General features: G+C 30.3%; 37 protein-coding genes across 37 annotated transcripts; 21 read left to right on the top strand and 16 right to left on the bottom strand.

The window, feature by feature from the left end:
- Positions 1-11,558: 11,558 nt before the first annotated feature.
- Positions 11,559-12,251, top strand: GO595_010992 (haloacid dehalogenase-like hydrolase family protein; the record flags this gene model as incomplete). Its single annotated transcript, XM_067913733.1, has 1 exon — positions 11,559-12,251. The coding sequence occupies one exon, from the start codon at positions 11,559-11,561 to the stop codon at positions 12,249-12,251; it is 693 nt and encodes a 230-aa protein (XP_067769730.1).
- Positions 12,252-14,244: 1,993 nt separating this feature from the next.
- On the top strand, positions 14,245-16,860 carry GO595_010991 (Insulin-like growth factor binding protein,N-terminal; the record flags this gene model as incomplete). The annotated part of the gene is made up of 1 exon (XM_067913732.1): positions 14,245-16,860. The coding sequence occupies one exon, from the start codon at positions 14,245-14,247 to the stop codon at positions 16,858-16,860; it is 2,616 nt and encodes an 871-aa protein (XP_067769729.1).
- An 889-nt stretch (positions 16,861-17,749) lies between these two features.
- GO595_010990 (uncharacterized protein) lies at positions 17,750-18,163 on the top strand (the record flags this gene model as incomplete). The annotated part of the gene is made up of 1 exon (XM_067913731.1): positions 17,750-18,163. One exon carries the CDS (start codon positions 17,750-17,752, stop codon positions 18,161-18,163), a length of 414 nt encoding a protein of 137 aa, XP_067769728.1.
- Positions 18,164-20,048: 1,885 nt separating this feature from the next.
- On the top strand, positions 20,049-21,623 carry GO595_010989 (Sodium:sulfate symporter transmembrane region family protein; the record flags this gene model as incomplete). Its single annotated transcript, XM_067913730.1, has 1 exon — positions 20,049-21,623. The coding sequence occupies one exon, from the start codon at positions 20,049-20,051 to the stop codon at positions 21,621-21,623; it is 1,575 nt and encodes a 524-aa protein (XP_067769727.1).
- Positions 21,624-25,420: 3,797 nt separating this feature from the next.
- GO595_010988 (Ribonuclease H2 subunit A) lies at positions 25,421-26,218 on the top strand (the record flags this gene model as incomplete). Its single annotated transcript, XM_067913729.1, has 1 exon — positions 25,421-26,218. The coding sequence occupies one exon, from the start codon at positions 25,421-25,423 to the stop codon at positions 26,216-26,218; it is 798 nt and encodes a 265-aa protein (XP_067769726.1).
- Positions 26,219-28,589: 2,371 nt separating this feature from the next.
- Positions 28,590-29,525, top strand: GO595_010987 (DHHC zinc finger domain containing protein; the record flags this gene model as incomplete). Its single annotated transcript, XM_067913728.1, has 1 exon — positions 28,590-29,525. One exon carries the CDS (start codon positions 28,590-28,592, stop codon positions 29,523-29,525), a length of 936 nt encoding a protein of 311 aa, XP_067769725.1.
- Positions 29,526-29,830: 305 nt separating this feature from the next.
- On the top strand, positions 29,831-32,146 carry GO595_010986 (Protein asteroid 1; the record flags this gene model as incomplete). Its single annotated transcript, XM_067913727.1, has 1 exon — positions 29,831-32,146. One exon carries the CDS (start codon positions 29,831-29,833, stop codon positions 32,144-32,146), a length of 2,316 nt encoding a protein of 771 aa, XP_067769724.1.
- A 178-nt stretch (positions 32,147-32,324) lies between these two features.
- Positions 32,325-33,506, top strand: GO595_010985 (alcohol dehydrogenase, iron-containing family protein; the record flags this gene model as incomplete). Its single annotated transcript, XM_067913726.1, has 1 exon — positions 32,325-33,506. The coding sequence occupies one exon, from the start codon at positions 32,325-32,327 to the stop codon at positions 33,504-33,506; it is 1,182 nt and encodes a 393-aa protein (XP_067769723.1).
- A 1,121-nt stretch (positions 33,507-34,627) lies between these two features.
- GO595_010984 (Dynamin central region family protein) lies at positions 34,628-36,541 on the bottom strand (the record flags this gene model as incomplete). The annotated part of the gene is made up of 1 exon (XM_067913722.1): positions 34,628-36,541. One exon carries the CDS (start codon positions 36,539-36,541, stop codon positions 34,628-34,630), a length of 1,914 nt encoding a protein of 637 aa, XP_067769722.1.
- Positions 36,542-36,924: 383 nt separating this feature from the next.
- On the top strand, positions 36,925-37,731 carry GO595_010983 (40S ribosomal protein S2-4; the record flags this gene model as incomplete). Its single annotated transcript, XM_067913721.1, has 1 exon — positions 36,925-37,731. The coding sequence occupies one exon, from the start codon at positions 36,925-36,927 to the stop codon at positions 37,729-37,731; it is 807 nt and encodes a 268-aa protein (XP_067769721.1).
- A 172-nt stretch (positions 37,732-37,903) lies between these two features.
- On the top strand, positions 37,904-38,296 carry GO595_010982 (40S ribosomal protein S15a; the record flags this gene model as incomplete). Its single annotated transcript, XM_067913720.1, has 1 exon — positions 37,904-38,296. One exon carries the CDS (start codon positions 37,904-37,906, stop codon positions 38,294-38,296), a length of 393 nt encoding a protein of 130 aa, XP_067769720.1.
- A 420-nt stretch (positions 38,297-38,716) lies between these two features.
- On the bottom strand, positions 38,717-39,739 carry GO595_010981 (CAMK family protein kinase; the record flags this gene model as incomplete). The annotated part of the gene is made up of 1 exon (XM_067913719.1): positions 38,717-39,739. The coding sequence occupies one exon, from the start codon at positions 39,737-39,739 to the stop codon at positions 38,717-38,719; it is 1,023 nt and encodes a 340-aa protein (XP_067769719.1).
- Positions 39,740-40,390: 651 nt separating this feature from the next.
- GO595_010980 (glycosyl hydrolase) lies at positions 40,391-43,003 on the bottom strand (the record flags this gene model as incomplete). The annotated part of the gene is made up of 1 exon (XM_067913718.1): positions 40,391-43,003. The coding sequence occupies one exon, from the start codon at positions 43,001-43,003 to the stop codon at positions 40,391-40,393; it is 2,613 nt and encodes an 870-aa protein (XP_067769718.1).
- A 2,720-nt stretch (positions 43,004-45,723) lies between these two features.
- On the bottom strand, positions 45,724-46,776 carry GO595_010979 (CAMK family protein kinase; the record flags this gene model as incomplete). The annotated part of the gene is made up of 1 exon (XM_067913717.1): positions 45,724-46,776. The coding sequence occupies one exon, from the start codon at positions 46,774-46,776 to the stop codon at positions 45,724-45,726; it is 1,053 nt and encodes a 350-aa protein (XP_067769717.1).
- Positions 46,777-47,992: 1,216 nt separating this feature from the next.
- Positions 47,993-49,351, top strand: GO595_010978 (WASH complex subunit 1; the record flags this gene model as incomplete). The annotated part of the gene is made up of 1 exon (XM_067913716.1): positions 47,993-49,351. One exon carries the CDS (start codon positions 47,993-47,995, stop codon positions 49,349-49,351), a length of 1,359 nt encoding a protein of 452 aa, XP_067769716.1.
- A 397-nt stretch (positions 49,352-49,748) lies between these two features.
- Positions 49,749-50,021, top strand: GO595_010977 (Dynein light chain 1, cytoplasmic; the record flags this gene model as incomplete). The annotated part of the gene is made up of 1 exon (XM_067913715.1): positions 49,749-50,021. One exon carries the CDS (start codon positions 49,749-49,751, stop codon positions 50,019-50,021), a length of 273 nt encoding a protein of 90 aa, XP_067769715.1.
- A 651-nt stretch (positions 50,022-50,672) lies between these two features.
- On the bottom strand, positions 50,673-51,776 carry GO595_010976 (histidine acid phosphatase; the record flags this gene model as incomplete). Its single annotated transcript, XM_067913714.1, has 1 exon — positions 50,673-51,776. One exon carries the CDS (start codon positions 51,774-51,776, stop codon positions 50,673-50,675), a length of 1,104 nt encoding a protein of 367 aa, XP_067769714.1.
- Positions 51,777-54,553: 2,777 nt separating this feature from the next.
- Positions 54,554-55,804, bottom strand: GO595_010975 (F5/8 type C domain containing protein; the record flags this gene model as incomplete). Its single annotated transcript, XM_067913713.1, has 1 exon — positions 54,554-55,804. One exon carries the CDS (start codon positions 55,802-55,804, stop codon positions 54,554-54,556), a length of 1,251 nt encoding a protein of 416 aa, XP_067769713.1.
- A 279-nt stretch (positions 55,805-56,083) lies between these two features.
- On the bottom strand, positions 56,084-56,671 carry GO595_010974 (Splicing factor; the record flags this gene model as incomplete). The annotated part of the gene is made up of 1 exon (XM_067913711.1): positions 56,084-56,671. One exon carries the CDS (start codon positions 56,669-56,671, stop codon positions 56,084-56,086), a length of 588 nt encoding a protein of 195 aa, XP_067769712.1.
- A 1,570-nt stretch (positions 56,672-58,241) lies between these two features.
- On the bottom strand, positions 58,242-58,874 carry GO595_010973 (uncharacterized protein; the record flags this gene model as incomplete). The annotated part of the gene is made up of 1 exon (XM_067913710.1): positions 58,242-58,874. One exon carries the CDS (start codon positions 58,872-58,874, stop codon positions 58,242-58,244), a length of 633 nt encoding a protein of 210 aa, XP_067769711.1.
- A 2,752-nt stretch (positions 58,875-61,626) lies between these two features.
- On the bottom strand, positions 61,627-62,787 carry GO595_010972 (uncharacterized protein; the record flags this gene model as incomplete). Its single annotated transcript, XM_067913709.1, has 1 exon — positions 61,627-62,787. The coding sequence occupies one exon, from the start codon at positions 62,785-62,787 to the stop codon at positions 61,627-61,629; it is 1,161 nt and encodes a 386-aa protein (XP_067769710.1).
- A 2,548-nt stretch (positions 62,788-65,335) lies between these two features.
- On the bottom strand, positions 65,336-66,589 carry GO595_010971 (Ser/Thr protein phosphatase; the record flags this gene model as incomplete). The annotated part of the gene is made up of 1 exon (XM_067913708.1): positions 65,336-66,589. One exon carries the CDS (start codon positions 66,587-66,589, stop codon positions 65,336-65,338), a length of 1,254 nt encoding a protein of 417 aa, XP_067769709.1.
- A 1,836-nt stretch (positions 66,590-68,425) lies between these two features.
- On the bottom strand, positions 68,426-69,775 carry GO595_010970 (TBC domain containing protein; the record flags this gene model as incomplete). The annotated part of the gene is made up of 1 exon (XM_067913707.1): positions 68,426-69,775. One exon carries the CDS (start codon positions 69,773-69,775, stop codon positions 68,426-68,428), a length of 1,350 nt encoding a protein of 449 aa, XP_067769708.1.
- A 213-nt stretch (positions 69,776-69,988) lies between these two features.
- Positions 69,989-71,476, bottom strand: GO595_010969 (pyridoxal-5-phosphate-dependent protein subunit beta; the record flags this gene model as incomplete). The annotated part of the gene is made up of 1 exon (XM_067913706.1): positions 69,989-71,476. The coding sequence occupies one exon, from the start codon at positions 71,474-71,476 to the stop codon at positions 69,989-69,991; it is 1,488 nt and encodes a 495-aa protein (XP_067769707.1).
- A 714-nt stretch (positions 71,477-72,190) lies between these two features.
- Positions 72,191-73,321, top strand: GO595_010968 (TBC domain containing protein; the record flags this gene model as incomplete). The annotated part of the gene is made up of 1 exon (XM_067913705.1): positions 72,191-73,321. One exon carries the CDS (start codon positions 72,191-72,193, stop codon positions 73,319-73,321), a length of 1,131 nt encoding a protein of 376 aa, XP_067769706.1.
- Positions 73,322-73,385: 64 nt separating this feature from the next.
- On the bottom strand, positions 73,386-73,715 carry GO595_010967 (ribosomal protein L35Ae; the record flags this gene model as incomplete). Its single annotated transcript, XM_067913704.1, has 1 exon — positions 73,386-73,715. The coding sequence occupies one exon, from the start codon at positions 73,713-73,715 to the stop codon at positions 73,386-73,388; it is 330 nt and encodes a 109-aa protein (XP_067769705.1).
- A 1,670-nt stretch (positions 73,716-75,385) lies between these two features.
- On the bottom strand, positions 75,386-76,054 carry GO595_010966 (serine/threonine protein phosphatase; the record flags this gene model as incomplete). The annotated part of the gene is made up of 1 exon (XM_067913703.1): positions 75,386-76,054. One exon carries the CDS (start codon positions 76,052-76,054, stop codon positions 75,386-75,388), a length of 669 nt encoding a protein of 222 aa, XP_067769704.1.
- Positions 76,055-76,844: 790 nt separating this feature from the next.
- GO595_010965 (FprA family A-type flavoprotein) lies at positions 76,845-78,104 on the top strand (the record flags this gene model as incomplete). Its single annotated transcript, XM_067913702.1, has 1 exon — positions 76,845-78,104. One exon carries the CDS (start codon positions 76,845-76,847, stop codon positions 78,102-78,104), a length of 1,260 nt encoding a protein of 419 aa, XP_067769703.1.
- Positions 78,105-85,907: 7,803 nt separating this feature from the next.
- On the top strand, positions 85,908-87,677 carry GO595_010964 (ABC transporter family protein; the record flags this gene model as incomplete). Its single annotated transcript, XM_067913700.1, has 1 exon — positions 85,908-87,677. One exon carries the CDS (start codon positions 85,908-85,910, stop codon positions 87,675-87,677), a length of 1,770 nt encoding a protein of 589 aa, XP_067769702.1.
- A 2,050-nt stretch (positions 87,678-89,727) lies between these two features.
- Positions 89,728-92,913, top strand: GO595_010963 (uncharacterized protein; the record flags this gene model as incomplete). The annotated part of the gene is made up of 1 exon (XM_067913699.1): positions 89,728-92,913. One exon carries the CDS (start codon positions 89,728-89,730, stop codon positions 92,911-92,913), a length of 3,186 nt encoding a protein of 1,061 aa, XP_067769701.1.
- Positions 92,914-93,654: 741 nt separating this feature from the next.
- On the top strand, positions 93,655-95,988 carry GO595_010962 (surface protein; the record flags this gene model as incomplete). Its single annotated transcript, XM_067913698.1, has 1 exon — positions 93,655-95,988. One exon carries the CDS (start codon positions 93,655-93,657, stop codon positions 95,986-95,988), a length of 2,334 nt encoding a protein of 777 aa, XP_067769700.1.
- A 1,541-nt stretch (positions 95,989-97,529) lies between these two features.
- GO595_010961 (condensin-2 complex subunit D3-like) lies at positions 97,530-98,525 on the bottom strand (the record flags this gene model as incomplete). The annotated part of the gene is made up of 1 exon (XM_067913697.1): positions 97,530-98,525. The coding sequence occupies one exon, from the start codon at positions 98,523-98,525 to the stop codon at positions 97,530-97,532; it is 996 nt and encodes a 331-aa protein (XP_067769699.1).
- Positions 98,526-101,355: 2,830 nt separating this feature from the next.
- Positions 101,356-102,456, top strand: GO595_010960 (uncharacterized protein; the record flags this gene model as incomplete). Its single annotated transcript, XM_067913696.1, has 1 exon — positions 101,356-102,456. One exon carries the CDS (start codon positions 101,356-101,358, stop codon positions 102,454-102,456), a length of 1,101 nt encoding a protein of 366 aa, XP_067769698.1.
- A 581-nt stretch (positions 102,457-103,037) lies between these two features.
- GO595_010959 (exodeoxyribonuclease III) lies at positions 103,038-103,946 on the top strand (the record flags this gene model as incomplete). The annotated part of the gene is made up of 1 exon (XM_067913695.1): positions 103,038-103,946. The coding sequence occupies one exon, from the start codon at positions 103,038-103,040 to the stop codon at positions 103,944-103,946; it is 909 nt and encodes a 302-aa protein (XP_067769697.1).
- Positions 103,947-104,151: 205 nt separating this feature from the next.
- Positions 104,152-105,117, bottom strand: GO595_010958 (sel1 repeat family protein; the record flags this gene model as incomplete). Its single annotated transcript, XM_067913694.1, has 1 exon — positions 104,152-105,117. One exon carries the CDS (start codon positions 105,115-105,117, stop codon positions 104,152-104,154), a length of 966 nt encoding a protein of 321 aa, XP_067769696.1.
- Positions 105,118-117,577: 12,460 nt separating this feature from the next.
- GO595_010957 (uncharacterized protein) lies at positions 117,578-118,258 on the top strand (the record flags this gene model as incomplete). The annotated part of the gene is made up of 1 exon (XM_067913693.1): positions 117,578-118,258. One exon carries the CDS (start codon positions 117,578-117,580, stop codon positions 118,256-118,258), a length of 681 nt encoding a protein of 226 aa, XP_067769695.1.
- Positions 118,259-124,085: 5,827 nt separating this feature from the next.
- Positions 124,086-124,763, top strand: GO595_010956 (uncharacterized protein; the record flags this gene model as incomplete). The annotated part of the gene is made up of 1 exon (XM_067913692.1): positions 124,086-124,763. The coding sequence occupies one exon, from the start codon at positions 124,086-124,088 to the stop codon at positions 124,761-124,763; it is 678 nt and encodes a 225-aa protein (XP_067769694.1).
- Positions 124,764-125,131: the final 368 nt, after the last annotated feature.

The following is a 125,131-nucleotide window of genomic DNA, read 5'->3' as shown; positions in this document are numbered from 1 at the left end:
TTTAAATGGATTTCAAAATTTTTTTGCTCAAAAAGGAAAAATTAATATTGATTTTTTTCTTCAACAAGATTTCTTTTCTGATCTTTGTTTTTGCTTTATAAATTTCCCTCAATTTGGCGAATCAATCATTTCAATGATTGACCGTATTATTGGTCAAACACCAGAAACAAATGAATTTTTTTTAAATGAATCTTTTGGGTTACTTCCATTTTTAAAATCGATCATTATTGATTTCACAGAACCAACGGTAACCAATGGAAACATCCCAAGGTCACGTTTTATTTATAATATTGTTCTTTTTTTAGATCTTTCAACATTACAATTTCATTTAATTTATACCATCTATCAACAAGCATTTTTGCCAATTTTTGCAAATTTTTTATACAGTAACATCCAAGAAAAATATGAAAATGGAGATGGTTCTGAAACAGATGATATTAAAATTGAGCAAGTTATGATTGACATATTAAATAATTTTCTTCTTTCACCAAATTTAGTACATCCACAAGAAGAAATTGATATAATTAATTTATATTTACGTATTATAGAAGTACCAAAACGTCATTTATACAATATAATCATTGATTTCTTTGATATTTATACGACGAAATTTAAAGAAAAAATAAATTTGTTTATTGAACTAAAAGTATATAATCGAGTATATGAAACAATGTTATTATTTGAAGAAGGAGATGAAGATGAAACAATAACATTGATTGAAGATGAAGATTGTAATTTAAGGCCTGCATTTGAATTATTTATAAATTCTATTTATTGTTCTGATGAACAAAATCGAGCTTTAATAGCTCAAATTATTGATATTGAATCAACACTTCTATATTTAAGAAGAAATGGTTCAAGTTTAACTGAACAAACTTATCGAGAACTTTATGGTTCTGCTTTAATTATGATAAATAATAAAATAGCTTCAGATGAAGCTTTATATGATTTTAACATTGAAGTTTTCGCAGAGATTTCGGAGTGGATAATGGATGATGGAACATTATCTTTAAAAGAAGATTTAATTAAACTTATGATAACTATAATGGAAAAAGCAAATATAGACCAATTAAATGAATTTGTTAAGCTTAGTGCTGTTCCTGATTTATTCGTTTCTCTTCAATGTGGAGATACTGAATTAATGAAAGATTGTTTAGATTTAATTGATAAAATTTTGTCAACTTTCGGAAAATTCGGTGCTGAAAATCAATCAGAAGAATATCAAATTTTAACAACTCAAATCTTTCCAGACTTTTTGGAAAAATCGTTAGGGTATTATGAAGATTTAGATCCAAAAATTGAAGGAATATTAAATGCTTATTATCCTAATACAGAAGAAGTTGTAATTTATTAAAAAAAATTTAATTGAACTTTTCTTGTTTTCATATCACATTTCATTGGTTATTAGGAGGTTTTGTATTGATGGGATTGGGTTCTTCCCAACAAAAGATTACAGAACCAAATTATTTTGAGTGGAACCTTACCCCAAATGAAAACGGACATTCATGTTCACCTGTTTTTGTGCAAGAAGATGAAAAATTTATTGCTTTTTTAAATTGTAATATTTCAACAATATTTATTTATTGTTGTACAGCCTCACAATGGCAACCAGATGAAATATTTTCATTTTCTATTGATATTATTTCAATGGAACAATTGATTTCAACTAGAGCTAACTTCACAAAATCTCAACCATTTTGTGCTATTCATCTCAATGAATTTGATAATAATTTTTTTATTGGAATTCAGTTATGTAATGATTACCCTTATACTCGAAAAGATAAATATTTAGGATTATTAAATTCTGGATCAACATGTTATATGGCCACAATAATACAAATTTTATTTTATACAGGCTCTTTTCGTCAACTCATTTATAGTTATACTGATCCTCCATCAGCACCTGCAGCATTCCAACAATTATTTTTAGATTTACAATCATCATCAAAGGCGCCAACTTTAGACACGCTCATCCATGCATTAGGTCCATTTAATGATTTAGCCAATGTTCAAAATGATGCAAATGAATTTTTAATTGGGATATTAGAACGACTTGAAAGTGATTTAGGCCAAACCTTTACCACATCCATTAATCAAATTTTTGGTGGTTTAACCAAACATATAATTTCTAATCAATCACATAATTACATTACTGAAAAAATCGAATCATTTTATTCATTTCCAATACCAATTTCTGGTCTCAGTAATCTATACGAATCATTAAATCTTCTTACTAAACCGGAAGAGATTGAGTCTTATGACACAGGCGAACTTGGCATCATCAAAGCGCACCAAACGTTCACTTTTTCAAAGCTCCCTTCAATTTTTGTGTTTCACCTTTGTCGTTTTCAATATATTTCAGAGAAAAATGCGGTTATTGAACTTCGTAATCATTTCGAGTGTCCTTTTACTATTAATTTAAAGGATTATACAGAAGAAACAAACAATGAAACTGAATATGAACTTTATGCAATATCAGCGCATAGTGGAAATCCAATTTTTGGGCATTACACATCATTTATCCGAGTAAATTTAGGAGAACAATGGATATATTTTAATGATGGAAGTACGCGTGTAGTTGATATAGCCACTATTTATCGATTGTTTGGTACTACTACTAATGAAGAGCCATCATTTTTCAAGTCATTCACTTTCACTTCTGCAGTAGCGTATATGGTCTTTTACGTACGAAAAGATTGCCATCATTTAGTTATCACTGACAATTTTATTCCTTATCATTTAATTCCATATCAATCAAATTTATATTTTTCACGTTTTATCATTGGCAAAGAAATGATTGGAAAGCCATTAAGCAATGAAAAACTTAAACCATGTCATTGGAGTAATTCGACCGAAACATTTACTAATTTAATTTTACGTTTTTTCCCAACATATCAATTAACCAAAGATATGAATGTATGGGCGCAGTTACCGGGTAAGTCACAATTCATAGGGCCATTACCTTTGACTACAATAGCATCAACATATATCATCAAAGGTCATATAACTAATTTCTATGTTTTTAATGCAAATGAATTCAACGATTTCCCATTTTTCTTGTCAACTGAGAAAGCGCCGTACATATGTTTAACTTATGGAAATAACATCGAACGATTTTTCGAAACAGGCTATGAGCAACGGTATCAACATCGCCCTTTTCGAAAGGAGATAACAGGCTCCGGAGCAATAATATATGAAACGTCATTTCGTAATATCAATTTGAAATTTAATGGGCCGATTCCAATATGTTTAAATATGTCATTGTCGAACACGTATTATGACATCCAAAAGAGGATATCGATTGAGGTTAATATTCATCCGCGTAAAATTTTATTGTTAAATAATAATGAGCCGATGTTACCATTAAATTATCCATTTGTTTCTTGTTTCCCGTTAAATAATTTGTCGTATCAATTACTGAAAGATAAAGTAACTGTTTGTTCATTATCATTATATTCGTCGCATTACTTAAAATTAGTCACCTGCCAATTCTATCAAAAGGTAAGAGAGCCGTTTTGGATACCTAAAAATTATATATGTAAAGATATCATCAAGTTAATCCCAAAACTGTTCCCCAACTTAGGCCTAAGCGACAAATTAAATTATCAGTTTTCGATCGGAAAGTTCTCAAAAATTGAAAAATTCTATGGGTACAAAGATAAAGTTCCCAAAGAGAACTTTAGGGTGGACCTAATTCGATATGAATTACCTTTGAACAGAGAACGTTTTAAGAAAATGTTATCACGGGGTGACCCAATGAACATTGAAGTGAGGTTTACAACGTCTTTTCAATGCTTAACGTTCACATCGGTCTCAAGGCTACTGCCGATCAGAAAAGTGACAACGTGTAACGACGTCTTCAGAAAAATGAAAAGAATTAACGAGTCCCCCCAAAACGATCAGAAAAGTTCGGTGATAATATTCATAAATGAAAAGCCAAAAATTAAAGAAATAGTGGAGGAAAATGAATTACTTTACCCAGTGATGTTGAAGTTGATTGCAAAAATGACAAGGCAAAATCAAAGATTTTGTATCGCAATTGTGGAAGAGGATTCAATCGCAGTGGCGAGAGAGCCAAACTTGATAACAAGGTCATTGAGTGGAATGTTGAATAGCAAAAACAGAATCACAACGAAAATCAATTTCATATTTGTAAATATTTTGTTTTGTATATTTTTTGAATCGATATTAACTGTAAAAGAATTCTTTTCTTAATTAAGTAATGAAATTATTCAAAATCTTCGATTGTTTTAGAATAGATACAAAATAATGAGTTAGAAAATAAAAATATTTAACATACAACATTACTATATAGGAATATTCTTTGATTCCCGAAAAAGTAAGGTCGAAATCAGATCGAATTTCGAAAAATTGAACAATGGAAAATTCATAAAGAGGGGAATTTCTGTAATCTCCTAAAATTACTATACTGAAAAAAATATTGCATGATGATTATATGAATTAATAAATATTTTTTTATCATCGTTTAAATTTTTGTTGATATCAAAAGATATATCTTATATTATTATAATAATATAGATTTGAAAGTATATGTTTTACAGCCAATATTTCATTAAGGTTATATTTTATAATATTTTTTATGAAACGACTTAGTAAGTGACAGTGAAAATTGAATGATAATAATTTGGCATTTTTTTTTTTAATTTTAAACGTAATGACGACATTTGCTGAGCTCCATAATGAAATTATTGCAAATCTTGAACAAAACGGGAAATTAGATCAAATAAGTTCTTCTGTGAGACAAAAAGTATTCAATTTGATCACGCACGAAGACCAAACAAAAAATGCAAGCAATCAATTGACACAAGAAAATTTTATTATTAATGAATTAATCAAAGAATATTTGAAATTTAATGGATATTCCAATACACTATCCGTGTTTAATCGAGAATCTCAAAGTGATGAAACAATGGATCGACAATTTCTTTCCCATATTCTCAACATTGATTCAAACACAGAAGTTCCAATTCTTTACACGCTAACTAATATTGAGCAAGACTCAAATGAAGCATATGATATTCCAACACGAAATCGTAATTCTGATAATCAACAAGAACAAGGATTTTTTGAGATTCATTCTATTTAAAAAGAACTTTCACAAGGTTTAAAGTGTACCAATTTCTGTGTTAATAAAAATGTATTTTTATTTTATTATAATTTTCTATAAAACGCTATCATCTAATTCAAGATGATCCAAAATAGAGTGCACAGAGTATAATACTTCACCAACATCAGAACATAATTTCTCTCTAAGATATTCCAACACAACTGAATTCCTCAAAACCATTTTGAAATACTCAGAATCAATATTAATCAAAGTACCTAAAAGCTCAGAGAGGAGATTAAAAGCAGAGATATTTTCTGATTCATAAGCTTTTGCAAGAATATTCATTGTTTGTGAATTAAATATTCTTTTAATGGATTCAATATCAGCATTCTGACAATATAAAGTAAGAAAGTCGAATATTGCTTCGAATACACTAAAAGAAGCGTTTTCAAACATACAAACAACTTTTTCCACAATTTTAGATACAGTTATCTCGTACCAATAAGTTGGCACAATGAAATAAATAAACCTTAAAGCTAAAATGAAATCACTTTCATTACACAAATCAAGCATATTAAAAAGAATATCAAAAAAAGGAAAAGAAGTATAGAAAATATCACCTAATGAACTCATTTCTACTAATGTAAGAATAGATAAAAGTGATTTAAAATATATCGGATTCATTGTTTCCATATTTTCTCGGATTTTCTCGAGAAGCCCAAGTGAAATAGCTTCAGATATTAAATCGTTTTTACGAAGAATATCTGAAACCATCTTAAATGAATAAGGATTTTGCGAATGAACAAGACCAATTTCAAGAAGAGCCATTAACGGTTCCTTTGATGTAATCACATCAAATGTAACACACTTCGAGAAAAAATGAAAACATTCATCATTGAGAAACCCATTTAATACCCTTTCTATTTCTTGGGGAATGAAATCTGTTTCTTTGAGGATTTGAATAGAATATGAATTGGATGAAAGAGAATTTATAATGCATTTTAGAGCAAGAAATGAAATTTCTTGATCTGGTGAAGTATGAAGATTCATACATATTTCAAAAAGAGATGCTGAATCTGTTTTTATTCCAGAGCTCATGATTTTTGCGCTGATTTGTAAAGCTGTTGATATATCTATAATATTTTGATTTTGAGAAAATATGCTTGTAAGGAAATTAGAAATCAGTGAGGTGTGGGAAGAAATAAAATAAGATAATGTTTGTTGATCATCTAAATAATTATTAAATTGAGTATTAAATGAATTTATTGATGCATAAAAATCCGTGCCAGTTTGTGTGAAACTGTTTTCTGCTATGATTTGTATTGTATCTTTCATAAAAGAAAGGAAAGATGTAAATAAGTCGAGATCTTTTTGATCAAAAATTCCATTTAACTCAGAACCCGATTGACTCACCACTTTGCATTTTGTTTTTTTGTCAACAACTTGATTTTTGTACTTCATTTTTAAAACAATTGTGCAAAGGGATTTTTTGTAGCAAAAATGATCGGCGCACTTTTTCTTATTTGGTGATTTCGTTTGGCCTAATTCAAATATATTGCTCTAGCAGCACACATTTTAAGGTAAATTTTCTTGTATACTCTTAGTTTATTAAAGGCCTTATGTATTTATATTCAATTATCAAGCCTCGACTACTATTCAACAAGAAATGTAATGATGTAGTTGTTGGTAATTCATTATCCATTATTACGTAAGCTAATTCCAATTCATCATTACAAGCAATCACAGTACCGCACATTCCTTTTGGTGCGTAACAATCTTTCACAACCATTATCCGACAATTTCCTCTAATTTTCCTTGATTCGATTTGTCTTATGATCGACAAAGGTAACGCTAAAGTTGAAGCGGAAGCTAAGTATGGAATTCTTTTCACGATTCTTGCCCATATTGTACACAATTCTATTTTTTGTTGTTCAGATAGAGATTCTCCATCCATTTTTGTTTGTATATAAAGCGGGTATTCTTTATACATTTGCATGATTAAATCAAGTGCTTCTTTAGTATAATATGTTTTACCATTTAATAATAAGGTATAACCAGGTGTAATTAATTTGCTTTTATTTGATAATAATTGTAAGCTAATGTTTTTTCTCTCAAAATAATTTTTGTTATCAATTAAAATATATTTTTCTATCGCATTAAACCATTTACCGATTTTTAATTTTTTATTTGCAACTGTCCAAGGAATATATAATTTAAAATATTTATTAAATTCCTTTATAAATGAATTATAAGGTGTATAAGTAATTGAAATAATTTGTCTTAAATTAGTTTTTACAGGTTCAGGAATTATCGGTTTACAAGGTCCATTTGCTTTATATTCGATATTAATTTTACCTTTATTTGTTAACACATAAGTATTACCCTGGCTTTTCCATGTTAACCAAGGCTCATCTTTCACAGTATCGACATATTCATTATAAACAGCTTTAGTAATTTTTTCATCTATTATTGGTAGAATATAAATTCCGCTTGGATGTCTCTCAGGGTTTATAGGGAAGAATTGTGTCATTCGTGGATCATTATTAGCAACTTCATATAATTTCGGTGGTAAATCTACTCTTGTTCTTATAGTTGATATAAATTTGCCATAAAGTGAAGTTGGCATTTCACCAATTTCGAAATGTGATTCATGAGTATCTATATAATTTAATAAGCTACATAATGGCGGAGAAAATAATTCGGGATATTGCCATTCCCATGATGGAATTCCAATGAAATAACTACAAAGAACAAAATCAATTCCTTCCAAAGTTTTGATTATTAATTCATTTAATGGTGTTTTAACATATTTATTTTCTAAAAATTTTTTTGTTTCTTTTTCAGTTAATTCTTCGATGGTAATATTAGCTCTATTTGCTAATCGTTTAACGAGTTCATATGCTATGTATTTTAAGACACTTCGATTATATTTACCATTTTCAACAAGATATAAATCTTTGTTTTCACGATTAATATATATATCAGTAATACTATTAATTGTAGGATTAACATCCGGAAATTGTGGTATGACTTCGCTTTTCATTAATCCTGTAAACCCAATAAAATCATCAATAACACGTTCAAGTGATGTTGGATCAGTCGCATTTAATTTTTTGCCAAGACATTCGCGAAGTTCTCCAATAGATAAGACAAAAAGTTCATGCGTAGATAATATCATTGATGTTTCTCGTGGAATGTTGATGGTTGGCTTTGATTGTAATATATATGTATCTGGTTCATGAAGACTAAGTGATAACAGAACAACATCACTGTCATTCGAATAAATGACCCTTCGTTTAGGATTTAATGGATTGGATCGTTCTCGCTGTAATTTAATAAATGAAGAAATCTTGTCTTCGGCTTCACCAGAAAGAGTTGGTGAACTAAAAATTACTTTGCAATTGGTCCACACAGGATCAGTACCAATTTTGGATTGTATATATTCGTCAATATATGAGATGCATCGATGTTGAAGTGATGTTACTAAAACTTCTGATGTTAATTTATATGATTCAATATGACTATAACCTCGGTCGCGAGTTGTTAGAAATTTGGATATTGCTTCCTCACCATCAAAAGAAATAAAAATTAAATCACTTGGATTTATGGCTTGGACAACCAATTCTATTTGCCTAATAGCATCTCTTGGGGTGTCATTTGGAATTTCATTTGAAGTATTATAATATGAAAAAAACGAATTGATAATTATAGATGTAACATCAAAATATAATTCATGAACATGCATTTGTAGAAGATAGTTTATATCATGATAAATTTGTGGGTATTGTTTTTTTAAGAGTTTTGCAAAACCAAGAATTCCCATTGCTTAAAAAATATGTGACATCAGATAAACGATTGAAAATGATTCAATATCCAAAAATTGCCACAACAACCTAATTTTAAATTATATTATAATAAAATTTTGCTGGAATTTGATTTTTAAACCTTCTTTTCACATGATTCTTTTTTAGTGTCATAAAGTAGCATTTATGTAAAATTGGGATACAACACTTACAGTATTAAACACCTTTTTGGAATGTTAACATTTGAAGGTGAATGACTAAAATCAAATTTTTGCATTACTTAAACAATCCTCGAGAATGTAATTATATTCTTGTTTGAATAATGGAAACCAAAATATGTAACATGAAAAAATTAGATAATATAGTACAATTGTAATATTACATTAATTAACGCTCAAAATATTATAACTTATTTTTTGTTTTAAATAATTATTCACTTCGAAAATATTATTTCTATTTTCATTAACTTTTATGCAACAGCGCTTATTATTGCATCTTCAAATGGCAATACTGAAATTGTTCAGTTTACTGCTTGAACAAAAAGGTATTAAATTTATTTTATACTTTTATTGTTTGTTTATGCTTTTTGAAATTTATACAAATTATTTTCAATAGCATTTACTTGGGCATGTGCAAATGGTAAAATTGAAACTGTTAAATACCTTTAGAACAAAAAGAAATTGATTTCAATTCAGTAAGTGTTTATATTTGTTTCATAATGTTAATATTGAAATTTTGGTGTTATAATAAAATATTTGGATTTCTCATAAATTATATGGATGCATGTTTTAATGGTTATATGGAAATAGTTCAATTATTATTTCAAAGAAAAAATGTTTGTGATATGCGTTCAAACTTTTTTTTTTTTTTTTGATTATAACAAGATTTGGAATTTATTTGATTGATATAGAAATTTATTGATGAGAGCTTGTGCAATTGGACATATTAAAGATGTAAAGTGTCTTCTTGATCAAAAAATAATTATATCAAATAAATATCGAACTTAGAATATGTTATACAATATGGGTGTCAAAATCAATAGCATCAAATCCACCAAACTCGAATAAAAAAGTTTTTAACTTTAGTAGAGGAAATAATTCAAATCTTCAAAGAAATAATAATGATTCAAAGAAAATATATCTCTTCTAAAAGTTAATATTCATTCAAATAAAAGGATTCATATTTCGATTTTATTCAACAGAATTAATATATTATTTTATGATTTTTATTTATTATTTATTTTGTTTTTGTCTTTTTTGCTTCAGCAATTCGAATCTGATTTTTTCGTTCGCAATTTCATTAAGAAAAGGCTTTTGTATTGCATTAATTCTGTAAAGTATTTTATATGATTCGCAAATTTGTTTTTTTATATACTCAATGATTTCTGGTCTTATTTCATTTCCGATGATGTTTCTGAAGTTATTTTCACATTCTTTTTGAATCTTTTCGAGTTGTTCTCCTTTCTTCTTAAGTTCTTGAATTCTTTTTTCGAGATGTTCTTTTTTAATATGCGCTTCAATTCTGAGTTGTGTTAAATTATCAATATTAGAAACTAAAACCATTTCTTCCTTTGAAGTTTTTGGTTGTTGTTCTTTCTGTTTATTGATTAATTCAATTTCACTCATTTCCATTGCGCTAATATCAATTATATGATTAACATTCATATCTAAATCATAAAATAAGAAATGATTATGATCAATAAAACCAACTAAAATAGAATTAATATGATATGTATTAAATAATATCTTTTCTTCGTTTTGAGTATATTTTGATAGGTTTATAAGATTTTCTTGGGACGATAGATAAACGTTCTCGTTGATGGAAATCATTGTTCGTGGAACAGGTGGAGATAAACACATAATGACTTCAGAATGAAGCTCACATGATGCAGAATCGAACATCGGAAATTCGTCTGTTATTTTAAGCAAAAAAAGTTCGTTATTTTCAAGTAACGAATAAAGGTAATTTTTGTCCCATTCAATATCAACAACTTGGGAATCAAATTGATGACTTAATGGAAATATTGATTCTTGAGTAATAAATTCGAGACCTGGAGTAATCGTATATGAATCTTCTTCTCCAATAAAACAATCCATATTTTGTGATAAAATAGCAGATTCCGGAGATGCATTTTGGAGTTCTATCATATGTTGTTTAGAAATTGTTAAGTTATCAGGAACAAAAGGTGTGATAATTGATAACGATTTTTCTGTAGCAACCAATAAGGAAAATTTTCCCCAAGGGCTCATAGGAGAAGAAACTCTAAATGAAGAAATACCTGTGATATTGATTTTTTTGATAATCTTTTCGAAATCATAAATGTTTCTTAATTCAATATCTCCATTGTCATTTCCAATCACGATAACATCATCTGAAAAACCACTCCAGTATATTCCTAAGACTGTTTTATTAATTTCAAAATTTTGTGGTAATTTTCCATCTAAAAAAAATATTTGCATTTGAGATTGTTGAGGTGAAACAATTAAAGCAGCATTAGAACCTTGGTTTAGTTGGATGCTTAAAACTTGATTTGTATTTTGAATTTCCTCAAGATAAGAAATAAGATCCATTTTTTTGGTCGGTTATCAAGGCTACCCCATTTTGCGGGCACCCCAAAATCCCTCAATTTTGTGATCACCTCAAAAAACTTTTTCAGAGACTCGGATAAAATTTCATTCAAAAAAAAAATGCTCCGACCAATGACTAAAATTTGGCCAACACCAATCAAAGCAGTCATTTTTGATAATGATGGAACACTCATTGACACAGAATGGGCATATACATGGGCACACAAAGAACTTACTGGTCATGAACTCGATTGGGAACTTAAACCACAATTAATGGGAAAAAGTGCAATTGAAACATGTCGCCTTTTAGTATCACATTACAATCTTCCTATAACACCTGAAGATCTTGTTGAAAAAAGAACAAAAATCCTTGAACATTGTTGGGAAAATCTAAAACTTATGCCAGGAGCAGAGTCACTTGTTAAAAAACTAAAAGAAATGAATGTTCACATGGCAATAGGTACTTCATCTAGAAGGCCTGTTTTTGAACAAAAAATTGCCAATCATCATGACTTTTATTCAATGATGGACCATATCACAACAGGAAATGAAGTAACTAAAGGTAAGCCAAACCCAGAAGTGTTCTTAAAGTCTTTGAGCAAATGGGATAATATCAAACCAGAAGAAGTAATTGTATTTGAAGATTCACCACTTGGCATCAAAGCAGCAAACAACGCTGGGATGGCATCTGTTTTTGTACCAGATCCTCAAGTTGATGTTGAATCTGCTCTTGCATCTCAAAATGCAAAAGCAACTGTTGTAATTCCATCACTTGAGAAATTTGATTTTAGCTTATTTGATTGGGCACAATAAATAAATAAAAAAACTTAATATAAATCAATGATAAACTTTGTCATATTTTGGCTAAATCTTCTGTCAACAGTTTGTATTTTGACACATTCCACTTTATGAATTAAATTTGATCGTTATAAAAAGTGAAGTAGCCTCATTACGAAACCCAAAAACAATTTTGAATGAAATTTGTATACGTTAAATTTTGCATTTACAAGTATTTACGGTTTTGTCAAACAATTAATTTCATGCATGCCAAAGAATTCGAATCAAAGAGTATTATCGTGAACAATATCCCATTCAAGATGAGTTCTAATGATGTCATAAGAGAATTTTCATCAGTTGGAAAAATAACTAAAATTATCTTTTCGAAAAAATCTCAATCTCCAAATTTTAATGGAGGATTTTGTAAAATCACATATAATTCAACTGCTGAAGCTGAAGCTGCAATATCTAAGTTTGATGGAAGATGTTTTCTTGGTCATTCAATTTTTGTTAAAAAATGCCATGAAAAGAATCCATCTGAAAACAAGTTTAGAAGGCGCCAAAGATATCCAATTCAAAAAGAAGATGTGTCTCCTAATGGTTTAATTTCAACAAAGCAATTTGAGAGAACACCAATGATAATCGATGGATTTCGTATCACTTTCCCTCAAAGATAAGCACAGTGTACACAAGGCTTTTTGTTTTTAATAAATTTACTCCTTAATATGTTATGTGCTTTTTTGAATTGATGAATCATTAAAATTTTCTTGACTGATTTGAAAAATGAAAATCCAATCAAAATTTTAAAATCTATCGAACAAAGAAAAACAATGAATTAATTATAATATAAATTTTTCCTCTTAAGAAACAAAAATTACAAAAGATTTTCGTTTATTCCTATTTGGCATGATTAATTCCACATGAAGAGGTTACGCAAGTGCTGTCCATCAAAAATCTATGAATAATTTCCAAATAATATATTAGACTTTATGAATATTATTTCTGTTTAATATTTAAATCAACTTAAGTTATTATACATTTTCATGAAATTATTTTGTAGGTAATATCAGGATTTAGTCGGTTCGCTATTAATTATCTGCATTTAATTCTCCATATTTAAATTTTTCTTTTGACAGCATTATGTCTTTGTTTTATATCTTTCCTCATTTTCATTAACTTTATTTTATATCATTTGTATTTATTTGTGTAATTTCATCCTTCTTCTTCTTCAAATAAATAGAACTAAACAAGCATTTATATATTTTTGTACGCTTTCTCCAAATTTAATTCAAGCTTTAGTTCATATTATAAGTATTACATTCATGTTAAGATTTTCTTTTGCTATTTTTTCATTGTTTATCTTTTCCTATAACATCATTTGATCATGTTTATGCTTAAGTTGGTGATTCACTTTGTTTGCTTGTTAATTCCTGCTCTTGCGCATTATTTATCTTTTATTTATCTTCTTCACTTATTACCAAATTATTTATTCAATTTTGTATATCTTTTTCATTGCTTTCATTTTCATGTTTATGCTCATCTCTGTTCTCATTCAGCAATACACATTATTGAAGCATTTTTCCATATTCATTATTTTGATGAAGTTATTAGAAAAATTTTTTTCTTCTGTTAACTTTTCGCTTGATTGGCTTTTTATTGTTTGTTCTATTTGTTTAGGTCAAGTTTCATTTTTCAGTTTTCATTTCGTTTTTTTAGTTAAACACAGACCAATCCTTTGCCATGAATAAGTTTAGTTTTTGGTTTAAAATTTGGGTGAAATATTTTGGTGACTTCTGTTGTGCACTGGATTATGAAATGTGGTGTTTCGAATGCATTTTTATTTTTTTATATTCTCCAAGTTTAAATTGTTTCATTTGGGCATTAACAAACGTCCTCAGAATTGAATTAGTCTGTTTGTGTGCAATCATTTGAGAAAGGTTAAAACACTTTGAATACTCACCTTTTGCTTTTGTGTGCAATATGATCGTTAATCACAAGTCAACAAATTTCAATTGTTTTCAATTTTTGAATGTCAAATGACACACTAATGATTTTAGGGCTGTTTTTGTGCGCTGTTGCGTCAAAGAAAATCAATGATCCTAACTACTGCGAAGATTGCGAACCATGCAAAAAGGGTGAGTACTGGCCATCTGGTACGAGTCATCACTGCGTAAAATGCCCAAAAGGAACATATAGTAAAATTGCAGAATCAAGGTCCTGCACTACATGTCCCGCTGGGTACTACACTGATCAAGTTGGTTCTAAACAATGCAAACCATGCCCAGAAGGTTATTATTCAAACTCAAGTGATTCTTCTTCTTTCGAAAATTGCAAGAAGTGTCCAAGTGGTACAGTAGGTGAAAAGCCTGAGGGATCAACAAAGTGTATTTCAACATTGTGCTCAGCTGGAAATTATTTTGATACCAAAAGCTCGAGTTGCAAGAAATGTCCAGCAGGCGAATATTCCAATTCCACTGATACACCAACATTTGCATCATGCAAGAAATGTCCAGCAGGAACAGAAAGTTATTCCTCATCAGGTGCAACAAAGTGTTACCCCTGTGATGCAGGTTATTATTCGGCCGAAAGTGGTACATACAGATGTAAAGCGTGCCCAGCAGGTTCATATTCTCCAAAGGGAGCAACTCAATGCACATTATGTCCAAAGGGAACATATTCAAGCTCAGCTTCAGGTTCATGCACAAAATGTCCAGCTGGTTCATATGCAGATGGAGAAGGATTAGGCGAATGCAAGAAATGTCCATCAGGCCAATATTCCAATTCCACTGATACACCAACATTTTCATCATGCAAGAAATGTCCAGCAGGAACAGAAAGTTATTCCTTATCAGGTGCAACAAAGTGTTACCCCTGTGATGCAGGTTATTATTCGGCCGAAAGTGGTACATACAGATGTAAAGCGTGCCCAGCAGGTTCATATTCTCCAAAGGGAGCAACTCAATGCACATTATGTCCAAAGGGAACATATTCAAGCTCAGCTTCAGGTTCATGCACAAAATGTCCAGCTGGTTCATATGCAGATGGAGAAGGATTAGGCGAATGCAAGAAATGTCCATCAGGCCAATATTCCAATTCCACTGATACACCAACATTTTCATCATGCAAGAAATGTCCAGCAGGAACAGAAAGTTATTCCTCATCAGGTGCAACAAAGTGTTACCCCTGTGATGCAGGTTATTATTCGGCCGAAAGTGGTACATACAGATGTAAAGCGTGTCCAGCAGGTTCATATTCTCCAAAGGGAGCAACTCAATGCACATTATGTCCAAAGGGAACATATTCAAGCTCAGCTTCAGGTTCATGCACAAAATGTCCAGCTGGTTCATATGCAGATGGAGAAGGATTAGGCGAATGCAAGAAATGTCCATCAGGCCAATATTCCAATTCCACTGATACACCAACATTTTCATCATGCAAGAAATGTCCAGCAGGAACAGAAAGTTATTCCTTATCAGGTGCAACAAAGTGTTACCCCTGTGATGCAGGTTATTATTCGGCCGAAAGTGGTACATACAGATGTAAAGCGTGCCCAGCAGGTTCATATTCTCCAAAGGGAGCAACTCAATGCACATTATGTCCAAAGGGAACATATTCAAGCTCAGCTTCAGGTTCATGCACAAAATGTCCAGCTGGTTCATATGCAGATGGAGAAGGATTAGGCGAATGCAAGAAATGTCCATCAGGCCAATATTCCAATTCCACTGATACACCAACATTTTCATCATGCAAGAAATGTCCAGCAGGAACAGAAAGTTATTCCTCATCAGGTGCAACAAAGTGTTACCCCTGTGATGCAGGTTATTATTCGGCCGAAAGTGGTACATACAGATGTAAAGCGTGCCCAGCAGGTTCATATTCTCCAAAGGGAGCAACTCAATGCACATTATGTCCAAAGGGAACATATTCAAGCTCAGCTTCAGGTTCATGCACAAAATGTCCAGCTGGTTCATATGCAGATGGAGAAGGATTAGGCGAATGCAAGAAATGTCCATCAGGCCAATATTCCAATTCCACTGATACACCAACATTTTCATCATGCAAGAAATGTCCAGCAGGAACAGAAAGTTATTCCTTATCAGGTGCAACAAAGTGTTACCCTTGTGATGCAGGTTATTATTCTGCCGAAGATGGTACATACAGATGTAAAGCGTGTCCAGCAGGTTCATATTCTCCAAAGGGAGCAACTCAATGCACATTATGTCCAAAGGGAACATATTCATCCTCAACAGGAGCAAATGGATGCACAAAGTGCGCTGCCGGCTATTACTCAGATGAAGAAGGCTCACTCAGCTGCAAGAAGTGTCCTCAATACTCCACATCCACCGAAGGTTCGTCTGAATGCCAAAGCACGCGCTGTCCAAAGGGTTCGTACACCACATCGTCAGGTTCATGCGTCAAGTGCTCCGCTGGCTACTACTCAGATGAAGAAGGCGCCAAAACGTGCAAGAAATGCCCGGGCGGCACATACGGCATTGCAGCCGGCGCGACATCGCTTAACCTTTGCTACAACTGTCCATGCGGAACTATATCAACCGAAGGCGCCGATAAATGCACTGAGTGTACGCCAGGATACTTCCCTAACAAAGAGCAAACGAAGTGCTTGCTAATTGAAGATGACGAATAAATGCACTTATTCCCAATTTATAAAACAGTCAAATTTTAACGTATTCAGTGAAGTATAACGCAGTGAGTGGAATTTTCGATCACTGAAATGTGCTGAATCTTCACAACTTGGTAACACGTTAACACTTGGAATTGACTATAGGAATAAGAAAAATTGGGAAATTAATGAAATAAATTTAGTTCGAATTAGAATTAAATTGAAAAATGATTAATTGAAAAATTGACAACAAAAGTGAATGAAATAACAGAACATATGAAGAAGAGAAAATTGAAACAAAAATAACAACAAAAGAAAGGTATCGAAAGCGCATTCGTTTTGTTTGGAACATTCCACAGTGGAATTCATTAATGAATCAATTATTGAACATCGTTAAATTTATTGGATCAACACTTAATTATTATTTAATTAAATTAACATTTATTTAATTTGATTGCATTCTTTAATTATAGGTTCAACTTTACATGGAAATTAAAAACAGTTTTCCAACAGTTAAAACACAACTTTTTTATCTCAATTTTCACTTTTTGAATGTACCGATAACAGCTAAAACTATTAAAAATGATGCTCAAAAAGTTTAACTCACGCTTTTGAGTGCTTTACACAACGGTTTATTACAATTTTTTTCACAAAAATTAAATTGAATTCCAGAATCCACAATTTTCAGAGAAGAATTTTGCAGTCCATTTAGCAATAAAATTCCTCATAGACATTTTTCTCAAACAAAGTTGGAATAAACAAAGAGAACGTCCTCTTTATGGTCTTATTGAATTGCCTAATGTAAATGATTTCAATTTGAAAGTTGGAATTGCGGTGAAGTCAGCCGCTCGGCCGATAAATCGCTTGGCCAGACCGTTACTATGAAAAAGTAGTCAAATTGTCAAACAAATAAATGTCTGATTCGAATCACACCAGGCATGGATCACTGATGAAATCACAGAAAGCAAAAGAGAAACGTAAAAACATTAAATTTTTTGACTCTGCCGAATATGCAATGAACCATGGTAAAGAATCAAAAAATGAATTACCAACAACAGTTCTTGAATGTAAAATTCCTAAAGACCCAACAGATTCTCCACTGTCTCTTGTGGAAACACACGGTAGTTTTGGAAATATCGAGATAAATAAAAATGCTAAGACAAAGAGAGAAAATATAAAATTGTTTGATTCTGCTAATTGGATGATGGAGAAGGAATCAAACAGCGATGGTGTTTCCTCCGAAGAACAAAAACTTGTCCCAACAAGTTCGTTTATAAATTCTCAACTTGTTGATCTCCCAGGAACTTCACTTCTTTGCGTTGACTAACTACAGCTTTTTGCGGAAAGTAAATTTACGATTTTTTCTGTAGTAAATATTTCATGAAATACTTTTTTCTCATTAATTTAAAATATTTTTATATAGTTGGTTAAATGGACGGCTCGCATAGAATTTAAATTGTTATCAAGTCATTATGTCGGAAAAGAAAATGAGAAGAATTTCATCTTTAATAAGATATTGTAGCAAAAAGGAAAAATTCCTTTGAGAATCTATAAGGAAATAGCTTTGTTAACAATCTTTTCTTCTATGACATAACAATTTTTTCATGAAGAAATTTATTAATAAATTTGATTTTTATGGTTGACGAAATTTTGTGTCGCGAATGATTCTTAGGTAAATGTGCATTTTGGTTTATACAAAGGATAATTGGATTCGATGCTTGATGATTTTATATTCATTAACGTACAAAAATTCGTTTAAAAATAATATCTGCAATGCAAAAGAAAACTATAGGATTTCAGTCAACAATTCCTTTTATCAAAGTTGAGAAAGACGTGTTTACAGAGATTATCCAATTTTCAAAAAAGGAAGAAAATTTTACAGGATTATTAATTGGAAAAATTGAATATACAACTGAAGAAATTTTACTAACATATTTTAAATTTATTCCTCATGGAGAAGAAGGCTACCAATTTGGAGTTGGTGAAATTCCATCTTTTTTAGTATTCAAAAAAGATTCAGAAGAACCAACACAATGGGATGTGGATGACAATTACCAATCATATCTTCAAGGAGCAGCAGAAACATCATCATTTTCATCTGATTCGTATTATTATTTATATTGTACTGCTGTATATACAGATGCTTTACACCTCAATTTTGAAATGGTATTTCCTAATTTCATTGTATCAATTGAACCATTAAAAGGAATAAAAAATTGTACTACTAGGAAAGTTACTGAAGCTTATTATAAAATCAAAGCTGTAAATAATTTTGTTGAAGCTTATTATATTGGTCTTACTTTAGATAATGATCCTCGTATTATTAATTTATCATTTTCGCTATATGTAGCATTTACTCTTCCTATTCATGCAGCAATTAATGGTGTTCTTTATAATATTGAATGTTCACTTGATGATAAATTTCATATATATCAAGTAGATATTTCATCACCACAAAAAAAGATAATGAAACCAATTGAAACTACCGAAGAAGAAGAAAAATCGGATTTCCTTGATCAAATATCATTAAATGGGTTTAATCAAGATCAAATTATTTCTTTAATCCAATCTATGCATAAAGAAATTATAGATCTCCGAAAACAACTAGAAGAAAGAGAAGCTAAGATGATTGAATTATTAAAAGAACGTGATGAAGAAATCAAAGATCTTCTAAATACAATTCTTTCTTCTATTCGAAGACAAGAAACAACTCCACGAATTCCAAAGTTTTTTACACCAAAGCAACATCCTACACCAGAGCAAAAGACGCCAACAAAGTTAAAAGTCGAACAATCGAATGTGATAGATATATCACCAACGATACCAAGACCTTATATACCAACAGAACAAAAGAAATCATTAACACCAAATGAACAACCCCGAAATTATCCTTTAAAACCAAAAATATCTCAAACAGAAACAAAAAGTTCTTCAAGATATGTGTCAGATACGATTCGTTTACCTTCGTCTATTGACAATAACAACAGTAAGAAAAATCAACAAAGAACTTCTACATCTTCATCAAATCAATTTAAAGCAGATCAATCATTTATAGTTGATGATCTCTCGATAGACTCCAAGAAATTTTTAAATGTTTTAGGCTTTCCAAAATAAAATATTATTTATATATTTTTATTTTTATTTTAAATTATTTTTGAACAATTTTGAATTCATTTTGATCCTCATTCGGGGCACCCCCATTCACTTCATCAATGAAACACAAAAACTTCCAAATACTGGAATCGAATGATCCAGATCTAGAATCATATGGACGAGTTCGTAGACTTAGTTCCACCGATGCAGATGAAGTAATTCGAGCAGTATCCGGAGATCCAGAAAAAGAGCAAAAGAAGAACAAATTATTATCATTTTTACCGCTTACAGCAGTTGCAATTTTCTGTATTATCTATGTCTGCCCGATTTTCCCCTCATATCCAACGGCTCACACATGTTTCGCCATATTAATTTTGGGCGCCTTTCTATGGGCCACTGATCTTATCCCATCTTATACCACAGCGTATTTAATACCTTTTTTATCCATTTGGTTTAGCATTGGCTATGACAATAACACAGGCCGACGAATTCCGGCCAGTCAATTAGCCACACGGATCGCCGCAAAATTTATGGACCCAATAATTTTCGTGTTTTTGGGTTCACTAACTATGAGCGAAGCGTTAACCAAATTACAAATCACAGATCGCTTATCTTCATTTGCATTATCCAAAATCTCACAAAAACCAAAAGTTGTCTTATTCGCAATTATGCTATTAAACTTTTCCACGGCCGCCTTCTTATCTAACATCGCTTCCACGACATTACTCTTAACATTCACATTGCCAATAATCCGATCGTTAAGTCCAAATGATCCATTCATCAAACAGCTTTTGTTGGGCTTAGCGTGGAGCGGTAATTCCGGTGGCTTAGTAACGACAATTGCATCAGTCCAAAACATATTAGCGATTAAATACATCAACGAAAGCGGCGCCGCGTCAATATCATTCATACAATGGATCGGATTCGCCGGTCCAACAGCGTTTGTAATATTAATACTTACGTATTTCTATTTGAGATTACGCTACAAAACTTCTTCCGATGAATTAATGATAAATTCGAATACAGACTTCGGTAAATGGACTTGGAAACATACATTCACTTGCGCAGTGACTTTGATTACGATTATACTATGGGCAATGCAAGAAGAGTTCCCCGGATTCTTCGGACACGTGGGTATTACTGCTTTGATTCCAGTGATTTCGTTCTTCTCGACGAAGATTCTGAATTCGGAAGACTTCGGTAACTTCAGATGGTCAACTTTGTCATTGATGGGCGGTGGTATTGCTTTAGGCGAAGCTATGAATGCATCGGGACTGTTGACTTTGCTATCGAATGGGATAGCAAATGCTATGAAAGGTATTCCTTTGTTTGTTATCATTTTAATATTCTTGTTAGTGATTGGTATACTCGTTTCAGTCATCAATCATACATCAGCTGCTGCCATTTTGTTCCCAGTTTTGAATCAAATTGGATTAGATATCGGAAGTCCAATTTTGTTCTTGACGTTGTCGGCAATGATGGTCGGATGTGCTCAACTGTTTCATATTTCATCGTTCCCAACAGCTTTGGTTTATGGCGTACAGAAACATGAAGTTAACAACCCGATGAAACAAACAAATGAACATTTCTTAACCGGACCTGAGTTTTTCTTCGCTGGTTGGCCTGTTGTACTTGGCTCTGCATTGATTATTGCTTCTGTTGGCTATGGCTTGGTCCTTGTGATGGACCTTTAGTTTAATGAGAATTAAAATTATTTTTATGTATGATTGAAAACATCAAATTTGATGTGCTGATGATTAACGTTCAATGAAGATGAACATGAGTGAATTGAAAAAGTACTTTCAAATTTGAATAAGTTTTCGCCGTTATTTGAACAAAATGTCGGTTCATTTCAATGCAATGTATTGAATAGTTTTTGCCAGCCATTCAAAAATTCTTTACAAAACAACCCAGAAGTGACGATAAATATTGAAAAATGCCATGAACAAGGAAAACTTGTTTTGTTAATTTACCATAATATTTTACATGTGACAAAAATTAAAAAATAGCAAATAAAATAAAGTGAAATATTGAATTTAACATGCATGAAAAAATATCAATATTATTTTTAATTAATTCAATTTTTAAGATCTGAACTGTGAATATTTGCCGAAGCGAGCAAGAACATAAAGTTCCTTAGCTTTTAAGTTTGTTTGAGATCCATTTTTATTTTTTAATCAGATAAATGAATTTTAGAAATATCGATAACATTTCAAATTTCCAGAAAAAGTAAATATTACGACTATTCAGTTCAATTTTGGCAAATCCATTCTTAGAAAAGCAAATTGAAAAATTTTACAACAACTTTTATTTCAATTTTATATTATTTTTAGAATGCCCTTTTCACATTATCATGCTAAATTGAGCAATTTTTATCAAAAGATTATTATAGCCTACTTATATTAATCATAAATTATCAATATTTTATATATGAATATGAAATATCATCCAGATCTTCAAAAAGTTAATCAAAATCGATACATCTGCATTAATAAACGTGTATTTTTCATTTAACTATGTTGTTTATTCATGAACATCTGATAATTTTATGGAAGAAAACTAAGAAGCAGCAATGATTGAAAAAGTAATTTTTCTAAGCAGTTAGTGTAAAGTAAACAAGCATTTGTGGACAAACCAAAAGCAAACGGCCAATTTTCTCTCAAATTTACCATAAGGCTAATAGCACTTCACCTAAATGGAGAATTTCCTGGTCCTCTGTGAAGGCTGGAGAAATGGCGATCATACTTCAATAGAAAAGCTTGAGCTCATCCAGGATAGTCCAGAATATTCTCAATATTTTGTTGCATTGTTGAATTCTTTAGCAAATAATCCAAACATTGTAAATGATCACGTGAAATTTATTATCCTAACAATGATAAGACATCAAGTTATTAACTTATACTTCGATTATATCAATAATAACATAATTTCTATAACTGATTCATTAAAAATTCTACTTTCAAACCAAACCAATGAAATGGTAATAAGTGAAGCTCTCGAGGTACTTTCTGATATTCAAATAATCTATAATCCAAATTTATTTGAATTTATCTTAACTGCACATGGAAATTTTTATCCTCGATTTCTTCAGCTTATTCTTCATAATTTCGACAAAGAATTTGTTAGGGCCAAATATACAATCCGAGAATATTTTACCAAAAAGAATGAATTTATTTCTCATTCTCTTCATTTTCTCTTCAAGAACCAACCCAACATTGAATGGCTTCAGCTTCTCAATGTTACACTTAAAACTATTTTTTCAATGCCTGAACAAAATTATAAATTTTTTGAAATCACATTTTTATTTCTTGACATTTTATCTAATTTAATTTCGCAGCCAATTCACGACGATGGGATCCTCTTTTTGTTTTGTGAGATAATCACTGATTTTCTTGAGAACCTCCAATTTTTTGATCTTTGTACGCAAGATGTTGACTCGATGAATCGTGTTGATAAACTTTTACATATATTTATATTTATCACCAGTTCATTGTGTCAAAATGCAAATTCGGAACTTTTAATGGATTTATGGAGTCAATTAGCTAAGTGTATGATCTTAGTTGACTTTTCACGATTCGAAACGTTAGGAAATATCTTTGGCTTTATACCAAATGTCTTTAACATTATACAAAACAATTTCCAATTTGGGGATGTAATTGATTTAGCGTTACCATTAATACAATTGTTATATCGATGGAGTACAAATGCAGAAAATATTCCTTGTAATCCATTTAAGGAAAATGTATTATCAATTGTGATTCCATACTTCATTAACTTTATGTATATGAATTATAATTGTTCATTAGTCGGACTCTTAAAGAATTTCTCAGGCGATTTATATGAAACTTCGAATGTAATCTTTAAATCATATTTTTCTCAATTAATTAATGACCCTAATAATGATAACAATGGGATTTTCTTCATCGCGGAATGTTTAAAACACGAAAGATTCGGTGATGATCCATTGTTTGAACAAGTTCTTTTAAAGTTAAAGCAATCAGAATTCACATTTTCATCATTTTGTTTTTTGGTTTGTTATTTCGATAAGTTAACGATAGTCGATAGAAAAAACATATTAAAAATCGCTGCATTTAAGTTCGATAATCTTTTGTCACAACGATTTATACCATTTTGTTATCAATTGTTGGAGAAATTCCAAAATATTAACTTAGAACAAGACGACGTAGAAAATATTGGAATTATTCTAAACAAAGTTAAAAATTTGGATTTTACTTTCTCAGATTTTATTATCGACTTTTTGAAGCTGTTTCCGAACCATGAAAACGAAGAATTACAAATTATTATTTTACAAAATTTAGCGAAATTTCAAATTATTTTAACGGAACAATTGGTAAACGGTGACGGACAGGGTGCCCTATCCACAACATTCAAATTCACAGCAACACTTGAAAAAGTGGCGAATACAACACGAAATCAAGCATTCAAAAATCAAATTTATTTGCAAACTATTCAAAACTTAACGTGCCCTCTCAATTTTTTTATGTGCGATTCTTGGGTGGTACAAGAAATATTATGTCAAATAATACATAAGTTATTAAAAGAGTATATGTTTGGTGATAATATTAACCACGTTCGTGAATGGTTAAGTAATGTATTAATTAATAATCCTCAATCATGTCATATGAATATAATCGAATTATTATATTCTCGAGATGTTATTTATCTTTTTCATATAAAACCAACTTCAAATGATGAATTGAACATAAAAGTTTTGGAACATTTTCGAAAAGCAATTCGGAAATTAAGTGATGATGATATATGGAATTATTTTTTATCAATTGGGTTAATCAAAGAATGCTTTTGTAATTGCTTTAATTCGTATATACATTATTTATTAATAGAGATATTATATATGATATTTTGCTGCAGAAACATCCAAAATACACCAAAAGAAATTGAATCGGAAATATTCGTTTTTTTGATTTGTGGTCTTTTTACATCGTTCTCAAATTCAATATTTTACGATTTCGACGATAACGGAGCACTTTTCCAAAAGTTCTTCAAAATTTGTTATCGATTAAGAAATGATTTAACAAATAAATTCTTAGCAATTGTCTTTCAAATTAAAGAATTGGAGAGGATAAGTGGTTACTTGCAAAATTTGTTCGAAATTATTAATAATTATCAACAAATGGAAAATATCCCACCAAGCGAAATGCCTGGATTGCTGAAAATTGCCTTCCAATTATTGTTTTGTAGAAAATCAATGAATTTGGAGCTCATCAGAAGGGCATTGAGCGAAATTTATGCTGTCTTTAAAAAATAAATTATACAATTTATGTGGAAATAAATTTTTTTCTTCTTTTATTTGTTTTTGAGTTTATCTCATTCATATTAAAGTTGTGATTATTTGAAAAATATATCAAAATTAAACACTTCTTTTTTTTTTATCTTTTGCTTCAAATTTAATTCGAATCAAAAACTGTTTGGTCTAAACGGTCTACATACAGTTTGAATACTTTACATCAAGATGAACTCCAAGATAAACCTCGAAATTCCGGATGAGATTAATGGGCTTCCGATTGAAATGGGAATTGGCATATCTGGTATAGATGCTGTTGTGGGTCCGGTTGTTTTTGTGGCTGCTTTTGCAAAGGTTGGGTATCAATGGAATACAGTTAGCTGTAATGACCAAATAAATCCAGATCAAAGAGTTTTGGAGTTAAACAACATAAAATCACTTCCAATAGGATTTGGTTTTATTTCATATTCCGCTGCTGAAATTAGTGCAAGTCTATACAATTCAAATGATATAAACTCTTTGACCCAATCTGCTATTAAATCATTAGCAAAAGCAATTTCAGCTAAAGGCTTATTTATTAACACATTACAAATGGTAATGTCAGATGGTGATATGGAAAAATTTCGAGAAAATCTTCAAAAGGAATTTCAATTCATGAGGGTGGTTTGTGTTAAAAAAGAGAGTTCACGATTAAACTCAATTCGTGTTGCATCATTTTATGCAGATATCATAAGAAATCAAGAACTCAGTAACTTTGAATTCGCAGAACCAGAAACAAGTATTGACCGTTGTTATGGATCAGGATATTCTGATGATAGTGAAACTATTGATTGGCTTAATAGAAATTTTGATCCTATTTTTGGGTTCCCTTCAATTGTTAGGTTTCACTCCAAACCAGCACAAGAAGCATTGAAGCAAAATCAAGTGAAAGTCACATTTCGAAATGATGAAAATGTCAAAACCCAAAATATCATCGACTCCGCCTTTTTCTCTCAAAGGAAGGCCCAATCACCGGCGTTACAGTGATTTGTAATTCCGATGCTATTTAAACGGACCATAAAAAGCCAAAATCCCGATAACATTCAAATTACAATCACACTCACAATTTTTCAACGGTATAACATCCGTTGTAAGAAATTATAACCTTTTAACTCAATTCAATTCAATACACACACCGAAAAATTGAATTAATCAAAAAGTGACGTTTTTAAGTCATTTGTAAACAGGTTGGACATGCAACTTCAGACAAGAGTTAGATTTGCTGATGCACCAATTGTTTTCCAAGCAAATCAAATCCAATGGGCTGATATTAAGCAAACAATTAATGATGAAGTCGTTCCTAAAAGCATATTGAAGGAATCTAAAAAGCTTCCTTTGATAACTATGCAAACTTTGTCTTCGGTCCTTTTCCTGTTTATAGCATTGCTCGTGTTCATCCTTATTAGATTCATTGATCACACATTATTCCAAGCAATTCCTGGCGAAGCCAAACACATATCATTTTGGCTCCAAAAGATCTCTTCTAGCGTCGTAAGCCATTCAGTATCAACGGAAATATAGAAATAAAACTATCCAACTATTTCAAACGAAATAAAACTATCCCTATCCGAAATCTTTTTTATTCTTTTTAGTGCATGTGCTAAAAATCGTTTTATAAGATGAAAGATGGAATTCCTTTTGCTTGAGATTGTTGTTCATGGAAATTAAATACTTTATTCATAAAATATAAAACATTGAAAATTGAAAAATTAATATTTAACGAACGTTAAGGAAATGAGGTAATATAAAAAAATAAAAAAATGTACCACCCAGGACTCGAACCTGGAATCTCATGCTCCGTAGGCACACGCCTTATCCATTGGGCCAGTGGTACTTTCGAAAATCTTTTAGTTAATTTATATACGATATAAAAAATACATGCCATAAGTAAAGCTATGTAAAATTTAGAATGATATCAGAAGAGAAAAGAAGTTTTCTTGAAATTAATAAATATCTTCAAAATTTTAAACAACAAAAAGAGCAAGACCCTAACACAAATTTTTATATTTTTTTAGAAAATGATGAAATTGAAATGATTTTTCATACACTTAAAACTGAAAACATAATAAATTCCCTAGAAAGATTGAATTACATTGCTGAACATCAAGTATTTAATGTATCTTCTAGAGCACTTTCAATTTTATTTGATGTATTAAATATTAAAAATAATTTTTCTAATTTTATATATGCCTCAGCCCTAAAACTTGCCTTAGAGTTAATTACATTTCGTAAAGAAAACATTACACTTTTTTTTTCGTTACCAGAATCAATTCAAATAATCTGGGAATTTTTTCCAATTATCGAATCCACTAAAATCCTTCACAACATCATGAGTCAAAATCCTGCTTCTATTCCAGTAGTTTTATCAATAATTACCTTTGATAAATTTCAATCCATTTTATCAATAGAATCTCCATTTTTTAACACTGCTCTATTTTTCTATCCAAAATTACTTAAAGCATCAAACACATTTGATCCTAATACCAAAGATTTTCTTCTTACATTGGATACAATTATTTTAGCAACGCAAAACACTTATTTAGTTACAGAGTCAATTTCAGCGATGAGTGAAATCATTGAAATTTCAAACGAAGCAGCAACTTTTTTAATTGAACGATACCCATTGTATTGTGAATTTGATCAAACTGACTCACTTCGAAACATTGAAACCATTAAGTTATTAATAACTGTTGCAAAATCTCTACAAAGTTACGAATTTGCAGCAAATCAAAAAATTTTAGAATTTTTGCATTTATGTTTAACATCTTTATTAGATTATAATGATTGTTTATTATTTTTTACATTAGACTTTTTTTTGTTATCAAAAGATTTATCTCCTTTTTATAATTTTCCTTTTATATTTTGTGATTTAATTAGTGTAATTGATAAAAATAAATATGGTGTACAAGTAAAAATTATCGAAATCATTTGCCATTTTTATTTAGCAAATGATTTAAATTTTTTGGAAAATTGTTTTAAATTATTTCCTCTGGAAAATTTGGTCGATTTTATTGATGATGACTCAAATATGGAATTGCAAGGAAACATTTTGGAATGTTTAATAAGTATTAAAATGAAATTTGATCAACAGATGCAAATACCAATTGACGAATTGATAAATGATTCAAGAGTATTAGATATAATTGATCGCATTTCATCCAAACAAGAAAATAATTTGGCCGAAATGGCGCAATTCCTATTACCTAAAATGACCATTTTATAGAATATACAATAAAATATACATCATGTAAAATTTGTTTTCTGGTTAAAGTTTGTGTGTATTCCAAATCAAATTTCCAATGAAAGAAAAGTGTAAGTGGCGACCGTTTGGGAAATGATCGGTGGCCGTTAATTCAAAATGAGCGTAAATGAAAATTTAATAAATGAAACTCATCTACAACCCGAAGAAGGAATTCCAAATAAGACAGAATGGTATGTAAGCTGTAAGTGCTGTTGTAAAACTCCTTGTCTAAGGCTGAAAAACGATCCAAAAAATAGAGTATTTTGGGGATTTTTAGAATTAGGATGTTGCATGCAATTTATAGTTGTTGTTTTAGCTCTTTTCCCAGTTTGTGTTTTTGCAGCCGTTGTTTTTATACATCTTTCACTCGCATTACAAATTGTTTCTACGATTACAATTTTATTCTGTTTCATTATGTTCTTTTGGGCATATTTTGGTGCTTCCTGTAGTGATCCAGGCTTTCTTCCATATGATTGGATACAAACACAAAAATATACATATTCGTGGGAAGAACAATTATCAGGACTTGCAATTACAAAAGAACAAGTTGACTATGCATGTAACAATCGACCCAAATTTGCTTCATTTTCTCGAAGTAGTGGTCGATTTGTGATTCGTGCAGATCACATTTGTGGCTGGATTAATAACTGGGTTGGCAAACGAAACCACAAACAGTTTATGCTCATGGCGTTATGGGGCGGCCTTTATTGTATCGTATTATTAGCATGGCATGTATATGGTACTGTTAAATTTCATGAGTTCAAATCTGGAATTTTCATTCTGAACATTCTTTCGTTTGCATTTGAGTTCGCATTCGGCACCCTCCTCATATGGGTGTTCATACAAAATCTGATTGATTTGAAATCAAACACAACGAAAATACAAAAGTGGAAACACGAAAGAGGTCAGCAGTACAGCTTCTGCCAGTCAATGAGAGAAGTTTGCGGAAAGGACTGCTTCTTTATGTGGCTGGTGCCGACACATGCGTTCGATGAAAACATGACTTTGGAGGCTGAGGAAATACCACAAGAAGCACCTGACCCAACTTACTGATTGATGTTGTTGAATAAATAACATGAAATACGAATTTTAATTTTTTTTTTAAATGAACAAATAAGAAGTCATTTTTATTATATTCATGATCAAGAAGTAATTTTGAAATTGAATCAAAAAATAATCAATATACAGTAATATCTATTCATCTTAGATCCCATGAAGCAAATAAAATATTTTAATCAGAAACAATTATGGAAACATCGGATTTGAAGAAAATTGTTTAAATTTTCGACCGTTAAAAAAATATTTCAATACTTTGAGCGGTTTGATGGCCATAGAAGGGAAAAGTGACACTTTCGAAAATGGTACGTGGCCTCACAGCTGCTCTTTATCATTCTCAAGTTGAATATCCACTCCAAATTACAGCCGACAAATTACCCCACAAAGGCGCAACACCAAAGGTTATCGTTGATGGCGTTTCCCTTGCTTACCACATAGTTACCTCAAGTCGTGAGTACGCATATGATTTCGCAAACGGTGGCAATTATAAGCTTTATTCCCAAAAGACAATCGAGTTTATTGCAACATTGGAATCAGCAGGAATTGAAATCGTTTTTGTTTTCCCATTTGCTGATGGTACACCAACCAACGTTCCAAAGGATGTTGCCGAAGCACGTTGGGATAAGAGAGCACTTGACAAATTCCGTCGTGTTCAACGTTTAAGGCATATCTTAGAAAAATCAGGATCATTAAAAGGTCTTCTTGAAGTTCTCCCACCAATGATGATTACTGAAATCGCCGAAACAGCAGTTCAACAAAAAGTTCAAGTCTTATATACAAGAAATAATGTTACACGTTTTGCAGCTAAATATGTTGCTAATGGAAATGCTGATGCTGTTGTAGCCCTTAGCAGTGATTATGTCATTTTCAAGAACATCAATTACATTCCAATTGATTCGATCACATTTAATGATGATAAAATGCTTGCTTTCGAACTCTTAAACAACGAAATTGCTGCTAAACTTCTCCAACTCAACGATCCCGATAAACTTTTCCAATTATCAGTTCTTTTAGGAAATGTATATACTGAACCTTTTATTGTCAACAAGTACAACATTCAAAACCTTCTTCACATCAAATCCAGCACTAAGTACCAAGATTTCCTTACATATGGAATAGTTTCATTCCTTAATGGAGAAGAATTTGATAGCATCCAACAAACATCACCAACAAGAGAAATGATCCAATCTGATGCCCAATTCCAAAAAGCCATCACTGATTCCGAAGCATTCTACAATCTTGACACTCCACTTGAAGATGAAGGTAAATCTGATTTATCAGAAAAGTCTGCCAAAGGTGAAATCCCAGACTGGGCTCCATCCATCTCTGAAGGCGGAGACTTTTGGTATGATCCAGTAATCGATGATTATGAACATCCGATCAAAACCGATAACATCACATTACCACTTCGTAAGATATTCTATAGCATCCTTAAACGTGACACAGTCACAGAACACGTCCCAAGGTCCGATGGTATTGTCACCCAAGAAGTTAAATCTGAAGAAGGATTTCCAGATTACGCAACATTACAAAGCCTTCAAAAGAAGAAAGGTGGCGTGAATCGTCTTAAGTCAACATTCCATAACATTGCACACTGTAGCTTCCCACCTGACTTCAAATTGCCAAAAGATGATCCATTACTCAAACTCGAAGAGCCAATTCAAACATGCGGCTACGCATTACGATTCTTAGTATCACAATGTTTCACTAACAACCAAGTTCCAAATAGTTTGATCAAAGAAGATTCACCACAATCACTTAAAGATGCTAAAGTTGTAGGTGCACCACCATTAGATATGTTCGAATTACGTTCATTAGCAGTCACATGTGTCATATTATGTTTGAACTTAGGCTCGAAATTTAATGGCCCAATCTTAAAACCGAAACTTCGTCGAGTTAAAGTATCCGCAATGTATCAGGCAGTTGTCCAGCACCTTGTTTGGATGCAGCAATTACTTGGAATTAAGTCAGCTAACTCTAAGCCTCATCGTTTCTTTGATGGCGACATATTTGCCGCAATTTATGACGCTGCTGGTGAAATGTCAGGTGAAAAATTCTCGTTATATTTCGAAGACCAAGAAAAGATTGCCAAAGTCGAAAAAGAGTTACTCGATCCATTTATCTCCGCAGTTCTTTCACCATTCCCTAAGGAAATCTTTGATGCATTCACTTCTTCGCCGCGTTCGTTCCATTCTGTTCAACCAGTCACAAACGAAAAACCTGTCGAAGTTATCGTTGTCAAATCGGCATTTGATGCACTTATGAATGACGATGAAGAAGAGGATGAAGGTGAAGTCGCCTTACCTCCACCAGTCGTAGCTGCACCTCCACCACCACCACCTAAGAAGCAACAACCAAAGAAAAGAGGCGGAAAGAAAGCTGCTGAAGAAGATGACGACATGGAAGCATTTCTCATTGCACAAGCTCAAAAGAAAGCAGCTGAAGCACCGAAACAAACTACAGCACCTACAAAATCAGCTGTCAAACAACCAAAGAAGAGAACTTATGTTAGAAAGGTACATGGAACATTAAACCAAGACAGGCAGCAAGAATTTACAAGAGAATCGAAAGGAGAAATCAAGAGACAATTAAAGCAACAAGGATTCGATTATAACTAAGAAATAAACCTCTAATAAACATTTTATCATTGATAAAATTTTAAAATTTTAATTTTTTTGATGTTAAATTTTTGAATTGAATTTGATCGTTTGTCCGTACGATAAATTTTCAGTTCGTTTGTAAAGTTATTAATTTTCTTCAGAAATTTATCGTATGACGTAACTTCACTTTTTTGAAATGTCTCAGCATTGGCTATGGAACAACACTACACAAGTTGCCTTCGGCACAGGATGCGTAAAGGAGCACATGCCAAAGTTTGTTAAGCCAAATAGCAAAATCCTTTGCACATTTGGTGGTGGATCTATCGACCATAATGGAGCTAGAAAAGATGTTACTGAAGCACTTGCTGAACTTAAGTGCGAGGTTCGTTGGGAAGGAGGTATTCCACCAAATCCAGAATATGATAGATTAGTCGAAATCGCTAAAGTTGCTAGAGAATTCAAGCCAGACCTTATCCTTGCTGTTGGTGGTGGCTCAGTTCTTGATGGAACTAAGTTCCTTTCTATAGCTGCCAAACTTGATGAGAAAGAAGATCCATGGAAGATCATTACAGGCGAAATTAAACCGACAGAAGCATATCCAGTAGCATCAGTAATGACCATTCCAGCCACTGGCAGTGAATGGAACAATGGATTTGTTGTAAGCCGTCGTTCAATTAATGCCAAATTTGGTCGTTCATTTGATTTTGTCTATCCAAAGTTCTCTCTTTTAGATCCACTCTACACGATGACCTTACCAGTCCGTCAATTACGTAACGGTGTCTTTGATGCAACATGTCATATCATTGATCAATTAATTACACCTGCCGAAAATCCATTAATGGATCATTTCTTAATGTCTGTCTTCAAAGAACTTGTTGGCATTGGACCAGAGGTTGTTAAAGAGAACTCATCAATTGAACTCCATGAACGATTAATAATTGCTGCATCATTTGCGCTCAACTATGTACTCGCCCTTGGCAAAGAAACATGTTGGGCAATCCATCAAATCGGTCACCAACTTACTGTTGAGTATGGAATTGATCACGGCGCAACATTATCAATCGTAACTCCATTCTTACTCGAGAACCAGTTCGAGCCGAGGAAGGCGATTTTAGCGAAGACAGGCGAATTCGTGTTCGGCTGTAAGGGAACTGAAGAAGAGAAAGCGCGCGGATGCATCGCAGGCATCAGGAAGTTCATCAAAGACATCGGACAAGCGGAGAAGGTGTCCGACTGGGAAGGCGCAGAGGTAAAAGAGGGCGACGTCGAAAAGGTGACGAAGATGGTAATGGACTCTCAGGGAGGAAAACCATTCGGATTCAGAGGATCAATCGACGAAAAGGCAACGAGGGAAATACTGACACATTGCATAGTTTGAATAAATCGTCCGTAATTAAATGTATTAAACTATTGTTTTAATGAGTGAGACAAATTGCGCTTGGATGTAATGTGGTCTTTGTGATCAAATTTGTTGAATAGGGAATGCGATTTTAGTGCTTATTCACGTAATTGTTTTACATTTCACTAGAAAAATGGATATTATTGTTATTAATGGATAATTATAATGAATTCATTAAGAAAAAATTTAAGGAATTTTGATAAAATTTGAGTGTGATTATTAATTATTAATTTCACTTACTGAGAGAGAGACATTTTATTTATTATTCATTTTCTTTCAATATTGTAATATAAGTAGATTTGGATTATTTTCCTTATCACATCTTTTTGGGTTTAATTATTTTTTATCTTGAGTGGATTTTTCAAATGCTCATTCTTCAAGAAGTAATTGAACCAATGGAGTGTGTCTTGGCAATTTCAAGAAATGTTACAAATTATTAAAACAAATATAAAAGTAAGAAAAGTAATAATTTTAATGTTTCCACCTTCAATTTCATGTTTGGCTTTATTTTCACATTTGCACCACTCATAAGCAAATATTCAAAAAATTTACTTGATCCAAAAAATGCTGCATAATCATTTAATGAAACATTTTCTTTTTTAATAAATGAACATCTTTCATAAAGTGATGGTTCAATGATTTGATTAAAATCAATAGATGTTTGTGATGATATTTCTTGAAGTTTTTCTATTTCATCATTATAATTATTTTTGATATTTTTAATGGGTTAACTCATTTTTTGAAAGTTCTTCATAATTCTTTATAAATATTTTAATAAATTTATCCTTTATATTTGGTTTTATTTTCTTACTCAGTTTTGTAATGTGCGAAGTATTTTGATTTAATATCTTTCGGAACACTTTGCATTACTTAAAGCAATCTTGTTCAATCATATGCTCTATTATATTAAGTGAATCTTGTGATTGATTAGTAAAATTTCCAATATTTTTATCTTTTTCTTGAGATGTTTTCAAATATTGCATTCATTTTAACGAAAGCGCATTGTACGCAAAGTTTCTTATCACAGTAAAATTCATCGAATTTCATTTTATAATTCCCTGTTCACAAATGTTCAAATGTTTTCTTACTTTTGATATTTATTAAGCCTTAAATATCCTGACCTCGTTCAAGATATTCTGTGCCTTATGTAATGCTGCGACCATTTGCTGACACGCGATTCTTTTACTTGTTATTGATGAATCCTCCGTCAGCAGCTCCTTCAAGTTCGGTGTGTTAAATATGTTTTCGATCATCTTCGGCCTGAGCATATCCGTCGACTTCTTTACCAAGAACCTTACGATTGTCTTCGGCACCAAGTCCTTAATTTGGTCTCTTATCAAGTCGAAGTATTTCGACGATATTTGCACCAAGTCCTTTATCTCCCTCGCCTGGTTATTGTTGTATTCCTTCGACGCACCGTACAATGAGCACACGCCGACCGGATCGGGCACCGCCGGCTTCTCTGGGAGCGGGCGCTTTCGCGGGTCATCTTCTGCCTTCGGCGCGTTGATTGCTTGGTTACCTCTAAAGTCTGGGCGCTGTGTGTTGATGAAACTCTTCTCGTTATCTATCAGTTGGTTAATGTAATCTTTCGTTGGGTTAACGCATGAACGAATACACTCGTCGACAACAGAACGAATACTGTCGCCTAATATGTTGAAGCGTGATAACTCCATAAAGTTGACTTCGCTATGAATGTCGAATAAGATCGAAACAATTTCATCAACTAAGCGAAGAGATGGTGCACGTAACTGCTCAATGCAGCGGAATAAGATCATGTCCAACGCTTTGTGCGGAGTGAACAATGGAACTGTGAGGCCGGCGTGGTTCTTCATCAAGTAGAACAGCTGCGACTCGTTGTACTCTTTAAGGCCCGGCAATGCATCGATGGTTTTGTTATATGAATCCATGAAGCGGCGAGATATTAAGGCGCCGCCGCGTGCGCGTATTGCTTTGATGTCGTCAGCATTGTCATCCGCATGGCCCTCTAATAAGTCCTCGTAGTTATCTAAGTACTTCGAGATGACGTCTAAGACAAATGCATTCATCGTGCCAACAGAACTGGTAGGATTCTCACCATAGCCGGCTAACTCGGCTTCTTTCTCAATGAGCATCGTTTGGACTTTGTGACGGAGCTGTGGCATACAGTTGCGGATGTGCTCCATTAATAAGCTGTTAAGACAATGTGCTAAATATTGGCTGCCACAGCGATCTGCAAGGTCTGAATAGTCACGGGAGTTCTCAAAGAAGTCATGCTCGGCTTTACGAGCGGCGGCTATTGATTTATTGGAATCGATATCAGCTTGGGATCGGTTAACGACACCAATGTAACCAAGCTTTAATGAGTAAATCTTGTTTTGGAGAATGTCACGGGCATTGGTTCCTTTGTCCATAAGATCAATTTTGGTAATAACACCAATTGTACGATCACCATATGGATCTACTTCACGTGCAATACGGAGTGATTCAGAGTTGGCAAGATCTTGATTAGCTGGAGTGACGGCAAGAATAAGTGAATTTTTTTCTTTGATGAAATTAAAGACCATATCATGGATTTGTTTGACAATTGCAGGATCTTGTCCTTGAGTGGCTACTTTAACAAGACCAGGAAGATCGACAAGTGTTAAATTAAGTACATTTGGTGATGAAAGAGTAAGACGAATTGGATGTGAACTGACATTACGAGTTTTGCCTGTAACACGCTCGGTTTCCCTAACAATTTCATCATGAATTTCCTTAAAATCAGTGAATTTTTTGTTTGGAATATGAAGAAATTCAGCTACTTCTGGCGCATTTGGATCATTAAGATGAACAAGTTGAAGAACTAATGGACGGCGTGTAACAATACCTGATCCACGCGGAAGGAAATCACGTCCAACAAAAGATTCTAAAACAGATGATTTTCCTGAACTTTGACTACCTACAACAACAATTTGTGGTAGGCCAATGACTTCGGATCCAACAGTGTTAAAGGCATCTTGTAATTTATTAATGATTGGGATAAGCGACTCCATTGACTATGTCAGTTTTAGATAACCGACAAAAAGTGACCGGGAATTGAATGGCTATAACCAAATTATCCTTCCACACTTCTTATCTTTTGCTCATTAATTAATTGACTTTAAACTAAAGAACTCAACTATTTGAAATAATTATTATCAATTAATAAGTATAAGAATAATAATGATTGATTATAGTATTCACAATTTAAATTAATGTGTGAAAATATTTTTTCTTTATAAACAAGACAAAATGTAATGAAAAACAGTTGTCACTACAAGAAAAAAACGCATATTTGATAGAAGAATTTGCTTGAAAGAAAGACAAAGAAATACATGTGACAATTTGTAAACAATTTAATGTTTCAGAAACATTAACGGTTTCTTCCTTACGTTTAATGTCGGAACCAACAAAACAACAAAAAGGAGAACAACGTAGCAGTGGAATGCGTGGACGTCAACAACGTGAACGCCCACAACGTAATACACAAAATAGAGGAGGAAAAGATAAATGGCAGCCAAAAACTAAATTAGGTCGTTTAGTTGCATCTGGTCGTATTACATCAATTGAACAAATTTATCTTCATGCTATGCCAATTAAAGAACCAGAAATTATTGATACACTCTTAGGTGATAATTTAAAAGATGAAGTCATGAAAATCATGCCTGTTCAAAAACAAACACGTGCTGGTCAACGTACTCGCTTTAAAGCTGTTGTTGCAGTTGGTGATTATGATGGACATATTGGTCTTGGTATCAAGACATCTGCAGAAGTTGCAAACGCTATCAAAGGTGCTTTAATATATGCAAAGCTCTCTATTCTTCCAGTTCGTCGTGGTTATTGGGGTAACAAGATTGGTCAACCACATACTGTACCAAATACAGTAACAGGAAAATGTGGATCAGTTCGTGTAAGGCTTATTCCAGCACCTCGTGGTTCTGGAATCGTTGCAGGGTCTGTCGCTAAGAAGTTATTAGCAATGGCTGGTTTCGAAGATCTTTTTACATCATCGATTGGTAATACAAAAACATCGGCTAACTTCCTTGTTGCTACATATAAAGCAATAGAGGCAACCTATTCATTCTTAACTCCGGATCAATGGGAACAGAAAGAACCAGAAGCGCATCCATTTGTCCAGTATAGTGATGTCCTTGCCAAGGACAATGAATTTAAAGTTACTAAGGTTAATATCAACTTGGAATAAACAATTTGATTTTTTTCTAATTAGACATTTCTAGAAATCTTACCTTAACTTCGTTGTTGTGCAGTGGAATTTGGTTTGATAAAATCCAAAATATGTCTTCTAAAGTCTGAAGAATGCAACAAATTACTTGTATCGTTCGGTGGTTATGGCGGTTTTGGTCCTTCCTTTTGGTATGGTCAGAACTTCAGTACTTGCTGACGCACTTAAGGCAATCACAAACGCAGAACGTCAAGGAAAGAGACAAGTTCTTGTTCGTCCTTGCAGCAAAGTTATCATCCAATTCTTAAAGGTTATGATGAAGCGTGGATATATTGGTGAATTCGAAGTTATTGATGACCACCGTTCAGGAAAGATCATCATCAACTTACTTGGACGTTTGAACAAATGTGTTGCTATTTGCCCACGTTTCGATGTTCAACTTACTGAATTAGAAAATTGGCAATCAAAACTCCTTCCATCACGTCAATTTGGTTATGTTGTTTTGACAACATCACATGGAATTCTTGATCATGAAGAAGCCCGTAAAAAGAATGCTGGTGGAAAGATCCTTGGCATGTTCTTCTAAACGAACAGAATTTATCGTTCCTTTTCTTTTAAAAGAACAAAATCATTTTTGTAATAGAAGTTATTGTTTTATATTTTTGATTTCATTATCATTAATTCGTTATAATTAGGCATTGTATTGACTGAATAATTCCGAAAATTGCTATAAGTTTCAAATCGAAAACATATCAATCAGTAAAAAGTTATTTGTTTGAGCATTAACTAATAATTTGATTTGGGATTTAGTTGTTGACTGTACGTTAAAATGCACAAAATTTTCGTTTATTCAAAAAGTGTAAAAATGAAAAAAATGTACAAAAAATTCATATGAAAAATGTTTCATATTCCACAAGAAGCACAAGTGCAGTGGTACATAAAAGATAGCAAACATGGATATTTTTAATAATTCATAAAATGCTCTTTTTTAAAAATAACAAAATAATTATTTTGCAAAAGTTGTACGAAGCAAGTGGTTTGCTTTTGTTTCAGGCTTCTTCAGTGCGTATGATTTGATTGGATGATATTGGGAAGAAATTCTGTTATGTGAGAAAGATGAAGGAACAACTTCACTTGATCTTCTTTTTGAGAATATTTGCGAGCTCACATTAAACAAAGGCTTAACGCTGCTGTAATTATACTTGTTGATGCCTTGGAAAATCGGAGACATCAAAAGTTGCTTTAACGGTTTCCTTTTTGAAGGGTTTACAACAACCATAGAGCGAATGAGATTGCAAAAGTCCTGGTCTGCGAAAGATGGGAATGTTATAATACCGAGCTGAATAGCTACGTCCATTTCATGTTCGTTACAGACTCCCCATGGAAGCATTCCAAATGCAATTGTATAGAATGTGACACCAAGTGACCAAATATCTGCAAGAAAGGGATCAGTACTCTGTCTGCAAATGATTTCGGGTGCCATATATGGGTGTGAACCAGCAAAGCTAATAAGGCTTTCACCTTTTTCGAATTTTTTGCTTAATCCAAAATCTGCGAGTTTTGGTCTGTCATATTTGTCAAGAAGAATGTTGGCAGGCTTTATGTCTCTGTGTGCAATATTTTGATCATGACAATGTAAAAGTGCGTTTAAAATTTGATAACAATAAGAATAAAGTTTTGGTGGCCTTATTGGACCTTCTCTTTCTATTAAATCTTTAAGTGAACCTCCACTACAATATTCAAGTACCATATATAATGTTGCATGATTTTGGTCAAAAAAGAATTCATACATGGAGATAATGTTTGGGTGACAAAGACGAATTAACGTTGCAGCCTCGTTTTCTGTGTCGTTGCTGAACTTTCCTTCTGGGTTTTGGATTCTCTTGATGCAAAAATCTTGATTATATCGATCTGAACGAACAAGAAAAATACTTCCGTATCCACCCATTCCTATTGCCTTTATATAGTGATAGTGATGTTCTGGTAATATTCCTTGGATTTCAGTTAAGCTAAGCTGGGGAACGAGCATTTTTCTTCAAGGTTCAATTTGTTTTTGTATTCGGAATTTCTATGTAAAAAAACGGCTTCAAGCAAAATTCTGAGCTAGCAATTTAATGACAGATTTCAAATATTAAAGAAATCATTCAAAATTGAATGTAAATCTATCAAAATGCGCTTTCAGACCTTTCAACTTGAAAATGTCATAACCATTTATTCAAAAATTGAATATGATATATTGAATCTGTGAAGTTTTTAGCTGCAATCCGGATAATAACCGTTTGTATTCAATTTTGAATTCAAAATGATGTAATTTTGTTTAGAATAAATACAGCACTCACAAAATCAATCTAAAAATATCTTCATACACTATAATGTTTTTTTTGCAATAATAGGATAATTGATATATATACTCAATATAAATTCAAACATTATGAATTAAAAGATAGAAATTTAATATTTAATATAAAAAATGGATTTGAAATTATACTTGTTGCTGGGAGTCATAATCACATTCAATTTTCAGAGAGACGGTTTAACAATGAAAACCGAAAATAAATTGACAAAAAGAAAATCATCGTATCTTTTTCTGAAATAAATTGTGCAAATACAAAAGTCTTATCATAGCGATAATTGTTTTAAAATCACCTAAAAAGATAAAATTCAATAATAATAAATCTGTTTATAAAAATTTGATTTCAAAATCATCTTTCACCTTAACTTTTGGATTATGTATTGTAACAATACCATCAGAAGTTACAAATTCGAGACTGTCTTCACCTACATTTATTTTAGAAGGAATTTTTTTCATTCCAGTGATAATTATCTTTTCAATGATCACGTCGTACTTGGCGACAAAATCACTTTTTGGCGATACGTTATCTGCAAAATATGAATTCAGTTTTCCATTTGTAAATTTCAATTTCTTATCAAGATAATTTCCTTTTGCAAAATCAAATGAAAGGCCGTCATCAACATATATATTACCTTCTGCCTCTTCATTTTCGTCCAAAGCGATAATTAATGTTAATGGGTCCCAAAACATTAGTTCTGTTGATTTTCTAATTCTTCCTTTGATGGGAATTATTGATCCACCACGTATAAACACTGCTGTTCTTCCACTGTCATCTTTTACATCAACATTTTTCCCTTTAATTTCTTTCAATGATTCGTAATAATACCAGCGACCGTTTGGTAAGTTAACGGTCGTCTTCTGAGGAATTTCACTCAAAAATGGAACGATGAGAAGTGACTTCCCTAACATCACCTTGTCATCTGTGTCTAAGAATCGCTCTTCATTAAATTCCCACCACAAAGGCCTAACTAAGGGCTCTCCTGTTAAGTTTGCATTTCTTGCCAAAGAGTACCAATATAAAATCAACTTATATCGATTAATGATACCATCTCTTGCTACATCAAAGCTTTCATCTTTCAATAAATAAATCTCTCTACGATTTGTTAAATGATGACAATGAACTCTAAAGAATGGATATAACCAAGCGCCAACGTTATACCATCGACTTAATAAATTTGTATTTGGCGAATTGAAAAATCCGCCAACATCTGCTCCTACATAAACATGTGATGAAATTCCATATGAAATTATCATTTGAATAGAACATGCGAGTTGATCCCAACTTGCTAAGTTATCTCCTGTCCACACAAATGAATATTTCTGCGCACCAGCAAAAAACGCTCGTGTTAAAATAAACGGTCGCCTGTTATGTTCTTGGTCTCTTTTGACAAGGCCGCCATAAGTGGCTGATACCATCAATAAGCCATAAATGTTGTGGACTTCGCGTTCTTCATAGCCACCATAATGTATTAGGTCACGTGGTGCTGTGTTTTCAGATGACTCAAATACTGATATTTCATTCATGTCATTCCAGATGTGTAAATTCAGCGCATTGTCTTTGAACTTTTTAAAATCAAAATTGGTTTCCCACCAACTTCGTGCTTTTGGATTTAAATAATCGGCCCAAACACTTTTGCCAGGCCAACATTTACCAATAAAATCATTTCTGCCATCTGAACTTTTGATTAAAAGTCCTTTACTTGCAGCTTCACGATAAATAATGTAACTGTCTTCAACACGAATATGTGGATCTACTAAAATTGTTAAATGTCGTTTGTTATGATCAAGTGCATCAAATAAACGCTTTGGGTCTCGAAAGTTTGTAGGATGAAATGTAAAATAGCGGCGATCATTAGTATGGTCTAAATCAAGCCACATAACATCGTGTGGAACAAGTGATTTGTCAAGATTAGAATCAACTTCTAATACCTCTTCAAGTGTTGTATACCCCCAACGGCATTGATGAAAACCGAGAGAAAAAAGAGGTGCGAGCTGAGGTTTGCCTGTAAGTTGTGTAAAAATGTCAACAACTTTTTGGGGTGTACCAAAAAATATAAAAGTGTCAATATAACCGCCTTCAGAAAGGAAGCGAACACGTTTTGAGCCTTCTGTGGTTACATCAATCCATGTATCACTAGGATTTCCCCAGAATACACAATCACAACCAGTAAGAGAGTGACCCATCAAAAATGGAATACAACCATACATTGCCATTACAGAATTAACTTCATACTTATTAATGTCAGTATTAAAAAGTCGGATTGGATCCGTAACTTTGTAAGTATTTGGAAGCGTCATAGGAAGAGTGTGTGATGGAAGACCACTAAATCTAATTCCTGGAGTATGAAAATCAAAATTCATACCAACAGAAGTGGGGCCGTTCTTGAACGTGTCAGTAAATCCATTGAACGAGTTACTTTCGAAGAGTTTTGGATGATCTTTTTTGGATCGATGTGTTTCAAATATTGCATTATCTTCTGCATTGAGTGTGATTTTCTTAACGCCTTTTTCGAAAACAACGATTGAAAATGGTTTGAAATTAACTTCAACTGTAAGTTCTTCTGTTTTAAGAATAGCTTTGTCATTTTCCTTTTGAACATTAAAATTCACATGCTTCTCAAGCTCTTCTTGATTAAGAATTGTTGGTTCTTTTCCACAATCAAAACGTGGGAATTTTTCTTTATCATTTGGATCAATTCGAACACGAATAGATCCACAGCTTAAAAAGTATATGAATAAATTAAGTTTGTTGTTGTATGTGCCGTCGTATATTATGCCTTCAAATACTCCGTTTTTTGTTTTGATTGAATCAGAAATGAAATACCAATTTTGTTTTTCTAAGTAACGGTTTCTGGAGCAAAAAGGAGATTGCTGGCATGTGCGAAACCTTAAGCGATTTACAGAAGCTATGAACCTAAGGAGAAATGCGAAAGGCAACATTATTTTTACGAACACATTTTTAAACGGTTTCTACAGTTCCTATTTCACAAACAGTTTTAAAACATTATTTATCATTTATTTAATAAAGCTAATTTATTTTTTCTTCTTATTCTTAATATTTCTATTCTTTATGTTCATTGTGATGTGTGAATATTTTCATTAATTTTTTTTCTTTGACAATGGCATGGAATAAAAAAATTGTTTCAATAGAAAAGGTATATTTTTGAATCACTGTTTGAATTTCATATTGGTATAAAAACATACATCAGGTTTAACCATCATTTTTAACCCTACATATGTTGAAATTTGTACTATATTTATATAATATGGAAATACTAATACGTTGCATAAAGTGGATGTAATTACATTATTGATTGTAAAATTTTATGTTTTATTTATATTTACTATTGGATAACAAATGAGTTTTGTAACCTTCTTCATTATAATAAGCAGGGCAATGTAAATTTCCATTAAGTATTGAAAATAAAAACAGGAATCATCATATCTTTGAGGTTATTGCAATTCTGGAAAATGAATATTAAAGGATGTTTACAGTGTCTTCAACAAATGAACTTTAAAAGTTTAATTTACTTAAACATTTGAAGAAATTATATATAATTTAACTGATGAAAATATTGAAACATCAGTTCAGAACACAATGAAGATATTTGAAATGAATTTTCCATATTCGATCAACCTATTACTATCAAGAATGATTTATAATGTATTTTGCTCACAAAAAGCATCGACTGATGCATACGTAAGATATTTAGAATTCATTCGATCCAAAGAAGAAGAAAGCAAAAAGCTTTACAAATATTATAAAAATTTTTATTGTTATAGTTAATTCAGGTGTATATTGTATAATAGAAACTCAACCAAATATTAATCCATCATTTGCATACACAGAAGAAAATTTAGATGGAATGTATTGATCATGATAACTTGCCTATTTCCATATAACGTGCTGGTAAAATAGATATAGTTAAATCACTTCTTGAACAAAAAGGAATTGATATTAATGCTAAAGATTAAGTTTATTTCAATAATTTTATATTTCAAAAAAATATTTGGAATTTGTTTTAATTAAAATAAAACAGCACTTCGTTACGCATCTGAAAATGGTTATATGGTAATAGTTAAATTGTCAAAATAGTGTTACATATATAAAATCAATGCTGTTTATATAAATATTACTGAAATTTCGAATTAACAATGGATAATCTATTAAAAATATGAATTAAAAATAAAAATAATAGGTTTTAGTAAATATTGATTTGCATCACTGTAAAATTTATCACAGATAGCTATCATAAAAATAATATCTAATAATGTATTCTAAATATATAACAATTTATTAAGTGATTTTTTATCAAAAATCAACATTAAATTACGGGGAGGATGTTTCATTTCTTTAAAGTCTTGTATAAAAAACGTTTAAATCCGTTACAATGAATGAGCTGAGGGAAATACAAAGACTTGGAAGAAATTTAAAAAACATGGAAACATATGAAATCACTAGCGGAACAGAGCGTGTTTGCTTTGTTATTTTTTCACCACAATCAAAAATGGATCAATCTGCCTATTTTGATGGTGTTAAAGCAGCCAAAATTTTTTCAAGAGCCGATTTTAAAATATATTTTTTAGATACGCCAGAATACAGTGATTATTATCACTGGATGACATACTTTCTAAGGAGTGTTAGTGATTATTTATCAATTGTTATCACTGGATTTCCAATAAATCATCCAGACGGAAATGCAGAGAATGGAATTCCACTCAAAATCCTTGATAAAGAAATTACACCATCATCAATGTATAAAATGATTTCAAAACATAAAAATGTCTCATCAAGGATAACCATTATCATTAATGGATGTCCGGCCATTGAATCATGGTCTGGTGATGTAACAAGTCAAAATCTTGCATTTTCAATGACAGCATCTTCCTTCCAAAAGCCAAAAACTCATCGTTTTTCTCAACAAATACCAGAAAAAATCCTTTTAATGACATCAACACCAAGGGTTGATATTCCTCTTAGTGATAGATCGAAAAAGAATTATTCGATTTTTATTAATGAATTATCACATGCTGTTAAAAATGATCCATCTCTATGTGCAATAGAAATACTGGATTCCATTGGTCCTACAATAAGAAAACATGGAGAGGAAATTGTTGTTTATGCTTCTTCATCTGATGTTGAATCTGAAATTCCTTTTTTGTATTAAGAAGAAAAATTTATTAATTTTGTTGTATCTTAATTTGACAATCTATTGAAGTCTATACATTAACGTATCATATTTATTTGTATTAATTTTTTTTGGAATTTCATAATTAATATTTGAAACATTAATAAGTTCAAAAAATACTACAAAATCAATGTTGAACATTTTATTTAATAATAAATACATATCTTCATAAAACGATGATTTATTATTTGATTAAAATCAAAATTATTTGTGATGATATTTCTTGATTTTTTTACAAATTTTGAAATATTTTAGAAATTACATCTTTGTTATTAAACAACTTATTTAAATTACGATTTATATTTTTTGACCATTGACGTTATATCTCTTCACTCCCAAGAAAGTGAAATATTTTTATACTTTTTTACATAAAAACCTGTTTCTGAATGTTTACATAGTTTCTGATATTTGTTTTGAGAAAATTTGTAAGAAAAATCATTAAATAACACATTTACTTAAACAAAATGAAACTTAAATACCAAATGTCTTGTGCAAAATAGCTTTCTTTGAAGGGATTGGCCGTTCTATTTTTTGCCCAGACATATATGATCTTATTCGATTATGACTTGCAATAATTCTGTTATGTGACAAAGAAGTCTGAACTGTTGATTTAGACCTTTGAAACAGCGCAGAATCCCCAGTATCAAGATTCATTCGACTGCGCGCTTGGATAGAAGAAGGGAAAAACGGTTTCCGATATTCTGCAAAAAGTGGCAACTTCATCAACTGCGCTATCGGCTTTCTTTTTGAGGGCTTTACAACGACCATGGATGAGATCAAATTGCAAAATTCTTGGTCTGCAAAAGTTGGGAATGTTATAATACCGAGCTTAATAGCTGCGTCCAATTCCGCTCCATTCGAAACTCCCCATGGAAGTCGACCAAATGCTAAAGTAAAAAAAGTGACTCCGAGTGACCAAATATCTGCAAGAAACGGATCTGCATTCTCTCTGCTTATGATTTCAGGAGCCATAAATGGACGTGATCCAGCAAAGCTTTGAAGATTTTCACCTTTTTCTAATCTTCTACTTAATCCAAAATCTGCAAGTTTTGGTCTGTTATATTTATCAATAAGGATATTGGCAGGCTTTATGTCCCTGTGTGCAATATTTTGTTCATGACAATGTAAAAGTGCGTTTAAAATTTGATAACAATAAGAATAAAGTTTTGGTGGCCTTATTGGACCTTCTCTTTCTATCAGATCTTTAAGTGAACCTCCACTACAATATTCTAGTACGATATATAAATTTGTTTTAGTTTGGTCGAAAAAGTATTCATACATTGAAATGATGTTAGGATGGCATAACATTATAAGGGTTGATGCCTCATTCTCTGTATTATCATTCTTAGGGTCTATTTGTTTAATTCTTTTGATACAAAAATATTGATTATACTTATCAGATTTCACAAGAAAAACGCTTCCATATCCACCCATTCCGATTGCCTTGACGAAGTGATAGCGGTGCTCTGGAAGAAGTTGCTGAATCTCTGAAAGACTTAGCTGAGGAACAGGTTTGAGCAACATGTCTTTTGAGATAATAAGACGCCTTGACTGTATTGAAAAATCTATTGAAAATCCTGAATTACGCTTTGAATTAAAATTTTACATAAACCGACTCTACGATTTGAATAGATTATTCAAAATTTTAAACAACAAATATCTTGACTATTACTCAAAAAAACATTTAGTAAACCAATATTTATTCTTTATGATATATGTTAATATAAATATATTATATATTTTTATTTTTGAACTTTTTATACTAATAAATTTATGTTCGAAAAACGTGTGTTATTGTTCAATTCCTTCCTCACAATTTTTCAATGCAATTCCGGAAACAAGTCAAAACTAAAAAAAGAGGAGTTTCCTCAGAAATTTATCTGAAAAGTATATTATCGAATAATATTATCGAATTTGACGATAAAAGTTTTTGATTCTAAATTTAAAATGTCAAAAACCGCTTTTTATGACATAGCCTTAACCGCTGCAGATTCAAAATCACATAAATATTGAATGGTAATAATTTCTATCGATAATTTTCAATCAGCATTTTTGCACAAATTGTAGAACCGTTTAAACTAAGTTTTGTTTGTGTTTGACCAGCTTAACGGCACTTCACCCATCTTAAAACAGTTTCTGTGAAAATTAAATAGTTTATTAAACAGCCACATGAAATTGAAAGAAGAATTTGCAAATTGAGTTATTGCTGTAATAACCCTAAAATAATTCCGTCTAAACTGAATGAATAAAACTTTATAATCTCTTTTATGACAAAAAGCTGTTAATGTAACAAGTAAACACACAATTCGAAAATCAATTGTATTTGATGAATGAAAAGAAAACTATATTAGACATGTTCGTGCCATTAATTGTTGGCAAAGAATCAGAGAAAACAATTGAAAAAAGCATCACTTTACATAGGAATCATTTTGTTATCATAATTATAATTATTATAATAAGAATACTATTACACTTGGTATTACCCTCCCTGTGGCTTTTCGATGATTTAATAGCTTATGTGACATTTTAAACTTGACGGTAAATTGCAACTTTACTAATTTTGTGGAAATGATTAAACTAATGTTGTACCATAACTTGCTTAAACTCTTATTGTTTGCTGCAAAAATGTTATGAAAATAGAAAGAAATTTCTTTATTTCGAAAGGGCAGGTATTTTTCTATCGATTTGTCACTTTTGATGTACCCGCAAACAATTTAGACGGTTTAGTCAATTACAATCAATGAACAAGCTTCCAATGCAAGTTCCAGTGCTCGCAAACGATGATTTCGAGCCGCATTGCATTCTAAAAGCTGTAAAAACACTTTCATATCTCGAAAAAGTTGTCAACAATGTTTTTGATACTATATCTAATAGAATTCAAACCGAACAAGATCATGTTGCAAATCTTGCCGAACGTATTACAGCAGCTCAATCAGCTATAGACCAATTGAACGATCCATCCAAAGTTGTAACAATATTTTCACCTTTGAAATTTGTAGGCGATGAATATCCACCAGGTTATCATACACTCAAACAATACATGCCAAAAGTAAGTGTAGAAAAAGTCAAAGGCGACTCAGTCATGATTACTGAGGCACTTCAAAATGTTGATTATGCATATGATCAATCATTTAATTTCAAGCAAACGCCAATTGTTAAAACTGAGCAACTTCATAATACTGGTCTTGGTCGTTCACCAGAGTATATCAATTCCACAGCGTCACTTCTTCTCTTCCATACTAATGAAAATCCATATCGTGATGCCATTGATATTGATAATTTCGAAGGCAAATATGGTCTCGAAGAAGAACAACATAGCAAAGCCATTCCTGAAGCGCCCACATCCATCTTCACCGTTAATCTTCTACCCGATATATCAGATGGTGACTATCTATTCCGTCCACAAGTTGACAACATGCCCACTCTTGACCTTCCTGACAACATTCCAGGCCTTATTAACATTGCATCGTTTGGTATCTCAATTGATGATTCAGCAATTGACATTGCACCATCATTATTCTCATCTCCGTCCAACCCATCATTCCCCTCCACTGGGGATTCCGAATTACCGCCTCCTCCACCGCCTCCACCTCCACCACCATCTGGCGATGACGCATCTGTACCTCCGCCACCACCTCCACCGCCCCCACCGCCGCCTCCCACATCGTCGTCTACTGCCGACACGTCCGCTCCTCCACCACCGAGCGGCGGCGAGAAGGCCTCCGGACCCGGCCAGCTCACCGCGAAGGAGCAGGACGTCCGCGCTAACTTCCTCGACCTCATCAAGAACCAAGAGTTCAAGCTGCGCAAAGTTAATAAAGATCAACCACACAGCGGCCAAAAGATTGCGCCCGCACCATTGGATCATCATAGTGAACTTATGATGAGAATTTTGCAGCGCGGTCAGGCTATGGCTGGAAAGAACATCGAAGAGAGAAGGAAATTACTCGGGCTGTCGAACGATAATAATAAGGAGGAGCAGAAGAGCGACATAGTGGAGGCAGGGCCAATGACATTCGCGATGAAGGACGACACCGAAACAGAAAATACTGATACCGAGACAACAGATGACGACTCGAGCTCTGAGTGGAATAAGTAAAAGTTAATTTTAATTAGTAAATGTTTAATGTGCAAACGTCGAATGAATAATCATTTTGTAAAACTTTACTAAAGCTTTCGTCAACAGATTTGTTCATGATAAAAATCTGTTTCACTTATAAAAAGATTTACAAAATTTGAAGTTCTAAGTAGAATCTTAAAATTAATTAAGCAATCAAAAAATATTTTAATATAACAACATATTAAATAATAAACGTTAAAATGCTTGGAAATTACCTTGTTACAAATAAGTTTATGTAAGTTAACCTTATCTAGAACACGTTTACAAGAAGAAACATGTTTCAAAGGCCGTTTAAAATTGACGATAGAACAAACAATGACAAAAACCGCCTTTATTTGTTTGAATAAAATAACGTACCTGATCACTTCGAATTAGAATGGCTCAAGATAGACGTGCCGTCGTAAAGAACGTCGATATGTCCGACGAAATGCAGGCCGATGCTATTGACGTCGCAACACAAGCTTTAGATCGCTTCAATATCGAAAAGGATATTGCTGGCTATATCAAAAAAGAATTTGACAAAAAATACAACCCAACATGGCACTGCGTTGTCGGACGTTCATTTGGTTCTTTCGTTACTCACGAAACTAAGCACTTCATTTACTTTTACATTGGCCAAGTTGCTGTTCAACTCTGGAAATGTGGTTAAAGACACTCTATTTTGAACCTCCATAACATTACTAAAAGAGCTTATATACATGGTATTGTTTTATTAGTTTTTCGTATTAATTTTTTTAATGAACATCATCGGATTGATTTGCAATTTTTCTTAGTAAATATTTGATTTTATAAAAAAAAAGAATACATTTATGTATTAATTTTACAAGTTGCGGTGTAAATAGTAGAACTTTTTTTTGATTTTTTCATGAATGAAGAAATTTGCAGAATATAATTTATATATAGAAGCAGTGAAAAACTTTATACCTTGAAAAGAATGTCATTCATAGAAGCTTTTTTCAACCTATAAAAAAAGCATATGTATACATATCAAATTTAAAGAATAAACATAAAATATTATCATTATATTTAAGTAATGTTTTGAAGAAACAATATCGTACAACTCCCAATTTGATGCAATAGTAAAAGTTAAAATCTTCTACATTTTATGAAACAAATACCTTCTAGCACAAGGATTATATTTTTTCCAAGCAATTGCTTCTTTATAGTTTTATGAAATTGTGCGGTTTTCCACAATGTCTTTATAATATTTCTCGCTAAAAATTTTAGAAGTGAGAAATGAAAATGAACGAAACAAATTCATAGCAAAAGAAAATATTACATAAAAATATTGACAATATTTTTACTCTGTACATTTAGACAACGACGGCGCAATTAATACACGAAACTCTTTCAATGAAATTGTTTCTTTATCATTTATCTTCAGCACATTTCCTTCATATACAAATCTCAAAAATTGCTCTGTGCCATCAGTGTACAATTCCACTTCGATATGTGCTCTATAAGGAGCAATTTGTGTTATATTTTTTTGTCCTAATGCAACAAGTAATGCACCAATAGTGGTATCATGACCACTAAATAATGCAAACTTTGTGTTCGTCTCACCGCTAATTCTTTTACTAATTTGTTCATCAAGTAGCCTCCATATTGGGCCAACGCTTTCTTGCGCAAACTGATTGAAGAATCCAATTGAATAGAAAACCGTATCGTTCATGGCGGTTTCAAACATTTCACTGGTGATGATGCTTGGAATCGACTGTTCTGAGCAATAGAATGAATATAACCAGTCACCAATCCATTGCCAATTCTCTCCGTCCCACGGTAAGTTGAGGTAATCATAAAGTTGCTTTTGAACAACTTGTGCATTATCACGTCGACGTGCAAATTCCTCAGAATGCTTGAATTTCACATATGCATCTTGAAGGTCGGTGCAGCCATAAGGTGTAGGATCAAGTGGTTCGAGTACTCCTGTACCTGAAACTATATCAATCTTTTGTTCGGAATATTCAGGTGGATATAAACCATGGATAAAGGAAATGAGTGAGCGTACACAACGATCTGAATGAGAAGAACGAAGATATATGAGATCAGGATCATAATATTCTGGAAGAAAATGATATTCATTAATGAGTTTCTCCCTAAATTTACTTCCTAGTTCGTAATGTTGTTTCATACCGTTAATTGTTAGTTGAGCTTGATCACAACTTGGCGGGAAAGGTGCCATTTTTTCTTCTATAATGGTGTGGTATCGACGTGGAACTCCATTAACATAGGAAATCATTTTTGGAGCATAGGCATCGGTTCCATCACATACCCAAGTTCCTGTTTCATTTTGAAGAGCCCATTGATCATATGGTGCTCTTTCTCCATGGCGAATAAAAACAAAAATGCTTAGTAAGGTTAAATTGAGTGGTACTGCCGTAGTCAATGGTGCAACGCACTGCATGATTTAGTTCCTTGACTTTTTGCCACCAGTTGTAGCGGTTATGTTTTGTTTCAAGCAAATAAAAAACGATCAAAACGATTGATTTGCATTCAAATATTTCTTTGAGTTAACAATAGAATCATTTTCACGATCGAATGATGTGGATATTTCTGTATTTAACATAAAGTTTAGATTAATAATATTTAATCCAAAAATAATATATGAAAATTACATAAATTATTTGAAACAGCATTTATGTATGCATATAAATGTGAATACAAAGAGAATGTTAAAGTTACTTCTCGTTCATAGAGGAATTGAAAGCATTAATGTTAACAATAATAATTTGTTCAATATAGTATTTAATGTAATGATCCAATATTTGAAAATAACATTTGACAATTATTTATATCATTTAAAATGTGTCATTATTTGGCACTGATAGTTTGAAGTAATTTATTTTGTTCCATTAATATCATTACTTTAAATCATTGATTTTCATTTTCTATATTCTCGTAGAAATATTGTTGAGGAATAAATAAATTTTATTCGACGGTTAATGAGATTACATCAATTTTTTATTATCTAAACACGTACCGGTTATTAGGTTCAATATTTTGAATATATTATTTTTTACAATCAATCAGCACATGATTTTTTTTCCAATAATCCTTTGTATTCAGAGATTGTCTTGCTTGAAAAATATCTCAAGCTCACCAGCAGCAATGGTTTTTATATGCGGCAATAAATACAAAGAATGTAATGAAATTAAAAAAACATTAAAATCTTTACAACAGGTAATCCCTGAAGGGAGTACGTTGTGTTTATCAAAAAAATCAATTTGGCCAGATGACAAACTGGGAAATACGCCACACTATGCATTATTCAGAAAAGGAAAATTTTTAGATACAGAAACATTCAACCTCACAAAATCAGAAATTTTTGCAACTTTAAAGCAATTACGCAAACCCCATGTAAGAGTCTTTAATGGAACTAATATTAAATCTCAAACAAAGAAACAATTTGCATTAACATTATCTTCTGATTCTATTTATGAACCATTTTATGAAACTGCATTCGTTTTTAGGAATTCTCCAATTGCTTTCATTCATAAGCCAGGTAATTTTAGTATTACATTCCAAGATAACATAAATAACATAACCAAAATTTTCAACACCACAACTCCTCTTACGCAATGGATGAAGAAGCGCGTTGCATTGATACCACAATTCCCTTTTATACCCAGAGATTATCCGGCTCTTATTGCAATTGTAAAAGACGGCGAAAGCGAAAACGTGAATAAATTGTTTGCTTACCTAAAGCACACCTCTCCATTCCCTGTTGTCTATGGTTATGCAAATTGGAAGAGAGATCATTTAAGAATCAAAAATTGTCGTATTCTACCAAGCTCGCTTTCGTTTGTTTTTTTAGACACGGATGGCAAATGTTATCCATTTATTGATGATGATGTAATAAGTCCAGAGCTTTTAATGAACTTTGTCACGAAGACTATTCAAAAAGATCAGGCAACGAAAACCGTCGAAACCTCCTCATCGTACGACGATGATAACCGCATTTACACTCTCAATTCCACGTCACTTTTGAAAACAATTCCTGGAAATGATTGCAAAGTGATTCACATGACAAATCCTAACTCTCCCTCGGAAAGTTTTTCATACTCAGCCTTCAAACGAGTTTCAAAATATTTTGACCATGAAAATCGAAGATGGGTAACTTTCTATCAATTCGACTATAAAAACAATTGGAATCCATATTTGGTACCAATAGCAGACGACTTCCCGATGATTGCTTTGTACTACCCTAATATTGAAAAGCCTCTTATCTTCAGGAAAAAGCATCTTCCAGGCGCATTAAAACAGTGGCTAAATAGAGTTGCGCCAAAAGAAAAGTGTGTGTATAACAATACAAAGGAAGAATTGTAATTATAATAAAAATATGTTATTTTATGAATATATTTATATTGGTTAGCTAGATGTATCGATGTCAGCATTCACCGTTACGGTTCATCATTGAATACAATGATGAACGATAGAAATATTTTAACCGCAACGATATCGATAGAAAACTGATGAACAGCAATTCAAACAACAGCAAAATTATATGGCAAAATGATTTCTATCAATTTATTATGTCATAGGTAAATCTTCTCAAAATATATTCGAATATATTTTTCCATATTAAAAAAGGGTTATTGATGGATAATCAATCACCCATAAACCAGAACGACAGTGAAAATTTAGCCGAAGTCGGGTGTTACAAGCAGGAAATTTCCATTCAACAATACACATCAGCAGAATTTGACACCGGTTTTTTTCTTTTCGCTGAACCTGTGTTATGCTGTGATTGTAACACAGAAAATCCACAGCTAACTTTAATACCTTGTGGTCACAAAATATGCATTGATTGTTTTTACAAAAAACTTTTACAAGATCATCAAAATTTATTTTGTCAGTTAGATAAAGATGTTATTGTACAAGTCGTTGATTCCTATGGTGTTTGCTGGCTTCATTCCAATTGTGACCAAACAAATTTTTAAAAAATCTCTTGGGACACCCCATTCACCCAGCGTCACTTTTTATAACCATTGCTTCCAATTTTTACTGCGACAGCTTACTTAATCAATCAAGTCAAATGTGCATATGTATTATTCGCTTTATAAACTTGTTTTTACTTTCATATTTATATCAGATTTTCTTTTTATTTTTGTGAAATAAACGATAGATAGTTCTGAACATTTCGCATCAAAAACCATTCAAAAAACGTATCGTTCAAAATGTTTATTGTGTAGGCAAAGAAGCAATCTTTTGCTCATAAAGCTCTCCGAATATTTCAAAACATTCAAGACACATTTTCTTATTTTCATCCTCATCAAGAGTTCTAAATCTTATATATTGGAAAACGTTTTTTCTTTCGTTAATTATAAATGAAACAGTTTTTCCTCCATTTTCCGTTTCGCTAGCTTTTATTTCCTTTTTAACGTCAATTAGTTCCCAGTTTTCCTTGTCATTTGAGCCTTCAATTACCCATGACTCAGGAAAATTAAAATCGTCTTCAAGAATGCCAGAACGTAATGAATATCCATCAACGCGAACACACGGCATCAAAAAGTCAATGGTGAAGTTCAAAGATTCGGGATGAGAAGTTCGAAAAGAATTATCGCTATCAAATTTTTCAATAACGTTTTGGAACGTAAATTGCTCAGCGATGGCAAGTCCTGCCTCTATGGAAAGCGCTCCTTTCTCTATGGGAGTTCCTTGTGTTTTTGTTGAGATGAATTTGATGATTCCATTGAAATCATTAGGTCCTCTTAAACTAAATATTTTAGTTGGCGGTACATTTAAAAACTTATCCTTTTCTAGAAGTGAGATAATGTTGGATTTCAAATATGATAAATTGTTAGACTTATTGAGAATTATTTCAATGATCTTATCTTTTGGAATTTGCTTGAAATCAAGAAACCTAATAAGTTTACCACCATGGTTAAGTATAAATGAAGTAATTTCTTCACTATATGGAATTGGGATAACTTTTTGAAATGTCAAATCGATGATTGGAAGGCTTAGTCGTTGAAACTCTATATTTGAAAGTATAGAAGGGAATGCTTCAGCAAATGCCGAAATAAATGGTAACATATCAGCACCAAAATCAAAAAATTGTTGACCATATTTTAAAGAAAAATCAAGATCGAATTTAACTGACTCGTTTTGAAATGCGCTAAGTATAGCATTAATTCCTAAATAAGATGCAATATAATAAAAAAATGGAAATTCATCTTTTTCGAGAACTAAAGTTTGTCCACAAATGAAATCTGTAAGTTTTGTTATATCTCCTTCTATTCCTTCTATTATCGGAATATTAAAAGAAGATATTAAAATGTTGGAAATAGATTCGATCTGTAATCTTGAAGAAAGTAATAATGCCATAGATTTATTACAATATGATGCATCATCACCAAGATAGAATATAAAATCAAGATCGAGTTCACCAGGATTTAGAGAAAGATATTTTTGCGGAAAGCTGATTTCCATTTTTTAAGGAACGTTTATAGTTCAAATGAAAGTCAAATAAAAAACTCAAATTTCAAAAGCATTTACAGAGAGGCAATAAAGGAAGTAAGATTAGTTGACATCAGGAATGTCAGAGTACCTTTTAATATGAAAACAAATCATGATAATGTTAACATTTACTGATGTTTATATTATGTATCAACCAAATTAAGAGAACAATTTTTTATTCACAAACTCGCAAGTTATTATATTAACATGAAAAAAATCAACATTTTATTATTAAGCATTAAAACAAATATTTCATGAGATGAAACAACCTGACTTCTTATTAGCTTCCTGATCTTCCTCTTTTTCTTCATTATTTGGTTTGTCCTCAGTTACTTGAACAGGTTTTTGTTCTTCTTCTTTTTCAATTATTGGTTCTGTTATTTTTTCAAGGTTTTCTTCTTCTTTTGTTTCTTTTTCTTCTTCTTTTGTTTCTTCTTCTTCTTCTGTATGATGTGAACTATCAGAACTTTCTTTTTCGTTTACTTCTATTTTTACAGAAAGTTTTGGAGGATTTTCATTTTCATTTTCAGTTTTGTTTGTTGGACTGTTGGTATGACTTTCTTCTTTTTCTTCACTTGGTTTATGTTGTTTATGACTGCTTCGATTGGAATTTAGTGGAGGAAGTGAATTTCGATTTATATGATATGTAGTATGAGGACGTGATTTCATTAAAGAAGACCTAACTTCGCTTATTGGTATTGTTTTCTTGAATTCTGACATTTTTGATGTTTGATATATGTGATCAATTTGATGAAGGTACCAATCATTTCTGCTTAATACTGGTTTTGCTTCTTGGACAGCAACAAACAGCTTGTGGTTCTCCCGTGAAATTCTGTCCATTTCCTCTTTTTGTGCATGAGCTGAATGAAGGGTATATGGTCTTTGGATATTTCGGGAGCTATTCGTTTTCCGCATATTATCTGTACTACTACGAATTTGTTTGTCTTTGTTAAAATTTGTACTATGAAGTTTTTGAGTTTCATAATTTCGATGATGTTGAGGAGTAGATGGCTTACTTGCCTGAATTTTTTTCAAAGCTTCAATGTGTCTTTTATAAGCTCTGTCTCTCGATGCTTTTACACATATACGATTGAATTCTGGCTGATTTCGATACATTTGGGAATGATTTACAACGTATTTTTTTCTGATAAGTAAACCACACAATAAAAATCGTACGTTAAGCGTTATAAAATTCTGATAAAGTATTCAATGTTGGACCATTTTTAAATAAGTCACTTTATTTAAAGTATGTTCATTGCAGTGAAGATATCTGATGCACCACCTATCTGATTCCTGGTGATTTGCTTATCTGAGCTGTATTTGACTAAAATCTAACACATAGGGTTTTTCTATCTCTTTATTATTAATAATTTGACTTAAAAGAAAATCATTTAAGTATGTACGTTACCTCAATGATGATATCTGATGCACCACCTATCTGACAACTGGTGATTTGCTTATCTGATTTGAGGATCACCTCCAAATCTAACACATAGGAATTTCACTTTCACTCTAATAAACAATACCTCATCTTATTTTTAACTGTTTTTCATAAGTTTATCCATCACATTATGTTTTTCTTATGCGTGAATCAAATGATATTAAGGAAAACCAAAAAACTCATTACATAAATATCTCTAAAAAATTTTAACATTTTTTAAATAAGAATTCCATGGAAAAAATTATTGAAATACAATGAACAATGAAAATAAATTTTATGACACGTTTGATCAAATGTTAAAAGTCTTACTTTATACATAAATTACTTTATAATTATTCACTTACATTAATTACTTTATAATTATTCACTTACATTAATTACTTTATAATTATTCACTTACATTAATTATTTTATAATTATTCACTTACATTAATTACTTTATAATTATTCACTTACATTAATTACTTTATAATTATTCACTTACATTAATTACTTTATAATTATTCACTTACATTAATTATTTTATAATTATTCACTTTCATTAATTACTTTATAATTATTCACTTACATTAATTACTTTATAATTATTCACTTACATTAATTATTTTATAATTATTCACTTTCATTAATTACTTTATAATTATTCACTTTCATTAATTACTTTATAATTATTCACTTACATTAATTACTTTATAATTATTCACTTACATTAATTATTTTATAATTATTCACTTTCATTAATTACTTTATAATTATTCACTTACATTAATTACTTTATAATTATTCACTTACATTAATTATTTTATAATTATTCACTTTCATTAATTACTTTATAATTATTCACTTACATTAATTATTTTATAATTATTCACTTACATTAATTATTTTATAATTATTCACTTTCATTAATTACTTTATAATTATTCACTTACATTACAAAACCGTTTCTTTATCTCATACATTTATTGACTAGTCCGAGTCAGAATCCGATTCCAGTTTCAAGTTATCGATGATTCTGAACAGTTCCTTTGACGACCGCATCTTTACCTGGTCCTTATCTCCGTCCACGTAAATTATTTCGAATGTATCGTTATACTTTCTTGTGTATTCTATCGTGAAGTTTTTTGTCTGGAGTGCCATCACCAGTATCACCTTCATTTCGTTCTTGAGCACTGCCGATTGGTTCATCGACAGTTTCCAATCGATTCCCAACTCATCTGTTTTATCCAACAGCTTCTTCATCAAGTCCATTATTAGTCTTATGTATCTATTATCGAAGTACAACAAATTAATGACAAACTGTACAACGTATTGTAACGTTTCGACGTCACCGAAGTTATAATTCAAGAAGTACTTAATCAATGTCCCCAACGTTGATAGTCTTTGATTCTCATTATCAGCTGAAGAGAATCGTATCGCGTTCGGCCCGATGCAACACCATACTTCGTGGAACTTTAGCTCGCTTGGGAACGTTGCGATCATTTCGTATCCATTATCAGCGAAGAAGAATTTCCTGAATCCTGCTTTAAACATTGCGTCTTTTAATGCGAAGAACTTTTCGACGTAATCTCTAAGTAATTTAATCTGTGACATATGTAACATTACTGTTAAATGACTTACGCGTTTAATGCAACATGATTCTGGGAATTGTTTTATAGGGATTTTAAGTTGTACACTATTGTTAATTGATGGAATAATTAATTGGAAGACTTGCGAAGGTCGTAACATTACATTAACTGTATATTTGTTTTGATATACAATATAAAATGAGCCGTCATCTTTTAATGATATTATTGACCAATCATTACTATGCTCATCATTTAAGAAGGTGTTGTTTAAGATATTTAATGGTAAGAAATTCATGTTTAAAAAGCCGGCAAATGAAAACATTGGATTACTTGGTACTTCTTCACTAAAATGATATTTCAATTGGATATATGGTGCAAGTTTAAAACTGATTTCAGGAAAATGATACATATTACAATTATAACTTTCGATTCCTAATGTTATCTTAGAGATTTCTTCAAATGATATATATATGTCTGAACATAAGTTATGTGTAACTTTGATACAAAAATTCATATAATCATAATTCTCAAACTTTAATAAGGTGTTCATTGTTAATACATTTGATGCTTGGCGTTTAATTTGATGAAAAATACAAAGTTTAGTGACAAGTTCTGAGATATAATTAATGAAACGACATGAAAATCGATTCCCATATATGGAATATCGAACTTGTCCAAATAATGGATTGTTCATACATAAATGCCAACACATATTATTTTCGATTTTTAATTCAATGTTACGGAATGTCGTAGATGATAAAAAGATTTTGTTGGTGTTAATTAAACTTGTTGTCTCTTCAAAGCCTAATTTCTTCGAGATTTGTAACTTAACTAATGTCATTCGAATGATTCCGGATAATTCATCAACTCTAATTTTTTCATTTAAGATATGATACTTCTCATAACATTTGTTAGTTTTGTCTGAATAAATACAAATGTAATTATTAATTGGAGTTAATTTGATTTTAACATAATAATCTCTGGCATATGAAAATCGAATATATGCATTCTTACTGGTGACTGCTGTTGATTTTAATGTAATACCAAAGAATGTACATGCATATGATATAAATAACATCGTTTCAAATGCTTTAGTTTTGTCTTTATAACTTCCTTCGATTTGTGATATTAATTCATAGGAATTTGTTTTTAAATGCGAGTTTTGATATAGTTTTATGGTACAATCATTGGTTAATGTAAATTCAAAAAAGGGAAATCCATAACGAAATATCTTAATATAGCGATTATATATATAAATATCAAAGTTCTTGTTGGATGATATTGATAATGTCTCATGAAGAGATTTTAAAAAGCGATTAAAACGTGTGTCATATATAGAGTTCTTAATGATTTCAATGATTTTATCAAGTTGAATAAAATCATTGGTGATTTCATATGATAATAAGATTTCATAGTTTGAGCCAGGTGGACACATCATTTGAAGTGATGAAAGTATTAATTTACTATGTGTCTTCTTTATAATGAATTTGTTCATCGTCATTTCATGATGTAAGAGAATTGAGGAGTTTACTTGCTTGATGTCAAAATCTTTGTACTTTTGACTATTGATTAAGTATTGATATATGTCTAAAAATTGCCCATGTAACATAAGTTTTAAAAGATAGAAATAATATTCATTTATGGTTAGGTTCATTTTATATAATGATTTGAGATAATTAATTGGAAACTGTTTGATTAAGGAGGATGGCCATGGTACTTTAACAGACATTATTTTGGGTGATTTATATTTGCTTATTTTAAAGACTATAAAAATATCATGTTGGAAATGAATACGAATAGATTGTTTTGTTTGATACGCAATTTTAATGGTGGATTGATTAATGCTTTGAAATAAATTATAATTTTGATGAGCATTCGTCGTTGTAAAAGTTTGAGTCTTTGGAATTATTGGAAAAACATTTCGAAATTGAGTTGGAAAAATTTCATGTAAATTTGGTAAAACAATAAAATTCAACATTACCTTTCTCGGCTGCATATACATTTGGTTTTCTTTTTGAACAAGAGAATTAAGTAATGCAATGTTTGAATTTTCAAACCTATACAATGCAAGAAAATGTGAAAATGTTATCTTTGCTTCGTATAATATTTTCATAAAAGAGTACCGTTTTGTTCGAACCTTTTCTTCTTTATTTAATAATAATAAAAATAATTTCTCACTTTGTTTTAAAACATCATGTAAAACCTTAAATAATGGAATGCACGTATTACGATTTGGAGAAATCTTTTCGATTGTTTGTTGAGGAGGTGTGCAGTCGTAATGCAAAACGATTTCTGCAAAAAATGAATGGTTTATGCCTATTGTTCATTCAAACCATTCAGCCACCAGTTTTCAATGCAAAGCTGACGTATTGAAAATTAAACGTCTTCTTTCTGCCTCCTAAATTTCGCTTTCAAGAAATATTTAGCAATAACAACTCTTATTTGCTTAATCATCTGTGTATTTATAAAGCTTGTATTTATTATATATATTGAGTTTGTGATTTAATTTAAAATTTTTTTTGCAATGTAAAAACAATGCTTAAAAAATAAATTTTGGAATGAAGTAATCATTATTATATTTTTTGGAAACTTGATACGATTTGCACAAAATTCTTTTTTGACTTTCCTTTTAAAAGAAACAAAAAGTAATTTTTGAACAAAGTTCGGCACTTTTTATGTAATTACACAACATCATGGCTTTTGTTTGCGTCACAAGTGATTTCTGTTTTGTGAATGATACGATAGAGAATTCTGAGCGTTATTTAACTCCCCATCAATCAACGGTTTTAATCTGATGCCTTAACAAGTTCTGAAAGTTTCCATAATGCTAACACGCAATGGAAATCAGGACTGTATCTTTTAGCATCATTTTCCTTTAAAACTGCTACTGCAAGCTTTTCGACACCATTTCTAAAATCATTCATTCTTGGACCTCTTGTCATTGTGTCGACTAATGATTTAGTCCAAGAAGAAAGCATATCTGAAAGGTTCTTAGCTTCAGCTGACTTACTAGTAACTGCTTGCCCTATGGTTATAGCTGCACTAAATAATTGTACAAATCCAAATAAATCAGTTAATTGAAGTAACCATCTCTTACGAACATTACCAAGTGCTAACTCTACATCAGCTACAAGTGAACGTGATGCTGTTGGAAGTTCTGAGAAATCGCCGGAATCTAAAAATTTTCGAGCTGCAAGAAGAAAATTTCTTCGATCAACTTGAAATACATCAGCGCCTTTAGCGATCATTCCTGAAATTGATGCAGTAAGTCGACGGAAATACTCAAATGAGTTTGGGCCTGTGTGTGGCTCGATTGCGATCTTAAGACATTGTGTCCATAATGAGACAACAAATGCTACAAACTCAAGCCATAGAACTTCAAATGCCTCCGTCCAATTCTCAGGTTCGATTTGTGGAAAACGCATTTTGAATTCAATGGCAATTGCGGAAACTAAGGATTCACTGATCTCATTAGATGATGTAAGAAACATAACACGCTTACGCGCCTGTGATTCAAGGAATGGTCGGAATTTATCTTGAGCAATGTTTCGTGGAAAGTCACATGCAAATGATAAAATTTCGGCAGGTTCAATTATAGACATTTGACCAGAATCACTCTTTTTTTTGCCTTCACCACTATTGAATGCATTTATTATAATTTCGGGGCGATCATATTTGATGTAAAATTCGGATTTTTGTGGTTTTTCGTTCAAGATTACTGTATAAACTATATGAACCATTCCTTCTTGATCTAAATCAGCTTTTCCGTTGGCTATTGGGAAGCAGTGATAACATCTTTCCCAACTTTGATTAAAAATTTCGCATTCATTATGTCCAAGTGTCATATAAATTGATTCTTCTTGGAAAGTATGATGTACCTTTGCAGCAATTATTGCTTGTAGTACTTGTCGTCCAAAAATACGTGGGATTTTATTTGCATTTATCATTTTATTGAGTTTTTTGTTTAAATAGGCAAAAAAATAAAGTAATCAAATTCAATCGACATGGTGAAACCTCCAAAACCACTTTTTCTTTGAGCATTTTCTTATCGTGTAAAAGTATTCACCTATAAAATAGATTACTGAAACAAAACTAAAAATATAAAAAATAATAAAAATTTTATATATTTTATATATATTTTTATGATGACATTTAAATTCTTTTTTTTTTTTTTTTTTTTTGAATTGAGTTTTGACAGCGGTTTAACGGTTTTCAAAATTTAATTAAAGTTGTTAGTTTAGAGGCATATTGACTGATTAAAATATAAATTATTAATTGATAAATAGAGAACAAGTAGAGTTCTTATTTGATTAATAAATGTTGGCAATAATTATAATTTGATTTAATGATATGTAAATCACAAAATTTGATGTGTACATAATGTACCTAAAATTAATTCAAGCAGTAGAAGAAAAATTAAACAAAAGTTATCCCAATATTATTGCTATTTTTATTAAATATATTACTAAAAAGAAATCACAAGAGTCCTATTATTTAATGGAGAAAATGATTGAGCAAAATTTAATCAACATTACAAAAATTTATGACAACACCAAATTTTTTGCACACTATAGAACAGAAAATGAAAGTAAAAAAATAAATAAATATTTTAACAATCAGTTTGAAATAACATTTTTGGAAAACTATGAAAAACTTTCAAATAATGATTGGGCACTTCATAAGCAATTAATTAGAGAAGAACATAATCCGAATGAAATTGCTAAAATAATTCGAAATGATGAAGTCGAAAAACTTCAAGAAATATCATCACAAAGTGATTTTAATTTTAATCAAATAATTGATAAATGTTTTTAAATATTTGTTAATGAATAATGCTAATGAAAATGATACAGGCAAATATGCAATTGCAGGCAGAAATGAAGAAATCATTCATTTATGTGAACAAAATCATTCATCATTTAAAGATTCTTAAGAAACTGGAATTATATTTCATCGAAATGATATCTTTAAATATATTTACGAAAATAAACTTGAAAAAAATTCAAAATTAAGTAAAGAAATAAAAATAAAAGAATTAGGAGTAAAATGTATTTCATATTATGATTATGAAATTTTTTTATATCTAAAAAAAGAAAATCTGGAAATTAATAATGATAAAACTAGCTATACGTTAATAAGAAAAGGAAATTTATACCTTGTTAAAGTATTGTTAAAGCAAAAAGATATTGATGTTAATACAGTATATATTAATTTTAATAATTTTATGCTTGTTTTGATAATTTAGTGTTCTTTATAATGATTTTATATTTATTTTTATGATTTTGGATCTATTTTAAAAATTTGTAATTTGTTTTAATATAATGGAATTCGTTTTAATAGTTTTATATTTGTTTTAATGATTTAGTGTTCATTTTAATAGTTTGATATTTATTTTAATATTTTGAAATTTCTTATAATCATTTTCTATTTATTTTAAGGATTTGAAATATGTTTTAATAATGGGTTTGTTTTAATAATTTGAAATAAGTTTTAAATATTTGGAACAGCAATTCATTTTGCAATTGGTAATACAGAAATAGTTAAATTACTTCTTGAACAAGAAGGAATTGATATTAATGCTAAAGATATTTATTCGTTTTAGTTGAAAATTATTTTAATAATTTGATATTTCAAAATAATATTTGGAAATTATATGAATTATTTAAAACAGCACTTATGAATGCATCTCGTAATGGTGACACAAAAACAGTTAAATTACTTCTTGAACAAGAAGGAATTGATATTAATGCAAAAAATATTTATTTGTTTTCTTTAGATTTTGTTTTAATAATTCAAAATTTCAAAATAATATTTGGAAATTATCTAAATTATTTCAAACGGCACTTAAGATCGCGCATAAAAATCATAATAAAGAAATAGTACAATTACTTTGTAAACAAAATGGTATTAAAAAAGATAAATGTAGCAGTTATTAATAAACTTAATATTACATGAAACGAAATATATGAATAATTTATAAAGTTATAAAGTCAAAACATATTTTTTATCGATTCATTTTTCCATGTTCAAAACCGTAACGAAGCTCGATCCTTCTCGATTCAAATATGTCTTTTATTTAATGAGATACACGAGGCGAAACAGACATTTTCTTAAAATAAAGTATTTTATTTATTTGTTCAAGCACGTTTTGAAACAACCACTCACTTGCAACATCGTAAAGGACTATTGAATTGCATTTGTATACAAAGATGTGGGCTAAAATGATTTTGAATTGCTATTTGGTCGTATTAATACTTTTTGTGAACGAAATTCATTCAAAATCTAACGATAAATTTACAACATAACACAAGCTTTTCACTACACATGTCATTGTAAACAATTCAAATAACTTTTGTTGATGTTCAATTTGAACCGAAGTTATGAAAGTGTTAAAATGTCAAATTTCTTCATAAAAACGTAATTTATTATATTAACTTATTCAACAGACCGAAAGTCAATGTAACGAGTCAAGTCAACAAACTAAACACACATTGATTAAATTTTATCAGTTGTATTAAAATTGATATTACTTGGCACTTCTCTGATAATTGGCAACTCGCTGAGCCCTCTTGGCAAAGAGAACTGATTAATGTCATCGCTTTTGCATGACGAGCTTTCTCTGATAAATGATTTCGATGCATATACTCCACCTGTTGCACGCCGTTCTTTTGTGTGTTGTGTTTTTGGTATATCTGAGGTTGTGAATGATGTTGGAAGTGTTTTTGTGTTACGGGATCCAGATCTGAATGGGAGAATGATTCGAAATGAATTCAATGACTTTAATGTTCTTTCGAATCTAACACGCTTAAAGCATGCGTTAGACCTTGGAAGTGTTGAAATTGGAAGAAATGCAAAAGTTTCGATTTGATTATCCTTCAAAACTTTGATGATTCCGGCTTGATTACTTCCTTCGCCTTTGTAATTGCAGGTGGAAAATACTGTTATCAGATTATTGCCTACTTTGGAAATACCCGATTTAGTAAACTGATGGGCTCTGATTACTCTGACAAATTTATTTATTGCACAAAACTCATTGATTGCAGTAATCCCAAAACAACAACCATTGCCTCGAGCTGAGTCCATAAATGTTTCTGTGAGAACTGATGGATCTGACCACATTATGTCAATAATAAGTTGACAGGGCGGATCTTGTGTACGATCAAGTGTATCAAGAACACTGATGTTGCCCAAATGTGGCGACAATCCGCCGTGAACGCAAAATGTCTTTTCTGCTATAACGGCTGCGATTGGAAGATGTGAAAATACTTTTTGGAATTTTTCATAAATCACTTTGGAGCCATAGATAGACATGACTTGATCTTTGAATCCATAGTGAGAATTAACTGCTTCGTATTCATGATTACCTCGAAGTAAAAATATGTTTTCTGGATATCTGAGAGCCATTGCAAGTAAGAGAAGAATGACTTCAACAGAGTATTCGCCTCTGTCTACGTAGTCACCTAGAAAAAGAAACTTTGAGCCAGGAGGTTTTGGCTGGCAATAATTAAATATTCTGATTAAATCACGGATATTTCCATGAATGTCACCGATAACGTAAATATTTCCTTCGAGCTTGAGAACGTTTGGTAGACACTGAAAAAGAATAATCGAGTTATCAAGAATTTGTTGGACTATCTCACCAACAAAAGTTGGGAGTGGATACTTCTCTTTTCCGATTTGTTCGAATTCGTTAAGGGGGATATTCAACAAAGGAAGAAAGGCCCCTAAAACAGTGTTGACACAATCCATCCTAGCTTTGTCGTTCAATGCGCAGCGGATCACCTCAATATTCAAAAAGTATTCAATTATTCAATAGAAAAAGATTGATCTCCTTTACAACCAAATTGCAACTAGAAAAATATCGAAATATTTTATTAAATTTTTTTACTAAGATCAATTAAAAATGATAACTACATAATAGATATAATTATTCATTCATTTATCATGTCTTTAATTTGCTGCAATGCGCTAAAAACATATTTTTTAATATGAATATATTCTATTCAAAAACTGGTTAACAAAACCTATTTCATTAACGAAACACAGAGGAAACCGTAAATTGTTCTCAATTTTTTGAACTGTTGTAAAATTTCCAAAAAAAGGAAATTATTTGTTTGAACAAGTTGAATCATGATATAATGTACTTCTATTACTTATTATTGGAGATTTTTCGTGTTGTTATATATTTAGAATATCAAACATGTATAATAATTTTACTTCAATCGAAATTGCTAGTTGATAATCACGCTATAAAAATTGAATGAAATTCTGAAAAAGACATATCAAAGCATTGAATACAATTGAAAAATTAAACCACAAAAAGATCTTTTTGAGATTATTTCGGAAACTCTAAATAACGTCTCCCATTCAAATGAAATATTTGCAAATATCAACTCTGAAAAACCTCGCAAAATAAGTAAAATGAATATATCTTTTATTTATATTTAAAACACTGTTTTAAATTATTAATTAATAATATCTACATAGCATATGATTGTATTACGGATTTTAAAATAAATTTCCTTATAAAATCTTGTGATAAATTTATATTTTCTTTTTTCAAAAAATTTTCAAATTTTTGAATGAATTCATAAGAAAAGTGGATTTGGGGCGGTTCAAGAATTCTTTGAAAAATTAATCCTAAGATTTTTGATATCAATTCATTATTTCTTTTCTTTTTATGAAATATTTATAATATATCAAATGAATTACTTTTTTAGAGTTTCCTCATGTGAACCCAAAATATTTGCAGTCTTTCAATTTTATGAAGAGTATTTTTGTTATTTACAATTTTTTTTAAAAAATTGAATTGTTATTAAAAGATATTTTTGGTGTCATTTACAAAGAGACTTTCTTCACTATGATCAATATTTGAGGTAAAGTTTATATTATATTCATATAAAATTTCAAAATTATTTGAATTATCATATGTTCATTGTTATAAATAACAAATAGCATTAGCAACACTTATTTAATCACATGTATACTACTTGAATTATAAAGTTGCATATCAATATAAATTTCTTATCTAACACTTGAATTCAAGTGAATTTACTTCGTAATGTTTAATTCGTTATTAAACCTTCTTACATAAAATTCAAAAAACTAAAGCTTTCATAGGGTTGAAAATGCTTTTAAAGAGGGATAAAAATATTAGCAATTATGATTTTCTTCTATTTTTTTTTTCGAGCTTTACTCTGTATATCTGAAGTGGTGGAACTTTGACCTAAATAATTGTAATTAACAATTACTTTATTAGAATTTAGATTTATTACAGACGTTTCAAAAATTTACGAAAATATTAAATTTCATACTCCCACTTAAAACTTAAAGTTATCTTTTTAATAATTCATGAGATAAATGACATTATTAGAAGTGATTGTTTCTTGTAATTTTTAAACCGAATTTCATCGTTTAGAAGGCGTATCATCAAATGTCTATTTTATTTTTAAAAAATTGCAAAATAAATTTTTATAAGTAATTAAAATCAGATTGAACATGAAGATAAAAACTAATGAATTATTACTCAAAAGGAAATATTTCAAATTAAAAGTCATTTTCTATCTTTATAATACGTTATATAACTCATGGGATGAGGTCAACCTTTGCCAATTCAAATGCTGTTCTATATTCTTTCTCTGTTATCATATTGTCATCATATGCCTTAATTATTTGCCTCCAATTCTTCATACTTTCTGAATGTGCTGTTGGGTCTTGCAGCAAAGGTAACACTTTTTCAAAACCCCCACTTTTCAATACTTTATGATTCAGTCCAACGATTGCAAGTCCAAATGACAACAACGCCCTTGTGCCCATGAACAAGAACCTGTCGAAAATCCTTAGCTTCACCACTGGATCAAGCGGTAAGTTCAAGAAAGCTGCTAGGAACCATGTAGGAGTATATAACATATGATCTAGATTCATTTTTTTGGTTTGTTCATAAACCTTTGGGTATTTGATCTTCAACAATTGCTCCCAAACTAAGCTAATCTTTTTCAACATTTCAAATTCGTGCAAATAGAAACTTCTTAACATATGTTTTTGGCCTCTCATTATTCCGACGAAGCATCTAAACACTGTATCTTCGTCCATATAATTCATAAGCATTGCAGCAAGGAAGCTGTTTCCTTGGTAATAACCCAATTCTTTATCATAATTACTATATGCACGTAATACTCGATACAATGATACACGAAATGACTTTTGTTTAAAGATTGGAACCTTAGGCATAGTTCTTGGGATGTCCACAAGTATCGTATGATCACTTGGTGAAACTCCTAAATTATAGTAATAATCAATACTTTCTAATTGGCCAACATGGATTACGTCAGGTTCAAGCATTAAGCTCCATGCAAGTGAGCGGAAACAGTCAGGAATACCTTTAATAACTCGTCGTTCGACTACTTTGTGATATTTGGTTGAATAAAGATTCCAATTATTTGTCATTTCAATCCATTTCGACTCGCGCATTTCTTCTTTCTTGGATTCTTCTTTAAGAAGCTTTGAATCGGTTTTACTGGCTGACGAATCGATGACCCAACCATAGCGATCAACTTTAAATGAATCAGAAGAATGATCAGTTTGAAGAAATTTGGAATTCGCTGGATCATCTTCACTTACTAAGGGTGGTTGAGAAGGTGGACTTACGTTTGCAGAAGAACTTCTCTTGAAGGGCTTTCGCTTATTTAAAACTCGCTTAACATAGCGTACTTTAACCACAGTAATTTTTTTAGTTTTATGTTTTTTTGACTTATTTGGCTTTGGGATATGATCAGGTGCATTTTCTGGAGTTGGTGAAGGTTGAGAATTTTCAGAATAATCACTACCTTGGCTTGTAGTTGAAGAATCACTTTGTGATGAGTATCCATGCTGTGATTCTTGATCTAAAGAAGACTGCTTTGTATCCAATGTTTCTTTTTGTCTTTTTTGAGACATCTTTGGTTCCTTCACAGTTCGTTTTTAGCGTTGATTCAATGTAAATTCACAAAATTTGAACGGGAAAAGTGGGGAACAACACATTCAATTCGTATAAAAACTCAAATTGTGTTCTTGGCCAGCGAATATAAAAAGATTTTATATTATGAAAGTTTTATGGATTTATTACATGTAAACAAACAATTGGTTCAAAACTAATCAATAACTGATTTTTTACTCGTATTTCTTGAGGAGTCCAGTCTTTTCATTGAAATCATTAATTAAGACATCGATAGCATTAGCAACGTCCATTTGCTTGTCCCAATAGTCATCGTTATACCATTGAGCGTTCAGTTCTTCTATAGTTTTACCTTGTTGTTCGATCCAAGTGTAATATTTCAAGTTATGAATCCTCCTTCTTGTGCTGTATGTTAACTCTTCCAAGTTATCATCAGTTTGGCCTAACATGTATCTAAAGTAATCAGCAAATGCTTGTTCTTCTGAATACTTTCCATGCTTCTCTTCAAGTTCCTTAATTCTGGATGTGTACATGATAGCAGAATCTGTCGCAACTGTGCAACAAATATCCTTTTCAGTGAATTCGAAATGTTTGGCCATCTTAATAACACCAAGAACATTAGCAATGCCAGAGATACCCAAGTATTCGAGTTCCTTAATCTTCTCGGGCTTGATGCCTCTCTTCTCTAACATGGCCTTACCTTCGGGTGTGTTGAAGACACGGAAGATTTGCATGCATGCTTCATCATCAATGGCTAAAAGTACATCTTGATCTTTGGCATTAAGAATCCATGGAACGTGTTTGTCGCCAATACCTTCAATACGGTGGTCACCGAATCCATTGTTAAGAAGTGTTGGGCATTGAAGTGCTTCTGAGCATCCAAGTAACATCTTGGGGAACTTCTTGTGGAGATACATGCCGCATGCAAGTGTACCTGCTGAGCCTTGGTTGAAGCAGCATGCTGCAAGACGGCTTCCTTCTTTCTTATGCTTCTCATAGACTTCTTCAATGGCTGGACCTGTAACATGATAGTGGAAGAGTGGGTTAGTAAGTTCTTCGAATTGGTTAAGATTGACAACAACTCCTGGATTGTCATGTGTAAGTTCTTTGGCTTTATCAAAGATTTCTTTGACATTGGATTCACAGCCTGGGGTGGCATAAACAGTGGCACCAATTTCTTTGAGCCAATCGAAACGTTCCTTGGACATCATTTCTGGAAGAACTGCAATGGCTGTGCAACCAAGAAGCTTGGAGTTGAAGGCACCACCACGGCAATAGTTACCAGTGGATGGCCAAAGTGCCTTTTGTTTGGTTGGGTCAAATGCACCACGAACAAGACGGGAAACAAGTGGACCAAATGTAGCACCAACTTTGTGGCAACCTGTTGGGAACTTCTTACCAATAAGAACATAAATTGGGCACTTGACTCCGGATAATTCTGGTGGAATTTCAACAGTATTAACATCGCCAAAACCACCGGTTTCTGTATCGTTGTGCCAGCTAATACGGAAGAGGTTTAGTGGGTTAGTAGCCCAAAGATCAATGGACTTAAGTTTTTCAACAATCTTTGGTGGGATTAATTCTGGATGGGCTAATTGTTTGAATGTTGGAAGGATAATGTCTCTTTCTCGGCAAAGATTAATCGTGTTATTTAAGACTTCTTGGTCAACAATCTCAGTATGGACGAACTTGGAGCTATCCATGAATGAATGTGCCACTTTTTAATTTCATCGTTTTTGGAAACGATGAACAAAAAAAATTGAAAGAAAATGTCGTACCGCGCCCAGAAAATTGTGTAACATACAACAACTTAACAAAATTTAAAATATAAATTTCTCATCAAACTTAAATAATCAAAAAAATTATTTAATAAAATAAAATCAATACTTATGCTATTAAATTATTATATAATATTCTAATTATAATTCTTTTTAATCATGGAAAATTAATATTTATATCACATCATTAACCTTTGTATTTAACCGATCGCCTGACTTTCAAGAAGCCATTGAATTCGGTGTTTGGCCACCTTGAGATAAAAGTGACACAAAAATGGATGAACATTCTTAGGAATAAATGCGTATTATGTTCAGATAAATTCTCCAAACAGACTTATTTTCAACATTTTCATAAAAATATTTGAAATTAAATTGTCAAAAAAATCTAATCATTTCAATTTTGAATAGTGATTCTTAATCTACCATCATATTGTTAACTCTGTATTACTACATTTCAAGAAATATCATGTATAACATGAAAAACAGAGAAGTTTTGTTTTCCTAATCTTTTATCATTTGTAAACTGTAGAAAATTATTCCGATACGTGTATTTTACTGAAAAATTGATCATCGGTGTGCCCCATCGTAAGGTGCGTCATTTTTTTACTTTTTTGAGGCTGAAAGTTTTTGAACTCTTTAATGGAATCAATAATGAGAGGATTTTTTGGATTGGGAATTTTCGGTAATAAAACAGATAAAAATGTTTCTAACGAAGCACAAAAACCAATACGACCTAATGATATTAATCTTAAGCCCAATCAAAAAATCCAAGATTCCAAGATTAAGGAAAAAAATAAAATCCAACAAAAAATGCAAACATTTGAATCTATTCTATCAAAACCTATTGCTGATGTAGAACAACTTAAATCTATCGCTTGGAATGGGTTTCCATCAAAATATCGTCCACGTATTTATCGTTTGCTTTTAGATTACGAACCTATTAATTCCGAACAATCACAGGCATTACTTGCACAAAAGAGAAAATATTATTTTGATAATTTAAACAGATTATTTGATCCATCATTACAAAAAACATGGACAGTATCACAAAATCAGATCATTCACCAAATACAGATTGATCTTCCACGTACAGGATTTAAACTTATCCATAATGAAAGAATTCAAGAAATTTTCAAACACGTATTATTTGTTTGGGCCATTCGTCATCCTGCTTCTGGGTATGTGCAGGGTATGAACGACATACTTGCTCCCTTTTTTCTACTCTTTTTGACTCCATATTTTCCAAATGATCCACTTGAAGATATTCTTCAAAAGGATGATATCGACTTTATCACAGGAGATGACATGAAAGAAATTGAAGCAGATTGTTTTTGGTGTTTCAATACTATGCTTGATGGAATTCAAGATCTATTCACAAAAGGTCAACCTGGAATATTTCGAATGATTGACCAACTTAAAACCATTACAGCTGTGGTTGAAAGCGAGCTTCATTCATGGCTTGAAAAAGAAAATGTTAATTATATTACATTTGCTTTTCGATGGATGAATTGTTTGCTTGTCCGAGAATTTAAATTTGAGCAACTTTTTAGGATATGGGATACTTTAGTATGTCATCATACCAGAATTGGGCCTTCTTTAGTTTACTTGTGCGCATCAATGCTATCGGTTTTAGCGCCAAAATTAAACGGTCTCTCTCAATCAGAAATAAATACTTTCATCCAAATGATACCACCAGAAATATGGGATGATAAAATAGATGAATTAATTGCGCAGGCTTATGTTTATGAAAAAATGTTTCCTTTAGATTAAAATTGTTAATAAATGTTATCAGATTTTTTTTAAAAAAAAAGAAAAAGTTATATTAATCCACTGTTTAGATGTTGCTTGGGAAAAGCATAACACGAACCTTTTTGCCAAGCATTATTGGTGGGAGATTGCGATCAAACTTTGCACGAACAACACCACTGTTTCCATGTGGTTGGGTAATGACACCCCAGTTGATGTGTGCTTCTATCTTTTTGCCATCTTTACCAACTTTAGCTTTAACATATGAAGCAACTTTCTTTCCAACATAGAATTTGGCTTCTTCCTTTGAGTTAACACCAGAGATTTGAAGAAGTGCTTGGTTTGGATTGATTTGACGTTTGCTACGGCGGAATGATGTGAAAACTGCGCTAACCCAAAGCTTTGGTTCTGCAGACATTTAAAAGGAGGACCATAACCGCTATAAGGGTAATTTTATCATATATTACCCTTATCGTCAGCGGTTTATAAAAAGTGCATTCTTCTGATGATATTTCATTTTTATCAAGAAGTCGAATTTCCTTTTTTAAAAAAACAAATTTACATAAAATAATGTATTGTTTAGTTATTGTAATTATTGTGTAGGTTTTTTAATGAGAATAATTGAAGATTTTGGAAATCTTGAATAAAAATCAAGAAATTTAAAAGAAATGATAGAAAACCCTAAAAATTGAAGAATAAAACCAATAGACTTAGAAACATTTTCATTAAAAATTTTAAGAATAACACTTAAAGCTAAGAGAATTAATGATGCAATGTCCAATCCATATCCTCTGATGTTTGATGTTTGAAAACTTGCAATTTGAATTCCATAGTCGACTGTAAATATAAAAATCAAAATTGCTACTGAAAATAAAAAAGCAAATAATTGATTTGTTACTTTTGATTCTCTTAGTGTAACTGAAGATAATGCTAATAAAGAAAAGAATGAAACACAACTACTGAGAATATATGTATATTTAAAACAATAAGAAAATTCCAAACAATGGCCAAAAATTCTATAAAATAAAAGGAATATAGGGATAGAAAGCCATGAAACAGTATTCATCCCAACAGAAAATATTCTTCTTTCAGGCATTAAAATAGCAAATTCTAAGATTGATGGAAAGTATCTAATAACATTATGATGATTGATATAATAAAATAATAAAGATATACCAATGGTTAAAATCGGAACTATTGCAACAAAATAGAATAAAAATGCTGGATTATATTTAACAAAAGGTTCTCTATGAACTTCAGATGTCATTTCATTCTCAGGGGAAGAGTTGTGCAAAATTTTTGTGAACATCCTTTAAATTTTTTTTAAACCCATAAAAATATTTCGTTTTTATACAGAACTAAGCATAAAAATAAAAAACTCTCAACATATTGTAAAATAAATTAATAACAATAATATAAATGCTTTAGTTATTAATTTATTCAAAACTAATAAGAAAAACATATGTTTCTAAAATATATTTTAGAAATAAGATAAGGAATGGATAATTTATGGAAAAAATTATATTGTGATAAGTTGATAATTTGAAATTGCAGGCATTTTAACTGTTTAGATTTAATAGCCTTCTTTAGTATATCATGTAAATTTAATATATTTCATGCTTTTAAACACATTTGGATTGATGAAATATTTAAAGAATAGTAATCTTATTAGAATCCTTGAAATAACTTTTAAACTATTTGAAGTTTTCTAAGTGTTTAGTCTTTTAAATGAAGAATAATCTTAAGTGGATTTATAAAGCATCACTTAGTTTTCATTTGCTGTCCTTTTATGCATAAATTAAATTTATCCATTATGAAACATTTTTTTAAAGAGACACGCCTCTCAGTAAGGAACAAAATCAAGCAATCAAACATAAAACTGAGAATGTATATTTAACCAAAATTTAGATAATTACATCAATGAAATACAATACACTATAATTTTGAATCATTCTAACAACAAATTATATCCTTCTGTGAACCTTATAAGCGTTAAAAAATTGATAAAATCATCAGTTATTTCTGCAAAAAGTCAAAATTATATAGTTTATACAAAAAAGTAAGTGAAGTCACCAATACTTGATGTGATTATGTCATGAACTCGCAAACTTCGATTGGTGTCATTTTCAACCAATCGCTAGAGGTCAGTAAGAAACGTGTCTTCCCAACAACGCAGTCCATTCCAGGAACCTTTTCCGATTCACCATGCAAATGTCCATATACACAATAGTCGACGTTATATTTGTTAATGATGTCAGAAATTCGACCTGGTGAAGCATCAAAAGAAATCGGAGGGAAATGGACCATTAGAATTCGAATTATGTCGTTACTTTGTGGAAGATTTTTCAATGCATTTTCTAATCTTGTTATTTCTCTATTTTGGATTTTAACAGGATCTGCTGCCCGTGAATTTATTTTTCCTGGCCAAACAACATCATCAAAGTCCCATAATCTCGTTGAAACGATTGCCAAATTTCCAATTTGATAACATCCTCTTTGTGCCCAAACTGCATTTTTAGGAAGTGCTGCAATCAAGTCATTATATTTAGAAGCCCAGTTATCATGATTTCCTTCTGACATTACGACCTTACATGGTAATGATGCAATAAATTCTAAATCAGACGCAGCTTCTTTAAGATTTGAAGCCCAACTAATGTCACCAGGAACAAGCAATATGTCTTCTGGTGAACAGAGTTGAGATACTGATTGAAATATTTTGGTTGGATGATTTTTCCAGACTTCTCCATATTTGTCCATTGTTTTTTGTCCACTGCCTGGTAAGTGAAAGTCGCTCAAAGCCCAAACTTTATGAGGAATTCCATTCAATTTTAATGGTTGCCTAATTTCATTTGGACTTATAATTTTAGGATTCTGTTTACTTTGTTGCTTTTTTTGAGGAATGATTTTGTTATTATTTGTTTGTTGATTTGGAATCTCATTCAACTGCTCTTGATTTAGTTGAAGACTTAGCTGCATTATTTGTGAGCTTATGTGCATTGCTTTCTGTGTTGCATTCATTACCTGAGAATTTATATTAAATAATTGTGAATTTATATTAATCAATTGCATGTTTATGTTTGAAACTGGTTGACTTTGGTTGTTTATTTGAAAGTTTGGATTTATTAATAGTTGATTTTGGTTATTAACTTGATTATCGATATTATTTTCTTTAGGATTACTACACATCATTTCGGTTTATATATTTCAAGTCACATTTCATCATGTTTTATATCGGCAGGCTTTCGTAACAACCTCCAAAGTTTATAGAAAAAGTAAAAGCTTTCATTTGGGTTATCATCACCCATAGAACCTTTTGGCGCTCTCAAAAAAAAATTAAATTAAGAGGTTTACATAAAATTGTTTGCGCAATCCGGAATTGAGGACCGTGGAAACATTGAACCATTCAAAAGATATCGGGATTTCACAGAAAAACTCGTGATCAGCGAACCGTTAAAAATTACAATTGATTACAATCAGCGGCTCTTCTTAATTTTGAGTTGCGTATTGAAACTGATTTTGTGATAAGTCAATCACTTTTATTTGTCTGATGCTTCGGACTGTTTTCACAAGGAAATCGTCAAAAATTGATGCCGGTATCACCGAGGTCGCAAAGGATATTTTCTGGATTGGTGTCAACGATTGGGATTTAAGAGAGTTCCATTCAATGGAAGCACCAATTGGTACAAGTTATAATTCTTATCTCATTAAATCTACTAAGCCAACAATCATCGATGCTGTAAAGCATACACTTGCTAACCAATGGATTGCTAGGCTCCAAACAATGTACGGTGAAAACCTTAAGGGAATTGAAAATATCATCATTCAACACGCAGAACCAGACCATACATCTGGTCTCCCTTGCCTCGCAAGCAGATTCCCACACATTAAGATCCTTGCTACAAAGCAAAACTTTGATACTCTTTCTCGCTTTTATAATACAAAGAAATGGAACTACCATGAAATCAAACTTGGTGAAACTATTGATCTCGGCAACAAGAAGGTCGTATTAGCTGGCGTTCCAATGGCTCATTGGCCAGAATCTGCTGTTACTTACATGCCAGAAGAAAAGATTCTCTTTTCATCCGATGCCTTTGGTCAACACATCTGCTCAACTAAGCGCTTCTATGATGAAATCGATCCATGTCTTTATGCTTCTCAACTCAAATCATATTATGCTAACATTCTTCTTCGTCTTAAGCGCCCAGTTCTCAAAGCCCTTAAGACAGCAGGCTCACTCCCAGGAATTAACATGGTTCTTCCAGCTCATGGTGTTGGTCTTCGTCGCCCACAAGATATCGTCAATGGAATCAAACTTTACACAGATTGGGCAAACCAAAAACCATCAGCTAAAGTTTCTGTTCTTTACGATTGCAACTGGTTTGGTACTGAACGTATGGCTGTTGCAATAGCAAGTGGTGCTGGTAAAGTTCCAGGAGTTGATGTTAAGATGTTCCATGCACGTAGAACCCACATTACAAACGTTGCTACAGAACTTGTTGATTCTGCATGTCTTGCTGTTGGATCAGCATGTCTTCATGAAAGCATTCTTCCTGACTTAGCAATGCATCTTAACTACCTCAAATGTCTTGCCATTAGAGACAAGTCAGGCGCTATCTTCGGTACCTATGGTTGGTCAAAGGATGTTGTTCAAAAGGAAATTAGAAATCAACTCTTCCTCCCAACAAAGACAAAGGAAATAGCTGAGCCGGTTATGGCACTTTGGAATCCTGATGACACTGATATGTTCAAGTGCGAAGAGCTTGGAAAGAAACTTGGTGAAGAAGCACTTAGAAAGGCATCGAAGTAAAACATTGAAACTTGCTCAATTTGTTTTGTGTGATATATAATCGTTTTTTTATGTGAAGTACGGAATTTTATGATGTGAAGTGAAATGACTCTGTCAAAAAGCTGTATCGTTGTGTTGTTTGAATTGGAACAACAGATTTCTCAATTTTCCAGTTTTAATTTTGATGGATTCTGATACATTCATCGCCAATAAGGCTTTCAAAGAGCGTGACTGGGATACTCTCATTCAGTATTCTAATTGTCTAAGTGTGAGCATCCTTCACGATGATAAAATTACAAATAATTTTTTCGCTGATATTGAAAAAGAAAAGCTCATTAAGCTTCTTGATAATACCCCTAGTTATAGAAGAAATTTAATTAAGTTTATTAGAAGGTCATGTGATCAATATCCTGCACTTTTTGAAGTTGTAAAGGATATAATTCAAAATTCAATAGTTCATCCTTGGGTAAAAAATAATGTAATTGACATTGTATCATGCCTTGCTCCCAAGACTGTCAAAAAGCTACTTCTTGCCAATACATCCAATCAACCATTTGCAGAATTCCAACGAATTCTTCAAGGAGAGGATGATCCTGTGTTACCACAATATAATAACATATTTTTCAATTCGAACATATTTGGCATTTCACATGTTCGTGAACCAATTCTCAATGTTTATTGTGAAGTTCTTAGTACAAAAATTAAAGAGTTCAAAGATCCATATTATCAAGCCTTAAGTATTCTTCAGAAGCATTCAAAACTTCAAACAAAAAATCCAAAATCATATGAAATAATCAAAAAAACTCTATCAAAAATTGGAACCAAAAGCATTAAATCTACTGATCTTTACAAGGCTTTAACAGCAAACCTTGCTTTCAATACAAACAACGATATATCCTCGTTTCCTCAGAATCCTCTTTTTTCCACTGAAGAACTCATTTCAGAGTATGTAAACCGTTTAAAAAGTGAAATCAAAGGTGAAATTCCTCGTGATTTTATTAATGTAGTAATTGATGACATGTATTATGGAAGGATTAAATTTGAAATTCGTGAACAATATCCAGATGTCTGGCAATATCTTGAAAGTATTTTGCCTGATGTAATATCTGACAAATTTATTCAAGATCCATCTTCGAAAATTCTTTCACTATTTCTTGATGCACTTAGTTTAAATATTTTATCTGAAAACATGATGTATCCCTCATTTGATTTATCATTAAAGGTAATCAATACACTCATCACCAAATTAATCTCCAAAAAATCGGAAATATCGAAGATATCAATAGAGAAATATACAAATACAGTGATCACATTAGTCACTATACTCATGAAAAAAGATTTTAATGATTTTCCATTTGTTGTATTAAATGAATATTGTCCATGGTATTGTTTAGATGCTCAAACACGTGATACATTAATATTAGAAATCATATTCCATCCCACAAAAGAAGGCCAATTTTCACCATTTATTACATCTAATGCAACACCAACATTTATACGAACAGTATTATTATTATCATCTATTACAAAGCATTCATTAGTCTTTAAGAAATCGAAATTAGATGAAAATAGTTTTATTACAACAGTCGTTAAATTCCCTAATAACAAATTAACTAAAACAAATAATAAAACATGTTCGATACCAATTTTAGAAGATTTCATTTTAAGTTCCAAATTTGTTGAAACTAATGAACCAACAAAAATTAAAGGATCATTAATATCTTATCGATATTTAGTTAATACATTTCTCAAAGAAGCATTGTTTAGTAATGATGACATGAAGAAATTTGCAGTTGAATGCGCATTACGATATTTACGTTTTTGTCTTGGAGATTTTGGTGAAAGTTGTATTACATTCCAAAATGAAGAAGTCATCAAAACATTAACAAATCCGATATTTTTAGAATTAGTTGATCAAACCAAAATTTTAATTGATTTTGTTAAATATATTAATAATTTAGATACACCAAATTTATTAAATCTTTTATATAATTTAGTATATACATATTCACCTTATACTAAAACAAATGTCACTTCAGTAAAAATCGCAAGTGAAATATTAAAGAAAATTAAGAAATATATTGAACAACCCAAAGTTTATAAGAATAAAATTAATATATTTGTTAATGACCCAAATAAAATTGGAATATTTGAACAACTTCCATTTAATAAATTATCGAAATTACTTAAACAAAGATCAGATGAATTTGAACAAATAAAATTACCAGAAAACTTTAAAGGATTAAATGGAAACAAATATTTCATTGCGATACAATATTTTAATGAGATAAATCCAAAATGTTATCATGGATTTACTGAATTAATTAATGAATATACAATTGAATTTACGACATCAGTTAATGTATTAATAACAATTATGGAATTTATATATAATGAATCAATTTCATTAATAAATACATTCAAAAGCTTATTAACAAATTCGGAGAAAATTGAATATAAAATTAGTTTCTTTAATAACTTAATTAAACAAATGCCAAATAATTTCTTTAACTTTAATGATAAATTTGCTTATGATTATACTGAATATGGTTATCCATTAGAGAATTCATTTAATATTCAAATTCCATTATCAAAAGATTTAGTGCAAACATTACGTAGTATAGTATCAAAGACATTTCAAACGGCATTATTTGATAATTCTGATAAACTCATTAAATATTATGATTCAATAATGTCATATGATTTATATGATTTGAAATATTATCGGAAAAATATGGAAACGAAATTATTAAAAATTAATTTTACTTTAATCCCTACAACATTAGAATTCCAAGCATATCAAAGATATTATTATAATATGAAAAAGTTAGAAGAAATAATTAAAAAATCAGAAACTAATTATGTAAATATAACAAATTCACAAAAATCTAATGAAATAATATTAAATGTAATGAAAAATAATAATATATTAAAGAGTTATATCGAAAATATTAATCAATTTCCTACAAATAAAAATTATAATGTACAAATAAATTCTCAAAATATAGCTAAAGAACAATTTGTACAAAAATTCTTTGGTGTACAACATCAACGTTTCGAGACAACAGAAGAAGAAACAGCTAAAACTATTATAGAGCTTTCTAAATATGGAAAGAAAGTCATTCAACCAAATACATTATTCAGTGATACAATTAAATATATATTATCACCTAAAACATTTAAACAAGAAATTAATATATTCTCCAAACAAAACGTTAATTTAAATCCACGTGTCTTTCCATATGAAACCTTAAACATTGATAAATTAATTAAAACATCGAATAATAAGAAAACTAATCAATATAATGTACCTAATAATTTAATATCAGTCATATTATTATCATTAGATTATGATAACATTGATTATAATCATATTATATTTAAGTTATTAACAAGTAAAATTGGTATTAATTATAATGATCAATGTCTTAAATTTAATATTAAAATGATTAAAGTATTACAAAAGGCTTCACTTTTATATAATATGTCACCACATTTCGTAGGGACAATATTAATTAATACATTTAATCATATTACATTTCCTATTGATGAAGATACACTTAATTACTTAAAAGAATTATCAAAGAAAAAGAATTTATCAATTATCATTGCACGTTATATTGTAGCTAATTGTATTGGTTATGTTAATCATCAATTTATATATGGTAAAGAGCCAACACAAATTAATGAAATAATAGAAATCATTGAGAATTGTTATAAAGTTAAATCCGATTATATCTTAATTTGGTTATTACAAATATTAAAACCAGATATTAAATATCATTTAGAAAAAATTACTGCATTTGTTGAATTAAGTAAAATTAATCCATTAAATTATACACATCTTGAATTAAATATACCGAAAGTTAAATCATTTAAAGAGTTTTATGATATTATTATCACCGAATTCATATGTAATGGATTAATTAGTAAGAAAGCAGTAACAACAGAAGTCACTGTTAAAGGATTAGGAATGTTAGAGTTGTCTGGTAAAATGTCTGATATAATATCGAAGTTTATAGTCAAAGGATTAAATGAATTAAATTCATCGATTGACAACAAAATCTTTATTGAGTTTTCAACTAATTTCATCATTAATCCAGAAAATGAAAAATTCGATGAATGTTTACAAAGTTATAAAACTATTTTTGGGAAACTTAAAGAATCGACACAAAACAATTTATTAATTATAAATCAAAATCAAATTAATAACATAATAAATGGCGAAGGGTTTGGTAATTCATTTCAATATATAATACCAATCTATGAAGTAATCAAAGAAGTATTTGTTAATATAACTAATGATATTATCAATAATAAACAATATGCAAATAAAGAAAACATGAACAAAGTAAAACGAATCCAATTCGTATCAAATGAAATAATTCCATTCTTAAAAGAGAATGAGCCATTTATACCAATTGATTCATATAATGACTTAATGAAAGAAATTTCATTCATTATAACAAATGGTTATTCCAAACCTTTAACGACTAATGATGGATTCAAAGAGTTCATTCAATCAATCCATGAACTAAAATATGTAACAACAATTATGGATAATATGTACCAAAGGATTTACAAGCCTGTAATGAACATACAACACTTGGATCAAATAGCTGATGTCGGTATAGGAAAAGATATAACAAACGAAAACTTACAAATCATCGATTTGCTAAGCCAAAAAGTATCGGAAATTGTGAAGAGGGAAGTGCCGAAGGAGAAACTCATCGAATACATCGGAAAACTCGCGGCGTTCTACGTGAAGAAGAAACTGCCTGTGGTGCAACAGCAGCAACAGCAGCAGCAGCAACAGCAACAGCAAAACATAAAAATCCGAAAATTACTAAATGGAAGGAGACTGAGCATGACTATGAAAATGAGTCCGCCAACACAAAAGAAGGATCTGTCATCTTCATCATCGTACGACGATATGTTATCGTGCTCGATGTCAGATTCGATGTCAGATTCGATGTCGATGTCGATGTCATAGGTAAACATTTAGTTGAAGAGAACTTTGTCTTATAAATACACTTTTTGGAAACGTTATGCAAAAGTGCTTCTTTTCTGATTGGCATCGAACGTGTTTAGAAGTTTGATGCACTTGTGGCGTTTTGCAGCCACTTCTTCTGGAGAAGTGTTTTTATGGACAGAAGATATGCTAAAATTTCTGTTTGCTTACAAATTATATAGAATTATATGTTTTATTTTCATTGTTTAGTTGTGTGTCTATAGACATTTCATCTTAATGTTTTGAATATTTTACCTTGTGAATGAGTGAGCTTGTAATTAATGTACTTAATTAAAACAATGATTTTTATCAGTTCCATTTATAGATAGATGTGTAACATTGTGCAATACAAAACCGTCTTTTTACATAACGTTTTTTGAAAAGTGCATATTCATATTGGAAAAACAGTAAAAGGTTTGGAGGCGAAACAACTATTTGACATTGAACAAATTATATTTAATTTAATGAAAGATAATTTAGATTTGGCAGTTCATCAAACAATGAAATTATTTGATTTAGATTTTCCTAATTCATTTAATCTTTTAATATGTAATTTGGTTTACAATTCGTTTTTGTCACAAAAGAATACAAGCGATATATTTTTAAGTTATTTAACGGAAATTCAAGCAAAAGAAGAAGAAATGAATAAAAATAATTTAAAAATAATTCACATGTTTGTGAATTATATATCGAAAAATAAATCACAAGAATCAAATTATCTGATAGAAAAAATGATTGAACAAAATTTAATTGATGTAAATATAGCAAAAGATATTGATTCAATCTATTTTGCTCATTACAAAACAGAAAAAGAAAACATAAAAAGAAATCCTAATGATTTATTTACAAAAACTTTTCTGGAAAATTATGAAAAACTTTCAAAGAATAATTGGTCACTTCATAAAAAGTATATAAGAGAAGGACACAAACCAAATAAAATTGCAAGAATAATTCGAAATGATGAAATAGAAAAACTTCAAATAATATCATCACTCACACATTTTGATTATGATCAATTTATTAAGCCATCACTTTATGAAAGATGTTCATTTATTAATCAAGAAAATGTTGCATTAATTGATTATGCAGCATTTTTTGGATCAGTTAAATGTTTTAAATATTTACTTATAAATAATGCAAAATTAGAAAACACAGGTAAATATGCAGTTGCAGGTGGAAACCTTGAAATTATTCATTTATGTGAACAAAATCATTCATCATTTGAAGGTGCATATGAAACAGTAATTGAATTTCATCAAAATGATATCTTTAAATATCTGTATGAAAATAAATTAAAAAAAATCAACAATTTAAATAAGTTGGTATATTCTTGTATTATCAATGCAAATTATGAAATTTTATTTTTTTTAGAAGAAGAAATGAAAATTAGTGATGATATTATTAATACAGCAGTAAAAATTGGTAATTTATATCTTGTTAAATATTTTATTCGAAAATATCAAATTCCAAAAAATATTCTTATTTTAGCATCTTGGAATAACCAAATAGATATAATAAAATTACTTGTTGAGCAAACGGGAATTGATATTAATGCTAAAAATATTAAATTATTTTGTTTAATGTTATCAAAAATAATTGTATGTTTCAAGATAATATTTGGAAATCATTCAAATTATTTGAAACAGCACTTATGTGCGCTTGTTGGAATAATAACATAGAAATTGTGAAAATACTAATTGAACATGAAGGAATAGATATTAATACTAAAAATTTTTATTTAACTAATAAAATATTAAAAAAATATATTTAATATTTTTATTTAATATTTGGAAATTGTTTTAAATGTTTGAAACAGCACTTATCATTGCATCTGCTTATGGTTGCATAGAAATTGTTAAATTACTTCTTGAACAAAAAGGTATCGATACCAATGCTAAAAATATTTATTTTTTTTGTATATATTTTATTTTTGTAATTTGATGTTATTAAAAAATATTTGGAAATTATTCAAATTATTTGAAACAGCACTAATGCGCGCTTCTTGGAATAATCACAGAGAAATAGTTAAGTTTCTTGTTGAACAAGAAGGAATTGATATTAATATCAAAAATATATAATTAGTTTTTAAAATATTTATTTAAATAATTTTTTATTTCAATACAATATTTGGAAATTATTAAAATTATTTTGGACAGCACTTATGCAAGCAACCCAAAATCATAACATCGAAATAGTCAAAATTCTTCTTGAAAAAAATGTAATAAGAGAAAATACTTCCTCAAGATAAACAATGAATTTTTATAAAATGTTTTGAAATGTAAAAATAAAAATTATCATGTATTATATGAGGTTTGCATTTTTTTTTTTTTGAAAATTAGATAAGAATGATTAAGAGAAGATAATTAATTTATACTTATATACGAAATCTCATTTAATTTACATTTTTCATTTTTTGATTTAAAATATACAAATTATTTGGATTTGCCTTTCATGTTGAAAAAGAATTTTGGTCTAACGTGCTCTAGTGCTAGTGGAAACAAAAATATATGCTGAAAATTAAAAAAAATTGTTTTGAATTTGATCAAATTTGGAGAATATTTTTGAAGAATAAATTTATTTTATTATGTGATAATTTTCATATTTCGTTGATCCCTGAAATTGCAGTTTCATTTTTGTTTATTATCAAAGTGTGGCTTTGTGTTCTTCAAAATTTTTCAGCTGAACCAATTTTTCAGAGCAACAGAAAATTTCAAAAGAAAATTTAGTCAAATTTCAGTATTAACCCGCAATCCCAAATTTAATAATTCAATTTTCAGAAGGTTGTAAATGTGGGGCAAACTCACCTCATTTTCATGGAAGGTGGTGCCCAAACAGCAGCAGAAAACGAAACCCCGATTACAAATGGATGCGAGTACTTTAGGATAATGAGATATATCAAAAATAAGTGGGCAGTAGTTATAACAGTTTTTCTTCATTTTACTGTTGGGGCATTACCTGTAATAATGACAATATTAATGGGCGATATGGTCGATGTTTTTTCAAGTGATAATTTTCTAGAAGATTTTATCCCAGTAATTTTGAATATGGTTTATTATGTTATAGGTATGTTTATAGCAGGAGCAGCTTCATTTGCCATTAGAACGTGGTGCAATTCAGCGTTTGCAAGAGATTTAAGAGATAAAGTTTACAGGAATTTGGTTGAACAAGGAATAGATTTCTTTGATCGGACACCAACAGGTGTACTTATTGGTAGATTATCACAAGAAATTACATTGATACAAGAAACTTATTATGAAAAACTATTAAATTCTTTTCAAAAGACAGGCGAATCTCTTGCTGGAATAATTATTTCATTTGTAAAATGTTGGAGACTTGCATTTCCTGGAGTAGTTGTACTTTTATTCTGCCTTTTAATTTTTGTAATTGGTGACAAAATCATTGCAAACATTTGGATAAAATATAATGATTGTTTAACAGCTGCAAATAATAAAGCAGAAGAAGCAATTTCATCATTTAGAACAATTAAATCATTTGATAATGAAATTTATGAATCAGCAAATTATAAAGAACAATTAGATTCTGTTAATAATGTTTTCTTCAAAACAGGCATAGCACAAGGAACAAAAGATGGAATTATAGCAACACTTTCAAATTTAATGGTTGCAGGCATTTGTTATTTTGGTGGTGATCTAGCTATTAACAAATCATATTATGGTTATCATAGTGGAGATATTTTCATAGTTTTCTTCTCATTAATTATGGCAGTAGATGGATTAACACAAGCAGTTTCCATTTCTAATGATATGAACAAATCTGCAATTTCAGCTCAAAAAATTCTAGAACTTATTGAAATGAGACCTGAAGTTGATCGTAAAGAAGGTGATAAACTTAAAAATGTAAAAGGAAAAATCGAATTTCGAAATGTATATTTCAAATATCAAAATACAGAAAAATATGCTGTCCAAAATCTAAGTTTTACAATAAATCCTGGTGAAACAGTAGCTTTTGTTGGTGAAAGTGGTTGTGGTAAAACAACAACACTCCAATTACTTCAAAGATTTTATGAAATCGAAAGTGGACAAATTTTAATTGATGACCAAGATATCTCAAAGATTTCCGGAGTTGATTTACGATCACACATTGCTGTTGTTCCACAAACACCTGTTTTATTCTCAACATCAATTTTGGATAATATTCGTTATTCAAAAGAAGACGCCACAAAAAACGAAGTCATCAAAGCAGCTCAAATTGGAAACGCACACGAATTTATTACTGAGTTACCAGATGGTTATAAATCAATTGTTCGACAAACAAGTTTAAGTGGTGGACAAAAACAAAGAATTTGTATATCAAGAGCAATTCTAGCAAATTCACCAATATTATTGTTGGATGAAGCAACTTCGGCTTTAGATACAGAAAGTGAAAGACTAATACATGATTCTTTAGAAAAGTTTAGGAAAGATAGAACAGTCATTTTGGTCGCTCATAGATTAGCTACAGTAATAAATGCAGACAGAATTTTATTGTTCCAAAATGGTCAAGTGGTGGAAGAAGGAACGCACCAAGAATTAATAGCTAGAAATGGTTTATATGCTGACCTAGTTAAGTACCAATTACAATAAATGTAAGATAATCAATTGGTTTATCTTTAAAATTAATTTTAGCATAGCTGAATAAGTATAGGAATTTAAAAGTTAGTTCTGATATATTAAAATTATAACCTATTGAATTTGTGTAAACAGAGCCATTTTTCTACATTTCTAAATAATTAAGGTATAAGTACTTTCACAACTTTTTATATAAATACTCTATGCTTAATAGAAAATTAATACTCAGTAAATAATATCATAAATAAGTCCTGAAGTTACATAAAAACCCATCGAAAAAAACATTACAAAAAAGTGACATCAGCTTTTATTGAAAATCACAGTCGAAATTTTCACAACTACTGTGAAATTTTCAAATGGAAAGAAGCCAACTACTACAAGAAATTCTTCAAAACGAATGCAATGGACCTTTACCAAGTTTAGATGAAATAAAGAATATGAACGATTCACAAAAAGAAAAAATTTTCCAAAATCAAGAAAAGATTATTCAACTTTTTAAAGAAAGAATAACGGAAAAGATAAATTCTCTAAATCAAAAACTTAAAAACATATCAGAAGAAATCGAAACACTCCAATCTCAAACAGTAAATGATCCACAAATTACATTTGTTGATAATGAATATTTTTCCAAACAGAGTACCGAAAAACAATTTGAAATAATTTATGAGCAAATTAAAAATACTCGCACACTTTGTGCAATTGATAAAATGTAAAAAAAAGTTTAAAGATTAATCTTTTGTTTTATTTTCCACAAAATTTTTCATAATTATTCAATAATTAGTGATAAATTATTTGTACCATGGGGGATTTGTTATACATGCTAGCAAATAAACATGTTTGTCAAAATGTATTATACCAATCATCAAATTGTGGTGTTCCAAAAAAAGGGTCTTCATTAAAACTCTTCACTTGACTTTCAATTTTGAAATTCCAAAGGTCATCATCTGTATTTTGAAAAATTTGGCTATTGAAGAAATTATCAAATAGCAAATTTTCATTCTGTATTTGTTCTACCGGCTGATCTGTGATTACTTTTTCTGGTTTTTTTGTCTTCTTTGTCTTCTTTTTTGTATTTGTAACATTTGCTTCATCAATTATAATTGTAGGTGGTGAATCTTCGACTTTTTTTTCTTCATTTTTGCTATCTGAATGAGCACTCTTATTCAAAAGGTAAAAAGATCCATCTGCTTTAATTCCGCATCTTGATTTTAATGAAGAATACCATCTATTTTTCACACAATTTTCACTTCTTCCATTTAATAACTTTGATATTAAACCCCACCTTGTCCCCATTTCATTAACATATTTAATAACTTGAAGATCTTCTTCTTGTGTCCAAGGATCAAATCGATTAATTGGTGATAAATAATTGATCCATCTGTCTCTACATTGCCTTGGTGTTTTTCCTGTCATCATCCTTGCTATTTCAAACCAATTTGAATACTTTCCTGTTTGTAAAAGTTCAAACATTAACTTATCATCGTCCGGTGAGAAAACTCTTCTTCTACAATTATCAACTTTTGTCAAGTCATTCAAACTAATTTGTTGTAGTTCGGGTCCGATGTCAATATCCCAAGCAGATCTTTCTCTGCTCATTTTGTACTATGAAAAATTATTTGTCAGGTATTGTTGGCCTCACACAATTGAAATTTTATTTCAAACATTAGCTTTTTAAAATAACTACACAAATTTGATTGTCCGTCAAATTTTTTTGAATTAAAAAATCGCGGTTTGTTGTTTATTCAAAAAGTACTGCTGAAAAAGTGCAAAATCTCTTCTCTTTTATCCCTTTATTAAAAGAATTCGACTTCGTAATTTATCTATTAATGTGAATTTTATTTTGTCGATTTCAATTTTTATTTTGAAGATTGATTATTCATGTTATTTAGAAAAATATAATAAATTTTTTCTTTACAACACTTTTGCGTAAATTCAACCCGTAACGTTTTTATTGTTTCAAATTTATTTTATCATATAAATCTTTCAATTTTTTTTGTCTAATAAAATCGAGTCGATATCGTTTTAACGGTCTACGTAACGGGCGCCTAAAATAAACGGCGCACAAATGAATGTTAAAGGTTTTAATGCAGATGGTAATGTTACAGAATTAAGAGTTGCATCTCAAAATGAAAATATGGTTTCTCTTTCAACACGTTTTTCAAATGCAATGAGTACATTTCCACAACCTGAAACAGAGGAAGCATTACTCGAAATATTAAGTGAACTCCCACCAGATAATGATTTTAGTAACATTGTTCGTTTTCAATGTCAACGTGAAATTGCCAAGTGCAAGATACATAATGGGAAATATGATGAAGCAATTCCATTTTTAATTGAATCTCTTAAAACAGATGAAAGCCGCACTGACATATGGGCACAACTTGCTATGTGTGCACAAAAAACTCAAAATTTAAATTTATTTAGGGCAGCCAATTCACGAATTTATCAAATACGACCACAAATTCAAATAGAAATTGAGGACCCACCACTCCCCTCTTTATGTATTCCAGATGAGCAACCACATTTTATTGGCTTTAACCTTGCCGAGCCATGTTGGCGATTATTTCTACGAGTAATTGAAGATTCAATTAAAACTAATCCATATGATGTACCCGAATTTGTTATACCAGGACAATTACAGTTAAAAAAACCACTACCAGTCGAACTTTTTCATCCACCACATATACGTCTTCAATCAGTTCCACGCATTACCAAACAACAAATAGTTAAAACACTTGGTGGGTGTTCACTTGTTGATTTCTTTTCTAATTTTATTGTTCAAGAGATCAGTGCATGCACATGGTTATTTAGTTTGCCACTAATCATTTTGGCATCACAAATCACAAATGAAATTGCGAAACTTCCATTTACAAATGAAATCTGTCCGAAAGACATTAGTAATAGTTTAATTAACATTGGGTTAAATCCACAAATATTTAATGAGTTAACACCAGCCACCAAACTATTTTTAGCTGAATTATCATTTGTTTATCGTGAAGATAAATGTAAAATCTTTTTATGCGATGTAAATCCAGCAAATTTACATTCACAAAATGCACTTTTACGTATAGCATTTGCTACACTTGAACAATCAATTCGTAATAATTTACCATATCAAACACTTGAAATCCAACTTTTAGCATGTCGAAAACATTTAGATAAAGATTTATGTATAGCACATGCTGGTGTTATTATAAATAATCAATTATTAAGTGAGAAAGAGAAACAAGTTAAAATATTAAAACAAATATCAACAAATACACAAATGGATAAAGATGAAGCAATACAATTATTTGAAGAGCCACAACTATTATCATTTTTATCATTACAAAATTTAGTTTCATTATTTTTAAACTTTGATCTTGATACCAAAAAAATTGTATTTTCACAATTCTTAAAGTTATTACCTGATTTAATACCCAAAAGTAAAAATGAAATTGAACATCTTTCACGTATCTTTAAGATAATTAATGAACCAATGGATGATGAATGTATTCAACAATTATCACAAATCTTTAAATCTTTATCAGATTATGGTGCGCCACCAGAAATAATATTCGATTCAGCATTAGCATTAGCTATAGCTTCAATTAATAATCCGGATGCACCTTCACAATTATCTAAGATCCATAAACATTTAGGTAAACTTGGCGTATGTCATTTACGTAATGGTAAATTCCTTGAAGTATTATTAGATGTATTAATACCGAGAGCAGATGAATATGAAAGTGAATTAACATCTGCATTCACATGTTATTTTAGTGATATGCCATTATGTAATATTAATCATCATAGTCATTTACAATTTAGATGTTCAAGATTTATACAGCCTTATATTGAACATGCTTATCGCCTCGAAAACAAAACAAATATTTCATTGTTTGTTCCTTATTTAGGTATTTGGAAACATTGGAAATCTGGTTGTGGTTGTATTAAATCTATTGATGGTTGGCGAATGTATAAAGTGATTAAGAAAAAAGAATCACTTTTATCCAAAACTGTATTACCAAATAATTTCACGCCTCAAACAGTATTAGAAGATTTACTTCGAAATGATCATGAACATCATGGAGAAAGTCAAATAGCATTAGCTCGAGTTTTATTACATTCATATTTATCTAATACATCTACGAATAATAATGATGCCTCAATTAATAAGTTAAATGAAGCAATCCAATTACTTGATAATGAAAATAGTAATTTACCACAATTACAAATGTTAAGGGCTATTTCTCATGCATTAAAGAATGATGATCCTTATGAAGTTATTCAAATGTTATTAAGAATTCCTCCGTTTGATAAGCCTAAAAGAGAAGCTCGACGTTTATATTGGTTAATTCGTTTAATGGTTGAAACAAATCAAATTGAAGATGGATCACAAATAGCAAATGAATCATTAAAATTAATACCAACATTACAAACTGATTTTGCCGTGCCTTTATTATGTTATACAGCATTAATGACTCATGATACAAAATTACTTTCTAATGCTATTTCGACATATTGTAAATCACGTGTAGTTAGTCCTTTACCTTATATATTCTTAGCGAAAGAAAGTCCACCTAAAGAAGCGTTTTTATTAATCAAGAAAATCGTTCGACCGAATTGTTTAAACATTAATAATTTCTTCCATTTTGAATATAAGCCACCATTTTTAATGGAACGTATTGATGATTATAAACAAATTCGACATGATATATTAGATATATTTATTAACTCTGCTTGCGCTTCTGGTAACTTTAAGGAATTAATGCGTTTGTTCCATCCAAGTGGTTTATTAAATCAACGTCCAAGTAAAGTATTATCACAAAACCAAAGTATATATGGAATTAATCGACAAGATATATATGAAAAATATGTACGAGAATTATCCAAAGTTTGTGGCGTGAAAGGAGATGTTAAAAAGGAATACATAGAAAGAGCTATAGACGCGTTAGCAAGAGGTACAAAAATGAATTGCACTGACTCTTTAATTGACGCACTCGAAGAGTTGTTGTCAATTATGTGGAAGAGACAGACTGGAAAAGAGCCAACAGAAGAAACAACAGTACAACAATTAATTAACTTGATTAATGGTATCGATGATGATGAAAATGAAGAAGAAGATGACGAAGAAGAAGATGGAACATTTGTGGATGAAAGTAGTGATGATGATGACGACGAAGCAAGTGAAGCAGACGAAGTGGATGATGATGAAGATGACGATGAGGATGTTGACGAAGAAGAAGAATTAGTAGATGAAGATGAGTAAATAAATGTAAATTCAACATATCATAAATCTTAGAAATGTTTCTTTTGGTTCAAGTGTTTGCAATGTGTAATATCAAATATTGGAGAACACAATAATTTATTAGGAGATATAATACTTAAAACAAAATTAAGAGCATAAATGATGTAAAATGATTTTTGAAACAAATGAAAAAATCACTTTTGAATTATTATAGTTTCGGTTAGACAATTTTTTGATATGCAATTTTTACGAGAACGGTAACAAATTCTGTTGTATTTCAGGATACGTTTGACATTCAATTTTTTGGCATGCACAGTTAATTAATTTTTATCGTCCTAAAATTTGATGAATTTAAAACTTCCTTCAAGCTATGCTCCAATTGACGAGCATAACTCATTCGGTGAAGTAGAAGTAAAAAATTCAGCATTTTTTGCGAAACCAAAAAGATATTCGATTGATTCAGTAGGTCCATTTTTTATCTTTACATCCAAGTCACATTTAAGAGCAAGTTCTTGTTTTGTAATCTTTGCTCCAAATTTCACACTTGGAGGAGGCATGTATTCCAAAATTGAAAACCAAAATATTGAAATTCAATCAATCCAAGACCTATCATTGAGATTTCCCTTAACTTTCCAATCCAAAGAAAAAGCCAAGGAGTTTTATAACAAATACTGTAATATACTTCAACATAGTGTCTCTTTTATATCGACATCAACATTTTTCGAAAATAGTAGTGAAGATCTTGAATGTCTTTTCCCAGACATGAAAAGATTTACAAAAGTTAATGCTAACATAACACATCTTGGTGGATCTCTTAAATTTCAATTATTACGATATGATACATCATCACTTGGATATGAAGCCATTTTATCACCAAGCATCACAATCACTCCACTCCTTGAACAAAATAAGCTCGTAGGACCAATGGAAGTCCAAAATTGTTTCAAAATCACGAAAATCAATCAAAAAAAACAACAAGTTTCATGCATCCTCAAGTGCCCATCAATGCAATCCATGATTAACTGGGTGATTTGGATCTACGGATACGCCAACAGAATGCCAGCTCCGAAGAAAAATTTTGCGCCAAAGCGAGCCGCGCCGCCACAAGAGGCAAAGCCGAAGCAGCTGGAAGAGCCAAAAAGGCCTGCGCCTCCTGCGCCACAAAAGACAGTTACTCCACCGCCAGAAGCAAAACAAAAGCCTCCGGAAGAACAGCCAAGAAAACCTGCTCCACCAGCGCCAGCAAGAAGACCTGCGCCTCCTGCACCAACAGCAAAGCGGACCACACCGCCGCCAGAAGAACAGCTAAGAAGACCTGCTCCTCCTGCCCCACAAAAGACAGTTACTCCACCGCCAGAAGCAAAGCCAAAACAAACAGAAGAGCCACAACCTAAGGTTAGAATTAATACACCGGAAGCTCAGCAGCAACCTCAGTTATCTGAAATCAAAAGCAAAATTGATAGCCAACGCAAAAGAGAAGCTAAGTCCGTCAGCATCTCGCCTCTAAAAATCGCATCCCTTGTTGATGAGAAGCCAGCTGCTGAAGCCAAAAAAGAAAGTTTGCAAGACAAAGTGATGCGGCTGAAGCCCAATGGGCCACCCCAAGATGCAAAACCTCCCGAAACCGCCGAAGAGATCAAAACCGTCGAAAACGTTCCCGAGGAGACCGTTACGGCAAATGAAGAAGAAATTTTTGCAGTCGAAATCCCAATTGAAGTAACATCGATAATACCCGATGTCCCAATTGAAGTCTCAAAAGTAGAACATAAGGTTGAAGATATAAAGGCGTCAATTCAGGAAGAACATGAAATTCTTAATATTCCAGAAACAAACGATTTACCAGAGCGTCTAGAAAAACTCAAGAAAAAGCGTAGCGCTCAGCAAAAAAGAGAAGTTTTCAAAGTTCCTTCTTTTGAAGAGATTTCAAGAAATGTGAAACTATCAATTTCAATGATGTCACAATCCATAGATTTAATGAACTCTTTTCTTAATGAGCTTAGCGACAACATCAATGATCTTACTTTGTATCCATATACAGATAAGCCAACAGATGATTTAATAGAACACTCAATTATTACACTACAAACCGAAGTCAAATATGATTTCTCGAAAGAGTTCGACTTTTCAATCAATCCAGAGTTCGATTTGGATGCCTTTAATGAGAAATCAGAACCTGACATACAATATATCACCGAAATTTCTATAATTGATCAACAACTACGTTTCGTTGATCAAGTGTCACACAACAACGATCAAATCACGAAACATTTATGTTTTCTTCTTACATCTCTTCTTCTTAATGGAATGAAAAACTTTACTGGAATGGACTCTACCGAACCATTAGTTCCATTATTCCAAGAGGTAAGTGTTTTCCTTCCTGAACTTGAGCCAATTTGCGTTCAAATGGAACAAGAGAAAACGACCGTTAACCAGGCTCTTATCGGCGCGGCGGTTATGCTTGAAAATAATTCTTTCGGACCATTTTTACATGAGTTAAAACGAAGCAATGACTGTCTTTTAAGGTATTACTCTAAGACGGCATTGATTCGGAATGATGATTTCTTAGAAACATTATTGATTTCTATTGAAAATATGTTTAATACACACTCTTTCACAGTTTCTCCGGACCCAAGTATTTACCAGTCCGAAGGCACTGAAAACATCCAAAAATTCATTTTGACACCTGCGTTTGAATATTTAGATATTGATGATATTTTCGAAAAAGAAAGTGATGTTGTATCGATAATATCATCGCAATTTTACAATGGCTTAAAGCCAAAAATGCTCGGATTCCTTGCAGATCCATGGTCTGTAATAACCGATGTTTCCTCAATCAAACGATATCAAAGTGCAGAATGGAAAAACTTTGTACAATCTTTAAGTCCATTCAGGAAAATGAATTTTGTCGTGAAGTCAAAATTAGAAGAATGGATCAAAGAAGGATTAAAAACCAAGCAATTACATATTTGGTTGCTTTGTATCATCATTAATCAAGATAAAGTGCATGAACATTATTTCCCAGAAGCGACACTTGCGGATTTGTATCGGGCAAGATATTTTGCTCAGAAAATAGCCATCTATCTGAGAGACTTTTGAAAACTAGTTTATGACCATTCTCAAAATTCAATGTGATCATAATTTTTGAACACAATTCATTGAAATTTCAGCGTTAAAACGTTTTTTATTAAAAAATAATCAAATTTGAAAACTTTTTCGTTCTAAGAAATAAACTTGAAATAACATCCTACAGTGATTATAAATTTGTCAATATTCAATTATTTGTATGTTTTATTCAGTGTAAATCAACTTGATTTTTCGTTAACACAAAGCAATTGAAATTTACGAAAGTAAAGTGGAAATAACGAACTCTCAGTTGGTTGTAACGATATGGACGTTCGGAAAAATCTGGAATTCAATGGGTCAATTCAAAACTTTCCAGATGAGCCAATTGACGAATGCTGTAAATTTCTCATTTGAAAACAATAGCACAACTGGACATGCACCAAAACGAAAAGCACTACCGGATATATTCACAACATTTCCTGCAATTAAAAATACAGATCAACAATTATTTAATTTCGATATCGAAACTGAAAATCAATTAATTGAAAACCAAGATGACACAAAAGAATTTGACCCAAGCGAGAAAAATATAAATCCGTATGTTTCTCTAAAAATCTTGAATTTCAATTGAAGTTCAAGATATTTATAATTAAAATCTAACACATAGACATATGCTTGGCTTTGCTCCTTTTGGTGATTGGAAATCACAGTATGTTTCGCTCCATGATATTCGGAGACTTTATTTTTCAAGGAGGAACGGTGCTGCGAGGCATTTTCATTACAAGCTTTATAATGCTGTGAAAATAACAGAGAAATATCCGAGTTCATATTCAATAGTTGGCGTAATGTTGATTGGAAAAAATCTTGTAAAAGTTAATTCAGTTGTGTTTGGATCACTCCTCGGCATTAGAGCGTATCAAGGCGGGCTATTCCATAAGCAAGGTAACTTCGTCAGAAATGGATATAAACAGATACTGAGGGAAAATATTGATCCTTCTGTATTGATGAAAAAAGCTGATATCACAGATGTAGATGATTACGAAGTTCGCATCTTTTCAAAGAGTACAGATGAAATTTAGTTCTGTTTTTTCAAAATTCCATTTTTTTTAATACATTCTTCCGGTTTCATAGAGAAAAATTAAACATAAAGGTCAATACATTTTTGCGGTCATTTCCATTTGTTCTTCTTTTGCTTGTAGATTGTAATTACTTCAACAAAAAGTAAATGAGCTGTCAAAAAGTGTTCTTTCAATTGAACGGTTCAACGGTTGGAAATCAACCAACGGCAGATAAAAATTCAATCGAAGCAACAACGTTTTTGAATTCTGAATTCTAATTTTAATTTGGCTGGCGACTTCATAACGAAATATATATCTATAACAATGTTTATAAGCAAAGTATTTGATGATCATTCTGACTCTTTCCTACAACATAAAATGGTATATAATTCAATGGGAAATTTGTGTTTTCTTACGCAGAAAAATGTGAGAAAAAGTCAAAATTTTGACTTTTGAAAAAGTATTTACAAAAAAGTGCCACTGCTTTAAAGATATTTATTATTATTTACATTTATATTAATCCAAATCATTTGCATGTTTTGGTGTAGAAAATTCCATCTGTCGCTTGCTTCTTGGAGGCGTTGCAAGTAATGCAATTTTTTGTGACTTTGGAGAACTTAACAAAGAACGTGGAGTCGTCGCGATCTTTGATAACAACGGAGAAGTGTACGGCATATCTTTCTTTGGCGTTGTTGGGGGTGTTTTTTGTTGATCGACTTCTTCTTCTTCGATTGATTCCATTTCATTTTTCAATTCTACTGCCAAAATTGGTTCAGATTTTTCTAATTGACTTAACAAGTTTGGATGTTTCAAGCAAATCTTTTGATAAAATTCTTTTAATTTCTTTTGACAAGGCGAATGTAAATTTCGAAGTAATCTATGTAATTCATTTAATGTTGGTAACATTGTTTGTATTATTTTGTTATGTATATCAATCATAATTCTTTTACTAGCTTCAAATACTGAATCAGAAACAGGGTCATCATTAATTACTTCGACTTCTGTTGATTGTTTCATTTTATCTTCAAGTTCATTTAATGAATGAATAACATCTTCAAGGACAACGCCATGTTTAAACACGTCCAATTCTTCTTTAACATATCGTTCTAATACTTGTGTGAATAATGCTTGAATTAATGTATATGTTGATACTTCATTTAACTTAGAGATTAATAATGATAATGCTAATTGTCTTCTTTTTGTTGAATTAATTTTAAAGATTCGTTTTTCTTCATTTGTTTCACCTAATAATGGTAAATCGATACAACCAGAGAAATAATAAATCGTATCAATGAAACTATCAGATATTATTTTAGGGAATTTTTCTAATATTACACTTAGACATGATTGAGCAAATAATGCTACTTCATTATGAACATCTGTTATAGCATATACATATTTAAAGAATAATAATGGTTTAAGTTTAAGGAAATCTTCGACAACTAATCGTGTAATTACATGTAATGTTTGATGTTGAACTATTGGCGATTCATCTGCAAATGAATTAGTCATTAATTGTACATGTGGATCGACTAATGATGAATATTTTACACATAAATCACATAATACTATTAAACAATTACATTTAACTTTAGGATCATTACTTATAACAAGTTGATGTACAAATGCTGATACAAATGATATTGATATATCTTTCCTTGAAATACAAAGTTTACCTAATGTTATTGTAGAAATAGCTCGAATGTTTTGTGGTATAATTGTATTATTTGGTAATTTATTTGTTATTAATAATTGTAACCCATTAAAGTCATAATCCATTAATATTGATTTACTTATATTTGATATAATTTCTCCTAATAAAAATATTATATTATTTAATGAATTTAAATCATTTGATTTTGTATCTTGTGATTGTGCTAAAATGTTAATCCTTTCACAACATATTTGTAATAAACTTCTCCATATTTCTGTTTCTCTTTCTTTTAATTGAGATTTTATTATTTTTATTAAACCATTAATTAATTTATATTGATTATGATATGAATCAATAACTTCATGAATCATATTTATAGAATCTTCTTTAATATTTTCGTCTTTAAATTTAATATTCCCTAAAATAGAATAATATTCTGGTGGTAAAATATTCCTTTGATCCCACATTTGAATTAATATATTTGGTTTAATATGTGATGATTCTACTGATGAAAGAATTTCTAATAATTTCCATATTTTTATATTATCTTCATCTTCATCTTGTGTCGTAACTATTTTAATAAGTGAATTTGTTATATTATTTAATGGAATTGCTTTTTGTTTAATAACAATAAAAACATTTTTCATTATTTCAAAATGTTCTTCATTCATATTCTCAATGAAATATTCTTTTCTACCTTCAATAATAGGATCAAATATATTCTTTTGTATTGATGTTATTGCTTCTGTTTGTACTGTTTTTTCGGAATCCATAACACATGGTAATACTGTACTAAGCCAAGCTTTAATTAAATTATTATCTTTTGGGAATTTTCCGATTGATGTACTTAATATTTTAATTGCTGATTGTCGTATACTAATTGCTCGATCTCTAACTCTATCTGTTAATAATTCAATTACACCAATTGGGATTTCATTTAATGAATTTTGTATAATTGAATTTAAACAATTTAATGCGCTTTTTCGTACAGTTAATTTTTCTTCTTCAATTCTTTTCTTTAATATATCAAATAATGAATTATTATGATCTATAATATGTTTAATTACTCCTCCATATTGATTAGTATTAAACATTGGTATTAATTGTGATAAACAATCTAAACAAATAGATCGAACTGTTGGTGAAATATCAGTAAGTAATGTTTTAATACTTCCCGAAATTTCCATTATAATTTCGGCAGTATCTTCTCCAATTTTTTGTGATACTTCATCAATATTCATTATATATAATTGAAACATATATAAAGAAACACTTCGATTCCCAATCTTATTCGATTTGGACATTTTAATGATGAAATCAATGATGTTCCTTGTTTCTGAATAATGTATTGATAAACGAAATATGATATAACATGCACTTCGTCGAAGATGTGAACGTTCTGGCGCTCTTAATAGTAAATGTTTACATAATAATTCAAGTCTTTCATCATTCGGTAGGAAAATTCCTAAACAAAACTCAAGAAGTTTATCACGAATCCTTTCAAGTCTTAAATTTAATGTATTAGTGTTGAGTGCAAATTGAAGAAGTAATATATCAACAAGAAATGGTAATAAATAATCAATTTGGTTTTTTGGTAATTTTTTCAGAAGTGTAATTGCTGAAGAAAGAAATTGATTATTGTATTTATCAAACTCGACTCGAAAACCTGTCATTAATTTAGCAGAAATTTCAATAAGAGCTATAAGGACTTCTTGACCAAGCATTTTAGAAAAGGATTCATTGAAAAATTGTGATATCATTTGAAATATATCATTGGCTAAATCAAGTTGTAACTTTGTGGAATTATTAAGTTGAGCCCCATTGGCAAGAATTTGTTGTGCTGAGATAAGAATAGATAATATATGATTAAATAATATTGGATTCCATATGGTTGAAGAAGGCTCCATCCCAAGAAGAAGTGTGTATATTCTTGCACCATATGGAAAAAGTTCTGTTTGTTTTGTGAGGAGAATGTAACATAGCACTTCAAATAATGATGGTGAGATCTCTTTTGCACGTAGTGTTTCCCAAACACTAACCTGTTCTGGTGATTTAAATAAATGGCGAAGTTTAGATTCTAGTTCAGAAAGAGTTCCAGGTGTGGAATCATCTATTGATAATAAGTTTAAAAAATCTTCATCAATATCTCCTAACTTCATTGCACTGATAGATTCAATTCCAACATTATTAAGACCAAGGGCGTCAAGAGAATCTGATAAAAAATCAACTGTTTTGTCTACATCATTCATTAAAAATTATTAATAAACGGCATTATTTGTCACTTTTTATACTCACTGCAATTTTCATATAAAAAATAGTTACATATTTATTTAGGTGGAAAACTATATTATATAAAATGGTCCAAAAATTCATTAATAATAAGTTTCTCTTTGTTATTATCATTTATATACAAGAAAAATTATTGATTCTAATAAAATTAATCGTGTTAAATGAATATTTTTAATCTTCATTTCTGATTTTCTTCGCAAACGTGAACTTAAATGTTATATTTATATGTAATGAATTGAAGTTATAATTAAAAATTCATTAGGTATTTGTTCCAAAATTTCCCTCTTCAAATAACAGCACGATACATTTTTTTAATAGCATAAAGTATAACGATAGGTACGGTTCTGACTTTTTTGTTCTCAGGGGCGCCCTAGATTCCACTAGTTCGCTTCTGCATAAATGAATGGCAGAGTCAAACAAAATGTCTCCAGCCTACAGCCAGAACACTTTGACCCTTCCTCACTTATGATAGACTCGAACGCAATACTTATAAACTGCAAACGACTTACTGTTTCTTCTGATTTCAAACCAGAAATGCTTAAAAAATACAAAGAAGAACTCCTTAATGTACAGTCTATGCTGATCAATTACTCAAGGCAATATGAAGAAGGAATACAACAAACGAGAAATTTAATTTGTAATTTTTCAAGACAACTAAAATCAAAAAACTCAACAATTAACATATCCAAACCATTAAACATCAAAAAATCAGGCGAATCTAAAACTCCATCAGCCAATCAAACTCGAACTATAGACAAACCTCCTTCTCAAAACGAAAAGCAGCCAGTTAGTCAACTTGATGTTTGGCTTCAACTTGAGCCATTATTTAAAAAATTACCTTCTCGACAAGAATTAACAACCATTTGTCATCCCAATTACAATTTTGATGTTCTCCCAAAGCGTCAGCATTGGAGAGATTGCTTAGAACCATATGTTGAAAGAACTCGAAGAGAAACTAAGAAAAAGATTTATAGTCCACCACCTCCTCCACCTCCTCCAACAGAAAAACTTGATTACTGGAAAACAAATGCACCTCCTTTTCAAATGGAAGAAGCACAAAAGCAAATCTCTAGTACAATGCACTATCTTTTGAGTGCATTTGTTGAAGCGAAACCGATCAAAACCGAAAAAAACGCAAATAACGATAGACAGGGGCCCCCCATTCACATGCTGCCTCCTGAATTACCATTTGATGATTATTTATCTCATTCTTTTGATGAGAGATTGGAATTTGAACTACAGGCAGTTGGTTTGCAGAAGCCTGATAATGATGAAGGCGAAACTCTTCCATTTGCAAATGACATTACCGAATATCAGAAAGAAATAGAAAAGAATCAGAAAATCATAGATGAAATAGAGAAAAATATTTTGGATAATTTAGACAAATACAAAGAACAAGAAGAAAATAGAATAGAACTAGAAAATACTTTTTATCGAATGCTAATGGAATCACAGAATTCTGGAAATGCGACAGGAAATGCGACCGGAAATGGAAGTTAATGTTTTAATATTTGTAAAAAATCATGTTAATAACTAAATAAACTAATTAAATGTTCTTTTTTATGGAAAAAATTATACACTTATTATACGATCTCTGTTTTGGTTTTTGAATGAAATCCAATGCGTTAAAGAGCACGTACTTATTCATTTAAAATAAGCTTTGATATAAAATTAATATTAACCATTAATGGTTAGTAATTTTGGAAGGGTTATTACAATGTTTTAAACATGGGATATTTAAACAACATTTGTGTGTTTTAGATTGGGGTTTCTTCGCCATGATGTATCATAAGCAAGAGTTCTTTATCTTTCAAATTTGATCGCAAAAAAGTAAGAGAAAAATGCACGACCCAGATCATAACTATTTTTCTTACTTTCAAATCATAGTTGTTAGTAATGGTTTTATTATTTCTTCGTAGCTGTAATAAAAAAAAATCAATTATTCGATTTATTTATTGCTAATCTTTAAAACAAAGAATTAATATAGAAGCAGTGCTTGTGGTAAATCTTTTTGTTTTTCGTAGATTGAAAGTGACTTTTTGCTTAAATTTTAATTTTTTTAATTAACTGACCAAATTTTTATGACCAATTCCAAAGAAACTACAAAGTCAATACTAAAAATAATTACAATTAATGCGTCATCTTTGAGGAGCGCTTGGGATAAAGGATTTAAAGAATATCTTAATACAAATTCTCCTGATATTGCATGTATACAAGAAACAAAAGTTTATTCTGGTATCAAGCCACCACTTGATAACTTTTCCTTTGAAGGTTATCATTCGTATTTTTGTCATTGCACCAAAAAGAAGGGATATTCTGGCACCGCAATTTATACAAAAATTAAACCAATCAGTGTGTGTCAAGGTATCAATGATCCAGAGGGGCGTGTTATTCAAATGGAATTCACCAATTTTTATTTAGTTAATGTTTACGTTCCCATGGCCGGAATGAAACTTGAGCGTTTATCATATAAAGTTAACGAGTGGCTCCCTAAATTCTACGATTATTTAGACTCTCTTAAGCAGAAAAAGTCTGTCATAATTGTTGGTGATCTAAATGTTGCTCATCAAGACATCGATATATTTTCACCAAAAGGACACGACAAAACAGCTGGCTTTACACCAGCTGAAAGAGGATCATTCACTGACTTTCTTTCACGTGGTTACGTTGATGTTTTTCGCACTTTAAATCCAGATTTACAAAGTTTCTCTTTCTATAGTTATAGATTCAATGCCAAAGCTCGTGGCCGAGGCTGGAGACTCGACTATGTTGTGATGGACAAAGATTTATTTGCTCACGAAGGTTTAGTATGTGGATGCTCCATCGAAAGTACAAATTTCAGTGATCATAGCCCTGTTGTACTATTACTTGACAAGGAAAAAATAATGAATAATGAAACAGATAAAAATGTTGAAAAGGCTGAAGTGACTGAAATAAATGGAAAAGAGGGAAAACCCAAAGAAGAAACACCAGAAAATGAGAACCAATAAAAATGTTTTTTATCTATTTTTTTTATAAAAAGAATTTTCGAATTAGATTTTAAAGCACCAAACATTAAGTTTTTGCAAAGGTTTTAGATAATCTAAAAGTTGTATATCCATTTTATAACGATACATTTTTGAATTCTTTTTGATACGAAATGCTCAGAATTATCTATCGTAAAAGCGCGTTTATTTTTAATCAGTTTGGAAACATTCACTTTTGTCTCTTTATTACTCTAAAAACAACATAGGAAATTGCAGCTACAGCGACAGCACCAGCTGCAACAAAAGGAGTTATACTCCTTTTTTCTTCGGGGAAATCTTCTATTTCTGGATTCAGCTTTTTTGCCTTTTCATAGTATTCTTTTGCAAGTTTCATATTCTTTTTGACCTTATTATCTCCTTTTAGATAAATTACATACATGCCATAAAGAGAAATAGGGCTTTCATATTTTTGATAGTATTCAATGGCTTTTGCAGAATCCTTTTCTTTGAAGAGCGTGACTCTCGAAAATGGAGAATACAACTCCCCAAGATAGGAACTTGCCTCTGTTTCTCCCATTTCGAGAGCTTTGAGAAGATATTGATAAGCTTCTTCGCAATTAGAACTGTATGTCAAAATAGCTCCAAGGTGGAGCAAAGAGCTAGAGCTGTTGTACTGCTCAGATGCAATTTTTAATAGTTCAATTGCACTTTCTGTGAATTCTGGATTTCCTTGATTAAGTAAAGTAATAGCAAAAACGTTCATTGCAGGAACAAAGCGAAATCCACATGCCATCGAAAGGTATGTAATAGAGTTTCCATTAGGATTTGAAAAGGATAACACATAAAGAGTTTTTGGATCCATAAGTCTGTTTTCTGGATGAAAGTCAATAACAACAAGGGGCCACTCGGTGTCTTTGACCTTTTTTAGAACAAGAACTAAATTATTACCTGAAAGAAATAATAAAAAATCTGAAATTTCTTCCTGAAGAACACCACAAAGAAGAGGTGGCCCATCTTCGAATGTAACGTTAATTACTTTGTTATCTTTAAGTTCTACGTTAACCATATCTTGTGAAAATTTGGGAGAAAAAATTGGAAACATGATTTTAATTTCATAAGGAGAAGATTGGTCATTATCCCAGTCATACATAGATTGAAATTCTGGATCAATGACGGGAAGTTTCCGATCAAGCATTTTGTGCTTTTTTAACGTTCTTCATATTTGTACGAGAAAACTGTTTTTTACAGAATATAATGTATTAATCATCCAAATATTACATATCTAATTAACATCAGGCTTCCTCCCTAACTCAGTTGGTTAGAGTGTCAGACTGTTAATCTGGAAGTCGTGTGTTCGATCCACACGGGAGGAGATTTTTTTGATTTTTCATGAATATTGATTTTTTGCGTCCGAGAACCCGATTTTCGGAAATAACTCCCCCAGGGCACTCGATTGATACCAGTTTTGTTCGGTCGGAAAAATTATCAGATAAATATATTGCGGAAAAATCCGACACTACTCATGAAAAAACGGCACAAGACCACAGGATAGAACCGATTATTGAAGAGGAAGCTAACCTCGAACAAAAAGAAAATGATGAAGATTTTGTTCTTGAAATTAATCAAGAACTTCCATTTCAACAAGAAATTTTATTAATACGAGGTCGTCATTACCACCCAACACCAACAAGCCCAGAAGGAACACCATTACCTCCACCACCAAATTGGGTGATTATTTCATCAGACATTAATATTCTCAGATTTTTACCTATACAATGTAATGACTCGAATGGGGCTATTCTAGCACGAGGACAAGCCATTATTCAACATGATATATTAAGAATTAATACCCACAATCCTCCCATTCCTACAACGATAGAGGAATTTGACAGAGGTCTACTCGATTTACGTCCTATTATAGGACCAAACAGACTTAGAGAATCCCCGTTTAGATTATTTTGGAATGATGAACAGATTTCTCACATTAGGAATGAAGCTCAGATCATTGTGTATAATATTCTTAATCAACAACAGATAAATATTAATTCTTCTAATAATACTTGGAATTTATTACAAATTAATTGCAATTATGATTTTTCGAAAAACTTTATAAACTCATGTTCACCAGTTCAAAACAATACCAAAATTGGTTTTATTGCATTTGGTCAAGATAACAGATCAATTAATCAAAATAATGCAACTTTTAATTTTACTAATTCACCATTTGTTGAAGAAACAGAAGATATTCAAGCTCAGGCTATTACTTATGATTTGGGTTCAGAAGAACCTTCATTTGAACCCGAACTCGAATTTCCAACAATAAATTCTGATTATCAAAATTTTCAAGTTACTCCATCCTTTAATCCCGGAAATATCACAACTAAATCAGATTCATTAGAAGTTATACCTAAGAGAAACATTTTAACTGCTAGTCCTAGAATTGATAAATTACATATCAGCAAAGTTAATAACATTATAACAGAAGATGCTCAAGTAGATAACTTAATAAATAAACCAATTATTAATACTATTACTTCCAACCCGATTAATGAAGAACATAAAGTAATACCTATTAACAAAACTATAATTTCTGAATCAATTAATGAAGAACACAAAGTTGAACCATTAAATAAAACTATAATTTCTAATCCAATAAATGAAGAACATAAAGTTGAACCAATTAATATAACTAAAACTTCTAAACCTTTGGTAGAAAGTCATACTAATGAACCAGTTTATACAACTAAAACTTCAAATCCTATATCTGAAAGTCATGTTGTTATACCAGAGTATCAAAACGTTACTTCAACAACAACTGTTCTTTCTCATGATATCAAAGTTATTGAAGGTTGTAAAACTTCAGTAGCTAATGTTGAAAGTTTGAAAGTTACTGTTAATGAAGTGGATTTAACTTATGATGCTGAAATTCCTCAAATGAAAATCAATATTATCAAAGAAACTAAAAACAATAGATGTTATAGTCCCAATTTTGGAATTTAATTATATTAGTGTTCCAAAATTTTTAAAAATTACTAATTTATCTACTTTTTCTTCAGATGATTCAAATTACAATGCTTCAGATACTTATTCAGATGATAATGTTAATCATATTACTTCTACTGATACTTCAAATAATGATCCATCAAATAATCCTTCTTTTCCTGATCCTTCTGATTCAGAGGGTTCAGATGATTCAGATTCCGGAATTGATGATATTAGTGATTTATTACCAGATGATATTATTTATAATAAATTAATTAGTGACTTAAAACTTTGTAGATTACCTGATGATATTAAAGATTTTATTAATAAATGGAAGAATTTAAATAACTTAAATTGTTGGAAACATGAAGATATTAATTTAGCTAAACAACCATTAATTCATATTATGATTAGAGAAAATAAATGGTGTGCACCAGGTCAATTCCCTTGTCAATGTGAATGTTATAAATTAACTAAATCAGGTAATGATTTGATTAGTCATATGACTAAAGTTCATAATCATAAACCTGATCAAAAATCATTTATATGGTTGCATTAAATATTTAATCAATAATGATTTATATTGGAAATTAATTTATGAAGAAGATAAACCTGAGTGTTATCGAAATAATGTTTACGTTTGTCCAATACCTAATTGTAAATATTTTTCAAATACAAATAAATCCCTTTTCTCTCATATTACTTATTCTCATAAAGATTTTGAGAAAATGAAGAATTCTATTGGTTGGTTTTGGTCTACAATGTTACAATATGTTAATACTTACGACAAAATTCCTTCATGTTTAGATATAATTAAACTTAAAGAAGGTTTTGTTTGTAAATATTGTGAAACTTATTGGACTTCTGATTCTAAAGGTTTACATAATCATTGTAATAAATGAATCATGCATTAAATACTATTGAAGGTACAAATTTACCTTATTATAGAATTAAATGTTGTCCTTTAATGTATTTAAATTTTAATGAAACAGAATTAGAAGTAATTAAAAAAGATATCAAAGATTATGAAGATAAAGTGTTTATGAGTAGAACAATCACAGAAAGAGAAAGATTAGCGGTCAGAGAAATTCCTTTCATTTTAAATAATGAACAAACAAATGCTATGGAACAAAAGACAAAGAAGAGAAGAAAATGACCGTATTAATTTAAATAGAGATTTACAATTACAAGCAATTCAAAATTCCCGAACATTAAATTTAACTCCTCCAGATCAAATACATCCCCCAGTAAATTTAAATTTAATTAATAATGAATTTGATTTAAATAAAATTAAAAATTTAAATAGAGACCAATTATTAATTTTAGCTAGAAAATGGACTTCTGATAATCAAGAACAAGAATCTCAATTTATATCATTACCTAAAACTTGGGGTAAAAAATAAATTTAAAATTAGAGCTAAATTACCAGATTTATTTAAATATAAAATCGAACCTTTAATAGAAATTTGTAAACCTCAAGATTATAATAATTGTAATGATGAAGATTTTTTTTTTTTTTTAGGTTGCCTTTCTAAAATTAATATGTTAATTCGTGATGAATTAAGAGATATTTTAAAAAATTCCGTTGAATAAAATGTTAAACAGAAGGAACACAGTAGTCACTAGCACAGAAGATAGAATAGATCTTCGTAACAAAGAAATGGAGACACATAATTTATGTAAAATTACGTTTTGGTTAAACAAATTTAAAGATTTATATCATAAGCCTCAATCTCAATTTATTCTTAATACAATGTCTAAACTTCAAGAAAAGATTATTAAAACCATCAATTTCCTCCCGGATGAAATAAAATCTATTCTTGAAATTAATGAGCCTCAAGATATTATAAATCTAATACAATCAGCGGAAGACTATTATGAAAATAAAATTAAGTTCATTGATGCTAAAATTAAAGAAAATCAAGTTAGTAATAATAATAAAAAAAATCAAAACTATAAAGGTTTAGTACAAAATCTTTACATGGAAGATCCTAGTAGATGTTTACGTTGGTTTATCACTAATAATACGACTCCTGAATGTAATTCAAATCCTGAAGATTTTATGATGGAATATGGTAATAATTGGAGTCAAATAAAATTTTTATTAATGATTCCCAGGAATTTGATTTTAAAGATATTATGAACCCTAATAGTAATGAATTATTATTAAATTATATTTTTTGATGATGTTAATATTAAACATGCATTTTTTCTAGATCTAATGCGGCTGCTTATGGTCCCGATGGTATTTCTAATTATATTTGAAAATTAGGTAACACTACTACTATTAAATTAATTAAAATTACTACTAAAATTACTATGTTAACTAAAAAATGTCCTGAATTATTTAAATTAAGTAAAACAATTATGTTATACAAAAAAGGTGATGCTCAAAATCCTCATTCTTGGAGACCTATTTCTATTACTCCTACTTTTTATCGTATTTGGATGGTATTAATTACTAGAGCATTACAAAATGTTAATAATAATAATCGCTTTATAGCTAGATCTCAAAAAGGTTTTATGCAAACTCCTAATGGTACTACAGAACATGCAATAATGATTAATGAATTTATTCAACATGTTTCTAGGAAGAAAGGAGCAATTTATATTACCTCTATAGATTTCTCTGATGCCTTCGGTTCCATACCTCATTCTCAATTATTTAAAACTTTAAATAATTATGGTTTTGATAAACAATTTATAGATCTAATTGAAGCAACTTATAATAATTCTAAAACTAAAATTCAAATCTATGTTAAAGAAATTTTTGATTTTATACCCATTAATTGTGGAGTAAAACAAGGTTGTCCTTTTTCACCTTTAGCTTTTAATTTATGTATTGATCCTTTAATTAGGACATTAGAAAATAATAAAATTGATGGATTTCATATTAATGGCAAATCAATTTGTGCACAAGCCTATGCAGATGATTTAGTATTAATATCGGATACAGAAAAAGGTATGGAAAATTTAATTAAAAACAGTCGAAAGATTTTTGTACTTATACTGATATGAAAATAAATACTTCTAAATGTAGAACTTTTAATTATATTAATAATAATAATAAAAGAGAAATGGCTATTACTAATTTTAAAATTAATGATGAATTAAACTTAATGTTAAATTTAAGAGGAGGTATTACATATTTAGGAATTACTTCTGCTTTAATGAAATCAACTAAAGCTAAAGCTGCTAGATATAAAATAATTAAAGCAATAGAAGATATAGGTAATATTTGTTCATCACCCTTAAAATGGAATCAAATGATTGATGCAATCAAAAGATTTATTATTCCTGCATTAGATTATATATTTTTAAATGAAGCAGTAAATAAATCAGAAATATTAAAATTTGATAAAATAATTAGATCAGCTTTAAATTCACATCCAAAAACTTCTTCATTACCTAAAGATTTCTTTTATACTGCATGGAAAGATGGTGGTGCAGGAATTAATAATTTATATGAAAGACATGATGATTTAATTATTTCTTGTTTTTTAAAACTTTGGTTCTCGAAAGATACAACTCTAAAAGATATTTTCCGCTCACTTTGTTGGGAGGAAAAATCATATAGATTTAAAGATATCGAAGAGAATAACTCACATGATAAAAATATTTTCGATGATATCATGAATAATAATATAAAGAAGAATACCGGAACATCAAACCTTTTTAGCCGGGTTCTTCAAGTACTTAAAAGAAATAATTATAAATTATGTCTTTATAATTGTTTAGAGGATGATGAAGAAAATGCCTTATTCTTAAATGATAATGTTGAAGACAGTATTAACTCAAATGAAATTACTCTTGAAATTACTCCAATCAATCTTAAATTAGTTTGTCTTCAATCTGATTTCTTAAAAACTATCAACGATTATCACAAAGAAAAAACATTATCATGATTTAATAAGTCTTCCACTTAGATGTCACACATTTAAAACACTGAAAAATAATAAATTGTCTTATTATTTCTTGAATCAATTTACCTCAAAAAGCTGAAGATAATTTAATCAAATTTGCAGCTCAAGCTAGAACTAACAGTTTCTTTACGAAGCAAAACGCTCGTTTAGCTAACAGAAATATTATATCAAATTGTCCATTATGCGGTGCTGAAGATTCTCTTAGACATAAATTAAATGATTGTAAAAAATTATTACATATTTTTAAGATTAGACATGATAAAGTTATTAGAGAAATAGTCGACATGTTAAAGACTAAACCAGGTTTGAGACCTACTATTTACATTGATAATTCAGTTAAAAAAGAGAATAACATCCCAATTCAAAGTGAATTTAGTAATTTAAGACCAGATATTTGGTTCATTAAAAATAATCAATATTATATTATAGAAGTTACTATTCCTTATGGTGACTTTAACGAAAATGAGGTTAATTCTCTTGAAATTAGATATACAGGAAAAGTTGATAAATATAAAGATTTATGTAATGATATTAGAAATCAAACAAATAAAGAAGTTGACTTTTACGCAATAGTAATTTCTTCTATAGGTGCTTGGTTTAAGAAATCTTTAGAACATTTAGAAACTTTAGCAGGGTCTGAAAGTCTCTTTAAAAGATTTGCTAAAAGAATAACTTTATCCACACTTAGAGAATCTCAAAAACTTATTACTAATGATTATAATAAGTTAACGCAAAATAATAGAGATAATAATGCTAACGAGAATAATGATATACAAGAAGTAGTAAGAGTGCCTGATAATAACACCACACATTCAGATGAAGAAACTGATTCATCTGTTTTATCTGATCATGTAGAGACTGGCTCTAATGATTCTATCTTTTCAGTTCCTTCATCTGATGTCGAACACATGAGTTCCGAAGAATCGAATGATTCAAGTCAGGGGTACACTATAGTAGTAACTGGCTTAACTTGGTTTTTGTTAACACATAATTTTAAAATGATTAATGAATAAACCACACGGGAGGAGATTTTTTTGATTTTTCATGAATATTGATTTTTTGCGTCCGAGAACTCGATTTTCGGAAATAACTCCCCCAGGGCACTCTAATGATACCTTTTTTGGCGAATCGAAATCTCGATCAATAAATTATATCGACGATTCGGAAATGCGTAAACGACTTGAACGATCTCCTATTATACAGAAACACCTACTACGATGTCCTGCACCTGCTGAAACCCCTCAGATTTGCGAGAAAAAAGATAACGAAATTGATTTTAATTTTAGTGAACCACTTCAACAAGAATTCCTTCTTGTTAGTGGTATTCATTATAATCCAAACCCAAACCCCGATTTATATAAAGAAGAAGGAGTCCCACCTCAATGGGTAATTATTTCATCAGATCCACATATTTCGTTTTTACTACCGATATTTATCAACGAAGAAAGAGGGTTAGTTTTATGCCGAAATCAATGCATTATTCAAGAAGGAAACCTGTTAATCAACCTTAATTTTCCACCAAGACTCACATCGTCCGACGAAATTGAGAGAGGTGTGTTTGATTTAAGAACTTTCGTAGGACCAACCAGACCTAGAGAATTACCATTTCGGTTAAATAGTGATAATCCAAAAAGTTCAAAATATATTTAATGTTGCAAATAAGTATCTTATCCAGAAAGCTATTAATTTAAATGTTGAAATAGTTAATAACAACACACAAAATATATGGGCGACATGTCATTTCTATAACATTGGTCAGATCGATTTAAGATCAATTAATCAAATTAACCACAACATGATACATAATGAGTTACAATTCACAGATATGCCGAGAAATCAATTTAATCAACTTAATCAAGTTAATTATAGTGAATCTCCAATCAATTCAGTTACACCAATCGAGAAATCAATTACTACAAATCCAGTTATTGAATCGTTACATGTGAATCAAATACAAAATGAAAAAACAGTAGATACTCAGGTTGATTCTTTAGAAGTTAATCCGATAATTAATGAAAGAACAATCTCAACTAATATTGATTCTTTAACAGCAGAACCAAAATTTAATGAGAAAATAATTACAACTAACATTGATTCTGTACATGCAATTCCCAAATTTAATGACATACAAGTAAATACAGGAATAGATTCAGTAAAAGCAAACCCTGTGTATAATAATGTTGAAGTTAATCCTAATATTGATTCTTTGAAATGTTAAACCTGTTATGAACAATAAAATTATTAATTCGAATGTTGATTCATTACAAATTATTCCGAATTTAAATAATAAAACTATTAACCCAGATGTAGAATCTTTACATATTATACCAGAAGCTATTAAGAAAACCACAAAACCTATTGTTGAATCTCTTTTTGTAGAAAGTTTATTTAGGAATAAAACAGAAACAGCGTTAATTGAACAACTTAAAATAGATGTAAACAAAACGTTGAAGACTCAAATTGTTAATATTGAAGAAAATGAGATTTGTTTTAACCCAATTAAAAGAACGATAAATATTGATATTCCTGAATTTGAAATTATGTATAAACATACTCCTAAAGTCTTAAACTTAAGTAACTATTTCACAATTTCTACTTCAGATAAATCAGATATGGAAGATAATCTTAGTGAAGAAGAATCAAGTTCAGACACTAATATTCCACTTCATAGAAATATTAATACTTTAACTAATAATGATGAAGAAGAAGATGAACATGAATTAGTTCAAGAAACTGTAGACATGAATGATGAATTAATTGAAGATATTAAAAAATGTGTCAGTAAAGAAGATATTTATAATTTAATTAATAAATGGAGACCAACAAAAGAACTTAATAATTGGAAATATGATAACTTACCATTAGCTAAACAACCATTAATCCATATAATGATTAGAGAAGGGAAATGGTGTGTACCAGGCCAATTCCCATGTCAATGTCAATGTGAGAATGAATTTAAAACAGGAAATGCTTTAAATAATCATATGAACAAAATACATGGTTTAAAAAAAAAAAAAAATCATTTATATGGTTGTATTAAAAACTTAATAGAGAAAGACTTAATTTGGTTAATATTAAATAATTCGAATAATTTAGAGAAAGACATTTATAGGAACAATGTTATAGTTTGTCCTTTCCCTAATTGTGATTATTTCACTAATGCACATAAATCGTTAATTTCTCATATTTCACATAAACATCAAGAATTTGATGAAAATATAAATACTATAGGTTGGTTTTGGTCTACTATTATAGCTTATACTAAGCTTAATAATAAAATTCCTAGTTGCTTAGATATATTATCACCTAGAGAAGGTTATATGTGTAATCATTGTAAAGTCTGTTGGAGTTCAGATGCAAAAGGAATTTTAAATCATGCGAAAAAACAACATGAATTAATTAATATTGGAGGCATTCATTCAGTTTATGATAGAATTAAATGTTTCCCTACTATGTATATGGACTTGCAGGATAAAGATGAAGATATCAATAAGGATTTAAATGATTATGAAAATTTAGTTTTTGCTCAAAGAAATTTAACTGATAGAAATAGACTTAATGTAATAAATCCTATTGATTTAGATCAAGAACAAATTATTAATATTAGAGAAAGACATTTAAGATAAGATAATAGGAGAAATATTATTCAAAGAGAATTACAAACAAAAAAATAATAATAATACACATCATAATACAATTATCAATCCAGATTCAATAATTATAAATGATAACAATAATATTATTAATCCAATTATTCGTAATTTTGATGCAAAATCATTGGCTAATGATTTTGATCTTAATAAATTAAAAGATTTAAACAGAGATAATTTACTTGAGGTTACTAAAATTTGGACAGATTTAAATAATGAATTTGAATCTCAATTTGTCTCTTTCACAAAGATCTGGGGGTAAAAATCGTAGAAAGATTAGATCTAGGATTAACAATTTATTTAAAGACAAAATTGAACCTCTAATTAATATTTGTAAACCTTTAGATAATAGACCGAAAGACGAAAATTATTATATTTGGGAAGGTTGTTTATCTAAAATTAATTTACTAATTAGAGAAGAATTAAGAGATGTCTTTAAAATAACAATTAATAAAATGTTACATAGATCTAATACTATTGTTAGAAGTAATGAAGAAAGAGAAAGAGCTCATGAACGAGAGATCGAAACACACAATTTATGCAAACTAGTCACACATATTTGGAAACTTAATGATCTCAAACATAAACCTTCAACTCAGGCAATACAAAATTTATCTAATAAACATTTGGAGAAAGTTATTAATATAGTCAATATTCTCCCGGACGAAATTGATAATTTATTAAGTATTTACAATCAAGAAGATATAATCAATTTATTAAATAATACAATTGATAATTTAAGTGACAAATTAGATTTCATTAATACCAAAATAAATGAAAATCAAAGAATAATTGGAAATAATAAAAACATTAAATATAGAGATTTAATACAAGGGTTATATATGGAAGATCCGCGAAGATGTTACAAATGGTATATCTCTAATAATACTACACCAGAGTGTGAAATAAATCCGAGAGAATTTATGGAAGAATATGGAAAGAATTGGGACACCTATAAAACATTAAATAATTCCGAAAATTCTAATGAATTCTTAGCTAAGAAAATACTTAATGAAGAAGATAATATTAATCTAATTAATGATTTATATGATAGTGATTTAATTAAACGAGCAATTTATTCAAGATCAAATATTTTCGCTTATGATCCAGATGGGATTTCAAATGTTATTTGAAAAATTAATAATGAAAGTACAGTTAAAATGATTAAATATACTACTAAAATAGTCATGGAATCTAAAAAATGTCCTGAATTACTTAAAAGAGGTAAAACTATAATGTTATTTTAAGAAAGGTAATAAAGAAGACCCTCATTCTTGGCGTCTTATTACAATAACCCCAACATTTTATAGGATTTGGATGGTTGTGTTAGCTAGAGCCTTTCAGAATTTAAATAACAGACATAGTTTAATAAAAAGATGTCAAAAAGGTTTTATGCAATGTTCTAATGGTACTTCAGAACATTCTTTGATTATTAACGAATTAATTCAACATGTAAATAGAAGAGAAGGTTCTATTTACATTACTACTATTGATTTTTCAGATGCATTTGGGTCAGTCCCTCACCCTTTGATCTTTGAGAATTTAAAAAATCAAGGTTTTGATGATAAAATAATTGATTTAATTAAAGCAACTTATCAAAATTCAAACACAAGAATTCAGGTTCCAACTAAAGGAATTTCAGACATTATAAATATTAATTGTGGTGTTAAACAAGGTTGTCCATTCTCTCCTATTGCCTTTAATATTTGCATCAATACCTTATTACATAAATTAGAAGATTGTAAAATCGATGGATTTCACTTAAATGATAAAATCATTTGTGCACAAGCATATGCAGATGACTTGGTACTTATTTCAGATACTGAGAAAGGTATGAATAATTTAATTAAAGTAGTTGAAGACTTCTGTATTTATGCTAACATGAAAATTCAACCTAATAAATGTCAAACATTGAATTACATTAATCATAATGATAGAAGATTTTCAGCAATTACTAAATTTCAAATTAATAATGAAAATATCCCAATTACTAATCTTAATGGAGGTATTAATTATTTAGGAATAATGACTGCATTAATGAAGACAACGAGAATGAAATCAGCAAATTACAAGATATCTAAAGCATTAGAAGACATAGGTAATATTTGCTCCTCACCCTTGAAATGGAACCAAATGTTGGATGCCATTAAAAGATTCATAATTCCTTCATTGGATTATGTATTCTCTAATGGTACCACCAACAAAACGGAGAGGAATTTTTTAAATAAAAGGATAAGAGCGTTATTAAATGCTAATTTAAAAACTTCCGCTTTACCTAAGGAATTTTATTATACTTCATGGGAAGATGGTGGAGCGGGACTGAAAGATCTAAATGATAGGAATAATGATTTGATTATTTCAAGTTTTCTAAAGTTATGGTTTTCGAAAGATATGTTTCTAAGAGATTTATTTCGAACTTTATGTTGGGAAGAAAAATCGTTTAGATATAATAATGTCGAAGAAAACACAAATGATAACGATATTTTTATAAATGTTTTCAACAAGGACATGAGAAAAAATACACCTGGAACTTCAAACCTATTAAGCCGGGTAATTCATGCACTTGAAGATAACAATTTAATCTTAAACTTGAACTATCTACCCACAGATAATTTATTAAACCCAGATGACTCAGATATAGATCCTTTCGAATTCAATGGAAATGAAATTGAACCAGACAATCCTGAAGAATATATTACATTAAAATTTCTAGATGTGAACGAAGTTTATTCATTCGATCAAAATGAATTCCTAAACATTATGAACAATTATCACAAAAACTTCCATTATGCAAATTTGATTAAATTACCTCTTAGAGGTCATACCTTTAAAACCCTTTATAAATCTAAATTATCTAATTATTTCATGAATGACTATAAATGTAAAATTAAAGATAATATAATTAAATTTAGTATACAAGCTAGAACTAATAGCTTCTATACTGGGCAACATCAAAGACTTGCTAACCATGATGAGAACATAGGTTTATGTCCTTATTGTGGTCAAATAAATTCCTTAATACATTAATTAAATGATTGTAAAACAGTTATTAATACATATAAGATAAAGACATGATGCAGTTATTCAAGAATTATGTGAAATGTTAAAAGCAAAACCTGGTGACAAACCAATTATTCACCTCGACTCAACTATTAAAAATGTCCAAAATAATAATAATTTATTTGAAGGCGAGAACAGAAGATGTAAACCTGATATCTGGTACTGTAATAATCAGGGTTACACTTTAATCGAGGTAACAATTCCTTATGGAGATGTTGATGAGAATGACATTAATTCTTTAAATGAAAGATACGATCAGAAGAAAGATAAATATACAAGTTTATGTAAGGATATTAAAGAACAATCCGGTCTAGAAGTCAACTATTATGTTATAGTCATTTCATCATTAGGCGCTTGGTTAAACAAATCATTAGATGAATTGAGAACTCTTGCAGGTTCTAAAGATTTGTTTAAGAGATTTGCGAAGAGAATAACTGTAGCAACTTTAAGGGAATCACAACGACTAATTTATAATAATTTGGATAATAATAATGGAATTATTGAATCACAATCAGAAGAAGAAGAATCCGAATCCGAGAGCATAGCGAACACGGACCAGTCTCTTACATCCGAAGGTTCAGGTGATGAAGTTCAAACAGATGAACTAAATGAGCTTTATGCAAATTTGGTGATTCTAAACTCAAGTGATCATTCTACTTCGGATGGTTCTCACTTAGAGAATGACAACTCAGAGTATACGTCATCACCAGATGATGAATAACTTAATTTGAACTTAATCTTTATTTCTTTTAAAGATAATTATGAATGAATGAACCACACGGGAGGAGATTTTTTTGATTTCTTATGAATATTAGTTTTTTGCGTCCGAGAACCCGATTTTCGGAAATAACTCCTTCAGGGCACTCGATTGATACCAGTTTTGTTCGGTCGGAAAAATTATCAGATAAATATATTGCGGAAAAATTCGACTCTACTCATGAAAAAACAGCACAAGACCACAAGATAGAACCGATCATTGAAGAGGAAGCTAACCTCGAACAAAAAGAAAATGATGAAGATTTTGTTCTTGAAATTAATCAAGAACTTCCATTTCAACAAGAAATTTTATTAATACGAGGTCGTCATTACCACCCAACACCAACAAGCCCAGAAGGAACACCATTACCTCCACCACCAAATTGGGTGATTATTTCATCAGACATTAATATTCTCAGATTTTTACCTATACAATGTAATGACTCAAATGGGGCTATTCTAGCACGAGGACAAGCTATTATTCAACAAGATATATTAAGAATTAATACCCACAATCCTCCCATTCCTACAACGATAGAAGATTATGACAAAGGTCTACTCGATTTACGGCTCATTATTGGACCAAACAGACTTAGAGAATCCCCGTTTAGATTATTTTGGAATGACGAACAGATTTCTCACATTAGGAATGAAGCTCAGATCATTGTGCATAATATTCTTAATCAACAACAAATAAATATCAATTCTTCTAATAACACTTGGAATTTATTACAAATTAATTGCAATTATGATTTTTCAAAAAACTTTATAAACTTATGTTCACCAGTTCAAAACAATACCAAAATTGATTTTATTGCATTTGGTCAAGATAACAGGTCAGTTAATCAAAATAATGCAACTTTTGATTTTACTAATTCACCATTTGTTGAAGAAACAGAAGATATTCAAGCTCAAGCTATTACTCATGATTCGGATTTAAAAGAATCTTCATTTAAACCCGATCTTGAATTTTCAATAATAAATTCCGATTCTCAAAATTTTCAAGTTACTCCATCCTTTAATCCCGGAAATATCACTACTGAAACAGATTTGTTAGAAGCCATACCTAAGAGAAACATTTTAACTGCTCATCCTAGAATCGATAAATTACATATCGACAAAATTAGTGACATTATAACAGAAGATGCTCAAGTAGATAATCTAATAAATAAACCAATTATTAATACTATTACTTCCAACCCTGTTAATGAAGAACACAAAGTTGAACCATTAAATAAAACTATAATTTCTAATCCAATAAATGAAGAACATAAAGTTGAACCAATTAATATAACTAAAACTTCTAAACCTTTGGTAGAAAGTCATACTAATGAACCAGTTTATACAACTAAAACTTCAAATCCTATATCTGAAAGTCATGTTGTTATACCAGAGTATCAAAACGTTACTTCAACAACAACTGTTCTTTCTCATGATATCAAAGTTATTGAAGGTTGTAAAACTTCAGTAGCTAATGTTGAAAGTTTGAAAGTTACTGTTAATGAAGTGGATTTAACTTATGATGCTGAAATTCCTCAAATGAAAATCAATATTATCAAAGAAACTAAAAAAATAGATGTTATAGTCCCAATTTTGGAATTTAATTATATTAGTGTTCCAAAATTTTTAAAAATTACTAATTTATCTACTTTTTCTTCAGATGATTCAAATTACAATGCTTCAGATACTTATTCAGATGATAATGTTAATCATATTACTTCTATTGATACTTCATATTATGATTCATCAAATAATCCTTCTTTTCCCTGATCCTTCTGATTCAGAGGGTTCAGATGATTCAGATTCCGGAATTGATGATATTAGTGATTTATTACCAGATGATATTATTTATAATAAATTAATTAGTGACTTAAAACTTTGTAGATTACCTGATGATATTAAAGATTTTATTAATAAATGGAAGAATTTAAATAACTTAAATTGTTGGAAACATGAAGATATTAATTTAGCTAAACAACCATTAATTCATATTATGATTAGAGAAAATAAATGGTGTGCACCAGGTCAATTCCCTTGTCAATGTGAATGCTATAAATTAATTAAATCAGGTAATGATTTGATTAGTCATATGACTAAAGTTCATAATCATAAACCTGATCAAAATCATTTATATGCTTTGCATTAAATATTTAATCAATGATGATTTATATTGGAAATTAATTTATGAAGAAGATAAACCTGAGTGTTATCGAAATAATGTTTACGTTTGTCCAATACCTAATTGTAAATATTTTTCAAATACAAATAAATCCCTATTCTCTCATATTACTTATCTTCATAAAGATTTTGAGAAAATGAAGAATTCTATAGGTTAGTTTTGGTCTACAATGTTACAATATGTTAATACTTACGACAAAATTCCTTCATGTTTAAATATAATTAAATTTAAGGTTTTGTTTGTAAATATTGTGAAACTTATTGGACTTCTGATTCTAAAGGTTTACATAATCATTGTAATAAATGAATCATGCGTTAAATACTATTGAAGGTACAAATTTACCTTATTATAGGATCAAATGTTGTCCTTTAATGTATTCGAATTTTAATGTAACAGAATTAGAAGAAATTAAAAAAGATATCAAAGATTATGAAGATAAAGTGTTTATGAGTAGAACAATCACAGAAAGAGAAAGATTAGCGGTCAGAGAAATTCCTTTCATTTTAAATAATGAACAAACAAATGCTATGGAAAAAAAACAAAGAAGAGAAGAAAATGACCGTATTAATTTAAATTGAGATTTACAATTACAAGCAATTCAAAATTCCCGAACATTAAATTTAACTCCTCCAGATCAAATACATCCCCCAGTAAATTTAAATTGGATTAATAATGAATTTGATTCAAATAAAATTAAAAATTTAAATAGAGACCAATTATTAATTTTAGCTAGAAAATGGACTTCTGATAATCAAGAACAAGAATCTCAATTTATATCATTACCTAAAACTTGGGGTAAAAATAAATTTAAAATTAGAGCTAAATTACCAGATTTATTTAAATATAAAATCGAACCTTTAATAGAAATTTGTAAACCTCAAGATTATAATAATTGTAATGATGAAGATTTTTATATTTGGGAAGGTTGCCTTTCTAAAATTAATATGTTAATTCGTGATGAATTAAGAGATATTTTAAAAATTCCGTTGAATAAAATGTTAAACAGAAGGAACACAGTAGTCACTAGCACAGAAGATAGAATAGATCTTCGTAACAAAGAAATGGAGACACATAATTTATGTAAAATTACGTTTTGGTTAAACAAATTTAAAGATTTATATCATAAGCCTCAATCTCAATTTATTCTTAATACAATGTCTAAACTTCAAGAAAAGATTATTAAAACCATCAATTTCCTCCCGGATGAAATAAAATCTATTCTTGAAATTAATGAGCCTCAAGATATTATAAATCTAATACAATCAGCGGAAGACTATTATGAAAATAAAATTAAGTTCATTGATGCTAAAATTAAAGAAAATCAAGTTAGTAATAATAATAAAAAAAATCAAAACTATAAAGGTTTAGTACAAAATCTTTACATGGAAGATCCTAGTAGATGTTTACGTTGGTTTATCACTAATAATACGACTCCTGAATGTAATTCAAATCCTGAAGATTTTATGATGGAATATGGTAATAATTGGAGTCAAATAAATTTTTATTAATGATTCCCAGGAATTTGATTTTAAAGATATTATGAACCCTAATAGTAATGAATTATTATTAAATTATATTTTTGATGATGATAATATTAAACATGCAATTTTTTCTAGATCTAATGCGGCTGCTTATGGTCCCGATGGTATTTCTAATTATATTTGAAAATTAGGTAACACTACTACTATTAAATTAATTAAAATTACTACTAAAATTACTATGTTAACTAAAAAATGTCCTGAATTATTTAAATTAAGTAAAACAATTATGTTATACAAAAAAGGTGATGCTCAAAATCCTCATTCTTGGAGACCTATTTCTATTACTCCTACTTTTTATCGTATTTGGATGGTATTAATTACTAGAGCATTACAAAATGTTAATAATAATAATAATCGCTTTATAGCTAGATCTCAAAAAGGTTTTATGCAAACTCTCAATGGTACTACAGAACATGCAATAATGATTAATGAATTTATATAACATGTTGCTAGAAAGAAAGGAGCAATTTATATTACTTCTATAGATTTCTCTGATGCCTTCGGTTCCATACCTCATTCTCAATTATTTAAAACTTTAAATAATTATGGTTTTGATAAACAATTTATAGATCTAATTGAAGCAACTTATAATAATTCTAAAACTAAAATTCAAATCTATGTTAAAGAAATTTTTGATTTTATACCCATTAATTGTGGAGTAAAACAAGGTTGTCCTTTTTCACCTTTAGCTTTAAATTTATGTATTGATCCTTTAATCAGGACATTAGAAAATAATAAAATCGATGGATTTCATATTAATGGTAAATCCATTTGTGCACAAGCTTATGCAGATGATTTAGTATTAATATCGGATACAGAAAAAGGTATGGAAAATTTAATTGAAACAGTCGAAAGATTTTGTACTTATACCGATATGAAAATAAATACTTCTAAATGTAGAACTTTTAATTATATTAATAATAATAATAAAAGAGAAATGGCTATTACTAATTTTAAAATTAATGATGAATTAAACTTAATGTTAAATTTAAGAGGAGGTATTACATATTTAGGAATTACTTCTGCTTTAATGAGATCAACTAAAGCTAAAGCTGCTAGATATAAAATAATCAAAGCAATAGAAGATATAGGTGATATTTGTTCATCACCCTTAAAATGGAATCAAATGATCGATGCAATCGAAAGATTTATTATTCCTGCATTAGATTATATATTTTTAAATGAAGCAGTAAATAAATCAGAAATATTAAAATTTGATAAAATAATTAGATCAGCTTTAAATCCAAATCTAAAAACTACTTCATTACCTAAAGATTTCTTTTATACTGCATGGAAAGATATTGGTGCAGGAATTAATGATTTATATGAAAGACATGATGATTTAATTATTTCTTGTTTTTTAAAACTTTGGTTCTCGAAAGATACAACTCTAAAAGATATTTTCCGCTCACTTTGTTGGGAGGAAAAAAAAAAAATCATATAGATTTAAAGATATCGAAGAGAATAACTCACATGATAAAAATATTTTCGATGATATCATGAATAATAATATAAAGAAGAATACCGGAACATCAAACCTTTTTAGCCGGGTTCTTCAAGTACTTAAAAGAAATAATTATAAATTATGTCTTTATAATTGTTTAGAGGATGATGAAGAAAATGCCTTATTCTTAAATGATAATGTTGAAGACAGTATTAACTCAAATGAAATTACTCTTGAAATTACTCCAATCAATCTTAAATTAGTTTGTCTTCAATCTGATTTCTTAAAAACTATCAACGATTATCACAAAGAAAAACATTATCATGATTTAATAAGTCTTCCACTTAGAGGTCACACATTTAAAACACTGAAAAATAATAAATTATCTGATTATTTTTTGAATCAATTTACCTCAAAAACTGAAAATAATTTAATTAAATTTACAGCTCAAGCTAGAACTAACTGTTTCTTTACGAAGCAAAACGCTCGTTTAGCTAATAGAAATATTATATCAAATTGTCCATTATGTGGTGCTGAAGATTCTCTTAAACATAAGTTGAATGATTGTAAAAAATTATTACATATTTTTAAGATTAGACATGATAAAGTTATTAGAGAAATAGTCGACATGTTAAAGACTAAACCAGGTTTGAGACCTACTATTTACATTGATAATTCAGTTAAAAAAAAGAATAACATTTCAATTCAAAGTGAATTTAGTAATTTAAGACCTGATATTTGGTTCATTAAAAACAATCAATGTTATATTATAGAAGTTACTATTCCTTATGGTGATGTTAATGAGAATGATGTTAATTCTATTGGTTTTTCAATGTATACAGGAAAAATTGATAAATATAAAGATTTATGTAATGATATTAGGAATCAAACAAATAAAGAAGTTAACTTATATGCAATCGTAATTTCTTCTATAGGTGCTTGGTTTGCGAAATCTTTAGAACATTTAGAAACTTTAGCAGGATCTAAAAGTCTTTCTAAAAGATTTGCTAAAAGGATAACTTTATCCACACTTAGAGAATCTCAAAAGCTCATTACTAATGATTACAATAGATTAACACAAAATAATATAGATAATAACGCTAACGAGAATAATGATATACAAGAAGTAGTAAGAGTGCCTGATAATAACATCATACATTCAGATGAAGAAACTGATTCATCTGTTTTATCTGATCATGTAGAGATTGGCTCTAATGATCGTATCTTTTCAGTTCCTTCATCTGATGTCGAACACATGAGCTCCGAGGAGTCAAATGACTCAAGTCAGGTGACATTAAAGGAGTAACTGGCTTAACTTTGTTTTAGTCAACACATAATTTTAAAATGATTAATGAATAAACCACACGGGAGGAGATTTTTTTATTTTTTTATTTTACTTTAGTGCTAATTTTTAAGAGATATGCAAAAAATTGGAAAAAAAAAATTAATTTAATAAATTTTTACTTATTCCTTTGATCTCACAGATTCAATGAATCGTTTAATCTCAGGATTATTTGTTATTGATGAATAATCATCAATTCTAATATCTTTGTGTTTTAGAAGTAACATTACAATTTCATTATAATTATTTTTACAAGCACGAACAATTGCTGTTTCAAATAAAACAAAAAATCACCAAATATTTAGAATAAACCCAAAATAACTTATTTAAAT

The sequence above is a fragment of the Histomonas meleagridis genome, assembly GCF_020186115.1.
Source record: "Histomonas meleagridis strain 2922-C6/04-10x chromosome Unknown scaffold_61, whole genome shotgun sequence".
Lineage (NCBI taxonomy): Eukaryota > Parabasalia > Tritrichomonadida > Dientamoebidae > Histomonas > Histomonas meleagridis.
This window is presented reverse-complemented; position numbering and strand designations above follow the sequence as displayed.